The sequence below is a fragment of the Muscardinus avellanarius genome (assembly GCF_963383645.1).
Source record: "Muscardinus avellanarius genome assembly, chromosome: 1".
NCBI lineage: Eukaryota > Metazoa > Chordata > Mammalia > Rodentia > Gliridae > Muscardinus > Muscardinus avellanarius.
The window spans coordinates 208,820,281-208,964,459 of NC_137786.1; the positions used below are offsets into that span (position 1 = coordinate 208,820,281).

Here is a 144,179-nt window from a genome sequence, read left to right on the forward strand (position 1 = left end):
AGAGTAAAATAAAATAACAGCAGTGTTAAGTACGACGTTGTCAGTTCTGTTAGATTTTCAAGATTTTACTACAATATGAATCATTTATATAATACTATGTCTATTTGCATATATATGTGTACGTGTGTGTGCATGTATCATAAATATAAAATTATGGGTTACTGAGGCCTGTCTGTGGGGAAAAGATTATAGGCTATGGAAGGTGCTTAATTTAGAGCTCTAATTGGAGTTGCATCCTCCTTTGGGGGATAGAGGAGTAGTTCTAGGTGAACAGAGTCACAAAGATGGAGATCGCTGTATCACCAGACTTTCTTACATTCATCCACCATGATGTTGAGTTTCCTCTAGATATCAATCCAGTTTTTTTTGCACAGTGTGTGTGTGTGTGTGTGTGTGTGTGTGTGTGTGTTTAAGTCATCTCTTCTGTTAAGACCTTTGTACCTCTATTTTATTGAGTTCTACTGTTCATAGTCACAGGCATATGGAAGTCTCATTCTCTTCTGGAAATCTCCCTTAATTAAAGGTGAAAACTGGGAAAAGAGTACAAGGTACTATATTCATACAAGGTGCTCAATAAATATTTGTTTCTACTTGCCAGCTCAACCCTAAGTATTAAGTTCTCCCTTGTCCATTGTCCCTCTTTTTGTTAATCTAGATAGCCTTGGTATGATTGCACAACTAAGCAAACTCAACGCAAATCTATTGAAAACACAAAGGAGGGATGCATTATTAAGTATAAAGGTTGAGGTGCCTTTATATTTAATTCAAATATATGCTCAATTATTGAGTTATTAGTGTTTTTCTAGGTGTGACATCAGTTATTGTTGTTTTCATTAAGGGAGATTTAAAGATCTAAACCTGGGGTTGTCAAATTATGGTCCCTGAACCGACAGCATGAACCTCATCTAGAAATTTACAAGAAATTAAAATGTTCAGGCTTCCCTCCACATGTACAGAATCAGAAATCCTAGGGATGAGTTCCAAACATCTGCGTTTTGACAAGCCTTGTAAGTGTTCCAAAGTAGACTCAGGCTTGAGGACCCCTGTTCTAGGACAGTGGCTTTTAACTCTGGCTGCCCTTCAAAAATCATCAGGATAGTTCTTTAAAAATAGTAAAGAATGGGTTGTACCACCAACTAACTAAGCCAGAACCTCTGAGAATGAGGCCCAAGCATTGGGAGTTTGTTAACACTTACCAGTTTCTATTGTACAGCCAAGGTTGATGCCACCAACCTAAACACTCACGTTCAATCTAGCCATGAAGATAAGTGGTTCTAATATAAAGCAAACCGTGATAGCATTTTAGAACAGAGGCACCAAGATAGTGCTATGGATAAGAATGAATAATTTGTCAACAATGTTAACTGCTATAGCAAGCTTCTGAAACAATAGAAAATAAAAATTCTAAAAATTATTCTTGCTCCTGTGACAGCCCAGGGCAGTCCACAGATCTTTGCTTTATGCAGCAATGTGAGAGGCCCACCCAGACTTCCTCTATCTTGTGGCTCCTTTTTCTTCTATGTACTCGATGTCTACTCTATTCATCCGGTGGATGAAAAGACAGTAAAGATTTCAGATCATGTGCCCCCATCTAACTTCAGAGGAAGCTGAGAGTATAGTCCTCACATGAACCCCCTGCTCCCCCCCACAAAAGAAAAAACTGAAGGGACTTTATCAGGCAGCCCTGTTTTATCATCTGTGTACTAGTAGTAAAAAAAGAAATTCCAATTTTGATGGAAATATATGACATTTGTCTTTTCATTAATATTACTTGGACTTCCAATACTTTTCAAAAGGAATGTACATGAGGAAGTTATATCCAAGCTGGATGCACTAAAAGTGTGAATGATTTGGAGACATAGTAAAAACAGGATATTTTGAGAAAAAAGTCACTAGAAAGGAAAAAAGAGGAGACTGTTAGAACCTTTCAGAAGTCATGGAGGTGGTAATTTTACAAATCTAAAGTTGATTGAGATGTTTAAGATAAGAAAATGACCTGCTGAATATGTCCATGAATGTTTCCATTTGCACACTTAGGTTTCATCAGTCAAGTTCTCTGTATATAGTTTCTCAGCACATTTGACATGAGAACCTGCTGGGAGTTTGTGTGTGTTGACCTTCAGATTATGCAGTGGCAAGTTGAGGGCCACAGTGACGGGGTGTGAATGGTTCTATGGGAGGCTAGGAGAGTTATTTACAAAGGGTGTGCACGATAGCTTTAGGTATTTCTTTTATTTTCTTTCTTTTTCAGGGGCATTCTATCTCCTTTTTTGTGATACTGGGGGTTGAACAACTCAGGGGCATTCTACCTCTGAGCTATACTCACAGCCCTATTTTATTTCTTATTTTGAAATAGAGTCTCATTAAATTGGAGAGGGCCTCACTAATTCTCTGAAGCTGGCTACAAACCTGTGATCTTCTTGTCTCAGCCTCCTAAGTACTATTACAAGCATGCGCCACCACGCCTGGCTCACCCTCAATCCTTTTTATTTTGAAACAGGTCTTGCTAAATATGTGGGGGTCTCACTAAATTTTGAAGGCTGACCTTGTATCTGTGATTCTCCTGTCTCAGTCTCCCAGTTATTGAGATTATAGGTGTTCATCACCATATCTTACAGGTTAATATTTTAAAAGCTAATATTTTTTTTTGGTGGTACTGGGGTTCCTGGAAACCCTTCTACCTCCGGGCTACACTCCCAGACCCATTTTATATATTTTTTAAATTTGGAAACAGGGTCTTTTAAGCCAGCGAGGCTGGCTTCAAACCTGCACGATCTTCCTGTCTCCGCCTCCCAAGCGTGGGGATTACAAGCGTGAGCCACCACGCCCAGCAAAAGCTAACTTCTTAATGTACTAACATTCACTGGCACAAGAAAAGCATATTGGATAGCTAATATTTGCCAGAAACTAGTGTTCTGGGGGATATAGTAGCAATCAGCACAGAACATATAGTCACCCATGGGCTGCATTTGCAGTCAGGTGGAGAGATGGTGCTTTATGAGGCAAAATGGTTTTTTGTTAGTCCTTTCATGGGGACATAGAGGTTACCCAAGGAGCTGACCTATCTCTGGAAAAAAAACAGTGTATTGCTAATATTGTCTACAAATAACAAATTCCATCCCCTCCACCCCTATAAAATATAAACAATTACTTTAACAATTAGGAATGTCATATTTCAGGGAATAGGTAGTCCATAGTTATATGATAGTTTAAATATGCCTTGATCATTCATAGCATATGGCTCCTGTCTTTATGATTACAAAATGATTCCTAAAGTTTGAGGTCCTCAGTTCTACATTCTAGGTAGAACAAAAGGCAGAACAACCAGTAAAATGACAGGTGAACCTGTCAGAGGATTTCCAGAATCTTAGTACAAAGTTTTATCTTTTCATCCACGACTATGTCTCATGGATACTTTGGATGCAAGGGTGGTGAGAAATGTAGCTTTGGGTTCTAAACTTGGTCAAATAAGACTAAGGCAGACTTGTACTGATCAGGAAGGACAAAAAGTTTACTGGGGAGAATAACAACTCCCCAGGAGTCAGAATAAATAGAGGAAGAAAGATCCATACTCACCACCCAGTGGTTCCTCGAATAGCTCCAAATCAAGTCTCATTCTGGCATTGTGGATGATCACGAGGCTAGAGCAGATGAGAGGCATCCATAAAGCCTAAGCATCCTCTCCTCCTACTCTCACTGCTTCAGGCAGACCCTCCTCCAAACAGGTGCTGGATGTGTGCTGGGATTCGACATGCAAGTGAACTAGACCAAAGAGTCCCCAGCCCGGAGGATTCACATCTGGTGAATAGTCAGAGAGCACCACCGTTTCCACTTAGAACCTCTCAACGTCTTTCACATCATATTTATTCCTCCAAAGCAACCGTTAGAGGAAGCAAGTGTGTGGTCCCATAATTATACATATATGGAAATGGAAGCCCAGAAAGAGCTGAAACTTGTGGAATTCGCACTGCTGGTCAAAAAAGAAAATATGACCAAATTAGGACTCAAGGCTTCTGCTTCTGAGCCCTGTGCTATCCCTTCTTCAGAACCACATTCTACCCCCTCATGTATACTGTGACTCGGTATACATGTGGCCCCCTCATGTATACTGTGACTCATGTATACATGTGACTCCGGTGAGAAGGAGCATCAGAGAAAGAGGAAATGCAGTGGTCCCAGACATGGGCATGGCTGGAGTATTCTCAACCAGGAGGTCGAATTAGACCACTGCTCTGATCTCATCCATTTCTTGCAGGGAAATGGTGGTGGTTTTCTCCACAATAAGGGGCACAGGGAAAGAGTTCCATTCTTGGCTTGTATGACAGCACCTCCTTAAAATAGCTTTCTTTCTTTTTGCAGTCAGTCCTGGCCAGCTCCCTTCCTTCCTTCCACAGGGGGACTGGAAGGTGACCTTATTATGGTCCCTTCTTGCCCTTAATTTCTTCAGGGCTCCCCTGGATATGAAAGGCACACTGGCTTGGTTCAGGGTAGAATCCTTATGCAGTGTCTGTGTCATTTGGGGAAGGCAAGACCCTGATCTTACCCTCCAGCACCTTCAATTTTCCTTCTCAGCGGTTGCATTAACAGGATTTCCTTCTTCCTTCCCAGTCCTTGGAAGCTGTGGTCTTACTATTAGATGATAAAAGGAACTTTCCTTCTTCCCCCATCATTCCAAGGTACTAAGCTCAGGCACCAAGTTGGGTTTTCATGGTACACTGTGACTCTGCAAAGCTGTGCCTGCTGCCTGGGCAGCTCTTCCTGCTCTGGCCTGCCTGCGGAGGTCTACATGGGACTACAGCTATGCAAGCTTATCTCCACGGGTAGGTCTCCCTACTCCCAGAGCTGGAGGACCCCTCCCTGATCCCCAGGTCTCAGAGCACTTAGCTTCTGGTTCCATTGTACATATCTATGGATACGCCATTCACCTCCCTCCCCTTTTCTATGAAAGTCTTGTATTCTCATGGTACCTGGCACTTAAGAGATTCCTAAGTCTATTGGGTAAATCAAGGACACATTCCGGTATGGGACATTATAGAAGCACAAGGGGAAAGCTTTTGCACATTCTTGAGGTTCCTTAAGTTGAGACATTTGTTGAAAAGAAGATAAATAATAATAGTTTATACTTGTTGAACACTTAATATTTGCCAGGCACTATCATAAGTCCCTTTGCATGTCTGATCTCACTGAGTCCTCCCAACAACCCATGGAGTAGATGCTTTCTTCATTTTTCTCATGAGAAAACAGGGTATAGAAAGGGGACTTAACTTGCTCAGGGTCCCACAGCCAGGGCATGACAGAGAGCTTCAACCTCAGAGCTCAAGCCATAAATCAAATGCCACTCATGTTGTATTTTTAATGCCATCTCCCCTCCCTCCCAGCCGCACAGGAGCCCATAGCAAGGGCAAGACATCCTTGTGAGGATCAATTAGACAAAAAGGCAAGACAGAGCCTGCCTCAACCCAGAGCATCAATTACTGTCTGAATGTGAACTCAGGCGTGGGAGGCGGGGAAGAGGTGATGAGGACTGGACTGAAGTGAGAAGTTGGTTTTCTCAGGTATTTTGTGATAGCAGCAGAAAGCTGACTAAGGGAAGAGACAGTGCGCATGATCCATTTTAGAATTATTTTAAGAAGATAACAGTGGGGCCAAAGATGAACTTAACTATCATTTCAGAAGGAAGCTGGTGGCAATTCTCCATCTCATCAAGACAGGGCAGGGAACAGTGACTGGGAGGAGACCTGGAGCTAAAATAGGAAGGTTGTCACGAACTTCCTAACCACATGGAGAGAAAGGTACTTCTGTGTATCAATCAAGCAAGGCTTGACTGAAAATAGATGGTAAAATATGCTGCTTTGGTTTTGGAAATAGAGCAGCTTATTTTCTCTCCTATCCTAAGAGAGAAAAGAAGTAGAAACCATTCAGTTGGGGCTTGTGGTCACTCCACAAAAGTCTCCTCTTTGTTCAGATGCTACTATTTTGAAATGCCATTATTAGTGAGAAATTTGGAAGCTTCATCACCTTCTTTTCTTTCAAGACGAGTTTATCTAGCTATATAACTTGATAGGCACTAAGAAGTATTCAGATTCCTGGGAAACAGTATAGTTTTCATGCCTGACCCCCAACCCCCCATTAGGTATAGAACACATGATCTAGCAATCCTACTACAGATTAGGTGTCCAAAGGATATGAAGTCCATATGTTGTGGAGATATCTGCACTCTCATGCTCACTGGAGCATCATTCATCATGGCCAAGGCATGGATGGATTCAAGATAAGTGTCCATCAGAGGGTGAATGGATAGGGAAAGTGTTGTACACACACACACACACACACACACACACACGCACGCACGCACACACACTTACACATTACTCCACCTTGAGCTGGCTGTGATGGTGTTCACTTTTAATCCCAGTACTTGGGACGCTGAGACAGGAAGATTGCATGTTTGAGGCCAGCCTCAGCAACTTAATGAAAAACTCTGTACTTAATGGGACCCTGTTTCAAAATAAAAATAAAAATAAAAAACATAGGACTAGGTGTAGTTCAGAGGTAGAATGCCACAGGTTCAATATCCAATACTGTAAAAAACAAAAAAGTTAGAGTAAGGGAGTAAGGCTTATCATTTGCAACAACATGGATGAATCTGGAGGACTTAAATAATGTGAAATGTATCAATATATCAGGAACAGAAAGAAAAACAGGACATGATCTTCCTTACAAGTGGAATCTAGAAGAGTTGAACTCACTTAACGGAATGAATAATACCTACATTCCGCATCCTGGTTATGGGGCTCTGGATATTGCCAACAAATCTGGGATCATCTTAACTGAGTCCAGCTGGTTAATTCTAAACATACTTTTCCCCTACCATAATAACAACAAAAAGCTTGAACTCACAGAAACAGGAAGTAAAATTATGGTTATCAGAGTCTACAAGTTGCGAGGATTAGAGAGGTGTTGCTAAAAGAACACAGCTTTCAAGTTCCAAGGAATAGGTTTAAGAGATATTTTGCAACATAATAACTATAATTAATAATAATATCTTATATTATTGAAAATTGCTAAAAAGTAGATTTTGCATTCTCACCACACAAAAAAGTATGCAAGATAATATATTTGCTAAATGGCTTAATTTAGCCATTCCAAATATATCCATATGTCAAAAAATCATGTGACACCACAAATATATATGGTATTTTACTTTTCAGTGTTTTTTTTGTGTGTGGTACTGGGTGTTGAACCCAGGGTCACTTGTACCTTCAAGCTATACCTACAGCCCTATTTATTTTCTATTTTGAAACAGGGTTTGCTGAGGCTGGCTACAAAATTGAGATTCTCCTGTCTCAGCTTCTCAAATACTGGGATGACAGTTATGTGCCACTGAGCCTGGCTTACTTGTCAATTTTTAATATATTCAGAATCCTAGCTCAGTTGAATCTCCCAATAGGTCTATGAAGTATGCAGGGCTTTATAAGGAAGTTGTTTAAACCCAAGTAACAAGCCAGGTGCAGTTGAATCCCACCTCTGACTATGAAACTGGGCAACCCAATCAACCTCCCTGCACTTCAGTTTCTTCGTCCATGACTAAGTAGGTTACTGCCATAAGTGACTGGAATAATGCCTAACACAAAAATTCCTCTTCTTGGGCTGTTGTAAATGGCTTCCAACCATGTAAAACCATTAGCTATTATCATACCCAATTTTATAGGTGAGAGAAACTGAGGCCTGTAAAGGATTTTCCCCAAGTTACACAGCCCGTTGTTGGCAGAGTGAAGATCTAATCTCTGTACCTGGATTGTCCAACTTCAGGTCAGATGGTCACAGTGAGTTCCTTTCTCACACTCTCAAAGCAGTGACACTCTTTGTCAAGACCTTTTCTTTAAGACAAGACAGAAAGGTACCTGGTGGAGCCAGGCTTGATGGTGCACACCTGTAATCTCAGCTGCTCAAGAGGTTGAGGCAGAGGAATCGCAAGTGGGAGGCCAACCTAGGCAACTTAGCGATACCTTCTCCCCAAAATAAAAAGTGTGTGTGGGGGTATAGCTTAGAGGTAGAATGCCCCTGGGTTCACTCTCCAGTACTGCAAAAAACAAAAACAAAAGAACACCTGGTAGAGAAGACCTGAAAGGAAGATGATGAGGACCCCAGGAGAAGGCAAAGCTGGCTTATTAATATTCTACCATGTGCAGACCATTCAGATGAGGGGTTGGCAAACCTTCTGTGTATAGAACCAGACAGTCAATATCTTTTTTTTTTTTTTTTTGGTGGTACTGGTGGTGGAACCCAGAGGCTTTCTACCTCCGGACTATACTTCCAGACCTATTTTATATTTTATTTGGAAACAGGGTCTCACTAAGTTGCTGAGAGCCTCACTAAGTAGCTGAGGCTGGCTTCAAACCTGTGCGATCCTCCTGTTTCAGCCTCCCAAGCGCGAGGATTACAAGCGTGCACCACCATGCCCGGCTGACAGTCAATATCTTAGTCTTTGTGGGCATCTGGTCTCTGGAGCAACTGCTTAACTGCATTGTTCTCGCAGGAAAGCAGCCATAGGAGATTCATAAACAAATGGATGTGGCTGTGTGCCATGAAGCTTTCTTAAGGGCGCTGAAATTTGAACTCAGTGAAAGTATATTCTCTTCCATATATTGCAAAATATTTCCTTTTGGTTGTTTAAACATATTATATGAAATGTTGAAGCATTATTGTATAGAAAATTTGTATTATCTTTCATATACTGTGAAAAATTCCTCTTCTTCCATTTTATTTTTTAATGTGTGTGTGTGTGTGTGTGTGTGTGTGTGTGTGTGTGTGTGTCTGGGGATGGAACCCAGAAGCATTTGACCTCTGAGTTACACCTCCTGCCCTATTTTTTATTCTTTATTTTGAAACCGGGTCTCACTGAGTTGCAGAGGGCCTCACTAAGTAGCTGAGGCTGTCCGCGAACCACGATCCTCCGGTCTCCGGTCTCAGCCTCCCGAATGCTGGGATTACAAGCGTACACTACCATGCCCAGCTTCTTCTTCTGTTTTAAATGGCTTCCAACCAGGAAAAAAATGTAAAACCAGGGCTGAGGGTGTGGCTTGGTAATAGAGCACTTGCCTAGTATGCTTGAGTCCCTGGATTTGATCTCTAGCATTGCAAAATAAGTAAAAGGAAGAAAAGAAGGAAGGAAGGAAGGAAGGAAGGAAGGAAGGAAGGAAGGAAGGAAGAAAGGAAGGAAAGGAAAATCATGCTTAGTTTAAGAATTACACAAAACAAGCAGCAATCTAGATTCTTGAGGGTTTCAAGTCCTGCCAATACTCCTGAGACACATTTTACAGGGAAGGAAACTGAGGCTCAGGGGGCTCCCTCATTGACCCAAGAGCACAGTCTAGTGAGAAATAGAGCTAGGATTCCATTCCTCTGCCCATGTACTCTGTTGCTCGTGGATCTGGTTGATCAAGTTTCCTCTACATTTTTACCACCATGTGAAGAGGTTGCAAGACCCAACTTATGGGGCAGAAGAAGCTGCCCTTAATAAAGACGGTCCCTTCAATATGCAATGACAGCATTTCCCAAAACCAGGCATTCAAGGAAGCAGCTTCAATACATCAATGTTTAGGATATGTTGTTGCTGCCGGAAACAACAGATTCCAACTGGGACACAGGGCAGATCCACAGACACAACTTAGTATGTGGCATGGGGCAGTGATTCTGTCTGAGCTCCGTGGCACTGGGAACAAGACCCACTCTACCCAGTGTGTTTATTAGCTTTCCATGATGTATCAAGTACTTGAAATTATTATTATAAAGAGAAAAGATTTATCTTAGTTCAGAGTTTTGAAGGTTGCAGTCCATGGTCAGGTGACACTATTACTCTTCGGCCTGTGGCATGTAGGGCACACGGCACATCATGGTGGGGGACTATGGTGGAGCAAAACCATTCATGTCATGGCTGGCACGCAAAAAAGAAGATGAGGAACAGGCTGAGATACCACTATCCCTTTCAAGGCCATCCCATAATGGCCAAACGCCTCCCACTAGGCTACACCTCTTAAAATTTCTACCATCTCCCAAATAGCACCAAGCTGAAGACTAAGCCTTTAACACATGGACCTTTGGGGGCACTCTTAAGACCCAAATTCTAGCACCCAGCCCAGAGTGGCAAAAAGATTGGGAGGTTTCCACACAGCAGGTTGTCTTTATGGGATAAACCCAGAACCGTGGGCTGGTCTCCAGGCTCTTGGCATCAAATTGCACAAGTGGCAGCAAAATGTGAGCTAGCTGTGCGTGTCTGAAAGCTTGCACTGGGCTCTGAGGTTTCCTGGAGGGTGTGGCCCAGAGCTGGTAGATTTCTCAAGAGAAAGCTGGGCTTCATTTTCCTCTTCCTCTTCCTCCCATTCCATATCTCAGACTTAGGCTTGGTGTCTGCCTCCAACTGCCCAACACACTCTCAGCAGAGCTGGCAGTGAGGCTGGGGTTCAGGATCCAGCCCTCACACTTAGTGTATGCTGGAAATAGGCAGGAGCGCTCAGGGGCTGCTGCTTACAGGCTGCAGGAAACTGCAGCTGTGGCTGCCTGCCCTCAGGTCTGAGCTTGTCTTAGGCTTCACCGGAAAGAAAACCGCCTCCGCTTTTTGCAACTGGCACAGTCAATCCTGAGAGCTGCGGCCAGCCAAGTCTATCTGTGCGAGGGTGACAGTAGACCCTGGCACTCACCTATTTATTTGGCATACTTTTAAAACTGTTGTTGCAGCATTAAACAATCTCAAAGTAGAATATTTGAAAAAATAGAGAGGCAAAGGGAGGTAAAAGAAGAGGCAAATGAAAACCTTCCACAATCCTGCCCCTTAGAACTATTTTGCTTTTCCTTCTAATCTTTTTTTTTTCTTTCTATGAGTCTATGTGCTCTTTATCCACATTGAGTCACAAGTTCAATTTGGCTTGGAGAGAGTGTCTTTCCATGTCAGAGAATGCTTTTCTTTGCCATCATTTTGGCCCCTCATCTGCTCTGGCAAGTCCTCCGTCAAAGGTGGGTAGCACGTCAGGGGCTGCTGTGGACTGGGGTCACAGGCCCCAGGTGGATCATGGGATCCAGCCTTTTCTGGTAAGAGGGCTAGGCGGGCTCGGTGGTATTGGGCAATGGAAAGGCCCCAGGCTTGCTGTTTGCAGCAAGGCGTTCCTGCCCCAGCCCTGACTGACTCATGGTGCCATCTTAAACTAGTCACTTCATCCCCCTGGGCCTCAGTTTCTTTACCTATAAAACGGGATGCTTGGATGAAGAGTTTTGCCACCTCTGATATTCCATGACTAAGTACCTGTAGACTCATGGGCAGATTCCAGAAGCCTCTGGGAGCATTGGCTGCTTAGGGGAAGTTGCTTCTCCCCAAGGAGTAAGCAGCTTCTGAATCAAGGCAGGCGGAGGGACTGGGGTAGCCCATGCCTTTGCTAGCTATGGTTGCCAGGGCTTTGCAGGAGCCTGAGCTGTCTCTGACTTCCTGCCTCCTCCCCTGCAGAAAGGGAAGTAGCCGCCCAGTGCCAGACTGAGCTCACAGCTCCTCGGCCTCTCAGCCATGATATTAATAGCCAGAGCCAGTGGCCAACAGCTGCGGTTACAATCTGAGATGCAAACCCTGTGGCTGGGCAGCATGGCTCAGGCAGTGCCAGGCCAGTGCTGAGGAGCTGGGGCGTGGGGCTCTGGGAACCTGAGAAGGACCTGGGTCAAGTTTCCTTGGGGAGAGCAGGCTTCCTTTGTCACTCGCTTCTTCTTTTGGTTCCTCCTTGTTTCAGGGACAGCTGGCCTTTGTCAATAGCGTTTAAAGAGTCCCACTGTAGAATTTGGAGGCCAAGACAGCTGCTGCCTAGAGGCTCTGGAAGGTGGGAATGCCATGAAATAGGAATAGCACAGTCCCTCTGCCTGGGCTCAGGCTGCTTTCCTTGCATAGTCTCTTATAGAAACAACAACAACAATAATAACGATACAGTTATAACCATTTGCCGAATGTTGGGCAAGGATGCATTAGACAGCTATATCTTATCCACTAATATTACCCCAAGTTCACAGATGAGGACATTAAAGCTCAAAAAGATTTGCTCAAAGTGTCCCAGCTAAAGAGCTGGAGGCTTCAACACCAACTCAGGACTGTCTCAACTCAGCTCAGTCTCTTACGGACCCCCACACCCTTCCACCTTCTTGAGGTCTCATGCCTCAGTGGATTGTAGATCCAATCTACAATCCAATTATAGCTTTAGTTTTCCCCCTATATGCAGAGATTCCCAGAGACTTCGAAGTTCTACCTGTTCTAGGCATCTATGTGCCAGGTCCTATACTCACCAATGGTTGGTCCCCAAGTGCTAGAAGCTTAGCACTTCATTGATGAGACAAAGGATACACAGATCCCTGGTTTTAGTATGCATTTATCTTTTTCATGGCTTCTTGGGAAGAATGAATATTTTTGAGCCATGTTTGGTGATTGGAATCCACCTCTGCCATTCTCCAGCTGTGACTCTGGGCAAATGTCCTTTTTGTGCCATAAAATTTCTTGTATCTCAAACAGAGATAATGCTATCCATTTTATAGGGTTGACTCTTATTTTTATGGTGCTGGGGATTGAACCTGAGGGCGTTCTATCTCTAAGCTACACCCCCAGAGCCCCATTTTATTTTTGACACAGGGTCTCACTAGATTGAAGAGAGTCTTACCACTTGTTGAGGCTATCCTGGAACCTGAGATCCTCCTGTCTCAATCTCCCAAGTACTGGGATTATAGGTGTGTGCCACCACGCCCAGTTTACAGGATTGACTCTTAAGGATTAAAAGAAGGTATTTAAAGTACTGTCACATGGTAAATACTTAATAAATGTTAGCTATTATCTAAAGTCTAAAAGAATAGGGCCCTGAGTCAAACAGCCTGGGGTTTATTTTACCTTTTATTCTTAATCATTTGTATGAACTTAGATTGCTTACTTTTACCACTCTGTTTCCCAAATAAGAACAGGATAGTTTTAAGAAATAAATCATACCTTTTTATTCCCAGTATACATGCATTTGTGTGTGTGTGTGTGTGTGTGTGTGTGTGTGTGTGTGTACTATTTACTATGTGGCTGACACGTATTAATATATTTACTGTTTCATATATTCTAATGGGTATGAGTTGGTATTTCACTGTGATTTTGATTGGCATTTACCTAATAATTAGTGATATTTAGTTTCTTTTAATAAGTTTGTTGACTGAATAGGCTTCAATTTTTATTTGTACTTTTTAATATATCTGGAGTCCAAAGAGGAACTCTTATCCCAGTGATAAGGTGTTTCCAGCTTCCAGTTATACATGGACCACTCTAACTCCTCAGGCCTGGAAGGAGTTGTACCTCTGCAGGTAGGGAAAGCTGGGCATCATGCTCCTGGGATGGGAAGTTTACACAGACTGTAGTTTATACACATTATCTCACTTGCTCATCACAGCCTTGCAAGGTGCAGAAAGCAGATGAGGAAATTGAGGTTCAGAGACAAGAAAACAGAGATGAAAGGAGATTGGCTCTTTAACATCACAAGTGCTGAAGCAAAGGACTGGTGATGCAGGAGTGACGTGACTGCCTAGCAACCCAACATCCGCTCTCCCCTGTTCCTTTCATGAGAGCTTTGGTTTTGTTCGCGTATCCACCCTGTCTACTTAGAACTCCATGAATAGCTCTAAGGCAATAATGGTGGGTCCATTATGCTTGGAACTATTGCTGTGGCTTATATGGTACAAGGGGGACTTTAGGAAAGGTTTCTTTACTAAAAATTAAAAAAGTATAAAAAGATGGCAGGCCCTCCCTTTTTTTTTCTTCTGGGTGATGTGGTTCTAGATGGGATGCCTAGAATTATAGCATCTATCTTAGGATCACAGGCTAAACTAATCTTAGGATGATACCAGGAGGCAGATAATAGAACAGAAAGATAAAAAAGAACCTGGGTCCAATATCCTCTGTTGTTGATAAGAACACACTGTTTTTTTTCTTAGTTCTTATGGCAGGAAATAATAAATATAATTTGGATTTTGTTATTGTTGTTGTTGCAGTTGAAAGAATCCCATTTAGTGGTGGGTGGAATTATAAGTTGATGTGAAAACTCCATTCAGAACCCTACATATTAGACCCTTGTTTCTGCATCTTGGGGATGCTGGCTAGTTGGCCAACCTAGGACCAGACTCAGGAACTGGACAAGGAAAATCTGTGAGGAAGGCCAGGAGAGAAGGCAGGACACAGTGGGCTTAAAGATGGCCAGGAGAAACTCCCAAAGGTAGTACAAAAAGGAATCTACCATATCCTGGACTGATATATTTATGTTGATGAACTTTAGAAACATTCTCTGGTCCTATTTTACCCCCTTCTCCCCATGAGATGTCGACAATGAGTTTGGAGGAAAACAACATTCTTAAGGATCACCTCCACCTCCTTCTCCCTCTCAGCTGAGCCCAGGCATGTTCATGGTGGTATGGCTGTAGATCCTCTTCTTTCCTTTCAATTGTGTCCCCTCTAGTGAGGGTCCACCTGGCTACTCCCACCTGGGCTACAAGGGGATAAACCAGAAGTAGGGGTTTGGAGGGTGGGGGAGGGTTGCAAGTTCATTTCAGGGTACAAAATTAGGAAGTCCCCTGTGGCTACATATTTAAGCTATATTCTTTTCTTCAGCTTTTCCTAGGTGTAAAGTTGGTATTGATCTGCATCTCGGTAGCTCCTGAATGTATTTGGTTCTGGACACAAAGAAAGGAAGGTGAAAAGCATAGTTTAGTGGCCCCTAAACCCTAATACAAATGACAAAATCAAAGTTGATAAAGATCAATAAAGATGCTAAGGGCCAGCATGTGGTAACTTAGTAAGACTTTGTTCCCGAATAAAAAATAAAAAAGGGCTGGGAGTGCATCTCAGAGATAGAACCCCTGGATTCGGTCCCCAGTATAACAAAATACTAAAATATATTATGTCGAAATCTTGTATCATGGACATGTGGCTCACAATGTCACCCGACATCAATGGCTCACATCTATAATCCCAGGACTTGGGAGGCTGAGATAGGAATATTGCAGGTTTGAGGACAGCTTCATCAACTTAGTGAGACTTTCAGCAACCTAGTGAGAGTCTGTTTCAAAATAAAAATAATAAAATAGGGCTGGGAATGGCTCAGAAGTGAAATGCCCCCGGTTTCAATCTCCAGTACAGAAAGAAAGAAAGAAAGAAAGAAAGAGAGAGAAAGAAAGAAAGAAGAGAGAGAGAAATAAAGAAAGAAGAACCTTATATTCACTAGCTCTTACATAATTTTATTTCCTATAAAAATGTGTGTGGGGAGGGGGTGTCAGGGGGTTAATAGTTAATAGGTCTGGTGAATCTGCAGAGGAATTTCCAATTTCAAGAGAGCTAGGAGCCTACAAAGGCTTTTAAGGAGCCTTAAAAGAGTGGAGGTAGGGACTGAATTTTAACTATAGCCTCTTACCTGGTGAGGATGAGAGGTAGGAGTGGGAATAAAAAGATTTAAAATAATTTGATGCATTGAATGACTGCAAAACAGGCTGTATTCATTTGCTTCTAGGAAACATTTGGGGTGTCGGCCACATGGTGCTGAGTCAGCCTCTAAAGGAACAGAAAATTTGTGTCGGTGTTAGTAGAAATTACAGTAGCAGTAGTATTAATAAAAATATTAGAATTAACTAAAATATTTTGGATATTCATTATTCAATCTTCACTACAAACCCCCCCCCCCCCGTTTTTGGCACTAGGAAACCCAGCAGGGAACCCAGGAGTGTTTTGCCTCTGAGCCACATTCCAGCCCTATTTTACTTTTTATTTTGAAACAAGGTCTCACAAAATTGCTGAGGCCTTTGACAAACTGCCGAGGCTGGCCTAGAACCTGAAATTCTTCTGTCTCAGCCTTCCAAATCCCGGGATTATAGGCATGTGCCACCACCCCCGGCTTCAACTTTATTCATATTAGCCTTGTTTTACATATGAGGCAATGGACGCTTAGAGAGATTAAGTTTGGCCAAGGAGACATAGTGAAATGTCACAGGCCTGTAATCCCAACTACTTGGGAGGCTGAGGCAGGAATATCACAAATTTAAGGCCAGCCTCGGCAAGTTAGCAAGACCCTGCCTCCAAATAAAACATAAAAAGGACTGAGGATATATCTCAGTGGTAGAGCACCCCAGGTTCAATTCCCATGGCAAGAAAAAGAAAAGTTTTTTTTCAAGATCATAAGCTAGGAATCCAGACTAGAGTTTTAGCAGAGTTATGGAAATCTTCTCTTAATACTACTCCTTATTGCAATTAAACAATTCATAATCATTTCCACTTCTGATCAATTCTCTGAGAGAATAATTCAGTGAGGACAAAGATTACATGCATAAAAGTTTCCATTAGAGTATTTTATATCATTTTGACCCAAGAATGTTTTATCAGGAAGGAAAAGGGTGTGTTTTCCTCTTTCCCTTCTCATAGAGGCCCTTGGAGTAGGCTTTGGTGTGAGAAGGGGCTCCATTTCTAGCTTCTTTGCAAGCACTCACCTTTCTGAACCTCAGATTCTTCTAGTGACTATAGCCATTCTTCCAGTACAGGATTAAGTGAGATGTCCTGAGACAGCCCTTCTCCTTGTCCTATGACATCAGTGATGTGTTCCTTGCTTTCTGTTGCTCTTCCTATTAGATGGGGCTCTCTGAAACCACCCAGAGTGTAGATCTAGCAGCCAAGTATTAACCAGCCCTCCAGACCTGCCCCATGAAATACCTCCCTGTCATACCTCCTTCCTCTCCAGCGAAGAAATGTGAGTGGAAGCCTGTGGTCTGCACCCCAGAGCCACTTGTCTTCTCTGAGAAGGAGTTTCCAGATTGCGTGTCAGGAGAGTGGTAACACATAAAGGCCAGACCAAGGTCACCAGAGGCTGACACATTGTGGGTGGGGGAAGAGAAAGGGACAAACCCAAGCCCAGGCGGAGGCGACTGACAGGCCTCAGGAAGACCCAGGGTGTGAAAGGCATAGTGAATTTAAACAAGAGAAAGGAGAAGGAAAAGGGGGGCATATCCAATAGGTGTCTGGTGGAAGGGAAGCCACGTCTGGAGATAGAAGTGGGAAGAAAAATGAGGAGACTATTCAGCCAAAGAAGTGAGAAAGTCAGTGGGAAAGAGGGAGAAAAGGGAGGAGTGAAACAGGGATTAAAAAAGAAAGAAAAAAGGAAAAGTGAAAGAATGGGGGAGAGGTGAGAAAGATGAAGGCTATCTGGGAAGCTTTAGGATCCCTGCCATTCCTCAGGGAGACACCATCTGTCAATGCCTGCGCAAGTCCACTATGCATGGGACCTTCTGGGGCAGGTTCACTGGCCGGAAGACTGTTCCTCCTTAAGATGAGGCCACATCAATGCCATTGCTGGTTGATTTGTCGATGGAGACATATGACCCTCTGTCCTGGGTGTCCCTTTGCCCCATAATGCCAGGCCAGAATAAAGATAAGGCTTTGCAGCAGTGGAGACAGAGCTTACTGTGTCCTCCAGAGATCCAGAGAGGCACTCAACAGTACTGTAAGTGAAACCACAGTCCCCTCGAGAGAATGCCCAGTGCAGCACCCTCAAGGACCTGTGTAGCCATGATAACCTTTTTGGGTCTGAGACTTTGTGGTTAAGCCTGGAGAAGGTGGGGATAGAGTCTGCTGTTGGACATAGCAGAGGTTCAGACAGACTCAGGCTCTGCATCAGAGGAAAGCATTCAGGGAAACCTATGCTTACCACTAGACCCTACTAGTAGGATCTCTGGGATCACCACAGACAACCCAATTGTGGTGAATGGGGAGAAGTCAGACCAGACCAGCTCTAGCTGTGGAGAACAGAGACTCTTACATTGAGTTTGGTCTCAGAGGCATCTGCCACCTACTGAGGCTTGGAGAGACTGAGACTCTAGATTTGTAGAAAGTGTGGAGGGTGACCTGCACTTAACACTAAATTCAACCCCATTGATACCAGCCATCTGCATAGACTGAGAAAGACTCAGAGAACCAGGCTTGCAGCAGGAACAGTGCCAGTGGCACTAAGTGTCTGCACAGAGAGAGACTGCAAAGGCCCATTCTTCTGAATATTCATTTATTTGTATAGTTGCATTAATTTGTTGTTGGTGTTGTTTTGGTTTTTTGTTCTTTCTGTGTGTGTGTATGCCTTTTTTTTAACCCTCTTCCAAAACCCTCTCCCAAGCTTCTTCCCTTGTACATACCTACTCTCTTCTCTCTATCAATTTTCTTTTTCTTTTTCTTCTCTTCTTCTCTCTTCCTTGTCTTGTATTAAATCCACTTCATAGCCATGCGTGGCGGTGCATGCTTATAATCCCCGCGCTTGGGAGGCGAAGACAGGAAGATGGCACAGGTTTGAAGCCAGCCTTGCTGGCTTAAGAGACCCTGTTTCCAAATAAAAATATAAAAAGTAGGTGTCTGGGAGTGTAGCCTGGAGGTAGAAGGATTTCCAGGAACCCCAGTACCACCAAAAAAAAAAAAATCCACTTCATGTCACTATACCAGAACTCTACATTGGTTACTACTACTACTACTACTACTACTACTACTACTACTACTACTACATATTCACCATCTCTAATATATACTTACCTTACCATACTGATACTCACATTCTATTCAATCCTATCTGAGGATTTACCCTATTTTTGCATTTATCACTTTGCTGCCCTCCTCACTCAACTTTCACTATTGAATACAATACAACTTGTCCTTGGATATATCAGCAGACACCTAGAGATTGAGAGAAATCTATCAAAAACAATAGATACAAACTTCTGAAATCATGAGAAGGAGGACTAATAAGGAAGCAATGAGCTTCCACAACACCACAATAACAGAACCTAACAACACAGAATAGCAAAGGTCTCCAGAAGGTCAAATTAGTAATGTAACTGTAGAAATAATACAGGACTTCTGAAAAGAATTTAGAAAGAGTCTGAAAGAAATAAAGGATGAAATCATTGAAATAAAGGCATAAATTCAAACTATAAACAATCAATTAGACCACATGGAGAATAAAATCTTGCTACCAGAAGATGATCGCTCAAAAAACGAACACATAGTATATAACTTAGAAAAAATAATTCAACAGCCTGAATTGGAAATTGAAGAACTATGGACCCATTTAAAAAGAGTTAACCTAAGAATAACTGGCATAGAAGAGGAAAAAGAAGGTGAAACCAAAGGGATCATCAATATTTTCAAAGAAGTAATATCAGAAAGTTTCCAAACATAGAACAAGAGGTTAATACACAGGTACAGGATACTTATAGAACCCCTTTAGACAAGATCAGCTAAAAGGTTCCCCATGGCACATAATAGTCAAACTGAACAATGTAGAAGCCAAGAAGAAAATCTTAAAGGCAACAAAAACAAAAGACCAAGTGACTTTCAGAGGCAAACCTATTAGTATTACTCCAGACTTCCAAAACCAAGTAAAGAGAGCCAAGTAGAGTTGGGCGTGGTGGTGCACGCTTGTAATCCCCGCGCTTGGGAGGTGGAGTAAGGAGGATTGCGCTGGTTCGGAGCCAGCCTTGCTGGCTTAAGAGACCCTGTTTCCAAATAAAAAAAAATATATAAAATAGGTCTGGGAGTGTAGCCCGGAGATAAAAGGGCTTTCAGGAACCCCAGTAACACCAAAAAAAAAAAAAAAAGAAAAATGTTTGTCCCCCAAACCAAGTAATGAAAGCCAGAAGGGCCTGGAGTAGCATATTCCAAACTCTGAAACAAAACAACTTGCAACCAAAAATTTCCTACCCAGCAAAACTATCTCTCAAATTAGACAGGGAAATAAAAATCTTCCATGACAAACAGAGCTGAAGAAATTTCTGTCTTCCAAAACAGCACTAGAGAAAATATTCAAAAAGATTAACTGCAAAGAAGAAATAAGTACCACACACCAGAACCAGAGAAACAAGAATTTTCATCTAGCAAACAACTAAGCAAAGAAGAACAAACCCTGCCTCAAACACAAGTTAAATCTCAATATGTTAGTAATTAAAAATCATCTTTCAATAATCACACAGAACAGAAGGCTCAACTCCCCAGTAAAAAGACATAAAATGGCAAAATGGATTAAAAACCAGAATCCATCTATCTTCTGCCTGCAAGACACACCTTACAAATAAAGACAATAACAAACTTAAGTTAAAGGGCTGGAGCAAATAATTCATACCAATGGAAATCAAAGACAAGCAGGAGTAGCAACTATGATATCAGACAAGTTAGACTTCAAGCCCAAGCCTATTAGATGGACAAAGCAGGTCATTTTTTATTGGTAAAAGGAACAATTTAGCAAGAGGAAATAATGATAGTCAACATTTATGCCCCAAACATAAGTGCAGCTACTTTCATAAAACAAACTTTTTGTAACATTAGGTCACACATAAATCCCAATACAATAATACTGGGAGACTTCAACACCCCTCTCACACAATTAGACTGATCTTCTAGACAAAAGGTCAGTAAAGATGCCTCAGACCTACAGAACACCATCAGCCAAATGGACCTACTGGGCACATATAGAATATTTCACCCAACTACAACAGAGTTCACAGTTTTTTCAACTGCTTATGAAACCCTCTCCAAAATAGATCCCATCCTGGGCCACAAAGAGAGCACTATCAAGTTCAAAAAATGTGACATGCTTCCCTGTGTCTTTTCAGACCATAATGGAATGAAAACTATATACTATACAACTATAACAAGACCCAGAGAAACCACATAAACATGTGGAGACTGAACACCAAACTGTTAAATTAAGGATGGGTCATAGAAGAAATAAGGGATAAAATCAATAAATTTCTAGAAACAAACAAAAATAGAGATACAGCAGATCAAAACCGCTGGGACACTTTGAAGGCAGTATTAAGAGGAAAATTCATAGCACTGAGTACACATAAGAAAAACAGAAAATCACCAAATAAATAACCTAATGACACACCTCTAAGCCCATATAATTTATAATACAGATACAAAATTTCTAGTGGGAAAAATACTAAATTACTAATAATGTCAGAATAGTATAGTGGTTATGTTATTTGAAAGAGCCCTTATCTTTTGGAGATACATACTGAAATATTTACAGATAAAAAGATATGATATCGCTGGGCATGGTAATGTACGCTCGTAATCCTCACACTTGGGAGGAGGAGACAGGAGGATCACGCAGGCTCAAAGCCAGTCTCACTGGCTTAAGAGACCCTGTTTCCAAATAAAATATAAAATAGGTCTGGGAGTGTAGCCCAGAGGTAGAAGGGTTCCATCCCCAGTACCACCAAAAAAAGATATGATATCTGAAATTTGTTTCAAAGTAATTTGGCAGTGAGGAAGGATGTAGGAAGCGCAGATAGGTAAAATGGGTCATGAGGAGGTAATCATTGACACGTGGGATGACCACATGGGAATTCATTATAATTTTCTTTCTGCCTGTATATGTAGTTATGATTGAAAATTTCCATAACCTTAAGTATTTAAAAAAATATTTTCACCTTCATTTTGTGCCTTATGTCTCCTTTCGGTAACCTTTCACTTATTTGGGGGACCCCCCCCCCCAGCAATCCCATCCATCTTCTTTCAGACCTTTCTCTATACATAGATGTATGAAAATATATCAGCCGATGTTTAATCTCATGCTTCCCAAACACACGTGTCTATGAAGCCCTTTCATTAGGTTACATGTTATTATATTAATACCCCTTGAAATTAGCATTTTGGGAAATGAGTCTCAAAGTGCTTTGTAAATAGATAGTAGACTCACAGAGCCCTGGGGAGTTGGCAGAGACAGGGGCAGATTTATAGTTCAGGAATACAAGGATTGTTTTCTCACCTGTAAAATGTGTCTAAGGTTCCAGTTGGCTGAGCTGGGACTCACCCATGCTGGCACCCCACTCACCTTCTTTTTGCCCCAAATCATCTCCTGATGTATGAGTTTGTGCTCACCTATTGTTTGGGTGGAGGATGAAGAAGGACAGGACAGTGAACAGGAACTCGCAGAGGGCATAGACTGCACAGTGAGAGCTGGCCAGGTGCCTTCTCTTCATCATTATTTGTGACACAATAGGTGTAGTCAGCCCAGGGAATAGGTGAAGAAACAGATACAGACTAAGGCATTGCCTTGAGCAGTCCCGCATTAGGAGAAAGAATGGCAGGAAGGACTCAAGAGGAGCCAAGAAAATGGAAAAAGAAATGTAGCAATGACAATAGTTTAGGAAACTATGCATTTCTCCTCTTCCCCAGGACTAACAGCTGGACTACATTCCCCAGCTCTCCTTGCAGTTAGATGTGACTAGGTGGTTGGCTTCCAGCCAGTAGGCCACTAAATGGCAATGACTAAGTGGCCCTTAGAAACCTCACAAAGAGTTTCCTCCATGCTCTTTCCTTCCACCAATTAAGTGGAAATGACCCTGCCACACTTGAAAGTCAAGTGTTGAAAACTGCAAAGCCTGGATTCTCTGTCCCTTTGACCATCTCATCTAGGCAGAAACCATCATGAACATTAGGTGACCCCTCCCCAATTACTACAGGTTGAAGCCATTACACATTATTGAATTAATTTTCAATTCATTAATTTTGCAGAACTAGAGATGGAACCCGGGGGCATTCTACCTCCAAGCTACTCCCTGAGCCCTATTTTTTATTTTGAAACAGGGTCTCACTAGATAGCTGAGGCTGTCTGAGAACCTCTACCCTCCTGTCTCAGCCTCCCAAATGCTGGGATTACAAGCATGCACCACCACGCCCAGCTTTTTATTATATTTGATCAAACTTTAGAGTCAGTGAGCCAGTGCACAAAAGGGTGTTGTCTTTAAGAGTAGCCTGCAGCTGGGTGTGATGGCACACGCTTGTAATCCCAGCATTTGGGAGGCTGAGACAGGAGGATCCAAGTATGCGGTCAGCCTCAGATACTACTTAGGGAGGCCACTCAGTGAGATCCTGTTTCAAAATAAAGAATAAAAAGTAGGGCTGGGGGGTGTAGCTTAGAGCTAGAATGCCCCTGAGTTCCATCCCCAGTACTGCAAAAAAAAAAAAAAAAAAAAAAAAAAAGTGGTCTGGACCCACAGCTAACAGCATGCCAAGACATTATCTGGGTAGTTGTGCAAAACAACTGAAATTGTGTTGATGTTGTTACCACAGCATAACCCAGACTATGCTGACTTAATCTTCTATCACAAATTAATCTTCTATCAGGATTAGAGATATCAGATATTAATCATCATTTTTATTATTTCCTTTTTCTTTTTATCTTTTTTTTCCCCCACTGTACTGGAGATTGAGCCCAGGGCATTGCATATACTAAGCAAGCACTCTGCCACTGAAGTACAATCTCAGACCTACTTTTATTCCTTTTCATCTTAAAAATATGATGGACATTATTAATCCATCAATGGCTTTTACTCACTGACCTATAACATGATAAAATCTTTTTTCTCATAGCATCTCATTGCAATCAGCAAAAATTTAAACTTTTTATCCTGACCTACAAGTTTGCATAAGAGCTGGGTATTACCCCCTTTTCAGTCTCATTTTCTGCTGTTTTCTTTCCTGTTCACTCTGTTGCAGGCTCTTTAACCTTTTCTGTTCCTCAAAACCACCAAGATGTCTCATCTCAAGCCTTTACATTTGCTGTGTCTTTTCTCTTCTCTCAGTGTCTTTCAAGTTAAGCTCCAAATGTCTTCTCTCCAGATAGACCTTCCCTGGCCACCTTAGCAAGTTCCCCTGTATTCCCTACCCACTTCCTCAGTGATAATAAAATACTAGTCTGTCTTTCTGTTTTGTTTTATTCCTAATATTTAGAGCAGTGTCTAGAACATAGAGATGTTCACTAAATACTGCTTGAACTAGTGAAGGCAGTTGATCTAACAACACTAATCTAGACCATACTCTCTTTGAGTAGAGAAGACAGGTCCTGTTCATCTCTGCCTTTTCCACAATGCTGAGTCCAGGTAGTGTATAGAGAAGGAGTCCACTAAGCTCCTATTTGCGGACTGGATGACTTAATTTTCCTTCAAATCAGGGTGGATTCATGCCTGTGCCTTTTGTCTTTCACCCTCCTACACTCTATCAAAATGTCTCTTTCTCTCCCCTTCTGCTTTTTCTCCCACATCCTCTCCTAATTAAGTTCAGTTCAACAAGTCTCTCTCACCCACACAGTGCTGTCTAGAGTAGCAGTATTCTGTGGTTGGGGGAGAGCATCCAGCAATAAACTTGGTTTGGGCCTGGCCCCACTTCTGTGTTCTGCACATATTTCTTTTTTGCAAGTGTTGATGGTAAACCCAATCAAGACTTGGCTGGAGCCTTATACCTGTACACTGCAGCCCTGAAGTTTTACCCTTTGGGTGTTTTGAAGAGAAGAAGCTGTTATGATTTGCCAGCTGAAAGATTTTGACTTTCAAATAGGCATGTTCAGGCAGAAAGGGCTCTCTGCGAAGTCCCGGTATGACACCAGTCAGAAGGTCTGATCATCGTGCAACTGTGGGCAAATCTGGGATGTCTAGTTTCTATCACAGCAAAGGAGAGATAATTGAATTCTTTGGGCAGAAGGAGATGATGTTGGGGAGGGCTTGCAAGTCAGGCCAAGTGGTGAAAAGAACATACAACTTAGGATCAGATGACCTGAGATTTATTGTCAGATCCTGAATTCAAGACACAACAGTAGGTGCATCTACCATCCATTTGAGCCTCTGTTTACCTTTTTGTAGACAGAGTAATGAACTCTTAGATTTATCAAGTCTTTTTGGCTGCAAAGAATAGAAACCAACTTAAGCTAACCTAAAGAAAATGAGAGAGATTAATCATAAGGATGCAAATGTCCTCATAACGGGCAAGGAACCTGAAGAGCATCAGAACTCAAGAAGTATTTTCTGCTTTTCTCTGAGCTTCTGCCTTATTTGTACTTTTCCCACTTTGGATGGAGGTGTGCTACCCCATAGCTTTTGAGGTTTTTTTTTTTTCATCTATATTCAACCACATTCTAATTCCAAATTTTAAGACCAACTCTTATTGGCCAGGCTGTGTCTACCATTGGGTCCAATTGTCATAGGCAAGGAATTTGGGGCCACATATTAAACTTGGGTTTCCAAGAGCTACTCTTTTGGGTCAGAGAAGGAACTATACCTTGTGGGTATAATCACTGAGCAAACTCTCTCTGTGCTATAAACAGATGATGGTGTTCATTTCAGTCAGAACAGACAGCTAGCTCATGATGATTCACAAATGCTCAGTGCTCTGCAAATCTCAAATTTTCTGAGTACTCAATGCCTGAGTCTTGATTTAGGGTAATCTTATTCTAAGATTCTAATTCTTTAGGATGCTGTGAGAATCAACATACCCCATCCTCTACCTTAACAATTCCTGTTCCACCTCTGTAACTCCAAAAAAAGATTCCAAAGTATACTTTCATTTTATTTATTTATTTTTGATACTTTGGATTGAACCAAGGGTCATTCTACTTTCACACTACACCGTCAGCCCTTTTATTTTGAAATAGGGTCTCGCTAAGTTTGCGGAGGGTCTCCCTAATTTGCTGAATATGGCTTCAAACCGGCAATCCTCCAGTTTCAGCCTCCCAAGTACTGAGATTAGAGGTGTGTACCATCATACCTGATGAGATTTTTCTTCTTAAAAAGTAGATAACTAGCTGAATACTGCCAGTACTTGGGAAGGATGAGACAGGAGGATTACAGTTTTGAGGATTGCCTCAGCAAATTTTTAAGAACTCAGCAACTTAGTGAGACCCCATTTCAAAATAAAAAGGGCCAGGGATATAGCTTGGAGGTAGAATGCCTTTGGGTTCAATCTGCTGTACCTAAATAAATAAATAATAAAAGTAGCTGACTAGAATAAAATTCAGTGAAGACTCATTTGATTCCATTGATCAAGAATCAGAAAGGGATAAAAAAAATTCTATCCATATATCTTCTTTTTTGGAAGTACTGGGAATGGAACCCAGGGGCATTCTACCTCTGACCTACACTCCAAGCCCTATGTTTAAATTTAATTTATTATTATTATTATTATTATTATTAGTAGTAGTAGTAGTAGTAGTAGTAGTAGGTTTCCTGGGGTTCCTGGAAACCCTTCTACCTCCGGGATATACTCCCAGACACCTATTTTTTTATACTTTTATTTGGAAACAGGGTCTCTTAGCGAGGCTGGCTTCAAACCTGAGCCATCCTCCTGTCTTTGCCTCCCAAGTGCGGGGATTACAAGCGTGCGCCACCACGCCCGGTGCTATTTTTTATTTTGAAACAGAGTCTTACTGAGATTCAAGGAGCCTCACTAATTAGCTGAGGCTGTTCATGAACCCAGATCCTCCTGTCTCAGCCTCCCAATTGCTGGGGGATTACAAGCGTGCGTCGCCACTCCCGGCTTATCCATATATCTTTTAATGGCAGGAAAGATTGATTAAATAAAATGAAGCTGTGACTTTGAAATAGTCACCTAACCTGAAATCTCAGTTTTCTTACCTGTAGAGTAGAAATTTATGTTTTTATAGGACTCTTGTGACAAGTGACATTAGGTTGGACGTGTAGTACGTACTGGCTGTTATCCACAGTGTTGAAGATAATGGTGTTTGTGGTGATGGTAGTAATAATACTAGTGCTGATGGCAGATGACGGTGGTGGTGATGGCGGTGATGATGGTGATGACGGCAATGGTGGTGGTAGTGATGATTATGGTGGTGGTGCTAATGGCAGTAATGATAGTGTTAATAGTGGCAATGGTAGAGTGTTGATGATTGATTATGACAGAATAAAAAGTGTGTCAAAGTTTGCCCAATACGTAGTAGTCACATAATGAATAAATAAAGTGAATAAACAATATTCACACAACCTCAAGGTTATCCACCACCATCTACATACCAACTGTAAATTTGAACAATATAAATCATGCCAACAGATGCTTCCTTTTGGTTAGCTCACTACATAAAACCACGCACTATTAATTCAAATTTCACCATCAAATATTCCTATTTTTAAACTTGCTATCATCCAACTGTGAGATTTGGTTTTATTTTCGTGCTATTTTAGCATCCAGAGATCTGTGTAAGACTCTTGGCATTGCCAGGTTGTGGCAGTCCACCAGCTACTGTTTATGCCACAGTTAGAAAGCCTTGCTGATCCTTAAGGCTCAGTTCCGTAATCACACTTGGTTAGCTTTAAGCTAGTCATTCAAGGTCACCTACTTATTGTGAAGATTGCTTCTTGGTTACTGGTTTCTTGAGATTTCACTAATGCTTATTTCACGAGAGTTGTTTTAAACTACTGTTCATTTGCATGTGTACGATTCACCCTGTGAGTGTGCAGTAAGAATGGATTTAAGAGTTCCAATGTAACTGGAATGACACTTTTTTCTTTACTTTGATAGATTGCTCCTTTTCTGGGAATCAGCCCTGTGAACAAGTTGAATATTGTTCCTTTAAAAGAGTCTGTGACCTATTACATTTATAATCCTTGAATTCCATGATTCAGCCCCCTGTCTCCCAGCCTTGCTCTCTCTACACTCCTATTCACATTTGGTTTAGATTTGACTTTTTTTTTTTTCTTAAGAGAATCAAGATTTATTAGTGCTAGTCAGGAGCCATCAGGCCCCAGTATTTCAGAAAAAAAAAAAAAGAAAGGAAAACTTCATCTGCCAGAATGAGCAATGATCTGGCTCCATTGCTGTCTTACTAAGCCAGTTACCCCAGATATGGTACTGCTGCTTGCGTTTATTTAGAAATTGTCAAGTCGTCTAAGTGCTTCCACCTATTAGCTCATGGATTCCTGAAACACTCCTGTATGTTCTGATGGGAAAGAAAGGAATAACAGTCACTCATACATTTATGTAATTGCTTTTTTACAGAACAAGATAGATATGCCTGAGTCTGGGATTTACCAGACACTGAGGCTGAGCATGTACTGGTATCCAACACTGATATGTTCAGGTCCTTGTGTAGTTTAGAGAATGGGGTGGGGGTCATTGATCCACCATGGGAAGGCTCCTCAATTTTGGGTCCTGATATCTTTTCTCACTTACTGCTCATAAACTATGAGACAGGTCTTATACCTGAAACTCCCAGAAGTTAAGTCACTCAGTTGATAAGAGGAGGGTAATGCTCCAACTTGGGCTCTCTCAGCCCAAGCCTGCTGATTGCATTCTGAATTCCTTTCAAATAGTGTGATCTCATGTTGACCCAATTCAGTGTGAGCTCTCCTTTCCAGTTTCCCATCTCTCATGGATTGGCTAAACCAGGTGGCTGGTGCAACATACAGCTGATAAGGAACAACTAAAATGAATCACTTTAAGAATCTGAACCTTCATAGGGGCTCAAAAGAGAAGCAAGACTTTGTGGGGCCAATGGTCTAGGTGGGTTAGAGTGGAATGAGAATGGCAGGGGGCCTCAGAGAGGTGACCCAGGGATTCCCAGAAGCCAGTCCTGACTCAGTAAGTCTCCAGGTCAGTTATTTGAAATGAGTCATCTGTGGCATGGGGGCCAGCAGCCTCAGTCCCTCACTAAACTATCGGGAAGCAGGCAGGCAAAATACTCCCCTCTGAGAGAATAATCCTAATAATAATCATGAGAATTTGCATGCCCCACTACAGTTTGCAAAGCACATTCAGACTCACCTCCCCCCTCCGCCCCATTGGCAGTATTGTCTCCTAGACTAATTTTGCAAAAGAGAACAGCATTTGAAATTACCTAGTAATATAATTTTTAAGGTCAAATTTTTAAGGTCAAAATCATTTGATGGAATAAAATCTCTCATAGTACTATAGCACATAAAATGTTTTTTGGGGGAGGATTTACTGGGGATTTAACCCAGGGGCATTCTACCTCTGGGATACATCTCTAGCTGTATTTTTTTTTTTTTTTTAATTTGGAAACAGAGTCTTGCTAATTTGCTGAGGCTGACTTAGAACTCATGATCCTCCTGTCTCAGCCTCTTGAGAACTGGGGTTATAGGTGTGGGCTACAATGCCTGGCTAGCATACAGAACTGATACAGGTGGACTTGTGGGGTGGGGTGGGGATAGGGGAGGGACACAGCTGCTCTTAAGCCTTTGCTCTCACCTCTGTGTCTGTTTTTGAGGAGTCTTCAAGGAAACCTCAGGTTCCAAAGAAAACTGATATCCTCGGAGGTGTTCAAGGTTAGTCATCATCCATCAGGACTGCCTTCTCACTTGGTTACATTCTGAAGCTCTACTTGAGAGCAAGCTTGCTCTTGGTGGTTTCAGCAAAATGCCCTTTGGGTCATAGACAGCAGTGGAAGCAGCTCTTCCCTGCCACTGGCTATATCTTCTGTGTGCCCTTCGGGCAAGGGCTCAGAGGCCCCGTCTTCCTTGTAGCAAGCCAGCCTCCAAGAGACTAGGGAGTGGGTTCAGACAGTGATTCTTCAGCTCAAACACTCTCCCTGAAAAAAAGATGGAAGATTCTCCCCAGCTGAAAATCTTCCATTGGCCAAGACAGTGGTGAGGGTTGTACAATGTTGTGAATGTACTAATACTACAGAAATACGCACTTTTAAATGGACCTAATTGAGAGAGTTGGGAGGGAGAGGCGAGAAACTCCTTTAATACACACGATGTACATTCACAAACATACCAAAGTCAATCACTTAACCAAACATGAGACGGAGGGAGGGGGGAGGGATGGGGTGGGAACTGGGGGAGGGCTAAAATGAGTGATGTGTGGATGTATGCCTCTGCCATCTTGTACCTCATTAAGATGTATGATTACAATGCACCAATAAAAACAATAAAAAAAGAAATGGGAAGCCCAATATCTAATATTAATAAAATAAGTCAGATTTACATCTAAAAATAATAAAATGGATAAGACGGCAAATATTATGAGTGTATATTAACAAGAGCATTTTAAAAACTTACATTGTGTTTTTTGTTTTCCATAGGATCAAGTTCAAACTCCTTGGCATAGTTTAACATCTGGCTCCTGTGTACGTCTTTAGTGTCACATCTTGCTGTCTCCTAGCCAGTCTTTTCAAATGATCTAATACTCAATTCCTTCTACATCTATGGTGCTTATCTTCTGCATATAGATTTATCCAGTGCTTAATATTTGCAGGACCCTCAGTCATTTAATCTTCCCCGATTCTGTGGAGTAGATAACATCATTAAGTTCATTTTATGTCTGAGCAAACTGAGGCACAAAAAGGCTCATCACCATATTCGAGGTCATAGAACTAGTAAGCAGCCAAGACAGGGTTTGGGCCCAGGTGTAGTATTCTGCAATCCTTGCTGCCTCTCACTAGACTACTACCTGTGGGTGACCTGTCCCTACAGTTTCACTGGAAGAATTCCTCCTCCTCCTCCTAGATCTAGCTCAGATCTCCCCTCCCCAGGAAGTGTCCCTCGGGATCCCCAGGAAAAGTGTGACACCTCTCTCTAGGACTGTAGGGCTGACAGCACCCTGAACACACACAGTCATCCCCCAGATCCACAGGGGCTTAGTTCAAGGACACCGCCATCCCCGTGGGCATCAAACTCTTCAGATGCTGAGGTCCCTCCTAAGAAAAGGCATGGTACCTGTGTAGACCTTACACACGACTTCCCATAAGCTTTAATCATCTCTAGATAACTTACAACACCTAACACAGTGTAAATGCTATGTTTTGTTTAAGGAATGATGACAAGGAAAAAAGTTTGTATGTGTTCAGTATAGGCGCAATTCTTTTTTTGAATATTTTCAGTCTGCAGATATTGAGGGACGACTGTATTTTGTAGCATATTTTTCTCTGTTTTCTTTTGGTACTGAGGTTTGAACTGAGGGGTTTCTGAGCTACACTTCTAGCCCTATTTTATTTTTGAAACAGGGCCTTCCTATGTTGCTAAGGCTGGTCTTAAAACCTGTGATCCTCCTATCTCAGCCTTCCAAGTACTGGGATTACAGGTGACTAACAGTTTGCTTTTGACTCTGATTGCCTACCCATGTGTGAGGCCCCTGAATACAGGACAAATCTGATTTATGTTGACACCCTTGGGCACTTACTGTAGATTTTATGAATGAACCGATGGGTAGATGATTGGGTGCATTTCTCTTAATTTTTCAATAAATTACAAAGTCTTATTATCTTCCTTAAGGAATTGTGGCATGATTCTTTTAGGGTCACTGATGACTACTTTCATTTTTGTGTGTGTGTTTATGTCATCAGGAAAAAAATCTATTCAGATTTACTTTAAAAATAAATACTGCTTTTAGCCGGGTGTGGTGGTGCATACTTGTAATCCCAGCATTAAGGAGGCCAAGACTGGAGGATCACTATTTGTGGACAGCCTCAGCTACTTAGTGAGGCCCTTCACAACTCATTGAGACCCTGTTTCAAAAATAAAAAGACTAAAAAACAGTGCTGGGGGTGTAGCTTGGAGGTACAATGCCCCCGAGTTTCATCCCCAGTCCGGCAATAAAAAAAATGTTGGTTTCTTTTGATTTCTAAATATTAATTCATAGCATATTATAGATATAGAATTTTGACCCAAAATATGATTTTTCCTATTTTCACATTCCCAATGCCTGCTCTGGAAGATATAATATCTGTCCCTCTTTAAGATTCACTGGACAGGATAGGTGGGGACAAGTGAATTAAGGTTTGCTAGAAAGGAGTATAAACTGAGAACAGAAAAGAATAGATGAGGCTGGGTGTGGTGGTGGCACACACCTGTAATCCCAGTACTTGAAAGGTTGAGACAGGGAGATCTCGGGCTTGAGACCAGCCTTGGCAATTTAGCCAGACTCTCAGCAATCTAGAGAGACACTGCTTCAAGATGAAAAATAAAAAAGGGCTGGGGGGTAGCTCAGAGGCAGAAGATTCCTGGGTTCAATCTCCAGTACCACCACCACCAAAAAAAAAAAAAAAAAGAAAGAAAGAAAGAAAGAAAGAAAGAAAGAAAGAAAGAAAGAAAATGAATGAATGTGGGGGCGGATAAGAGAATGAATAAAATAATTGGTGAATGTGTTGACAGAAGATGAGCAGATGCATTAATAGGTGAGTGGATGGATGGAGAAAAGGCTGGTGGAGGGATGCAGGTTTATAAAGAAATGGAAAACTATGGGATGATGGGCGAGAGATGTATGGGTGGGTGAGTGGAAGTATTGGTGGCTGGCTGGGCAGCTGATAGGACACGAGGTTGGATTAGTGGATGGATGGGGAAATGGATGGATGTGAGTGGATCGTGGATGGACAGGAGGACGGATTGAAGTGTGAGCCCTGGAAGAACTTATGGGAGATTGGTAGAGAAATGGGCAGGTGGATGGAAGGATACTGGGAGCTTGAATGAGGGCGTGAGTGGGCGAAAGGATACAGGTGCCATCCTGGAGCCAATGGGAGGATGAACTCGTGAGTTCCTGCGGTTGCTTACCAGCCCCATGGCTGGCTGCCACTAGCTGTCCCGAGCAGACTTCAAGCACCTGCGTTTTGTGAACTTCGCTTCTTTCTGAGGGGAAGAAGGATGAACTCTGGCCACAAACCCTGCACCCCTCGCCCCTGGGAAAACCGGAGAATCATTCCCTGCTGAATTCAGCAAATTTTATTGGGAGAGGAGAGGCCAGAAGCTGAAGTCAGCCGGGCGAGATTTGAGGACTGGGTCATCCCTGGTCCCTAAGCGGGTCTCCTGCGGGCTGCAGCGGTGCGTCCCGGGACGCAGGCGCGGGTTTGCGCGCTGACTTGGGGGACCCGCCCCGCACCTCCGATTTACAGCTTGCAAGGGAGTTCCACGGAAAGCGGGGCGGGGGCGGGGCAGGGGGCAGCGCACAGGAAGGTTGGTACGTCTTTAAGTCTTTAAACCGCCGCTGGCTGCTTAGTCACAGCCCCTCGTTTGGGTGTGTCCTTCGCTCGCTCCCTCCCTCTTAGGTCACTTACAACCCCGAAATAAAAACGGCAGCCAACTTCCGAGGCGGCCTCATTGTCCAGCGGCCCCCAGCCTCTGACAGGTTCCTCCTCGGCGCGTTCTCCGCCGGCCCCCGCCCCGCGCCCCGGGACCCTCCAGCCCCGCTGCTCGCTCGCTCCTCTGCCCTCTCGGTTCGCCATGGACAACCTCTGGTGGCGCGCAGCCTGGGGACTCTGCCTCGTGCAGCTGAGCCTGGCGCAGCAGATCGGTGAGTGCCCGCCGCAGCCAGGGCGGTGGGACTGGGAGTCAAGAGTGGACTGGACTGCCCGCAGGAGCCCCTGGGGGACTGCAGTCCGGTGGGCTGCCGGCGACTGGGATTGGGTTCGGGAAGGCAAGGGCTGGGATTTGAGCTGAGCTGTGGGATGTGTTTGTGGGTGGGAAGCATCGTTTTGTTGAAAGGAAAAGAGAAAGAGAGAAGAAAGTTTGCTGGGCAGGCTGCCCGCGCGCAGTATTGGGCGAGGTCGATCGAGCTGGAGCACATGGCAGAAAGTAACTTTTATGGATGCTGAGCCGGTGTCTGGGCTAACAGGCTCCCGTGACAAGGACTTTCCAAGTCCTGATGGCTGTGGTTGGCAGGGCAGAGCTGGGCAGGGCCAGGGTCTGTGCTGGCAGCGAGGTGCCTCCGAGTTGCAAGTGTGAGAGCCTTGGCAGTGAGCTTCCCTGAAAGCTGGGCGGCAGCGAGGGTGGCTGAGCCTGCCTTACTCAGGCGTACAGTCTGCTCCAGCCTCTGACCCCCTCAACACCTGTGGGAACTTGAATGGGCTGTGTGGTGAAGTTCTGGGTGTCTCCGAGTTTCCAGCCTGGGCAGAGAGGATGAAGGAGACACAATAGCTGGGCCAGCTCTCAATCTATGCAGCCACCTGGTCTTGCCAAGCAGCTGGAGAAATCCAAATAGCAATGTGGCTCCCCATCCCTGCGTGGCAGCCTCAGAGCTGGAGGGGAGCCTGGACCCCAGGGTGACCTGAGGGGCCTTTGGAGCTGAGGCTCCAGTGTCCCACCCAAACAGGGCTGGTGCCTCTGATGGCTGTGGAGGGAGGGGCTGCATGCGAAGTATTCCCGGATGGATCAACTCCATGCCTTCTCTTTCTTTGTCTACATATGAACAGATAATTACATGGCCGATTTGCTTGTCGCTAGCAAAATTAATTTTTCTTTCAAGAAGTGCCAGCTGGGTCATTAAGACAGCTCAGCCTACAGTTAATTTTTTTCTCAGCAAATATTTATTAAATTCATTTCTGGGGGGTATCAAGAAAGCAAAAGAAATAGCCTAGGAAGCTTAAGCTGAGGACAGGTGAGGCTCTAGAATTTTGATTCCTAAAGCAGAAGTGATACAAATAAGGATGCTGATGATAGCTGTAACTGTGTAGCCACCATTTATTGTACATGTTTACTGTGTCAAGCTCTGTGTTAAATTCTTTACATATATAATCACATTTTAGCCTCACAATGGCCCAGCAGTGAGACGTGACCCTTTATTAGTCCTGTTTTATAGGCAGGAAAGGGAGGCGCAGAGTAGTTAAATGACTGGCTGGCATTCACATAACCAGGGTCGGTGCTGACTATGAGTTCAAGTTCGCTGAGTTCCAAAGCCTCAGAACACGACAGAAGGTACAGGTAGCCGAATTGGGAAGGGTTTGGTGGAAGGTTGAATTCTAGTGGACCAGTGGCCGTGGTGGAGGCTTCTGAAGTGAACTGGAGATTGACGTTTCCTTTGAAAGGCAGAAACCCTCGGGATGAGAGAGGAGAGGGCCAGGAGGGAAGGAAGAGCCCTGGGCTGGCCTGGGGACAGGGGCGGTGGAGCTTCCCTGTGGCCTTCAAAGAAGTTTGTTTTTGTTACCCACTGGGACACCTTCTGCGTTGTCTCTGAGGATTCAGATTTCTGACTCTTCCTGGCCTGTCTCCTTCTAAATGACCCCATCCTCAAATACTTGGTGCTGTTCTGACCTGCATTTCTCCCAGGCTCCCCTGGACTCTTTGGGCAGTGTCATTTGGAGGGTACAGGGAGCAAGGCCAGCAGCAATGGCTGCCTGGGTTCCCGCTTTCATGTGCTTGTAAAGTTGTCTGGAATGAACAGAGGCTTGGAAAGGAGTCCCGGCTTGCCTGAGGGACTTTGGGCTAGGTAGACAGAGGGAATAGAGCAAAAGAAGAGAAAAAGGAGCAACTCAGTGGCTGCTCCATTCTGGGGGTATGGTGGGCTCTGGAAGACTGCATAAAAGCTTTGGAAAGGGGAAAGGCTCAGAGTGGAGAAAGAAAAGGTCCTAACTCTGCATCAGAAATCAAAAGTAGAGAAAGGGCCAAAGGTTGTTAAGCAACATTAGACTAATAACTCAGACTTGGAAAACAGGTATCTCAAATGAGTGTCATGAGCAGGCAGAGGAAAGTGGCTCTAGCGGGCCAGGGCCTTGAGTGCTCAAAGCACATGTCTCCTTCCTTCTGTGGCGATGGGTCATCTCGAGGCAATTGCAGCTCTGGTTTTGATGAGGAGGGGTGCATCAGAGGAGCCCTGAGGCTTGGGGGTGGCATGTGCCTTTCTGCTTCTACTGAGCGTGACCCACACTTCTCCCTGGGGGAGTAAGAGCTTGGGCTGTATTTTCTCCATGTGAAGAAACAAGGAAGTAAAGCTCCATCCCCACGGAGGTTAGCCCGATTAATTCAGTTATCCCCCTGGCACACGCTGGACCTCTGCTTTCCATAGCAGCACAGAGCCAAATTCATGTGTTGGTGGCTGGCAGCCGGCAGAAAAAGGTTTCATTTTCTTCCAAATTACCCCACACGGAAGGGGATGCCAGACAACATGAAATTCCTAGTTTATGACTGATTCCTCTCCCATTCATTCAAGAAGCATTCCCTGATTCACTGGCATAGACTCAGAGATGGGGATTCTGGACATCGCTTAGTAAAACCCCTTCTTCTCAAGGAGGAAAGAGGCCATGATATAGAGAGACTAATAACTTCCCCTTTCTGAGACCTGTGAGGGAGTAGGCCAAGGCACCTTTCATACACTCAGTCTCCTGAACACCCGCTGTCTTCCAGGACTTCCCGGCCCCACCCGACCGACCCTGTAGTGATGAGGGTGCTGTGGTCTATGGGGGCAACAGCATTTATTTAACATCTTAAATACAAGCTCATTACAATTCATTACAAGTTCATAGTTGGCTTCACAGAATACTGAGTTTGAGTTTAACATATGAATGTGGGGACATACACACACACACACACACACACACACACACACACACACACACACACGTATATGTCTTAACCTCAAAGCAAAGTTGATGCTCAAGAATCAACTTGTCTTGTCCCGGGTCTTCTCGTGCCTCCTCGGATGGTTAGGAGGACCCATTTTAAAACCTGCTCCTCGGCTATTGCACCAGAGGTTCCTATGCAAAGCAGAGTCTTGAGTCCCTAGGAAATACCATTTACTGAGCACCAATTCCATGCTAGGCATTAATGGGGGATTTAGCATGGGTTCTCTTTCATATGCCTCTCAGTAGACATATAGAGTATTTTGATGAACTCTTTCTTTTTTCTTTTCTTTCTTTTTTTCTTCCTTTCTGCATTTCTTTCTGAACTAGGGATTGAACCCCGGAGCATTCTACCTCCAAGCTACATCTCATTTTTTTTTTTTTTTTGAAACAGGATCTCACTAAGTTTTTAAGGGTTTTGCTGAGTTGCTGAGGCTGGCCTCAAACATATGATCTTCCTGTTTTAGCCTCCCAAGTACTAGAATCACACAGGCATGTGCCACCACACCTGGCTTTAACTCTTTTTTTCTTTTTTTTCTTTTTTTTCAGTACTGGGGATGAAACCCAGGGGCATTCTACTTCTGAGCTACACTCCCATCCCTAGTTTTTTTCATTCTTTATTTTGAAACAGGCTCTCACTAAGTTATAGAGGGCCTCACTAAGTAGCTGAGGCTAGCCATGAACCTGGGATTCTCCTGTCTCCGCCTCCCAAGTGCTGGGATTACCAGTGTGTGCCACCACACCTGGATAACTCAATTTTCTTGATAAAGAAATTGAACATGGGGTAGGGGATTGAGCCCATGATCACAGTGATGGAGTCAGGACCCTCCCATTAGGCTCCTATGCCTATCCTCCTTTCATTCATTACTTTGCCTAAATTGTGTGTGGTTCTCTAACCATCCCTGTGCCATGTGACCAACATAGCCTGGCATGAGTGGCTTCTCTTTCTACCTTGCAGCAGCAGGCAGTGGACTTTCTGTTGCCCTGTCCTGCTCTGTCCCGACCTGTCTCTCTCTAGACTTAGCCACGGATAGCAGAGGTGCCAACCTAGCAATTGTTGCAAAAAGAAGTCAGTTCCCTTATCAGAGTCCAGCTGCCCTTCTAGACATGCTCTCATTCGCGGGCTTGGAAGGAAGGGAGAGGTTGCTCTCTGTCTAAGAGACAAGTCAGGGCAATGCCTTCTGCCTGAAATTAAGAAAGAGGCTCTGCCGAAGCTCTCAGGCTGACCCTGCAGGCGTTTCTCATACAGTGGCCCACACAGCCCCCAAGCTCATTAGCACGTGGTATGTGTCCCCAGTGGGGGACAGACTTGAGGTCCTGGTCAGGGGGGCTGACATGGTTCTTTGAAAAAGTCGAAAGATCTTGAACCAAACCCCAGTGTGGGGCTTTAGGTAACATGAAGCCACCCAAGTGTGATTTCAGATTAGCCTGTCCTGTCAGAGGCTTGGAGGCTGGGCCCCCTGATGGAGAGGAAGTGGCCTGAGGGGAGCTGGGGCCCAGGATAGATAGCAGTTACAGCTGGGTTTCCCTAGCACCTCCACTTTAGCTGACTCCACCCAGAGCCCCAAAAGGAAGTGATCCTTGTGAAAGAACCAGTTCAAGCAGGTGGCGGGCACTGGAGGACCCCACAGAGTTTCCAAAGGGGATCATTTCTACTTCCGAGAGAAATTCTGGGGTTTTGCACAGCAAGAAGAAGCCGATGACTCAATGATTCTATTTCCTTTCTGCCTCTACTCTAATTCTTTAGGGAGAGCTGCTGCTTTCGACCTTAAATTCAAACCGTACTTCTCACTCACTTGGCAGGTGGACTTTTTCTTTAAAAGTTTACTCCTCCCAAATTGGCCAACAAGGGTTTGGGAAGCCAGACTCGTTTGCCTGAGGAATAAGAAAGGTTGCTTCTCTCATCTGTCATCTCACACCCCGTGGGAGCCCCCTGATTCTATCTCATCTCATTCATTTTTGTGGTCCCAGATCTCTACTGGCCCATGGCTGTGACCACAACCTGTTTATCCAACTAAAACAAATGTCTAGAATATAGAAGTAACTCTCTCTACATGTATGAAAGCATGCTGACTGGCATTCTTTGGACACAAATACACTTATGTCCCTGTGACAATGGTGGCCGGGGCTACATTGCTCTGGAAAGACCAAGGAATGGGCCTGACTGGCCGGCTGCCCACCACGGGACTCATCTTGGTCTGTCCAGGCAGAGAGCTTGCTCATCTGTTTGTGACTTTGCTGGCTAATGATGTCTAAGGACAGTTACAGATAGTGGGTTCAAGCAGAGATAGAGAGGGAGCTAGGCAGGATGACCTCAACCCCAGATTGAAGCCTTCCCCAGTGGTGACCAGCTAGGAGGTCTAGTGATTCAGGAGCTGCGAATCTAAGCTTGGAACACTTGGGTGAGAGGCCCCCACACCTGTGTTTGGAAGGTGGTGATGGCAGAGAGAGAAGATGACAGCACAGAAGATTCTGTTGTGGGTCTCTTTGGGGAAGCATCAAGCTGCCATAAATTTCAGTGCTACTGCAGGTCCCAAAGGAACAAGTCTTCAGGGACTCCTGACACCTAGTGGGGGCCACACTGGTCTCTATTCCAGGGCTTGCCAAGGGGGAAGCTACCTACCAAGAGCGCAGGTCCTGCCTTCCCAGGAGTCAACTGCAGAAAAAGGGGCTAACACACAGAGCTAGATCTCTCTGAGTTGGTGTGCACGGGCAGTCCAAGTGGTAAGTGTCCCTCCTAAGTGGGAAGGTGGACAGAAGGCTCACAGGTGGGTGGGGAAGGGTGGAGCCACCAAGCAGGTGGTTTGTAAAACTTGTGTCTGAGAAACCAGCCTCAGGTCTTCAGCTTTTGAGAGTAGAGGTTAACTGTAACACTAAAGAGTGGGGGAGCTTGTTCCCATAACCAGTAATTTTGAGTCTTGACTATGGTGTCACTGTGAGTCTTCTTTGGAAGTGGCTAAAAGTTTACACAAGTTTTCTAGAGCTCTTGCACCTTTTGCATGTGCTTTTTTTGTGATTAGTTGTATATTTCTGAATTACCACTAGTAGTAATAATTACTAATATTATTAGTAATATCACTATTACTAATAATCACTACTATTAGTAATAATAGCAAACACAGGTTGCTGACTCTGGGCCAGCACCATGAGAGTTGTTTCCTATACACTGACTTGTTTAATCTACATACAACTCTCATGAAGGTGATGCTATTATTATCCCTCTTAGACACAAGAGAAAACAGAGGCACTGAGAATATAAATAATTTGGTCAACACCACTTGGAATTGATGGAAATGCGATTCAAACCCAGGACGTCTGGCTACAGAGCTTAGCATTTAGTCATACACTGTTTAGCTTTTCTTGGTAAATTAAGATGTGGGGGCACCTGCCAATCCTCAGTGATTACACCTGGCAGTGTTCTGGGTGTTTAAAAAGACTGTATGTGGGAATCTGGTTGTGGGTGGGATCGTAACTTTCTCAGAGCTGATTTTGCCCTCCATTTTAAAACACGATGTCAGAGGAGGGGACCAGAATTGCACAAATGAAGGGGACCAGAAAGAAGTTGTAATGGAAACTTCTTCCCATCATGCTCGGAGTGGCTCATTCTTTCAAGTTCCTGATAGAAGTTCTGCTCTCTTCCATGTGATGGGAGGATGGGGAGGTAGGACTGAAGCAGATGCCAAGTTCTATGTTCACTAACTCTACATTCTGTCCCACCTGGACGAGCGGTGAGGGTTCCTGATTGGTATTTCTCCATCATCTTGAACTGTGACTTGTGACTGGACAAACCTAGGAAATGAATCAGTCGAAAAGCAGTAAAATCTTTTCCATCTGTTTAAAGGTCCTTGGTTCCAGGGCTTTCTTAGAAAGGATAGGTAGGGAGGAGGTTGTCTTGAGTCCAGCCACACATATCCAGGGCACAAGGAACTTACCCAAACTAGATGTGTACAGTAGCCCTTCTTTCTAGTCTTAGCCCAAACCAGATCACCTGGCTTCTGTTTGACCCAGTGGGTGACTATTGCACCATGGGACAAGCAATTTTTCTCTGGGTATTCCTGGCTGAGAAACAAGCCACCCAGGAAGGGAGGAGGTAAAGCCTTTTGTGGACATCTGACTGAGTCTGCAAAAAGGATTCAGACTTTTAGCCCGGAGATAGGGACTCATCCAAGACTGCCTCTCTGTTTCAGTGTATCTCCTTGCACTGAAGCAGGTCTGCAGTGCCTTCTAAAGGGCCCACATATCGGTCATAGAATCAGGCAGTACCTTTTTTAAAATTTCCTCTCTCTAAGATAGAAGAGTGATGACAATAAAGCCACTCCACAGGTGTTCAACACTATGCAAACTAAGAGGCCAGAGAGAAATGAAAATTTCGTGCAGCCAATACCTGACTTGGCCTAGAAGGTTATTTCTGCTCATGATGCTGGTTCCAATCTTTGTAAGCCCTGAAACCATTAAATGAGTATCTATTACATGCTACTCACAAGTGTTGCCATTGGTGAATGTTGCCTGGTCCAAAAAGCAGAGTCCAGCAGAGCTGAGGACCGTCTTGAAGCCTACAGAAGACCATCTGGTACCAGCCCTGCAGCCACCAGTGAGTGGCAGGCTGCACACCTGCAAGACACAGGCAGGAGCTCAGGTAACCCACAGGAGCACACAGCATACCGCTGCAGATAAGAATTTGCAGAAAGAAATCTCTTGCCTAGAAGTTTGTCTTTGCATTGTGGTGGGATCAGGTGATTTCCTCATACTTGCCTTGGAGGTCAGATCCAGCACTAGGGATTGAACCCAAAGGCATTCTACTTCTGAGCTATACTCCCAGCTTTTTTATTTTTTATTTTGATACTGGGTTTTGCTAAGTTGCTAAGGCTGGCCTCGAACCTGTGATCCTTCTCTCTTAGGTGTGCACCACAGTGTGCCCAACTCCTAAGAAACTTTCACTTTCCTCCCTTGTCCACTAGTTGTTTCCACTAATAATTCATTTTAAAAAATCCACAATCATATTTCTAGTTAAAAAGAACACATTCAAGGGATGCCTCTTAGCTGTATAATGGATCTAAAGTTCCTTAGGGGAAAGCCTGTGCCTTGTGTACATTCTTGTATCCACTATAGCTCTCTGCTGTCAACATATCCCCCCTAATTAGAGTAAGTGCTAAATAAATACTTAGATGGTTGACTGAATGAATGAAATTTCTGGACTTGACTAGCAATCTCCATCATTTATTTAGCATGTGTGTTTTTTTTTTTTTTATAGGTTTGAGCTAATTCTTTTTCAGCCCCCCCCCCCTTTTTTTTGCCTAACAAATAACATTTAAAAATGTTGTCCCTCAAGCCTGGGAGTGGTGGCACAGGCCTGTAATCCCAGTACTTGGGAGGCTAAGATAGGAGGATCATGCAGGTTTGAGGACGGCCTCAGCAAGTAGTAAGAATCAAATCAACCTAGAGAGACCCCGTTTCCAAATAAGAAGTAAAATCGAGCTAGAGGGTGTAGCCCAAAGGTAGAATGCCTCTGGGTTCAATACCTAGTATCACCCCCGCCCCTAAAAAAAAAATGGTGTCCCTGATAGCAAATCTCAAACCTTGACATTTCTTTTTTCACACTCTCTCCAGTTTTCACAGCTCTTTCTTCAGGTTTGATGTATCAGGCAAGGTAGGGGAAGTTTAGAGCTCATTGGATGTTGTCTAGTCGATCAGCGATCTTAACTTCAGGTCTGAAAGCTTCTATGTCTCAGCCCTTACTTTCAAATCTGGTCTTACGTTAAGAGAACGCCAAGCCTTAAAATCATGTTCAAAGCCGGACATGGTGGTGAGTGCTTGTAATCCCAGCATTTGGGAGGCTGAGACAGGAGGATCTCAGTTCTAGGCCAGCCTCAGCTACTACCTAGTGAGGCCCTTCGCAACTTAGTGAGACCTTGTTTCAAAATAAAGAATAAAAAAATAGGGCTGAGGGTGTAGATCAGAGGTAGGAAGCCCCTGGGTTCCATCCCCAGTACTGAAAAAAAAAAAAAAATCAACAGTACTCAGAGAAAGTATGTTGGCTTTTTGGTCACTGTGTTAAAAGAAAACAAAACAAAATGAGTATTTTTTTTTCAGTCAATGGTTTAAAAGCCTTTCAGCCCAAAGATCGCCTCTACCACCAGATGTTTAGTGCTGTGTGGTAGGAACAGGGAGGTGCGGTCTTGGGGAGGGAAGAGGAGCAGGGAAGGTCTGTGAAACAAAACAGACCTCAGCTGATTCCCCCCTCCGCCACGAAAGAGCAGCACGGGCTCAGGCAGTCACACAGAATTTCTAAAGTTACATGTCTAACACATAGAAAGTATCCCAAGAATAGGGGTGATTATTACATTTTGGTTCCTCTCTATTACTGGTTCATTATGTGATGCTGAGCAAATCCCTTTACCTCGATTTGCCTCCACTCTTCCATGTATAAAAAGAGAGGACTGGATTTCAGTTGATCGCCAGGGTGCTTTGCAGGCCTCTTGCTCTATAAATTCCCCACTCTGTGGGCCCTCTAATACCTAAACTTCATGAAACTTAATGGAAATAACAACACTACTGTAATCTAGTACCAAAAAAAAAAGGTCTGGTTTGTATTAAATGTCAGAAGTGAATTATTAATCCAAGACCAAAACAAGCACAGAGACCAAATTACACTGTAAATATGGATGACCAAGACTCGTAGGGCACGGTGCTTTGCCCAGAGTACTCCCTCCTCTCACCACTGGGGGAGTGGGCAGGTGATGTCCAGGTCAGAGACGTTAACAACGTGTCCCGGTCACATAGCTAACGGGATAGTTCTGGGGATTATCTGTAGGACCTGAATACAGTATCCTTTACTTTAAACTGTCCCTCAAAAATCATTGCTTCAGGTGACCAGAAAAGTCAACCTGTGAAGACTGAGTCCTTCAATCTCAATGCTTCAGAAGCATCTTGAGTTTCTTAGCTTCTCTCCAGGGGCCTTGCAACATGTTGCTGCATAATTAACCACAATACCCAGTCAAAGCGGTACTTAGAGGGCAAGGTCTAATATCCTATGGAAAACATGATGAGAATATTGGAGAAAAAGAAATCAGGAAGGTAAAACAAAAGCATATTATATAAATATATATATATATATATATATATATATATATATATATATATATATATATATATATCCCAACCAAACTGGGCATGGTGGCACATACCCATAATCCTAGTACTTGGGAGGCTGACAGGAAGATTACAGATTCAAGGCCAACCTCAGAAAATTAGCAAGACCTTGTTTAAAAATAAAAAATAAAATAGGGCTGGGGATGTATCTTGGAGATAGAATGCCCCTGCCGAACAAAAGTAACAGCAATGAAACCTATCAAAGCTCTGAGCAAGGCACGGAAGCTTCTACAAAGCCTTCCACACGGCCCCTTGTTTTTTTTTTCTCACAAAGCCAGAGAAACTCTTGCTGAGGGGAGCGATGTCATAACGTTGCATTACTGAGTAGTTTGTCAAAGTGGGTCAGAGGCTAAATAAAGCTCCTGTCTAGTTCCAGCCTTCTATCCGTCACTGAAAGTTCTTAGTCAGATCGCAGCCCTTCCTGGCTGTTCCTACTTTATACCCATCTGGGATCTGTTGACCATTTAGTTGAAATCCAGTCCCAGGTGGGCTCAGACCTCTTGTCACATACAGTACTCTTAGATACTGTTGAATATGACTAAGTCATCTGTGTCTCCAGCTCATCACACTGATGCAGTGTTACTTTAATGGAAGCCAGAAGTGGCTTAGCATTTCTCTCTCTTAGTCATAAGATGACTGTGGGCAAGGTCCTTCTATTTCCTCAGTTACAAACTGGTGACAAACTGACCAGTTTAATTCATGAAAATATATTGTGTGATTGGCACTGAGGAAAAGAAGTGTGCAAGGAAGAAGATCTGGCTTTTTCAGAATCTCACAGTTTAGTAGAAGAAATTAAAAGAGGTGAAAAATTTATAGAGAGAGCATATACCTGAGTATTGGGAAATTGGGAAAAATAAACCAGATATACCTGTGAGCTGGGCTTCTGTGGGAAGGCTTCAAGGTATTTGAGAGCAAGTTGGGTGCGGAAAAGAGGATGGATACAGGGAAAGGAGAGGAGAGAATCCCCAGGGAAGGGTAAAGCATGAGTCAAATGTTTAAAGGAGGAAGTATGGATCAACTGCGGTCAACCTGCCTGGATAAGATAACTCATGTTGGAAAACAGTGAGGGATGAAGCTGGACAGATTCCAGGTGATTGAGCAGCAGTGGCCTTGTCTAGGAGATCCAGTTCTTCTGCCCCAGACACTCAGAAGTTCTCACAACTCTCCCAGTCAGACGGTGGTAACATTTCAGAAGCAGGCCAGCTCCAATATTGGTTGAGGCAGGACTTTGACAACTTACTTGGGTTGTAAAGTGGCAGTTTAAGTGAATCCCAAACAAGCAGCAAGAACAGACAGGTGGAGTGACATTTCCCATGGATGACCAGAGGCTTCCTGAGGTGCTGTACTAAGAAGCCAAACCTCGACTCAGCTACAGAGAATGCAGTGATCAAATTAGTGATCTCTTCCATGGGCAGAATATGGAACATTTGACCCCCAGGTATCACTATAGGGCAGCAGCCTTCACAGGTTACTGTCTCTGATCATTGTGCCTAGAAGGCTTTGGGAGTTGAGCCAATCTTGAATGCAGCAAACTAGCCATACTGGTGACTCCACCTCTTTCAGAACAGTATAAAAGTCTCTTACCCAGAGGAAGGGCTCAGTTGCTGTGGCTTCTCTTGTGATTCACTCCCATTCTGTTTTCTCATCACTTCAAGTACAGCTAGATGCTGGGAGCCAGGAATCTCCTCTGTTTGAACAAGGGCCAGGCTCCCTGGCAAAGGGCCCCTTCTCCACATCACCTTCTCCATCTTCAAACTGAGAAGACAAAAAAAAAAAAAAAAAAAGATGCCTCACCCATGGGGGTGATAGAGGAATAACTAGTTAATGTGAAAGCCTTTGAAGATGAAAGGGTTGTATGTGCATGTTAATTACAACTTTTATCAGCCCTGGAGCCTCTGCATTCTCAGCTGCCACCAAGAGCTCTTCCCTGCCTCCCAAATGCAAAAATAGCAGCATTCCACGAACTGGCCCCACTGGGTCTCATTGGCAGCATCCAAGTCAAGAAAGCCGGATTCACAACTCAGGTTGGCCAGCCAACTCTGAACCACTCAAGTTTCTGACTACTCATCCCCAAGGGAAAAAAGTAGTCTCACTACCTGGACAGGTAAGATAAGATAGAACCAAAGTATAAACAAAAGGCTCCATCAAGAGTCCACTAGAAATAGCCCCTGGGTAAGATTAGGACACTCTGCTCTAATTCCCACCCTGTGAAAGCCTAATTGTGTGACCTTGGGCTACTGGCTCTATCTGTCTAATGCTTTAGTATGCTATGTGAACCACCTAATCCCTCTGCCTCCCCTAGACCTCTCCACCTTTGCCTGCTGGTGTGAAAGTGTTTTGTGCTGGGAGGCAGAAGCACGTGATGTGAAACTACAAGGTGCTATTATTACCCGAGGTATATTTTGCCTTTATCTCTGTCTCCTGTTGCTGGTTGACCCCAATCATTGAAACTGTATTCTTCGGAATGTGCACCAGTCTTCTCAGAGCTGCCATCCTCTGCTTATCTAGGCGGGCCCAGTGTTTGCTCGGGCTTCTTGGTTGTGCCATTTCCTGAGGCACAAGTGCATTCAGGCGAGCAGGGGACTGGGTTGCTTTACCAACATGAGCCATAATGCTCTTGCTGGAGTAAATCAGTAAAAGTGCTGGGTGGGTTGGTTAGCAGATGCCTTTCTAGGGTTAACGTGTTAGCACGGAAGTTGTAGGCTAAAAGGGTTTTTCACAGCAGTCCTCAATAAGTAAAGAATGAGAAGAAGGATCCTAAGTGAGAAGTTACCATAGCCTGGTGACCCAAAGACACAAGAGTGGCATGTCAGAATGGAAAGAGTGATAGGGATCCTATAGCCTGCTTGTTCTAGTGGATGGATAATGGAAGGGAGCCTCAAGAACTTCAAGTGACTTACACAGAGTCAAACAATTAGCAAGACCCTGATCCTTGGGAATAATGAGAAATGATGGAGTGGATGCCCTCTGCTAGAGCCCTCACTACACTGGACCTGGTGTCTCTGTCTCTGCACTATTGTGCATATCCTTATTTGATGGTTGTTTCGATCCTTTTGATTTGGTGAACTTTTGAAACTTAAAGGCCCAGAGCAACCTGGCCCTGGCTTTGCCTAGCCTCTCTGAGCAACTCCATGATTCAAGTCAATGACTAATGGTTTTCACATGACTCAATTATTCACTGAACACAAGTTGATTCCATATAACATGTGTTCTGCGAGGCACTGGGGTACAACTTTACATAAGAGAGGCCATTTCTTCTCCCATGGAACTTATAGTTTATCTTGGAGACAGACAGCAAACTAATGAGACTTTATTTAATTATACTTCTGGTAAGTGTTATGAAGAAGAAGCACAAGATCTTGTGATAACATATAACAGGGGAATCTCATCTGATCTAGGCCTCTATAGACCCATCAGATAAATGGCATTAGCCTTGTTTGCAGGATCCTCAATAGTTCCATAAGGGCCCCACTTGTTGGACTTCTCAAAACCCCACCAGCTCTCAGGACAAGGAACTGCAGCTGGACCAACTCCTCTTATGGCTGCCTCATACTTGGGGTCCTCTGAGTAAGAGAGCAAGGAAAAAAAAGTTCCACTTCTCCAAATTCTGAAAACTACTGGTATATCATGCCTTCCCTGAAATAGATAGTGATGGGAAGAGAATCAGGGGGCCCAACTAATGTAAGCTTTTAGAAGCAAATGTTTAGAGCAAAGGAACCTAGATTTTGGGGAAACAAAAAGTGCCAAATGTGTTGAAATTATTCTAAGCCATTGTGGGAGGTGGGAGATTCAAATTTATTTAGGGCCTTGGTTTAGGGTTAAATATCATCCATTTTAAAGTTTCTTTGTCTTGTGACCTAATGACGCTGGATTAGCAAGTGTGTGCAGGGCAGTTCACAAGATGACTTCCAAAGCTCGTGCAGCTGTGACTCCTCTGCCCAGGCAGAAGAACAAGCAAGAACTCTGAGATATAGATGTCCATCCATTTGGCTAAAAGAGTCTCACTGTTTTATCTCCTTTTTTGCCAGTGACTTCCTAGAGATGATGAAAGGAGATTCTTTCAAAGCAGTGACACAGGTTTGGCAACATAATAAAAACAAAAGTGTTAGATTAAGAAACTTTGAAATGCAAAAACAGATGATAGGAATGTTTAACAATTGGTGGTAGAATATAGGGAACAACTTGTCCAAATGGTCACTTGTCAACTACTATATTTGGTAAATGAAAGCAAATTCATAGTTCCCCCAAACTGATGATAATAACATCCTTCTCACCCTCTTTTACCAAGATGCATTTTTTTGGGTAGGAGAGATAGAGACAGTGTCATAGGTTTCATGACTGAACATAAGCAGGAACCTATCTATGCATCAAATAATGTGAGTGTTATCTATCATGTATATGTTGGTATTTAGTGCATACAAGTTGTATAAGTAATATTATCTCTTGCAACAAGAAGTCAGAAGACAGAACAATTCTAGGACCTCAGTGATATTGTCAAGACCCAGGACAATTTTCCTCCAACTTTCCACTCTGCCTCTCTGATCCATTGCTTTCCTACACCTACCCTTCCTCACATTCTCACATCAACTCCCACAGTTCCAGGCATCCTAGGAAAAAATCAATACCCAGCAGACGAAGGAATGCTTATGCACAAACATCTCTTAAAATGGAGGAACTTTTTCCAGAAGTCTTTAATTGACTTTTTACCTTTTACTGGACAAGTGGGAGCTCACCCATCCCTGATGAGGAGAGCAGTGCTTGACTTAGACCAATTAGAATCCATGCACTAGAGCTGGGAGTCTGGGCTTTCCCTTCCCTGAAGCACAAATTCGGCGTTCCTGGACAAAATTTAGGCCCAGTTAGAACTTGGTTGTAGAGGGAAGAATGTCTGTTACAATCAGTAAGGCCCTGAAGGATGTAGATCTATGGTTTTCATCTTTATCTAGGATAAAGGAAAAAAGTAAAGCTAAGTTTTTGTTTTTCTGAACCACATCCTCTACCTTTTTCTGAGAACACACACTTACCCGGTAGAATTCACATGGAGACGCACTATAATTTGAGGCTTACATGGTCTGTGGCTTATTCTCAATCACAATAGCTGTAACATTATCCTTTCTTCTTTTCCATAAAAAGAAATAATATCAGGGAAGAACATTACATTTGTTATAATTTCAAGAACTAGTCCATCTTCTACATACTTGAACACTTCATTCTTAGACACTCATTACTTGCAACCCATTTGAGCCCTGTTGGAGTGCACCATGCACCAGGACCACCACTCCACAGTGATCCATTAACAAAGAATTACAATGACCTTGGATAAACATCCCTTCCTGTAAATTATGAGATGATAACCCCCCGAGGGAAATGCTGGCTTCCCTTTCCTATTATACTTTTCTACCAGAGTGTTTTAATGTGCATGAAGTGTTTTCAGCTCCATTATCTAATCTAATCTTCACATTAACTTTGTAGTTGGCATCATCTATCTTTTTGCATGGGAGGGAAGTTTAATGACTTTCCAAAGGTCACTAAAGGTCAAGTCCATAGCTAATAAGTGCAGATTTGAATTCTAGTGTTCCACCCTCAGAGCTGATTGGCTCCAAATGGGCCTAAGTTGGTTTTTAAGGATCCTGGAATTGGCTATTGAATTTAATATTAATAACTGTTCTTTCAAGGTAGGAGTTCTTCCTCATAGTTTGAGCTTAAAGTTCAAGGATTAAACATTTCAGCCTTTTAACAATCCCAAAATGAGAAAGAGAGTTTCTGTACCAGCCCCTCAGCTCCATGCAATTAGCTTACAAATCTAACATCCTAAGAAAGAGACTTCAGGAATTTTGTTGTAGTTTTCCATTATTTTTTTTAACCACCTAAATAAGGTTAAAAGACCTATGATGACTCCATTTAGGGATGTTTAAAGAAGGACCTTGCAGATGTGATTGTTTCTTATACAGGAAGAAGGCTGGTTCTTTTCCATACTTAAAGATGGAAGAGCTAGAGGAAATGGATTCTATTAAACCAAATGATTTATGCTTTATTTTGAAGGTTAATTTCCTGACTGGAAGCCTTGTTGAGCATTAGCCTGGCCAGCTCGTTCCTAATTCATCCTTCAGTTCTGAGCTAAACCAGCCTTTCCTAAGGGAGACTTCCCATGGGGACAGCAAGGACCTTGGAGAGGAAAGGCTTCTCATTCAAATAAGCTCCCACTTACCTCAGCCCCCACTGCACCTGGCATTTCTGTTATAACACTTACCATGCTGTGTTGTTGTTATTGATATCTGTTGTTTCTACTAGATCATAGCTTCTGTTGGGACAATGGCCTTGTCTGCCTCAGTCAATGTCTTGGTACTAGCACAGTGCTCAGCACGGGGAGACACTAGATAAAACTGTTGAATGAATAAGGTTGGGATTGGGATTCTTTTTTTCTGGAGGCCTATCTCCACTTCAGTGTTGAGGAGTTTTTGATGAGATTGTGGTTTACTATGGTGGATTTGTGCTATGAATTCCAAATTCAGTGTTTAAAAGAACTTTATCTATCTCTACCATTTATGTCTGTCATCTCTCATCTATACTATCTATGTATCTATCATCTACCTCTAGCTATCTTTTATTTCTACTGGAATAAGAGATGAATCCTTAAAAATCTCAAAAGGGTAAGCAAGCAGAACATCTCTCTCTCCTCTTCCCTCTTTGCACATCCCCAGTTTTCTTGGGGCTCCCCTTTTTTGACAGAACTGGGGATGAAACCCAGGGGCATTCTACCTCTGAACTGTACCTTCAGCCCTATTTTTTAAATTTTAAAACAGGGTCTTGCTGGGCGTGGTGGTGCATGCTTGTAATCCCCACGCTTGGGAGGCAGAGACAGGAGGATCATGCAGGTTCGAAGCCAGTCTTACTAGCTTAAGAGACCCTGTTTCCAAATAAAATATAAAAAATAGGTCTGAGAGTATAGCCCGGAGGTAGAAGAGTTCCATCCCCAGTACCACCCACCCACCCACCAACCAACCAACCAACCAACCAACCAACAAAAAACCCAAAAAACAAAAACAAAACAAAACAAAACAAAAAAAACCAGGGTCTCACTAAATTGCTTAGAACTTCACTAAGTTGCTGAGGCTGGCCACGAACCTGTGATCCCCCTGTCTCAGCCTCTAAAGTACTGGGATTACAAGCCTGCACCACCAGGCCCAGCTTCTTGTTCCCTTTTTGAATGGCATCTTCTAAGAATAACCTCTTCCATGGTTTCCTGCAAAGGCACCACAAGGGAAGCTGCACAGCTGTCTTATCACTCAACATGGATGTAGAGGACAGGAAGAAGCATTCTCATTTTAGAATTGGGACCACTGACACAAAGTTTGAGGAAGCAAGCCTTGGAAACTCCAAACTCCTTGCTGGGGGCAGAGGGATTGGCTCCCTGGGACATGTTTGGGGAAGTCCTCTCTCCTTTCAAACAGGTACCATCAGATAATCCTTGGGCTTCCTTAGGTGCAGTGCCTCATGGTATAGGAAATTTGCCTAGTATCTGTTTGGGCTTCCTGTTCTTCATACTGTTTGGAGGGCTAAAGTGAACAGCCACTTTCTATTCTGCCTTTATTGACATTGTTAAAAACCTTGGAAAACTTACCTGCTCTCTTCTGCAAAGGGCTTCCCAGGCCCTTAGGGAGATACTTAGAAACAGATCCATCTTCAAAGAGTCAGGCAGGGAACAGTATCTGTCAAAGCCAGGTTCCCCATCTTTCGAAGTCAGCTCTCGCTCTTTCTTCTAAAGGCTAGAATTGACCCTGGTCACTCAAGTCCACAGAGTCCAGTCACTGAGCTGTCAGAGATCTTCGGGAATCCTGCGTACTCAGAAGGCAGTGTGGGGCCTGGAGGTAGAACTTTGTTCAAGTTCTGTCCTAGCCAACGATATTGCTTTTAAGCAATTCATTTACCTTCTCTGTGCCCCAATTTTCTCATCTTTAAAATAGAAAATAACACTTACAGCTAAGGATCCTGCAAGGACTGATGTGATTGGTTATGCGAAGCCCTGGATAGAATTTCTGGCATGGATAAAGCATTCAACAGTAATAATTAAGATCAATGTTATGATCATAACAATCACAGGCCTGTCACTTCACCATTCAGCCCTAACCGTGCTCCCACTGCACATGAGAAATCCTTCCAGCTGCCTTTGGGAGACATTTATTCCATTTCTGGGCATAACAGAGCCAATAAAATCTCATTTAATTTGCTGGGAGGGCACCCCAGAATGCTGACACTCACATGTGCTTACGGGAACCACTGTTGCTGAGCAGATAAAGCAGGCTGGGATGTTCCGGGAACCTTTGCTGGAGTTGGTGAAAGCAGCCGAGGAGGCGCTTTCCAGGTCCTGTCTCTACTTGCAGGATTACAGTCAGTCTCCCAGGCTGCTTGTCTCAGCAGGATCAGCCTTCCCTGCCTTCTATTCTGGCAGGTGGTGGTAGAGCTGGAGGAGGAGAAGGCAGTTTCCTCCCTGTGGCATGGAGAGATGCTTCTTTACAGTGTTTTCCCTGGCCTTAGAGTACAGGGCAGCCCTCAGAGACAGGTTAACACAGCTCCTTCCTTCTTGTTCTGGGAATTCTAGAGTTTTCCAGAGCCTACGTGCTTCCCAGAAGCCCCAGCTTGGAATATCTTGGTTGCCAGCTTCTAAGTGTATAAAGGGCCCACCTGTCCATCATTGAGTTGTTCAATTCTCTTACCTCCAAAAACACTCTTAAGTTTCTTCAACTGCTTCGTTCTGCTCTCCTCTAAAGGAAGGAAGACCTGGCCACTCCCACCACATCTCAGAAGTAAGATGTTTGCACCTTTTAATGGCAGTGTTTCCATCCAGGTCAGCTTCTCATCTGGCTTTTAATCTCATGAGCCTGGTGTTAGATGACTGTTTAGCAAGAAACAGCAGATAATCAAAGCATGAATAATTTTTCATGGTATAAATATATCATAAAGTTATAGCCTCTGAGTCCCCATGGTGTCTGGAAGAGCTGAGGTCAGTTGCTCAGGGTTTCATCTTCCCATGAGAGAAGGAAAAAGATTGACATTTATTGAGTGTCTGCTGTGATCCTGGTACCTGTTATGATCCTGACCCTATGCTGGTGCTTGACATATTTATTATCTAACTCTCATCGACTACTCTTTGAGCAAATATATATTGGGTGAGTAAGTGACTGAATTTCATCAAAGCCATTTCACATGCTGAGAAACTGAGGTTTATAGAAGGTTCATCTCTCCTAAGATGGCTCTGATCTTATGTACTGGGCTGGAATTCAATCTGGAGCCCCCTCACTCTTTTAACTATGCCACAAGTCCCTGCTCAGTTTTATGGGGTCAATCCTGTTTTTTCATCCTCAGAACTTAGAAGCCTTAAAAATTTAAGAAAGCTCCTTTTTTAAGAATTTTAGATTTTTATCTGAGAATCTAGAGGCTGGGAACAATTCAATCTACTGGCAAGCATCTTCAGGAAAGGAGGCGATGGGAACGTCCCTCTCTGTTCTTCCCAGGACAGTAGGGTCTTCTGGACCACCAAAGATCAGGGAGCCAGTTGGGGAGGTAGACTCCCCATTGTTCAGGTGGGGTCTGCTCAGCGGTGTCTGAGGACTGTCTCAGGACTGAAGAATGCTTTGAATTGGCCCCAAATGCCAAAATACGCCAAGGGGAACACTGGGGATGTTTGTAGTAATTTAGGAAGATTCTCTCTAAGGAAATCAGTCACTGTGCTGCCTGTCTCTTAATTGAAACCATTCTTTCCTTCTAGTTTCCATGGGGCAAGCGCTAGACTCTTGTGTGCTGAAAGGCTTTATTTGGTGTAATCGGAGAGCAGGGTGTCGTTCACACTCTTTTTCTTGTTTTGTCTATTATTTCTCTGTATTGGCTGGTGCACCAGGCCTGACCATTCATTACACCATAGCTGCTTTGATAGCCTAGTGAAATGCTACTACCCTCCAGGCAAGAGGGAGCCACTGGGGTTCCTGAAACATTTGGAGAGCGAGTTAGGAAAAAACACAGGCTTCTTTTAGAGGCAGCAGGCTGGGTTAGGACCTAGAAACTATTGAATCCAGTGGCTTCTTTGTCCAATGAAGAAACTGAGGCCCAGAGAGAGGAGGTGACTTCTCCAAGTACCCACAGCTTATCCTTAAAGCAGCTTGGCACCAAACTCTATGTCATTGGCATTTCAAATTAATGCTTTTTCCACTAAACCAAAGAGATATTTATTGGGCACCATACTGTATATCAGACACTGGGGATATAAAGATAAATAAGGTATGGTCTCAATGGGACTCTGGTTCTGTGGGTTAGTACCACCTGAGGTAGGTTTCTTCCTACAGTGATGTTTTATAGGAAACTATTTATTAATATCTTTTTAGTTATATATATTCATATATATACATATACATATACATACACATATACATATACATATACATATAGTGTCTATCTACCTACCTATCTATCTGTTTTAACTTTCTCTCACACATGTAGAGTGAGAACTTGTGCATCTGGATAATTAAGCTCCTAGATCCTAATTAGCTGGGGGTCTAGAGGTCTCCAGGGGCTGTGACCAGGGCACAGTGAGCAGCTGACTGGTTAATCAAGAATGAAGTTAGTGCAAGAGGCACTTGTCATACAAGCTGCTTTGAGTACACGTTAATCTTCGAGATGGTTGGCTAATAGCTATTAAGTAGCAGGTACTTTGCTAAGAGTCAGGTGCTTTGCCAAGGGTTTTAGGCAAATTTCTTTATTTAATCCCTAAAAGCACCCCACGAGGAAAGTATTACCTTCACTTTTCTGATGAAGAAACTAAAGCTTTAAGGTTAAGAAAACATGGTATGCTTAATATCCCATAGCTGAAACCGAGGACCTGTCTTTCTGATGATGATCATAGCTATTATGATCTTACAGTAAATACCACATCACTGTAGTAATAATGGATGATGGAGATGTCAGGGGGCCAGAAGATTCTTGGAAGGCTTCAGAGGGCTTAGGAGTGGGAACGTCACATTGAACTTTGTTGGGAAGCTTGTGAACTCGTTGTCTGAATGGCCTTGAATTCCTGGCCGAGACTCAGAAGGGTTAGACATAGCCTTGCTTTTATCAACTCTTTGTCCAGCTTATGAGCCAAATGAAACTCTTATTCCTAGAGCCAGGCCATTTGATGTCATAAACATTGCCTTCCAATTCTCTCTCATCTACCTTCTGAATGCAAATTCTAGGGTCATCTTTTTATGATCCATACAAATGAAAGATGATTTCTAAATCTGATTTGTTTATGTATATATATGGGGGGTCCTTTTGCCAGATGTCTGATATCACCCAAAGCCCCATGATAAAACATAAAATATGCCCATAATTTCCTAGAAGAGTGAGCATCAGGACCACGCTGACCATCTGTCAATGCAGCCCCTGTCATTCTCCACCACAGTGTCCTCTTCTATTTTCTGTATGGCACTGTCAATATCTGAAATAACCTCATAAATAAACTGCTTACCTGTTTACTATTTATATCCTCACACTAGAAGGTAATCTCTTTGAAGGCAAGGATCTTATTTGTAATAACACTGGGTATTCCCAGTACCCAGAATCATATCTGATACATAACATACCTGCATCATGGCAGGTCCTATAATTTGAACCCTTGCACCATGTCCTGTGAGACTATTGGTGATTCAAAAGGCACAGGTTTCATGGGAAGTATTCTACTGGTTCTAACTCAGAAGTTTCTAGAGCTCCTTTCCAATGTCTGCAGTGCAAGATGGGCCTTTGACAGGTGTGGTCCCTTGTCATATTCAATGGCCATTGATTAGAAGGAAAATCAACACCTTGTTGTCTTCAGCAACTTCACAGAAGGGCTATTTGTCTCCTCCTCTTTGCCCAAGCCTTTGAATTTTTGCCTGAGCCTTGTTCCTTAAAGGCAGAAAGTTGTGTTTGGTCCACTCCAACTGGGCATGAACTAAATGGTCAAGACTTTGATCTAAACCCTGTAACCACCAGAGTTGAATTTAAATGCGTGTCAGAAATGAACTGGAGCTTGGCATTTGAGACTGGCATCTGCTGTTACAGATGGGTTTTCACAGATTGAAAGCTCAGGAAGAGGTATGAATTACAAGTTCTTGGTTCACAAGGCAATTGGAACTCTACTAATCCTGGAAATCTTTTGGCCCCGATTTTTAAACTATCCTGACAATTCAGCCTTTCCTTCGGCTTTTGCTTTGAAATGTTTGCACACTTCTCAGAAGAACCTAAAGAATGAACGACAGCAGAGTTATTGCCCTGGGGAAGAGGTCTTGACTCTTGTGTGCATACAGATGTGTACCCTGGTTCATTTTAGCATCTGATAGAAAAAAAGAAATTGAGAAGAGAGAGTATGGGTCATTAAAATGTGACCCGGCGGTTTCTGAGCCTTTATATTCACAATCAGTAGAAATCTAAAACTTTGGTTAGTCACTTGCAGGGCTTTGTTGTTGCAAACAAATATTTTTGCAATTAGAGTACTTCACTGTTGATATATTTGAAGATGATGGGGGAAACCTAAAGGTGTGGATCTTGTTTTGTCTGAATCTACCTGTAAACTATAGAGAAAGAACTACTAGCTACCTACTGTCAAGCTTATGAGTGACTTAGTTTTCTTATAGACTGCAGCAAACTCACGACAATTCCTAGGAAAGTGTGTACACTCACTTGCATGAGAATAAGCCTTTTCAAGTATCAAAAAGGCCTCTGGGGCTTGCAAAGCACTTAGTGCCCACTGAAGTATGACTGGAGGTGTCCCCCCTGTGAACTGAAGTGAGAGTGTGAGGGAGGGGGCTAAACAGCATCAATGTAAGGAGTATCTGGACTGGATCCTGTCTGTCTTGGGAACAGCAGAGGTTTTGATTTGTCTGCTCCCCTAGCCAGATGGAGAGAAATCCAGCCCATTCATCAATCTGTTCTTCTCGTTGTGGATCCCTAGAGGGTTGGATCTGTTTAAGCACAGACCTCTAAAGACCCAATGCAGTACTGATTTTTCTAGGAAACTGTTCCCATCTCTTCTAGCTACCCCCTGGGAGGAGAAAGCAGCAATCAGCTCCGATCCACCAGCTCTATTTGCATGGCATTAAAATAGTAATTCAGTGGTATCCAAGCCACCTGCAAAGAAGCATGATTCTGCTTTTCACCTGGAACTTTCTAAAGTCAAGGTGCAGAAATAAGAGAGGCATTCACATGCCAGTAGCTAAGAAAGAAAGGAGGAGTCTGTCTGACCCCCTAATGATGCAGCCTTGAACAGATTTCTTAACCTCTCTTAACCCCAGTTTTATTACCTGTGAAAACACTTAGTGATAGCATAATACTTAACTCAAATGACTATTATGGGGTATAAAGGAGATAGTCCTGTGAAGTCCCTACACCTGCCTGGCACATAGCAGGTGCCCCATTAATGTTAATGTTACTGGGAAGCCTGACCAGGGGCTCAGCAGCAGGAGCTGAGCCTGAGCATTCCAGTGACACCCTGTGCCCCACAGTTCTCTTGCATTTTAAGCCTGCGCTGTAAGAATCCACACATCCTAAGCAAAGAGCTATGGCTTTGATAAGCCAGGTCTTGGGCAACTCCTGCCAGAGACCAGGTGCTTCCTGGAGTCTGACTCCTGCCTGTTGCCACACTTGTACAAAGCTGTTGGGCACATTATACTGTGCAGCTCACTTATTTCATCTGTGAAATGGGGGGTGCTAGTTTGATACCCCAGGACTGCTGTGAGAATCACATGGTATAGTATCTGCTAAGATAGTTAGACTACTGTCCTAAAGACAGTAGCAGTTCTGTACATTCTAGCGCATTCTTTCTCACTTAAGATTCTACAAGAGACAGGCAAGATGAAATAAGTTCAACATTGGAGGCGCCCTGGACTGTATGTTAAAGGGGGCTCTGTGGGAACTGGTAGTGGCCTTTCCCTCTCACCATCTCAATGGCTCCCGTGTGTGTGTGTGTGTGTGTGTGTGTGTGTGTGTGTGTTACTGGAGATTTGACCCGGGGGCATTCTAACTCTTACCTACGCTCCCAGCCCTATTTTATTTTTTAATCTTGAAAGAGGGTTTCACTAAGTTGCTAACAGTCTCAATAAGTTGCTGAGGCTGGCCTCAAACCTGTGATTCTCCTCTGTGTCTCAGCCTCCCAAATTCTGGGACTACAGGCATATGCCACTATACCTTTCTTGGATGGTCTTATCTTTGGCAACAAGCCTTTCTTCAGTTTTGATTCTATAAATTGTCAAATCTACTGTTTACTCATATCCAGTCCATGTAGAGTAGATAAGAAATTCAGAGTTTGCTTTGTCCTCTCTGCAGAGTAAACTAGAAATAATCTTTATGGAGAATTTAAAATTGAAAAGCATTTTTATGCTTGATACTGGGAGGAAAATACAATAATAATAATAATAATAATAATAATAATAATCCTATAATGTCTGAAGTATTTTTGCATGATGCATTTTATGTGGGCTGAAGCCTTTGAGCTTCAGGACCCTGTGCTAATTACTTAGACTAGCTATTTTATAGCTATCATATGGGTAACTTACCCTCCAGGTACATTGTAAGGCTTGCTAAGTGATGCTTCTCATTGCTCTGATATGATTGGCCCCTACCGCAGTACTGTCTTGTAGGGGACTGTGGAGGTGCCAGTACTATTGTCGGGAGGATTGGGTGCTGGTGGACTATGTCTGGGTCCCCTAGAAGGGCCAAGCTCCCATTCACAATTCTCTCTGGCTTGTCTCAGAGAAGTTCCCTGATAGTTACTAAAGCTTTCTTCCCAAATGAGTGATCATTAGAGGTTCTTCATACTAGGTTCTTCATATCCTGATTTTTCCCCCCTTCACTTCTGGGACTGGAGACCATTTTCTTTTGTCTTTATTTCAATATTAGTAGTAATACCACTGGGGATTGGACCCAGGGAAATTCTGTCTCTGAGATACACTCCCAGCCCTTTTTATTTTATTTTTTGTTTAAAATGGTGTTTCACTGGGTTACTGAAAGTCTTGCTATTTGACGAGACTGGTCTTGAACCAGAGATCCTCCTGTCTCTCCCTCCCAAGTACTGGGATTACAAGCATGCAGCACCATGCCTGGCTCTGCTTTCTAAGATTTTAATGTTGTCCCAGGTGTGCACAGGCCCCCTCTTTCTTTTATTCCACAAGCTCCAAGGATTTTCGAACTCTGTTTCATCCTGAGAGGTAGGAAGACTGGAAGCTATTTTAATTTATTCAAGGTCACGTAGCTTGAAAGTGACAGGATTTAGATTAGAACCAGTGAATCCTCCTCCAGGATGGAGGCCCCTCACTCATCAGCATGCCAGCGACCCAGTAATCACCACCAACATTCAGGTACTGCCGCTGAGGAACCGTTCCTCAATTCTTCCTCAACTCTAGGGAGGTACTTCTCTCAGGAGGTATTTTTTCAAAGTTCTGGCTGCAGACCTGCAAAGAAACTGGATACAAATTAGGTGATGTGGCAGTAATTGTAGCTACCCAGAATATATATATATATATATATATATATATATATATATATATATATATATATATATATAAAAACAGGTGAAACTATCTTTTTTTTTCTACTTACAACAGGAAAAACCCTTTGTGAGGCCCTGAGATGCTTTCTCAGTTCATTTACCACATCCTGGGTTTGTGTTAGTCAACCTGCTAAATCAATAAGATCCAAAAAAAAGAAGAAAACAAAGGTTTGGAGGCCAGTGGGTTTTCTGGTCGCTATGGCAACACACAAGGGTACATACTGTGGTTTCTTTTCTTTCTCTGTCTTCCTGGAGGCTGGTTCTCCAAGGACCACTTGGCTGTTCACTGAAGCAAGCATTCAGGAGCACATACTTTCCTTTTCCAGAAAGATGGTTGGGCCCAGGCTCAAGAGTGGGGGCCTTTACAGGTTCTAGGTACCCAGGTTCTATGGTCCCACTTGGAGGCTGGAAGAGAGCATCTCTTAAACTCTGAGAATGACTCCAGATCTTTCTAGTTGGATATTTGGAGGCTTTGGTTGAAGGTCCCAAGGGAACAGCTAAGAGAACCCTTTGGAATGTTCTCTGATAGAGTGGATGTGATGAGCCCCTGTTGTTTCAGGGTTGGCTGCCATGCCAGGCTCCACGGTCCACAGACAAGAGGATGAGAGAGGTCAGAGGCATCTAGCCAGGCACCAAGGAGTTGGGGTGCCTCCTGCTAAGTGCCATGAGATGAATAGCTCAGTTGAGAACAACACATCCTGGAGGAAATCCCCCTGGGTATGATTGGATATGACTCTTTTCTCTGCTCACTAAACCCTTACCCGCCTCCGGGGCAATTCCGGGAGAGACTGAGTCACTCAAGACTCATGGTCTGCACTGGGCAGCCAAAGGCGACACGGCCTCTAAGTGTGATTTTGGCCTCACTTGGAAGAAGATGAGGAACAATATGCCCTTTCACCAGGCGCTCATCACATGGACATCAGGAGATGTGAGCGAGTGATGTGGGGGCAGTGGGAAGGCGGCCAGTCAACTGGGATGGCTGGCCTGGGTGGCAGCAGGGGCCATCATAGCTTGACAGTCTCCCAGATGGAAACTTCTGGACTTTGAAGACATCAAACAGATGAAGAACAGAATGACTTCTTGGTGTCCTGTTAAGACAGTGGGCTGTGGTTTTATTGGGAACGGTTTGCTCAGAACTCTTATAAAAGACAGTTTGGTTGCAAGAGCACTGGCCTAGGAGTCAGGAATCTGTAGTGATGGTCCCCCGAGATTCTGCTTTTCTCATAACTGCCCGGGGGGCCATGCTCAGTCATTATTGATTTTATTTCCTCTGGTCTCACGGAGAATTTGGTTAGAAGCTCTTTATTGTCCTTCCTGGCTTGAAACATGGATGTGCCAATTAGCAATAATGCTTTTAAAAACATTTGGCCCTTTCCCTCTCTACCTCTAATCAGAATCAGCCCAATTAGGTTTATGAGTTGCATAATTTTCTGGTTTAGATGTGAGCTCAGCAAACCAGAGGACAGAAATAAAATCCTGCCTTTTTAATGATAAATACTCTAAAAGAAAAAAAAAAAAAAGTAGTCAGGCTCACTGATGCTTTGAGTTATCCCTGCCCAAGGAGGTCTGTGGAGCTTTCTCTCATGAGCTCCACCAAGTTGGATATTGTCAACCCAGGGTGCCAGGCTCCAGCCCAGTCAGCTCAGAGTCTTAAGTTGGTCTGTCTAGACCTTTAGGTTGTCACAAGGACAGCTTGTGCTGTGGCAACTCTGCCCTGAGACAACCCCAGGGTCCTCCTCTCTTTAGTCTCACCTAACTGTGGCCAGAGCATTTGGCTGTGAAGAACAAGAGGCTTGCGGGCTGGACTTGGGACTAGCTTCTCTTAATTCTCAAGGGTATAATGAAAAGAGCTAAGGTAGGATCAGAGCAAGGTGGCCAGCTCACTGCTGGGGAAAGCCAGTAAACATTAAGACCATAGAATTTTCTCCCCTGGGACAGGGTGGAAATCCCATTAGGGAGGCTGCTTTCCACTGTAGCCTTACCAAGCCCTTGGGGGAAGACCCTGCCCTGTAAGTCTTATGGTACCCAATCAAGGGAACTCTGTTCTTAAAATAATATTCAGTGCACTCAAGTTCTTTTCTCTAGAGCTTTCTTTTAGCTATTACCTCTTCACATTTTGAAAACAACATGTAGAGAAGGTGGGGTTCCTGTAGTTTCAAAATCTGTCTCTTGAGTAAGCTACGGTTTTACACTGTGAAGGGTTCAGCTACATGGCCCAGTCTGAAACTGGACTCTATCAGTTACATTATTGTGACTTCTCAGTGGATCAGTTAACTTATATGTACAATGAGGATAATAAAAATGTTCAGTTTTTAAAAAATTTCAGGGATTTCATGAGAATAAGATGAATTATTAGATGTAAAATGCTGAAAACCTTGAATCCAGAATAAACGCTGTCTGTGTCTGCTGATGTTATCACGTGTGGCTCAAGATAAGTGAACTGTGGGAATTAGACAAGTCATTGAGTAGCAGGAACTGGCCCATACCCAAGATAAAGCAACTTCTCTCAGCCAACTCTGAGACAAAATCAATAGAAAAAGACCTAATTCTGCCTTGTCCCTCCAGGGAAGATGACAAATAAGGATCAGATACATCTGGGTGGCCTATTAGAAAACATATTAATTAGTTGGGGCCATCTGGAGAAGGGAAGTTTGGAGAAGCAACTGCCTCTCTTTGGGCAGCCTGGTTGTGGGTTTTCTTCTCCAGTCTTCATATAACCTATAGTATTTGCTATCTTCTCCCAGGAGGTCTGGCTTCATGAAGGTCTTTCAATGGTACGTGAGCATGCTATGTCCATTGCTGAGATGATGGCTTGAAAATTAAGATCTTCACAGGACTGAAGATGAGTCTTAGAAACACTGGCTTCCAGGAAAAACAGAAAATGTTTTTGGAAAGCAGAGTTTCAGGTCAAACACATTTTTCAGTGCTTTCCATGAACATTTGCTGGTTTTTTCTGATGAGTTGATTGCTGTGAGGAGAGGACCTGCCAGATGACCTTCTTGTGCCCCATAAGTTTACTTCTCCTGTTAGGGAGAAGAAAGAGAACAGTCATTCATTCATTCACTCATCTGCTCCTTCATTTGTTCAACATGTGCCTACCATGTGCAGCTATTCTGGGAATTTAATGGTGGGGAGAGGGGCAAGGTCCTTCTGTCATGAGGTCCACGAAGTCCTTGCATTTCTGATTACTGAAGAGACAAGACCTCAGACATAATTTTTTTTACAAGTTTTTACCTGGTTGAATTCCAGAGTTCTTTGGGAAACTACTGAAACCCAGTGACACTGACCCCCTGAAGCCCTGTGCATACACACACACACACACACACACACACACACACACACACACACACCACACACAGTTTCACAGGCTCACAGATGCCTCGAAAATCAGCTCTTGGTTTCCAGATAGAAAACCTCTTGTCACCCAGCTCTGTCACCAGCCAGCTGTGTGGACCTCCTCCACTCACTTCTCAGGCATATTTTGGGATGTAGATGTAGATCATGGCAACTTGAGTGAAAATTACACAGTGATCTCTTCCCACAAGATGCTGTTGTGATTTTCTACCACTTGGGAAATGATTAGAGAGGACCAAGAGGCTATTTCTCTCAGGCTTTACAGTGTTGGCAATGTTTGGAAATGTGCATGAGGCTGATTTTATTAGGGAGTTCTATTTTTTCTTGGTCTGAGGCTTAGGGCAAACTAGAGATAATATTAATAGTAGCTGGGCATGATGGCACATGCCTTTATCCCCAGTTCTTGGGAAGATGAGACAGAAGGATCACAGGTTCAAGGTCAGCCTCAGCAACTTAGTAAGGATCTCTTTAACTTAGTGAAACCCTGTTTCAAAATAAAAAATAAAACAGGGCTAGTGAGGTGTGGTGGTGCACGCTTATAATCCCAGTATTCAGGAGGCTGAGTCCAGAGGATTTCTATTTGTGAACAGCCTCAGCTAATTAGTTATGCCCTCTGCAACTTAGTGAGACCCGGTTTCAAAATAAAGAATAAAAAATAGGGCAGAGGGTGTAGCTTGGAGGTCAAATGTCCCTGGGTTCCATCCCCAGACCTGAAAAAAAAATATATTAGGGCTGTGGATATTGCTTTGAAGTTGAATGTCCCTGGGTTAAATCTCCAGCAACACACACACACACACACACACACACACACACACACACACACAGATTAATGGTGTTGCAGGTCCTGTGGCTTGTGCAAGTGACTCAGATTAACTGGGAACCAGCGCAGGGTCTGTATCCCTAACCCTCCCACTTGCATGACTTTGAATGATTTTCTTCATCACTTTATGCCTTAGTTTCCTTGTTTCCAAAATGGGTTTGTCTGTAGTGCCCACCTCATAGAATTTGTATGAGAATTAAGTTAGCTGAAGTATATCAAGGCAGCTGATGAGTATGCGTTAAGTTACCCACTGGCTCTAATGACCAACGCCAAACACCGTATCAAGTGTTTTACATATCTCATTTAGTAGTCCCACAAACCCTGACAGGTCTGTATTGTCATCCCATCAAAGAAGCAGTTAAGTGGTAGAGAGGTTAAGTTACTAACTAGCTGCATAGCCTGCTGTGAATGGCAGGGCTGGGTTTGAAGCAGCGTGGGCAGGTACAAGCTATACTGAATTACTGACCTTTTTGTGGGTTTGGTGTTGGAGTCCAGCTATTACAGGAACAGGAATTCTCCGGGAAAGCTCCTTCTCCTAGTGTTCCTGATAGGTTAACTTGAGGGCCTCTACCCATGTAGGTGGATGAGGCTCCTGGTTTTAGGCCCTGGTACCTTCTGTCCTGTCCACACCCTGTGTAATGAGTACTCTAAAGGCCTGGGTGACATTGCTCCCTTAGGAGGCTTCTCTCTGAACCCAAAAGTGGCATTAGAGAATCAAGTCTTCCACTGAGCATGCTCCATCTCTCAGAGGGAGTGACTTGGGACAGTTAATTCATTGCATGATACATCAGACTTATTGGGGTCTAGAGGGTTCAATGGAAATCCTTCTTAATTTATTTCCATCTGGAAAGACTTGAGAGATGCCATCGGTCATTTAATATTTGCTTCCAAGTGGACCCAAATCCCAGAGGCCTCTGTTTCTCAGGAGGCACCCACAGGCATCTCTCAGGTCCTTACAGCATGGCCAGCACCATTGCCATGGCCTTGGTTCTCTGTTCGGAGATGGCCTGTGGTCCGTGGCTACCCTCACCTCATCCTTACTTTAATGCTACTTAGACCTTGAGGATATTGTAAGTTATGCATTGATGAGGTTAGGGTGTCAGCAAAAGTGACCAAACTGAAGGTTAAGAGTGGCAGGCAGTGGTGTAGCCTATGGGTACTTGGAGCCCAGACTGGCTGGGTTGGCATCTCAGCTCTCTCATTGCTAACTCTGAATTTGAGCATGGTTTTTCATAGCTTCTCTTCCCTGTGCCTTAGTTTCTGTCTGAAAAGTGGTAATACAAATACTATCCATCTCAATGGGCTGTCTAAAATGAGGTAACTCTTGTAAAATGCTTGCAAGAGTGCCTGACATTTATGTAGTAAGTGCATAATAAGTATCAACTACTATCATTGGTGTTGGTATTATTAATACCCTCTAGGGTAATAATTTGGGTTTGTACAAGTGTTAAAGAACTCTGTTGGAATGTCATCACAAATTGTCCAGGCTTAAATGTAGATTTGTTCCTTTTTATTGCAACAGGGACCCAGAGGAGCAAAATTATGAACACTCATATGATAGTTGACCCAAAAAGACATTATTGTTATCATCTTTACCCTTCCTAAGTGTATAAATGACATCAGTTAGAAGTTGGACCATAGCCTAGTGTGGTGGCACATGCTTATAATCCCAGCATTTGGGAGGCTGAGACCAGAGGATCGTGGTTTGCCTACAGCCTTAGCTACTTAGTGAGGCCCTTTGCAACTTACTGAGACCCTGTTTCAAAATAAAGAATAAGAAATAGGGCTGGTGGTGTAATTTGGAGGTCGAATGCCCCTGGATTCCATTCACAGACCTGCCAAGAAAGAAAGAAAGAAAGAAAGAAAGAAAGAAAGAAAGAAAGAAAGAAAGAAAGAAAGAAGGAAAGAAAGGGAGAAAGAGAGAAAGAAAGAAAGAAGTTGGACCTTTTGTGAGTTAAGATAAATGCAAGCTGTAGAATTTTCACTTTGCCAAGAGTTTCTCTATTGAGCAGGGCTTTGTGGACATCTACAAAGCATCAGGCCCTGTTTAAGTCTCGATGTGCAGGAAGGCACAAGGTTGAGTTCTCTGCTTCGTCCTGTCTTGGATGGCCACCTGCACACACACTCGCTTGGTGCACACATGTTAATACACTCACCAACGCCTGCATGCACTGTCTATGAAGTTTCGCTGCTGCTGCACATGGAACTCAAGGGATTTTCCTCAAAAGTCTCAGCTTGAATTGGTTTCTTTCACATTTGCATATTCTGTCTGCCAGGTGGCAAGCTAGAATTGACTTTAATAAGAAAGAAGCCACCACTCCACTCCAACCACTGTCCATGCTCCTGGCTTTATTTTCCAGCCTAGGAATGGCAGCAGCCACCTGGGCTAGGAGCATCCAGGTAGTTTGCGTCCCCTGACCGGAAGTTCCCCTGGCAGCCTTATCTCCAAGAAGCTGATTGGACATTTTGTTTTTCTTTTGAATAGTGGACAAGGAGGGGCGCCGAAATCACTCGGAGTGACAGGTTCCTTTTGTGAGATTGGCTAACTGAGACCCAAGCCGGAAATGTCAGTAAAAACAAACAGAATTTCAAAAGGGCCTTGTGCATTTCCTTCCTCTGAGTTCTCATCACCTTACAAGACAAGTGTTGCAAGAGTGGTGGTTTGGCAGCATTAACTGCACAAAACTTTTTCTCTATTTCACTGTGTGTGTGTGTGTGTGTGTGTGTGTGTGTGTGTGTGTGTGTGTGTTACTGGGGATTGGATCCACCAGCATCTTACCTCCAAACTACACTCTAGCCCTTTACATTGAATCAAAGACTCACTAAGCTGTTGAGGCTGGCCTCAAACCTGAGACCCTCCTGCCTCAGCTTCTCAAGTCGTGGGATTACAGGTGCGTACGACCATATCTGTTTTGCTTTTTTTTTTTTAAGTACCCACTTGCTAATGACAAAAACCAAAGAAAAATAATTGACATCGACTTATGTCTTTCCAAGTGCCACTTCTTATTTCTTTGATTATTTTCAGAATCTAGGAAGACGGTGTAGAACTTTAATTGTCCCCTGGTTTTGCATTTGTCAGACATGGTTTTCTAGTGTTGAGCATCTGCTCCCTGCTCCAGAAGGAGAAAGCAGTTGTCACCTGTGACGTTCACTAATCATGCCCCTATCTCTGTCAAACTGCAGCAACTATGTAGGGGTGGCTCTGTCCTCTGTAACGGCTCTGGTGATATGAAAGGACCCCTGGCTTATGGCACAGAGCATGTGTTTTGCTGTTCACCACACCGGAGATGGATTTCTAGCTCTAACATTTAATAGCTGGGTGACTTTGGGAAGTTGTTTAATTTTTCTGAGCTTTACTTTCTTCACCTGTGGACAATATGCCCAAACATGCAACTCGCCTCTCAGTGTTCTTGGGAAGATGATGCGGCACAGAACCTCAGGGTACCTAGGAGACCCCGAGGTAAAAGATCTCTCTCATGGCCATCAATTCAGCAATGTAGAACAAAGCACATGGGAGTCAGGGGAAACCTATGGTTCTAGGTAGAAATACTCATTTCTCTATGAAAACTCTTTTCTCTGAACCTCAATTTTTTGTTGCTAAATAAGTAGATTTTCCCAACTTCCTCTAGATTTGCCCAGGGGAAGTTTAGAGTATGGGCTGAAGCCAATTTTGTCTAATTCCAGACCTGGCTCTTTACTAACATAGAATGGTGCCTGGCCTGCTACTGGGGCCACGGGCCAGAGACAACATCAGTGTGTCTCCTTAGGGAAGGACTATCACTGAATCCCCAGGAAGTGCTTGGGAGAAATCACGCTTTGCCAGGCCTCCTCCAATGACTTCCCTTCTCTGGGTGGAATTTACTCAAGTGTAAACTGGGAATAATAGTGTCCCAAAAGAATAATGAGTTTTCAATTAAGGTCTTCAAAGTCTTTGGAGATTGTTACACAGGATCAAGTAGAAACAGGACGATTTCCAGCTTCCGATTGGGATTTCAGATTAACGTCTATAAAACTCACCAAACTCTTTGTACTACATAATTATTTACCCAGTTGGTAGCGGTAGAACTTCATTTTCAATGCCATTAACTTTTGGGAGCAAATAACAGGCCTTGCGTCTATCGATACATGGCAGGTGTGCTTTTGAGCAAATTTTCATGAGTCACTCATTCCTTCAACAAATACTGGGTGAGCGTCTACTCTCTGTTGGGCACTGTTGCAGGTGTTAGAGATACAACTACAAACAAATAAAAGGCTCTTGTTTTCTCAGAGCTGTCCCTCCAGGCAGGAGAGATGGGCAGTAACCAAATGCACAAATAAATGCCCTTGAAATTGTGAAGACACAGAGCCAGGTGAGGAGAGGGAGAGCCTGGGAGCTGGAGAAGAGGGTTTAGGGAATGGCTCCCGGGTGAGAGGTTATGGAGTTGAAATTCTACATGATAAAAATGAACCACCTATTCTTGTGACTCACTGAGGATAGAAGCTTCCACGGAGGGGAAGGCAGGTGTATGTTCTAAGATGGGAAAGAGCCCAGAGTGCCTGAGGGAATTGAAAGAAAGCTTTGTGCTTGGAGAACAGCAAGCCACTTGGAGGATGGAGAGGGAGACTGGGGCCAGGTTGCCTTCTTGACCGTGATAAGGAAATTTCTTTTGGGAGCAGTCAGAAACTGTTGGAGTATAAGCCTGGGAACAATGCCACTTGATTTTGGGAAAATGTTTATAAGTTTAAGTGGAAAAAACTCCCAAATATAGAATTGCATATCTAGTACTACTCCAGCTCTGCAAGTATATGCATAGATATGTGCATATGCACATATTATTTGTGGGTGTGTATTCAGTAAACAAACTGGAGGAACATACAGCAAAATGTTGTCATTTTCTTAGTGGTGGTCGTGTTTTCTTTCATTGCTTCCCTGCATTTTGTAAATTTCTCATGAGTTTGTATACTTTAAATCAGATTCTTAAAAAATATGCAAGCTTGTTTATATGGATTTGTGTGTGTGGCAATGGATGAGGAGAATGTTAAGAGCGATTTGCTTTACCATGTATTATCTCAGATTTGAGCTTAATACAATGTTGCTTTGGCAAGTCCCAGTGAATCTTCAAGGCTGTGGGCAGTAGAAAAGATTATTTGACTTTTAATGAGTCTTCCCTAAAATGAAACTTCTTACTTTTCACCTGTTTTAATGCAAAGCATTTATGCAAAAGAAGCTAATATTTATTTCTTTTTCATCCCATAGATTTGAATATAACTTGCCGCTATGCGGGTGTATTCCACGTGGAAAAAAATGGTCGCTACAGCATCTCTCGAACGGAGGCAGCTGACCTCTGTGAGGCTTTCAACTGCAGCCTGCCCACCATGGCCCAGATGCAGCGGGCTCTAGACAATGGTTTTGAGACCTGCAGGTAAGAGTCCAGCATCTGCAACTGAGAAATGCCAGTGGCCTGGGTCCAGCGGGCAAGGCTTAGAACCTGAGAGCTCCTCCCACTCCGTGACAGCTGCATGGATTATTACCTGAGCCAGCCCCACCTATTAATTTGGCCAAGTCAATCTGGAACCAGTATGACAACTGGAATTTCCAGTCGGCTAAAGAAACCTTTATGAATCATAAGAGAAGGAGACTGGGGGAAGCCATTAGGGGTCAGATTGGTTGAAATCTTTTCGCTAATGTGCTTCCACAGTGTGCTCCTGGCTTTGAAGAAGCATACAATATTGTTGTCTGAACCACAAGAAAACATACACCAAATAACAGTGTTTAACATAAATATGCAGCTGTTGGAACCTTGGCCCTGTAGACTTGGTTGGAAGCACATTTCTCAAACAACTTCTATTTCTCTTCTATGATGGCACAGTTTGAGAAAGCAAAAACATGAAAGTTTTTAAGATATATTATATTGAATTATATTATATTTTAGTCAACATTTTGGCTGCTGTGATCAAAATACCTGACAAACATAATGTAGAGAAAGAAAGACTCATTTGCGGCTCATAATTTAGAGGTTTCAGTCCATGGTTGCCTGGCACTGAACAGCAGGGTGCATGAGGGAGGGATGCTGTCTTCAAGTCATGGCCACAGGAAGAAGACAGAGCAAGCGGAGGGGGCAAGGGTCCTATGTAGTCCACAAGGCCACATCCCCAGGACCTCACCTATAGTCATGTGCTGCCTCTGAACCTGGATGCATAGCATAACACATGGGCTTTGGAGGATATTTTAAATTCAAACTATAGCATAATATTATTAGGAGCCCTCTCAGGATTTCTATCATCTACTTTAGTGCTCAGTGCTCCATAGGGCCTTTCTTAAGCCGTTTTGCTCCAGGACAATCACAGCAAGCATAGGCCTTATGTTTTTGTATTTCTGTGGTGAGTGGTGCACAAGGAGCCAGCCACAGTGGTGACCACAGCAAGTGGTTTGACTTTGCTATGAGAAGTTAGGCTTGTCTTAGTAAAGACTCTGAAGTTTTCACCCTGGCCTACAACATAGCTAAAGTTAATCTCTATGTCTTTGGTATACACACACACACACACACACACACACACACACATACATATGCAGACTGCTTTTGGACAGTCAAGTAGCGGCACCATTTATGGAAATTCTTATATGTACATTCAATGCATTTGTGTCCACAGTTAGAGTTGGGCACCCGCCCCATGAGGGGTCACTGAGACTCTTTCCTGAAGAGCAAGAGGAAAAGCTTTAGCTTAAAATAATCCTGTCTAATATGGTAGTCATTAACCACATGTGGGGATTTACTCTTAATTTAATTAAAACTAAATAAAATTAGAACTTCATTTCCTCAATGACTCTAGCTACATTTCAAAGTGCCCAATTAGCCACAAATGGCCAGTGGCTATTGTATTGAATGACAAATTATATGTAGAACATTTCCATTGCTGAAGACATCTCTGTTGAGCAACATCACCCTAAGACAAAGAGCAGAGCTACTGAGATGTCTGTGTGTGTTCAGAGCTAGGCCTGAAAGCAGAGAGGGTAGAAGGGTCACAGAAAGGAAGAATGCCCTGGTAGCTACTGAACCTGAATTGCAGGCTACAGTGAAGGCAAGACCAATTAGCAAATCCATGTATTTTATTCCCAAGGTGTAATTGTTTAAATGTGGCCTTAGTGGATTTAGTAAGCTGCATTTTGGTTGTGAAATACAGACAGAGCAAACTTGTGAAATATAAAGCTGTTCTCATGTGCTGAGAAGTAGGGGTCATCATGGAGCTGAGATGCGGGGAGCCCTGCTGCCCACCTGGCTACATCTCTTTACTGAATCCTTAAGCTCTCTTGTGAGTTGACATTATTAGCCTACTTTGTGAATGAAGCAACCGAGGCTTATATCAACAGCTTTTTTTTTTTTTATCACAATTTGCATGCGTAGGAGTCGGCATTGATCCTGTTTAGTCTGAGACCAGGACAAGATTTCTGAGGGATTCAGGGTAAAAGGGAAGGGGAGTGTGCTGTTTTGCTTTGCTGAATATTTTGGTTCTTCCCTGTGAACAGTAATCTATGCAGGATAGATACATCTAAGTTTTACCATCCCCAGCTCCTATTGTGTAACACATAAAAACCATGCACAGCGTGTTGTGGAAATCCAGTAATAACTTACAAAGGGAATGTATGAGATTCTGAAACATTGGTGTTGCACCTACTTGTCAACATGATGTGATGGGCGTGGTGTGGGGAGTAGATTCACCGAGAAGTGTAATTTGGAAAAAAAAAAAGAAAAATCATGCCAAAGAAACGGATCATTTCACCCATAGCTGGTATTAAATGTTGCAAAACTCCTCTTCACAATTTCACTCAGCCTGAATCAGATATCTGCCACAGGACAGATAGCACAGTGTCACAGGTGAGTGAGGATAAAACCTCAGGAGCTACGTACTCCTTTTCTCTGGCCTCACCCTGATCAGCAGCACTCTCAGATACATGCAAGCTCATTAATATTTAGCCGTGTGCACTCCTCCTCTCCGGCTAAGGAGACTTTGGGGAAACCAGCCTGTCAGTTTAGATGAGGAATTAGTCATGCGAGCCATCATTGCAACATAGACATAACGAGTTCTGTGCACTTAGAAACGTCCCGCTCACGCCATTTTCGTGGGTCTTGTGGGCCGATGAACTCTGTGCTGTTGCCCCTGGAAGGAAAGATTAAAAGGATCCGTGCAGTGCCTTTCAGCTAGCATTGCATTTTCAAAACCTGTTGGGTTCGACTTCTCCCTCACTCCTCTCCCACTCCCACCTCCACCCTTTCCCTTGCAAAATCAGCCTATCACTTATTTTTTTGAGTTATTTTGTATTTGAAAAAGTCCTGTGTTGTAAGTCTGCAGCCACCAAGTTGCTGCTAAAAAGCTGGGCTCTGCACGTTGTATTTCAAAGGGCTTCCAGCCATGACACGCTCCCAGAAACACCTTGGTAGTGCAAAAAGGGTTAAGCACCTTCCTTCCATCTGTGCTAATTCTGGAGTGTTCCAGAGCTAAATGAGCCGTTGCCATCTCCCCACTTAATTGCTGTTACTCTCATTTTAATGACAGTCAATTTATTTCCACTGGCAATAGAATTATGCCTGGGATGCGCATGAGGCAAAACGTACTGTGTATTTGGCATGTTAACAAGGCTTGGTGTTTATAATAATGGAGCGTGGAGTGAGAGACTTGCAGGAAAAGATGAGGCCTAGGGTGACTATAAAACAGGTCCGACATCCGTGGTCTGAAAGGAAGAACCATCTCTTCCTACCTTACAGGCATGGGTCATTTTGTGACTGTTTTGGCAAATGTAAAGGTAATTGAAAAAGTCACAGAAATAAAGGTAATCAAGTGCCAGAGAGCATCTCACATAACTTTTTAACTCAGGTTTCCTTCTGTTTGTTTAAACTAACTTGACATTGCCAACTACAAATTTTATTGGAAACTTTGTTTTTCATAAATATTCTTTATTTAAAAAGAAAAGTAAGCTGGGTGTGATGGCGTGCACCTGTAATGCCAGAATTTGGGAGGCTGAGACAGGAGGTTAGCAGGTTCAAGGCCAGTCTCAGCAACTTAGCATAAGGCCCTCAGCAACCTAGAAAGACCCTGTTTCAAAACAAAAAATAAAAGGGCTGGGGGTATAGCTTAGAGGTAGAATGTCTCTGTATTAAGTCCAGAGAGAGAGAGAGAGAGAGAGAGAGAGAGAGAGAGAGAGAGAGAGAGAGAGAAGAGGGAGAGAAAGTTGTCTTTATCAGTCTTCTCTCCCTCTCCCTCTCCCTCTCCCCCTCCCTCCCACCTCACCCCCTCCCCCCTCTCCCCCCCCTCCCTCCTGTGCTGTTATTATGGGATTTCACATATCTCAGTTGTTGAAAGCTCTTACTTCCCTAGGGGTAAATTGAGTGAAGTGTTGCACTGTGTCAAATGTCACTTGATGGAATATTATGAAATTCCCGTCTCAGCCCTGCAGGTCGATAACCTCTTGTTTTCCCTTGGCAGATACGGGTTCATAGAAGGGCATGTGGTGATCCCCCGGATCCACCCCAACTCCATTTGTGCAGCCAACAACACCGGGGTGTACATCCTCACATCCAACGGCTCCCACTTTGACACATACTGCTTCAATGCTTCAGGTTGGTTCTAAGTGGGTCTGTGTTGACCGTGGCCCTGTGGCTGGAGGGCAGCAGCGCAGTCTCACTGTAGGTGGCTTCCATTCCCAAAACAAGTGCTCACTGCCCCTCTCTCCAGCCAGGCAAAAGTCCTGTCTCCAGGTGCTCACGGGCTGAGCTGACACACAGTAAGCAAATAAGTGTTAGGTTCTTCGAATGAATTCAGAGAGTGCCATAAACACTATAAAAAAGAAAGCAAAGTTAAAAAGTTCTAGGGACACTTTTTTTTTTTTTCTGAGAAGGTGGCATCACTGAAGAGGTGCCTTTAGGAGAGCCGTGGGAAGAGGAAAGCTGTGGACAGGAGGGACAGCCAGTTCAAAATGGCAGGCCGGAGCATCTTGTCTTGTTTGTAGAACTGCAGGGAGGCCAGGGGACCAGATTCTAGTGCTGGAGAGTGCAGGCCAAGAGGTAAGCAGGGCCAGATCAGGCAGGGTGACTTTTTCTCAGTGTCTGGGAAGTCACTGCAGATTTTGAGTAGGGAGTGATATGAGCCTAGTGATAGTTTTAGGGCAGAGCCAAATGGTCTACTTGAGAGTATTTATTACATATGGGGCTGCAGAAAAGGCTAGGATGATATATAATAAATCTTCTTGAATGTCCCTTTACTTAACCATTGATACAACTAGAGAATAAGAAAGCTGAGCCAGGTGTGGTGGCACATGCTTATAGTTCCAGTACTTGGGAGGCTGTGACTGGAGGATCACAGGTTCGAGGACAGCCTCAGTAAGTAGTGAGACTCTCATCAACTTAGAGAGACGCTGTTTCCAAATAAGAAATAAAATTGGGTTGAGGGGTGTAGCTTAAAGGTAGATTGTCTTTAGGTTAAATCTCTAGTACTACACACACTCACACACACACACACACACACAAACACACACACACACACCACAGGAGAGAATAAGAAAGCTGAATGAAGGTGTAGGTGCTGGGCTACTTTTCAGGCTCCCTCCCAGCATGTGAGATTTTCTTCCAATCACTGGCCTAGAAATTCATGATTAGGAGTCTAATTTGTGCCATAGCAAAATGAAGGAAGCCTATGTATCATGAATCTTCAGGGTCTTTTGAGAAGAATCAAACTCATAAATGTCAATTTTTAAAATACCATCAATAAAAAATCTCATGTCTCAAACTGAGTCTCTGTTCCCCCGAAGGTCTGAAGCTGTGTAAAAGGAAACCATGATGCATCAAGGTGAACCTGACACATCTTCCAGGGGTGTCGGTTTTCCTTAGACATGGGAGGTGGGTGCTAAATTAGATGGAAAGTAACTTGAGGCATTATCCACACGAAATCATCACTGCTACTATATATGGTGATAGAATGTAAAGTTTGCATGGATTTTTAAAAATTTTTTTATTTGTACATTGTATTTATACATCATAATGGGGGTAAGAAACTTGTATAGGAATAAATGCACACATCGCCCAGCCAGTCCCCACCCAGTCCCCACTTCACTCCCTCCCATGCTTGGTTTAGTGGTTGACTTTGATATGAATAAGTATATCATGTGCTTTAAAGTGTTTCCCTCTCCCTCCTCCCATCCCCACAGTTAGGTTGCCTTATTTGCTCCTCTGTAGGATCTCTTTTTTCACCTGGAGTTCCTTCTATGACCCCATTCACCCTAGCTTTCACATATTAGGGAAAGCATCCGATTCCTTGCTTTTTGTGACTGACTAATCTCGCTTAGCATAATGTCCTCAAGATCCATCCATTTCCCTGATAATACCGCAATTGTATTTTTTTTATGGCTGAGTAAAATTCCATTGTGTACATATCCCACAGTAATCCGTTTTTGTGATCCATTCATCTGTTGATGGACATCTTGGCTGGTTCCATAGTTTGGCTATGGTGAATTGTGCAGCTATGAACATAGATACACATGCATTAGTTTGCATGGATTTTTAAGCTCAGGAAGGGACATCAAAGACATTGTGATCCCTTTGCGATCACATTGGTGGCTTTAGGCTGCACCACCCACCCCCGGTGATGTGTGCAGTAAGGATCAGAGCAGGAAGTCAGATGGTCTAGAGTTTAGGAGAAAGGGAGAATATCACACTGGCAGGTCAAAATGAAGCAGCTGAAGTCAGTGACCTAGCGAGTCCAGCGAGACAAAGAATTTGGAATGCTTATTCCTCTCTGTTATAGGGGCAAAGAAAACAAGTGCAGTTTGATCAGAAGGAGAGTCCAACTGAGGCTAAACAGCATATGATCTGATATTATAATGCTCAAGACCACAAAACAGCAGACCCAGAGTAACATGAGGTCTATCTTGCTCCATCTGGCTGAGAAAGGGCAGAGACTGTGGGATCGGTTGAGTGGCAAAGGGCTGGTGTGAGGCTGCAGGCTCACCACACTTGGTACGGCGTGCCTCTTCTCCTGCTGAATCTTGTCCAGGGAATGTATGCAGTAAATCATGTAGCTGTGGTCCCACATCATCTCTCCTGTTTTACGAGTTAGTGTCACTTGGAGTTAAGGTTTTGAGAGCTTGAACTCAGAAAGGCAGAAGTTCACTCTGTTTTATGGCCTGGAATTGAGGCCATCCAGACAGGCAAGGATGAGGCTTTCTCCCTCCTTTCATTTTGCTTGTGAGATTGGGTCCATCCCTGGAGAAGGAGTCAACAGCATTGATTAACTTTCTCTTCTATAGGGAGGGGGCTGGTAGTTCAGTTGAAATGCTTGAGAAATACCAGGGGTATATTTCATACCCAAATGGCTGTGTTAAAGTAGTGAAGTTAGAAGAGATGGTTTTCTTTTCTGGCTCAGCTTTCTTTTTCTGAATGACTCAATGTTGATAGGCTTCTTTTACAAGTTTTCTTTTCATTTACTGAGAATATTTAAGCCAGGCATGGCAGCTCAGGCCTTTAATCCCAGTAGTTGGGAGGCTGAGACATGAGAGTCCCAGGCTCGAAGCCAGCCTCAGCAACTTACTGAGACTCTCAACAACTTAATGAGACCCTGTTTCCCCCTCAAAAAACTTGGGTTGGGTGTATCTTGGATGTAGAATGCCCCTGGGTTCAAATCTCAGCAACACACACACACACAGAGTGAGAGAGAAATTAATAAATAATAAATAAATAAATGAAAGAATATTTATTAATTAAATATATGTGCTCAGTACTATGCTTGGCAGAATGGGGATAAGAAAGAACCAGAGGCAGTAATTTCTAAAGGAATTAACACTGTAGTTGATGCAATGAGACAAATATACATACATACATATATACACACATATATATGTTATATAAAACATATAGCACATATATATAATGTTAACATATTTTATATGTTTTATATATTTTATATATAATATGTATAATTATATATTATAGATAATATTAACATATAAAGAATATAACATATATTATAAAGATATATGTTTACACACACACACACACACTAGACAAGGGGATAAATGTGGCTAAGGATAAGTAGATTCTAAACATCTTGTTGTAGAATCAGATGATGGCATATTAAGTAACCTAAAGATCCTGATACCTTCAGTTCCATGCAAAGGATTTCATTGGAAAGACTCTTGGGTGTACCTGCGCTGAGTATTGCAAACAGGCGGCCAAGTCCCCGTTTGGGATCAGTCATAAACTGGCTACAGGAACCAAAGCAGCTGGTCTTAGCAAATAGCTTCTGTAAGCTTAATATTTTAGTAGTATTTCTATGGCTTACAAATTTAAAAAAATACAGCCAATGCCAAGGCTCTGTGATGCCAAGGCTCTGTGATGCCAAGGCTCTGTGATGTTTTACTGCCTTATTTTTCAGTGGTAAAGGCCAAACATGAATCTGGAGATTTCTGTGTGAAGGACATAGAGAACTGACTCATTCAAGTATATTGTTTTAGGTCATTTTCAGTAAGATGCCTCATTCTCTTCTGAAGGTCAAACTATAGGGCAGATTATACATTCACTTATTTATCCAGCTGCTTATTTACTCAGCAACTGTTGGAGCATATTTATGGGGTACCTAAAATGTACCAATCCATCGGAAGGTGCCATTTTATGTGGTACTCAGAGGCAAGTGGCTAGACTGAACAATGAATGTTTACCTTGGCCATTTGGTGCCACGGAGCCAAGCTTTCTGAGAATACAGCCCTAACCCCACCCCAGGAAGTCCACCTTAGTTATCTCTATCAAATCCTTGGGCTCAGGGACACCCCAGCAGACTAGTTCTCTCCTCTATGCAGACCTCATTAAACCATAGGAAAGGCTGTCTAATGAGGCCTCATGCTCTGACACAGGAGCATGAAAATGTTAATTGCACATTTGGGTCACTATCTATCTTCGTATACTTGCTCGATTTGATGTCCTTTATAAAGGTTTGAGGGAAATGGAGCATGAAGGGGCCCATGTAAACACATAGCTATCATCAGTCACAAAATTGTCTTAGTGGTTTTATATTTTTTGCAGTACTGGGGGTGGAACCTAGGGGCATTGTACCTCTGAGGTACACCCCCAGCCCTATTTTTAGTCATTTTTATTTTTTTGAAACAGGGTCTCACTAAGTTGCAAGGGCCTTACTAAGTAGCTGAGGCTGTTCACAAACCGTGAACTGCGATCCTCTGGTCTCCACCTCCAAGTGCTGGCATTACTAGCGTGTGCCACCACGCCCGGCCTGTCTTAGGGTTCTTGACATGCCCCACACCATTACAACTTACCTCCTGGAATTCCCAGTGTGCTACTCTTACCTGTGGTTGTGCTTAAATTTGGGGAGAATGCTGCATCCCTGACATTAAGAAGACATACTTCAAGTCTTGTTTCTGGGTATGTGCAGGATACAAACATTAGAAGCTCTAATAGGTTGGGTCATTCTCTGGTGGCAGCCCCAAGACAAACAGGGTAGGTATGAATCCCCACATCCTCCAAGTTGTGCCATATGTCCTTATTTTCAAATACAATAATTTTGGAGAACTTTCTGAAGACTGTAAAAAGCTAAAGCAATATCAGTTGTTATTTTCCCTCATGATCTTGTAAATTCCTCAGTATCAGAAACAGAAAGGTGCTCATCTTCCTCCAGCCTCATCTTTTTTCCCTTATAGAAGTGCTGAGTTAATGCTTAAAAAAGTGAGCCAAGCATGATGGCAGTTACCTATAATCCTCATACCTGGGAGGCTGAGACAGGAGGATTGCAGATTTGAGGCCAGCCTTGCCACCTCAACAAAGCCCTCGGTAACTTAATGAGACCTTACTTCATAGTAAAAAATAAAATAGGGCTGGGGTGTAGCTCAGAGGCAGAATACTCCTGGGCTCAATCCCTCTGCAAGAGAATCAATGAGCATTTGTGTCTGTATCTTCCTTTATTTATTTCTTGCAGCACACCAGAATTACTTTACGTATTTCTTGACCTGTTTGTATTTTTAGACCATGGCATGGGGGTAAGCATCTTACGTGTGCTTACTAGGAGAATAGACCCTTAGGAAATTGAATTGGTATTTTTTAAATTCATTCAACAAATATTTGTCAAGTGCTTCTCTGTTCCCACCAGACATGAATGAAGTTGTTGGGGTGGGGGTAGTGAGTGTCCAGGCACTTACAAAGATAAACAAAAATAGAAAAAACATTCATCATAAAAGGCCAAGACGTTCCTAGAAGACTTAATCTACCAAGTTTCAGGAAAAGAAAATTATTTGGGATAAGTTATTATAAAACCCCATTCTAACTAATAGAAATGAGGCTAGATTTTGCTTGTATTCTTTCAGAATTTTCATGTTTTTTCTTCTACCTTCTAGCTCCAATAGATAAAGAAGATTGCACGTCAGTCACAGACCTGCCCAACTCCTTTGAAGGACAAGTTACCATATGTACGTATCTCTTTCCATCTTGATGAAGTTCTTCCATTCTTGGGAAAGGCATCAGGTGTACCCTATGGTTAATACTTGAAGAGAGTCTTAGTCATTTCCCTAAGGCTAGGGAAGGTTGGCTGTGATTCAGTGGCCTTTCCCTTTTTTCTCCGGTGGCTTGAATCTGGTCTCCGGTTTACCCGAATGCACCATTCCTTAAACTTTAGACATTGAAAACCACTTCCACAATCTGGTGGCCGGTCTGCATCCTATATAGCACTATCCCTTACTTGACCATTTCCTTTTCATTGTCCCATTTTCTTTTACTCGAGATACAATGATTGTTTAAAAGGAACTGCAAATGGAAAATCAGAATCGCTTGTCATAAGTAGAAGATAACCCTAAAAAGTAAATTTAAATGTAAGGACAGTGTTTAACTCTGGCTGCTGAAAGCTGAGAGCCAGATCCATACTCTCTTATGCAAGAAGGATTAAGAAGTACAGAGATCGGGATGTTCTCGCTCCAAATGCAAATTTTTCATTTGCTATAATTGCAGTATTGAGAGATAACTGAAGGCTGCATTCTTCCTGATGTGTGTTTCAACATTACGTATACCATGCCCACCTCCATCATCTTGATTACCTGCAGAAGTATGCATATGGTACCTTAGGAAACAAACAAAAAAATCCCAGCCAGAACTTTGGAATAGCTCCGTGTACCACCTGGTCATATTGGGCCTGAGACACATTTCTTTGGAGAAAAACACAGTGTTGAGAAAGTCTAGTCCCTGCTTGCTCAGAGCCGTGGTGTGTGTGCGCGGTGGTTGCAGGAGTAAGGGATGAGACTCTTCCCAGGTACTACAACTCTAGCTTCCCATTCTTATCTAAGAAATTGTCCTTGGCCTTTACTTTGCAGTAGGAAGGGGAGACTTCCCATGGTGATGGTACCCTGGGACATGAGCTCTGTCAATTGTGCCTGGTTTGAAATCTTATTTCCTCGCCCTCTATGCGATCTTGGAGGAATGCCTTCCTTTTTCCAAGCCTCAGTTTTCTCATATATATAATGGGCACAACCTAGAATAAATAACATGTTAACAAACATAAACATAATGTGTCTGATGCCTGCCTGGCCAAGAGGAGATGCTCAGTAAATGACTAATTTCCTTGGTTCCCATGGATCTTTTTAAAACTCCAGAATCATATGAATTTGGTCAGTGCTATGGTTTGACTATACCTCCCAAAAGTTAATGCGTGGGAAATTTATTTCTCAAATTCCTGTGTTAATGGTATTTGAAGGTGGGGCCTTTGGTGGGTAATTGTTTAGATGGGGTGAGCAGGGGGCCCCTACGATGGCATTTGTGGCTTTGTAAGAAGAGGAAGCTAGACTTGAGCCACCAGCATGCTCTGTCTCACACATGATGACACAAGAAGCCCCTTACCACATCCAGACACCATGCCCAGAGACTTTCTAGCCTGCCCCCAAACTGTGAACCAAATAAGCTTATTTTCTTTATTAATTACATCTCTCCAGTGTATTGTTATAACAAGAAAAAATGAGCTAAAACAGCCAATAATATTTTTCTATTAGATCTATATCTGCAGAGATACCAGGGTGATTGAGACTTTGGAAATTTTTGAAATTTTTATTTTATGTATAGTTCTACTCAAGCAAGTTAGATAGATGGAAAAAGGAATATTCATCCCTCCCAACAATGCAATTCATCAGAAATAATTTAAGCTAAATGCACATGTGTGTAGTGAATGGTCCAGACTTGGATACAGCAAATACTTTGAGGGAAAAACAATGAATAAATTCATCTATATTTCTTCTCTGTTAGTCCATTCTGGTTATTGGTTTGACTAAAGCAAAGATTTTAATCTTTATGTACATCCGGGCTTGTTAATTTCCATGCTGAATTTCACACAGGATGGTAGAGGCTCTGTCAATATTTAGATACACTGATTTCCCAGCCAGCAGTGGGGGGTTGCTTACACTGACCAAATTTACCCCTACAAAGAAAATCTACTTTTTGAGGAACCTGCAACTAGGTCTTCCTTGTGGAGGTGATTAGTCTGCTTTTTCAAATTCTTCCTGGAAATGGAATATTTAGCAACACAATTTATGCCTACTCCAGAAGAGGGTCAGGAAACAAGTGGGAAAAATATCATTGATAGAGCACATATTTATTTTAAATAATGTGCAGAACACTTCGTTAACAAAATGTCCATGAGACTGGTAACACCTGCACATCCAAAAGGGATATTACTTTGCGAATGAGTAAGCCGAAGGTCACTGGGTTACTCTGTAGAACTACACGAATCTCAGATTCAAACTGAGGACTCCCCAGGGTCTCCGGTTCCTTCTTGCCAGGGTGTTGGTGGGTAGAGGCAGGTGTGCTTTCTTTGCGCACCAGCCACTGTATCTCACCATGAGATAGGAGAGTGTTCTTAACACAACATAAGCTTCTCAATCACTGTTATGTGACAATGTACAGTCTCTTCTATACTCAAAAAAAAATATCAGCTACAAAGTTCTGAAAGTGCCTTCTCTCTCCCCAAGCTATTGTCAACCGAGACGGCACCCGCTATACCAAGAAAGGAGAATACCGAACGCATGAGGAAGACATCAACCCCCCCACCAACCCCATCGAAGAAGACATGAGCAGCGGCTCCTCCAGCGAGAGGAGCACTTCTGGAGGGTACAACATCTTCCACACCCACCTTCCAACCGTGCACCCCACCCCAGACCGAGACAGCACCTGGGGCTCGGAGAACACCGCGGCCACCAGTAAGGAGAACAAGTCATTGTTGCTTTCCAGTAGCAAGTCTTTGGCTAAAGACCTGTGGCCTTCCTGAGTGACGAGTGACACGCACTCGGGTGTTGATTTCCTCTAGTGTTAGACAACTCGATGTGGGTGACATCATTTGGGGAGGTGGGCTGTCGTGCTTGTCAGTGGTGGTCTTATGCCTTGACTACTAGAGATCCATTTTTTTTTCCATTTACAACTGTTTTTCTTACTTTGGATAAGAAGTGCCAACTGGAAGTTGTTTAGACATTCCCCCCCCCCGTCTTATTCTATCATCCCTGGGGATATAGTGAGGATTCAAGTCTGATAGAGAAACAATTTTCATTGTTGCTTGCTTCTTTCTTGTTCTTATCCAGTATGGATATCATGCTCTCATACGGTGGGGGCTGCAGAGTGTGCGTGTCATTCCACAGGCTCCTTCTCCTGCCTAACTTCACATTTTAACCTGATGCGTATTCAAATTATTGATGGTATCCTATTCAGTTAAATTCATCAACCGCGATTGTTTAAACAACTCCTTTGCTTTGGGTCCAAGGAAGAAAAATTCACAAATTCACAAAATTCTAGGGGAATATTTTGATCATCGCAGCTTCAGAATTTATACCCTGCTGGGGAAGCTTCATCATGCCGACCTGGCACGCGTGAGCCATTCACAGCTTGGGACCGCAGGAGAGGAAGGATGTAAACGCTGCGTTAGATGGCTGTGGGCTGGGGTCTCTGGGCTGGGGTCTCTGGGCTGCCGTTCCCTTGGGAAGTACGTAGGTCTCCTCTTAACCTCCTTCCCCGCGTCTCTCTCTGCCTTTCCTCTAGGGTTTGTTTTCACCAGGTTTCCAGATCGTCTGTGCTCCGTTTGTGGAGGATCTTTCAAACCTAAATACAGCAACTGGGACTTGGGTGGATTTCCTAATATGGTGCAGATTTTCTCTTTTTCCTGGCTTTGGCTCCTGGGGAATGGAAATCTGCCCCTGGATGGTGCAGCAGAAATATCATGGCTTGTGAATACTCACGGTGGAGCCCTTTCTACCCTTTGCCACCCAGAAGCCATGGAAACCTTGACAGCATACTGATTTCATTTAAGCTTACCTGTTCAACAGTGTTATAAATTTCTATTTGCAGCTTGTTGCGGGGGGTGGTATGAATAGGCCTGGGATTCCAGTCATTCCTAGAGGATTCTTTGAAGCATTTCAGAAATTGGACCTGTTCACCTGGCCGCGCTGGCCTGGGTCGTGGGCTCCCTGGGTATTACTCCATCTTTTCGTTTGCGGGCTCCTGGACAACATTTCTTGAGAGCCTCCTGCAAACCAAGTGGGCAGGGCTGCTGCTATCTGCTTGCTGCTTTTTGGTTTTCTTGCCTTGATTTATTTATTTCTTGGTACTGAGGATTGAGCCCAGGAGCTCTGTGCCACTGAGCTACATCTATCGTCCTTTTCATTTTTTAGTTTGAGATAGGGTCTCACTAAGTTGCCCAGGCTGGCCTCAGCCTCCTCCACACCCAGCTAGTTCCCTGACTATAACACAAACCTGTTGAAGGTGCTTATCATTAGGGCACGCAGTTTGGTCAGATGTGGGCAAACATACTAATTAGTGATCTCAGCAAGAAGCAGAACAGGGCTGGGCATGGTGGCACATGCCTATAATCCCAATACTTAAGAGTATGAGTCAGGAGTATCATAAGTTCAAGGCCAGCTTCAGCATCTTAGAGAGACTGTCAGCAATCTGATGGGACACTGTTCAAAGGGTCAGAGGTGAATCTCAGAGGCAGAATGTTCCTGAGTTCAATTCCCACTACCACAGAATAAGATGAGGAGCTACTATGTGCCAGGTGTACTCTTATGCTTGGGATCCATTGGTAAGTACCGTTAAGAAGAAACATTGAAAAGAAATAAAGATGAGCGATATTTTCATTAATTCAACCAACATTTGGAGTCTTCTCTGTGCCAGACCAATTTGCTGTCATTACTGGGGCTCAGAGTTGGACCTCGCTTTATGGATACAACATACTAGTTTCAAAACCAAAGAAAAGAGCCAAGCATGGTGACACATGTCTATAACCCCAGCATTTGGGAGGCTGAGACAGGAGGATATAGGCTCGAGGCAAGTTTCAGCAATGTAGCAAAGCCCTCAGCAACTTAATGAGACCCAGTTTCAAAATTAAAAAAAAAAAAAGGTCTAGGGAATGTAGCTCTGAGGTAGAATGCCCCTCGGTGCAATCCCCAGTACCACATAAAAACAAAACAAAACTAAATACCAAGGAAAGGGACTTAACAGACTTCACTGAAACAGGGGCCATAATTCAGGCTTTTACCCACAGAGTACTTAGCTATTTCTTTCCATAGTTAAGGAAGAGAGAGACTAATCTACCAGTGCAAACCCAGGGCTAAGTAGAGAATTACTGAAGTGCTATAGGATTCAACACGGTCAACTGAGCACCAAGTAGATTAATCCATGCAAAGAAGGGTATCAGAAAAGAAAAACAAATAAACAAAACAAAGAAAGCCTAGGTGGAAACCTGAAGTAGCATATGACATACTAGAAAAGGTTAGCACTGAATTCCAGAGTAGAATCCTATTTTCTAAGTAAGTCCATTAAGGAGATTCCCAAGGCCTTATCACTGTTGGACCAGGATTGGGACACAGCGAGGAGGAAGGGTTGCAAACCCTTCCCAAAGCAAGTGGGGCCAGAGGTCAAGAGGAGGCTGGCTGAGCGCACAAAAGCAGCCGGCTCTGGCTGGGCTGGTTCATTCCTTCCTTAAGGCTCCTTAGTGGGTGGCAACAGTGAAAGCTTTTAAGAACAACCATCTGCATCGGTCTGGACTTCCCGAAGGCTGTTTATGATAAGTGTTGTTCTTGGATGATCCCTGCTGGAGGGAGGCCATCAGCCCCTTCCTATTGGTGATCTAGAACTCCCTGGAATTAAAAAACTTAAACTAATTCAGGAAGCTGACTCCTGCTTTGGAATGCTCTAGTTCCTTGTCTTCTGGGTGTCAAATGAATATTTCTTTCTTCATTTTTGGTCTGGCAAGGCCTATCAGGGTGGGGCAAATTGGAAGCTGCAGGCTATGCTGTAGCTTTTTTTCACTTTCCTTTCTTATTGGACTCCTTTCAAGAAGACAGAAATAATGCTTATTTCTATCTTGCTGTTGTATGTTTATTTCCTGGTGTGCTATTTTTTTCCCTAGTGGACTGTAGGGGAAGAGTGGCAGGAACAAAGCATCTTTAATAAAGTTTCTGAAGTGGGAATGGGGTGTCTATGGACAGGGGTGCTCAGATTTACTGGGGGCATCATGGGTGAAATTGATTCCTGTCTGTTGTCCATTCTGAACTAATGCATTCTTCCTGTTATTGGCATTTGGTTTGTACAATGTCAAAGTTTTTATCTGGGGTCCATACACTTTTAGTAGATTCTGTAAGATGTCTGAGAATCAGCCAAAACAATGTGCAAAAATTTGAGAGTGTTTGTGTTTAGGGTCACTTTTATGAGTGGAGAGGTGATAACTGTCACCTAAGTTTCAAGTGAGTTTATGACCTAAAATGTAGTTTTAAACAAACTCAGCTGGTTTTGATATTGATCCTGCTGATTGATTTTTGTCCATTTTGTTTCCATTTTCATTCTGGACTCAAGTCCCACCTGAGAGTCAAATGAGAGGTTTTTAAATTACAAAATGTTACTATTATCCTTCCTCTAATATGAATCAAAATTTTCTTTCATTTCAGCAGTTTTGCTTCTTTTCTGGAAACACATACTGAATTAGAGTAAAAAGTGACAGAAAGTGATAGATGGATACTTGTGAAAGCACTTTCTGATTTCAACATATTGAGCGCACACCCTTTGTAAAGTGCTTGCTCAAGTATATAGTTTGACTTAAATTTGATGCATGTCCATGGAACTTGAAATACCAGTTCTTGTCACAAGCTAGACAGACCCCAAAGATATACCATTTCCAAAGTGTTCCCCCAAATACTCTGAATGAAAGCAATTATGTTCTGCTGTGTTAAAGACCGTCAGTTCATGACTGAATCACCCCATCAAGAAAAGAGCCAAGCTCTTTAGATCACAGTATTAAGATGCTACTTCATTTTTCTCTGATCATGACTTCATAGGCTTCAATCTGAAGACTGAGAAGCATTGAGTTCATACTCATACCCATTTGCATTTCTGATATTCTCCTAAGATTCTGGGGAATGTTGGGAGGCTGGAAGGATAAAACCAGACCTTTTCAATCTTTATTCTATAACAGATGCAGGTATTACACATAGGTGGAATGGAGACTAGGTTTTATAGAGAAAGCCTTACTAAATAATGTTTTCGTAATTGATCCAGTTACCTCAACTGAGCACTCAAACAGCCACGCAGCAGCTCAGCAGCAAAGTAGCTGGATATGGTCCTGGTTTGGTAATTCACAACCTAAGACTCAGGATCTCACAGCAACAGCAACAACAGGTAAACTGTTATGTCTTTTGCTTATCAGTTGTCCTGAATACCAGGTCTTCTAGGGATAAGGAAGAGGGTATCTATAATTATGCAAAGTTTCCCTTGATTCTCCCTCAGCATCCAGAAAAAGAGCAGGATCTAGTACCATTTCCTTTATCACAGAAGCCTTTGAGTCTGAGGATATGAATGAATACTCCTATATATACCCTGGTTTATTTTTTTTGGCAACAGGTACATTGATCAAAGTTATCTTTATTTCAGAGGCTTTCACTAGGATATTAATTGATAAAATATTCTCTAGAAAGAAATCTAGTAGATGATGCATGCTGACTGTGGTGACACAGACCTGTAATCCCAGTACTTGGGGGGACTGAGACAGGAGAATCTCAGTTTGAGACCAGTCCCAGCAACTTAGCGAAACTCTATTTCAGTATAAAAAATAAAATAAAATTAGGCTGGGGATATAGCTTAGAGGTGGAAAGCTCCCAGCTTCAATCCCTAGTACTGCAAGGAAGAGAAGGGAAGGGAAGGGAAGGGGAGGGGAGGGGAGGGGAGGGGAGGGGAGAGGAGGGGAAGGGAGGAAGGAAGGAAGGAAGGAAAGAAAGAAGAAAAAGAGAAGCACACTTCTGTTTTCAGTTGACCTAATTAATCACAGTTAGTAATAGAAGAGGGAAATGCTAATTTACGGATGGAAAGTGTAGTTCGTGGACACTTGTTCGGACACTCAAAGCTTTCCTGTAAGGTACAGGAAATGACCTGTTGCTCTACAGCAGAGTCTATATTACCTATAAACTCCTGGATATTTGGTTTTATCTCCAAATTCCTGCAAAGAATTTTGATTTGGAATCTTTGGGAAGAAAGATTCAATCTATAACTATAAAAGAATATAAACATATCTCCATCTATTTTGTTGATGAAGGATATAGCCCTTTTTTTCAAAAGAACTAGGCATTCTTTCTGCAGAAGGAAGGGACAAAAAATGGAAAATTGGTCCTTCACATTTGCTTATAAGGCATTGAATAATTTATATCTTTTACTTCTACAAATAATAATGAAAATAAAATTGTGTTAGCTGGGCATGGTGGTACATGCTTATAATCCCAGTACTTGGTATGCTGAGACTGGAAAATTGCAGGTTTGTAATTAGCCTCAGAAACTTAATGATATACTCTACAATTTACTGAGATCTTGTTTCAAAATTTAAAAAAAAAGATTGAGAAATATAACTTGGAGGTAGAATGTCCCTGGGTTCATTCCCCATTACCACGCACACACACACACACACACACACACACACACACAAATTGTGTTGATGTAATGTTATGGTTGCTATATCATAGTGATTAGGACATATTGGGTTGGGGAAGAGATTGTAGAATAAGTAAAATGCTGTTTTTAAGTGTTTGCAATGTATATTTTCATTTGAAAAGTATAATAAAGAAAAAAGTCTTCTTGGTTATGTTTCTTCTTTGATTGTTTCTGGACTTTCTTGATAACAGAAAGAAATTTCTCACCTTACCTTACCTTTGTAATTTGGGATTTAATGATTATTTCAGCCCTTGCTTAAACTGGTTCTTAGAATTGTATCTACTGTACCTAATATTCTTTGGTTGCACATCATGGTGGCAGAAATGGCAGTCTTTAGAAATTCTCAAATCAAGACTCTTGCTTCCAGTCTTATTAGTGGAATCACTAATAAGTGAGATCATGTTGTTTTTCCTTTCTGGCTTATTATACTACTTTAAAAAATGGGATTCAAATGGACTGTTCTGCTTTGCAAATATAGTGTTGATATATAAAATGACTGGGCAAGGTTGCTAGAGAAAAGTAAAAAGGCATCTTCTTCAGTCTCATACTTCATGTATAATTCTTCTCTGAATTTGGGGTTGATGTGATTATGTATCTGTGATTTGGAGAATAAATATCATACTCTAAATTTCTAGAGAATGATATTAGTTGGTCAAGATCAACTGTGTAGAAAATCAGGGGCTAGGAATCTAAGGAGCTGAGTTGTAGGCCCACAAATGCTCAGATTTGAAGAGGAACTTAAATGTTCTAGTTCAATCAACACATCTAATCACTTAATCACTTTTGCTCCTTTTCTGCCAAGTGGTCTTCCTGATGATGGGAAACATAATACTTCATGAAGGAGATTATTTTTGGATAGGTCAGAGTATTATTGTTGCTGTTTTTTTCCCATTTAGTATCTGAAAGAACATGCATCTCCTTGACATTCTCACCACCAGTCTTAATTTGGCCTCATAGGCAAAGAGACAAAAATTTCATCCCTCTTTTACATTATAGGCTTTCAAAATTCAAAGATAGCACTCATGCTCTCCTTAATATTATTCTGTTGTTAATCAGCCTTCTGACTCCAGACAAGTCCAAAGCTCTGACCAGCACAATTTCTTCATTTTTAAGATGAAGGTCATGATCCAGATGATATTTAAGGTCCTCCCATCTCTGATATTCTACAACTTCTCTTTGGGCCTTTGAATGAAATGGAACTACTTTGCCTTACCTTTTCTTTCCAGCATCTATACTGGGTATAGATGATTCCCTTGAGTAGTAAAAGAGTGAAAGCATGTACAATGCTATTTCTTAGGAACTGATAATTAACCTTTCAACAATCCATTCAGTCATGGTCACAACAGCTTGGATGAGCACTAAGGGTGCAACTCCTGAGACAGAAACCAAGAGGCAAGAAGCTCAGCACTGGCTTTCATGGTTGTTTCAACCATCAGAGTCCAAGAGTTACCTTCACACAACAACAAAAATGGCTGGTAATGACTTATGGTTATTTTATATGTTTTCTTGATGGTCTTTCCTAATTTTCATCAACCTGTTGCATGTTGTTAAAACCTCAAATCCATTCTAGTCTCACAAATGCTTGTGATAATTTGGGAAGGACGATGAGCTCAGAGATCTATGTTTGGTTTTATATTGTTGGTTTACAGTTTTCTTCTTTCTACTCTGTGGGATTCATATAGCCCAAGAGAAGTCTGATAGAGAAGCTATAAAAAGGGCAGGTCTATTTTGACTTGGTAACAAAAATTCTACTCTGAAAAAGTGCTTATGCATATTACACAATTATTGAAGTGACAAAAAGCTTTTGTCTTCTTATGATAAAATAAAATAGCATTGCTAGAGCTACAAAAATATAGGAAATCCCCACCAGTAGGATTATTCTTGGTATGGACACTAATAGTATGAAAAACAAATGGTCATTCCTTAAGATAGCCAGAACCTCATTCAGAATGTAGAAAACCCCCTTTTTAGTAAAGAGTCGTGCTGTGCAGCAACAAGGCTGAATGATTCAATCTCTTTTTCTGTGATTGAATAAAAAAAGAATGAGTTTTCTAAGTTTATACTGTAATCCACTTTTGTCAATACTTTTGGTTGACTAACAAGTGCCAGGAATTATTTCTTTCTTGTTTGACCTTCTATTGCTCTGTGTGAACGTCCTATTGGGAATCATAGTGTTGCTTCTGTTTGCAGTTAGAGCTACAGTGCTCCAATAATGATGTTTTTTTAAATGAGTTAGAAAATTATGAATGCAACTGCAGGGTCTTAAAGATGATTGACATGCGGGTTAGATTTCAAGGTTTTTCTAATGATATCTTGACAAAGCAAATAGGCCTGTGTGAAACCTTTCCATTCTATTCTTCATATCTTAGCTTTAATAGAATGTTTGCTGAATTAATATATCCGAAAGCATGGGAGAGTTTTCATTGGCTTTTTGTTGCTGTTGTTGTTCTGTTTTGTTTTTATTTCTTTAGTAGGGTTATGTCAATATTTATTCTTTTAGCTTCTTTGAAAATAAAGCTCAGTTACTAAGATCATAGTCAATTGCTTTGAGATATATGTATTCCCTTCAGAGATTACAAGTACATAGAATTTGGGGTATGCAAGTCAACCCTCTCACTTTCTTCTTCAAATCTTGGGAAATCCATTATACTTTCTGTGCCTGGCTTTCTTTCTTTGTCAAATGGGTTGCTTAGCATCCAGCTCAACTACTAATGCAAGTCACCAATAACAGGTACGGATTCAAATACCATCTCAGCAGGCTGGGAGCCAAATGACGAAAATGAAGATGAAAGAGACAAACACGTCAGTTTTTCTGGATCAGGCATTGATGATGATGAAGATTTTGTCTCCAGCACCAGTAAGAATGATCAATTACCCTAGAACCATTTATGCAAGGCTTACTCACGAACCTTAGTGCTGCCTAATATTCTCTGTCTTGGAATATAGTTAATGTGAAACATGATTGGACCGATGATTATACCTTAGTTGTATCTTGATGAGATTGGGGAAGAAAGAAATAACATTTTTTAAAGAGAGCCATAACATATTTGGGGAAGTGGAGAAAATATCTTACAAAATTTCAAATGCCTTTGGTTCTTTCTATTGTATTTATTGATGAGGTCTGCAGCTATATATTTGAATTATCAAGGTTTATCAGAGAAAAAAGATGCTAAAGTATCACAACAATATTTATTACATACCTGCTGTTTTCAGTGCTGGGAACACAAGATGAAAAGGCTAACATTATTGCCTCAGGCAGCTCAGGTATGGATGGAGCAACAGACTTGAAGAATGTGATTATGAGGGTATTAATTAAAAGTTGTGCATGATCCTAAATTGAAGGCTTTTAAAGGTCTAGAAAGGCTTAAAAGATGGGAGCTAGGTTGAGCATGGTGACAGATGCCTGTAATACCAGCACTTGGGATGCTGAGACAGGAGGATTGCAGGTTCACAACCAGCTTCAGCAACTTAGTGAGACCTTATCTCAAAATAAAAAAGGCTGGAGGTATATTTCAGAAGTAGAATGCCCTAGTTTCAATCCCAGTACTAAAAAAACAAAGGGGGAGGAAAGGAAGTTAGACTTCACTCATTGTCCTAATTAATCAAAACCTGGTTGAGGTCAAAGTAAAAAAACAAAAACAAAAACAGTTTTAACAAACATGCTGGACACCAGTATAATAGAAATACATTGAAATAAAAGGTAAATTTCAGCTCAGTTTTAACAAGACAGTGCCACTTATTAAAAGAAAATAGTGAAACTACAGAATTATATCCAAAATTGTAGCCATCATAAAACTTTTTGAGAACAAAGAGATGAAAAATGCCCTTTGAGTTGAAATATAACCTTTAAGAAACTAAAACAACTACAAAGTTTTGTCGAATATTCTGTCAGATGACTGAGTTTCCCACATATACCTATAATGACCTAAGATTTTGCTGTATAGAGATGAGAATTCTTAGTAACTCCATTTACTGTTCCCTGGGGGAAGGAGTTTGGGGGCGCTCATGAGCTCTCTTGGGTCAGGAGTTTAGACTGTCCCATTGAAACCTGAGAGTTTCAGGCCCAAATGAATAGCAGCTAGGGAGGGAGGGGCCTTAAAATTCCTTAAACCTTGAAAGCATCTGAATATATGGGATTGATACAGAAAAGACTCAAGATGAACTTTTATATTAAAAAATTTAAGTCATGTATCCATATCCTGGACACCTCTGTAGAACTTCATCTATACTCTTTTTAGTAACTTCAGAAAACCGTTAAAATCTCCTGGGTTCAGGATGTGGCCCAGCCTAGGGTGGGTCCCTCAGTAAAGATACGATTTTGGTACTTGAAAAAGGAACCTCCCTTGGGTAGCAACCCCAGAAGATCAACCTGCAAATCATATAGTCAGGCTGCAGGGAAACACGTCCCATGCTATTTCTTCATCTCTGTGGCATACTTTCTAATTTGAGTTCATTTTTTTAAGCTAGTATCTATGTCCATAATTGAATAAGGTACCTTTTTTCTTTTGGAGAGAAAACTACCATTTTTTCATGCTTGTTAAGAATGTAATTCATGATTATAAACTTGATTTTCTTAACATATAAAATAGTCATATTATTTGGGTATCAAAATAAAGTTTGAAAGCAGAATGTGGATGTGGTGGCACGTGCTTGTAATCCCAGTTCTTGGGAGGCTGAAACAGGAAGATCGCAGATTCACAGACAACCTCAGCAAATCGTGAGGCCCTCTGCAACCTAGTGAGACCTTGTTTCAAAAGAAAAAATAAAATAGGGCTGAGGATGTAGAATGCCTCTGAGTTCAATCCTCGGTACTACAAAATAAATAAAGTTTGAAAGAAGATGGATTTGCAAATAATCTTTTCACAAAGATGTTGATTCTGATTTTATCATGATCTTTCTGTTAGAAAACATCCTGTTTCAGCCCTAATATTTTGGTTGGCAGTTTCAAAACAATGATATTCACTTTTTTTGTGTGTGTGCTCTGTTATGATGGTGGTTGGTTACTTCTGGTCTTTTTCTACTGAATGTATACATCTTATTTTTCTTTCACTGGCTGCGAATGGCTTGCTCATGATATATCTTATATTTGATATGAATACCACAGGGGTTTGATAAATATTTGTAAATAAATAGCTGAACCATATAGCTACTTAAAGTACATATTCTTTCTCGGGAAAGCTCTGGTTGTTCAAGATGTTTCTTTCTCCAGTAAAATTGTTAGCAAAATAGTGATCGCCATGGTATAACTTTCCAGTTACGTGCCTCTTCAGCCTGAGGCGCTCCACACCGCACTTTTGCTAGTGATACGAAGTCCTTGGGCTTCCAAGCAGAGGCCGGCTCAGTCTGCATGGAAGGGCAAAACTCTGTTGTCTTTGGTGACCCTTGGTGAAGGGCTGGTGTTTTCAAAACTGTTCTTCCTGCTGTCACAGTTTCTTTGGCTGCTTTCTCCAGAAGATCTCATGTTCTGAACCCCAGTGCAAAGGACAATGAGATGCTTAGCAATATGGCGAATCAAGCTGAAGGTGCTGTCTGCTCCCCCTCCGTTTCCACACAACCATCTATACGACGTGCTATAGATGATCAATGCATAGACTACAGAAGGGATAAGTGTGTAAAACAAGTGGCGGAGGATCAAGAGATAACATTGTCCTAACTGCTTCAATCATCATTATCACAGTTTCCACCATTCCACGGGGTTCTGATCACACAAAACAGAACCAGGACTGGACCCACTGGAGCCCAAGCCATTCAAATCCAGAAGTACTACATTCGACAACCACAAGAATTACTGGTAATGGGTTACGCACATTTAGTTAAAGATTGTTTTCTTCACAGTCTATGATGCTGCAAAGATCAATCACTGAGATGTAGTGGGCAATTTAATGTCACCTCACAAATTCTTAGTGAACTTTGGTGAGAATATTCAGTTCCACTTAAGGGTCATTTATCAATTGCACCACCTGGGCACAAGATATTTTATGTTGCTTTGTTTATAAAAATGCATGTGTTTAAATAATTTATCGTGCTGACTTGGACAAAGTGGTTATGGTGGAATAACAAGTAATCAAGAAGAAATTTCATGCCCATTCATTATTTTTCTTGGAACAGATTAGTAAAATCATTCCAATTTATTGAGAATAGATGCTCAGAGGTAGCATATAGACATAGATCCTTTAGATAGCTTGTAATTTAGTGGAAGAAGAGAATCATTAAAGATTGGTTGATAAAAAATGACAACGTATTTCACCGTCATCACAACAGATGTAGACAGAAATGGCACAGGTGTAGACAGAAATGAAGAAAACCGGACCCAGGATCCACAGCCTCCTCTCATTCACCATGAGCCTCAGGATGAAGAGGAGACCTCACTTTTCACAAGTAAGGAGGGTGGCACTCAGCAGTTCCATTTTACACAAGTCAGTGGAAGCATTCAGGGACTAGGGACAACAGTGTTTAGTCAATGACCATGTTTTCTGCATAGCATGGCAATTTCTTTAATCTTCAGAGTCAGGAAAGGGGCCAAATCAGCACACATTTTTTATAAATTGGAAGAAAAATTCAAACTTGTCAGATTGCTCAAAATGCCAAAATGTTCAAAAGAGAAGATCCTGAGATACAGTGTTTGTATCAAAGATTCCTAGAGGTTCTGTTTGAGTGATTTGTATGTGCTTATGGAAATAGATGGTGAGGAATGCCTTCTTTGGGTGCTTAGTGGTAGGATCTGGAAAGAAAGTTTGATGAGTGGGAGGATTTTTGTAATGTTTATTTTCTATGAAGACTGCAAGAAGTCCTGTTTCTCTTTCATGTTCTCTTCTTCACTCTATTGTAGAACAGCATCCCTTGAACTCTTAGAGAAAAGTAAAAGACTTACATGGTCTGTATTTGAATTCTACAATTTCTCTTTTTCTGTTTTCAAACTGGAGGCAACTTGGGAAAGGCTTTGATTCTCTTACTGTTATTTTTCTTTACTATTATTTCTCATCTCAGGTTTTCTAAAATATTGTAAAGTCTCACTACTGGACTGTGAGGGTAGGATAAAGTAAGAACTAAGAAGCATATATTCTTCTTTCACATCTGTACTGCTGAGAAATGCCTATCTTATTTGGAATAAACTTTTATTTACGATAACAGCATTTTATAAACTTTGATTCAGCCACCACTCTCACAGACTTAAATACTAATAAAAGAAAAACAGATAAATAGTATGTAGAAGCCAAAGGAACTTGGGCTTGAAGAATGTACTCAACCAAAGAAAGGTCTAGGACATAGTTTAATAAGTCCCATGCATTGTACTGAGCAGCTCCAAACTGACACTACATCCTGTTACTTAGCCCAATAATTTTATATATGCATAAAAATTATGAACTGAGTTATCAAAAAAGTATTCTGATAGAAAAATGAATAAAAAGAAAACAGAAATCTCTTCAGAATAGGATTCAATACCATTCCTCTTTGAGTTCTAACAACGTATCTTAGAAATTATTCTAAATACTGTGTAGTTAAGCAAAAAGCTACTTAGGAGGCTTAGAATAACGAGGCTAATGTCGAAAGATGGCATTTCAGGGATATTCTTACTAAAGGATAGTTGAAAACCAAGATATAATGTCTTTCCCTTGGCAAAGGGAAGATAGCAGCAATACTTAAAAAACTTAAAATGATTCACACTAGCAACTTCTGGGATTTTCAAATTGGATATCAATGTAAAACAGCCTTCCTGATTTACAATGGAAATCCAATATTCTGCTAACCCATTCCTACTTCAAGTTTTTCACAATTACATTCAGAATGGTCTCACTTCATTATTTGTCATGGGGTAGGAACTTAAAAGTAAAACTTAACACTTTTGTTTGTTTTTGTTTTGTTTTTATCTCCTTTGGATAACCACTTAATCCTAAGAATGGGTTAGTCAGTGCAAGGGTAAAATAAGGATAGTAGATTTTATTTTTTAAATCTATATTCTGTTATCAAATCATATATATCATTTTCTAAGATAATGAGATACAACCAGTTTTACAAATCACAAAAATTATTTTGGCTTGGCCAGTTTATAGGCTCTCATTTTCTCGACGAACTAGAAATTTGCTGCATAGTTATAGATGAAACGTCAGTGGTTTTCTGATACTTCCTAAAATCCTCCGATGGGATTTTGTTACATTCATTTTGTCTTTTAAAAACAGTGGTTGAAAGCTGATGCCTTCTTACACTGCTGTTGTTTATAGAGTGCCTCAAACTAGCTAGGATAATTTTTCTTCCACTGAATTAATCTTCTTAAGAAGTGATTTTAGCAATTATAGTTGCTACATAAACATAATCACATAAGGTCAGCATAGTAACATCCCAAACAGCTTTCACAATAGGTAGATCCATTACTGGTACTTTCCAGGTGAGTGTGATTGTAGGGTACATGACCCAGGTGAGCAGTCCTCCTACTATACTAATCTTATAAGTTGTTACACAATATATCTCCTCCTCCCAAATCACTGGAGCAAGGAGATTATACATTGACCATTTTTCACGGTTGGAGCCATCAACTATAGTCAAATAACAATAATACCATGAATTCACAGGCTATGGTCTAGTCCTCACTTTGCACCAATCTGGTTACATGATTTTGAGCAAATCAAAACTTCTTGGGGCACTAGTTTTCCCATCTGAAAAATTAAAAGAGATCTTGTTATTCATTTCTAATATTCCTTTCAGAATATCAGTGGCTTCTCTCCTTACTGTCTTCTTTTTCTACCATCTCGTCTCCTGAATCTATGCCCAGAAGTAGAAAGAGGTATAAGAGCTATTGATGATGCAATGAGATGATGATGGCTTACAATTGACATTCTTCTCACAGTCTGGGCAACTCCTAGTAGTACAGCAGAGGAAGCAGCTACCCAGAAAGAACAGTGGTTTGGGCCTGGATGGCAAGGGGGATATCCCCAAACTCCAAAAGAAGACTCTCATTCTACAACAGGAATGACTGGTAATGGATGGTTTAACAACCAAACTTGGGTGGAAACTTTTTTTCTAGTTAAATATTGGGCATCACGGACACTGAATAAAAAAAAAAATGAAGGAGTTGTCATAGGATGTTAGGTTTCTTAAGAAGTTATGTTGCAATGAACACAAAGGAAATCACTTTGAATGCTCCTAACAGTTCGCCTGAATAAGACTGGATATAAACACATGAAAGAAATAGTACTATGCCCTGGAGTGTGTCACTTTCAGATCTAACTTGGGGCATCTCCTGGTGAGATTGTAACAGAGACCCAGATCTTATAAGATACTCCCTTTTGTAAAGGACTCTCCTGTCTAATATGAGTTTGCCTTGACAGTATGATTGTGCGAAACACTAGGCTTATGAGAATCTTGTTAGAATCCTAGTGTTTGAAGAAAAAGATGCAGACATTACGAGAAAAATGAAACCTGGCTGATGACATCTGGTCTTTTGTTCATAGCTGTTTGGCAACTTCTCCTTGAGTGTACTATAGTTTTCTCAGATATATATACATACATATACATACATATACATACATACATATACATATACGTATACGTATATGTGTGTGTGTGTGTGTATATATATATGCAAGTAACTCCTCTGTTCTTAAAATTGGGGGATCTTAGACACTGGACTTAAGTCTTGTCATCATCTCTAAGTGTTGCCAGAGAACTTGATTCTGCAAGCTCCTGTGCATGGCTCTTTGGTCTTTTTGACTTAAGTATTGAGATACATCCTGCTTTGTAAAGAATGTGAATTCCACATTCTTACTTGGTATCTGTATTGCAATATAGACTATAATGCATAATGTCTTTCCAATACTTGATAACTTCTGAATAGACTCTTGGTAGAGCACGTGATTTGGTGGCTGGCTACGTAGTGTGGTTGTTGCTGGGGGGATAGTACTGTGATCTTTTCTACCCATACTTCCATCGACACAGGACGAAGCAAAGGCCTGACCTACTTTCTTTTTCTGCCATGACTCCCATTGTTAGAAGGCAATGCTTCTAACGAATTTCATTCATACTTTTGTAATGAATGGCATTTACTTTCATGTTAATCACATAGGAAGCTGTTAGCTGATTCCTTCTGTACCTTGTTGTGCATTTCTCTGGGATTGGTCATCTCCAAATGACATCATGTGCTTGGGCGCTCATATTTCCTCCTATAGAGGACTACAACAGCGTGGATCAAGAACTACTACATCTTCCCTCGCTCCTATCTCTCTTCCTCTATCCCCTGCAGAAGTTGTTAATGCTCTATGTCCTTCAGTTCACTGCTGACTGCCAAGAAAACAAGCATGGATGAACCCAAACCTGCTCAAATCTTCCATGTATGAAACTTCTTCACCCTCAGACTTAGGAAGACAGTTTTAGTGTCTTGTCTAGAGAATCTTTTTAAAATATCAATGCATTTCTGACCAAATGTCAATTAATGCTTTGGCAATTGCTTTAACTGCACAGTCACAACAGGCTCAGCCCACAACGATCATCCAGGTCAAAGAATGACAACACAGAGTCAAGAGGACAGTTTCTGGACTGATTTCGACCCAATCTCACACCCAATGGGACAAGGTCATCAAACAGAAAAGATGGGTAATAGCCTCTGAGCCTTTTTATATATTATGTTTTTACAATCCACTACATGACTCTTTTTCCCTAAAAATGTGCCCTTAGTTTTAGACCAATCTACTTTCTTAAAGAACTTGAAGTTTCTTCAAAAATTCAAGACATTCATTTGAATATGAAGTGCTGGGCTGAGAATGAAGAATTTGGCAGGGAGGCTAAAGGATAATTATTTTTAGGCTGATTAGTGTGGAAGTCATTTCCCCTAAAAAGGGAGTAGTTTCAAGATTTCTTTTCCAAAGCACAAAGTCATGTATTTGTTAACTATTTCTATTGTAAACTCAGGGATATAACTTGTGTTTGGTAGAGGAATCTGAGAGGCCAAAGAACTGGTGAGTAGTTATCCCAATCAAGTAACTAAAAGGCTCAAAAGGCTTTATTATTTATTATTGCCACATTTAGAGAAAATATGGTACAAAATGATTTCAGACTTAGACTATTCTTGGCCCTCGATGAATGCTTGTGAATTTAATGAGTGAAAAACTTTGAAATGCAATAGAACTTTTCTTGAATACATTTCTTCCTTATTTACCCATGAGCAATTAAAAAACTGAAATGGAAAAAGACACTAGGTGTTATTCTGCAAGGATGGAAAGTTATGAATTTACTTGACTAATTTTTTATATCTAAAAGGAATTTTTAAGCCCAACATAGTGGCACATGCTTGAAATCCCAGCATTTGGGAAGATGAGACAGAATAGTGGTTTGTGGACAGCCTCAGCTACTTAGTGAGGCCCTTTGAAACTTAGTGAGACCCTGTTTCAAAATAAAGAATAAAAAAAACTTTTCCATTATTATAACAGGCTTACCTGAGAGAAAGTTTAAGAATTGGTAGAATATGGTGCCCTTCTTTTTTTTTTTTTTTGTCAGTATTAAACCAATTCAAGATTTCATGTTTCTTACTATGCTTGTGAATAGAGTAACTCAAGTTGATTGAGAGAGTTAACAAAATATCCCAATCAGAGAAATGTTACATTTCAAAGGGGAGATAAATAAAAATAAGCAATATGGGGCCATGAGTTTTCCTTCATGGAATTTAATAAATCATCTAGACACAAATTATCAGGTATTTGCATAACCCAAAACTTATTGTGATGTGTTCTAAGAACACAATGATATGTCTGTGTTGAATAGCTACAAACTTATTTCCAAAATAAATCTAACAATTTATTCGGTTTTGTTACTTTAGAACATTTTTCCTACCCAAATATTATTAATCCAGATAGCCCTGAAGCTACAATTTATATTAAATATCTGGCAAGGCATCATGGAGACACAAGTTTGTAAAATTCGTAGTTCATGCTCTTAAACAAAATTAGTTTAGAAAAAGAAAACATTTAGCATAAAAATTAATCTAACAATGTGAGGCAATAAGTAATGCTGTGGTATGAATGTTGCCAACAACAAGTGCTCAGAAAATTCAGAGGATCTCACACCCTCCAAGAGAACGTTAGAGAAAGATGGATTGGATTGGACTTTGGGAAAAAGGAAAATGCTTGGGTGGTCAGAGAAAGGAAGTGGGAAGGAGTTTTTCTTTAGGAAGTTTATGTGAGGAGGACCATAAAAGAAGAAAATCCAAGGAATAAATGCATCAATAAGTATGACATATGTCAAATAAATAAATATGAATTGATCCATTTATCATAAAGGAAGATTCATTTGCATGGCTAGCTTGGGGTTGTTATGTTGAGTTGCTGAAGTGCCAGTTACCCACCCAACACACATTTTAATGCTTATAGCTTCTGGGGGACATTGATGACATCTGTGGTGAAAGCCAACAGTAAAAGATCTTCAGAACCAAAACAAATGATCCCCATACTAAGGAAGATAAAGAGATTCCATTCCATGGGTGAACATGTCAAAGACAATACCATTGGTTTTAACTACAGAATGGTGTGTTACCTCTTGAAGGATTTCTTCTAATAAAAGGGAAACTGCGTAAGAGTGGTTGGAACCCGTGGATAGTCAGAATTTTTTATGGCAGACTATCTATTTGGAATTTTAGTTGGGGTTAGCTGGCCTTTTCTCTTCTCTGAAATCTTGGGTAGTAAAATAAGCCACACATTTTTTTGTCCTACAGTCTTTTAGCATTAAGGCTGCAGTGCAGACGTGGGCGCTCAATATTCCAGTGCCTCCCTCTAGAGATTCAAAACTGCTTTTATTTCCCTAGATGCAGTACTGTGGGTGGATTGACTCAATTGTGGAGCCAGCAGTATTGATGGTGTTTATGGATTCTGTGGCCTCTGTGTTACATGGGAGTTGTTATTTCAGCAGAGTAGATCTACAGTAACTATTTAAAACAGCATTTAGAAATACTTCAGTGAGCCAGGAATGGTGGCACATGCCTGTAATCCCAGTACTTATGAGGCTGAGACAGGAGGATTACAGTTTTGAAAGATCAGCCTCAGCAACTTAGTGAGACCTTGTTTCAGAATAAAATATGGATAGATGTGTAGCTTAGAGATAAAGTTCTCCTTAGTTCAATTTGAAGAGAGAGAGAGAGAGAGAGAGAGAATGAATCAGACTTCTGTGCCACTCAATAATGTACATGGTACATACACTACTTCTTGTTTCTTACCCCTGTATTCTTCCTGTGGCTTCTGCCTAAGTAGTATTGGTGATTTTATGTTTTTATTTACATGTTCACTTTGTGAAACAAACAAACAAAAAGGACTAGTAAGGGAGGCAGAATACTTTTGAAAGTTATTTTCCCTGCTAAGCAGAAGGCGCCAAGTGGTACCTGACCAGTGTACTTTTTCTTTTCCCCACATGTAAGATTGCATGCTCCATGGAGAGGGCTGCGTGTATGGGATGGGACAAGTCACACATGGGTTGTTTCTATCTTCCTGCAAGGCTTGGGAGTCTTTTTGTGTGCTCATGTAGCATTCTTCTAGACCCAGCAAAATCAAAGATCATAGCTTCCATGTAATCCAACCCGTCAATGAAAGCCAATTACTTCTTGTGAGGCTCTTTTGAAAAAATAATAATTGATCCCGATTCTGGAGATATGGATTGGTATGCACTTTCTTTCCTCTTGCCAGGTTTGAGTACTTACTTGGATGTAGGATATGAATGGCCTTCAATGATGGTTTAGGGAATCCAACAATAACACTGATTTAACTCCTTCAGATATGGACTCCAGTCATAGCACAATGCTTCAGCCTACTGCAGATTCAAAAACAGATTTGGTGGAAGACTTGGACAGGACAGGACCTCTTTCTATGACAACTCGTAAGGATAACAACACTCAGCCTGCCTGTCTTTCTGCTTAAGCTCTTGCTCACGCTTCCTGAGGTGTAGAGTCTGGTGGTGGAATGCTGCACTTTTGCTATGTGGCTCGGGTTAGCCCAGGGTGTGGCGTGTCTTTATTATCTATTTTTCTTGTGGGGCCCTTTGTCCTTGACCTTTTCTTTATTCTTGGTGGCTTTCATTTCAATAACTTTATGTTTTAAAAATTAAGAGATAAGAAGGGATGGGATTTTCCATCTCTGAGTAGTCCTGTCACTGACACCAAAGACCACAGGGATGACAATGGTTTCACTAAGTCTAAACTGAACATCTCCTATTGACTCCTACCTGTCCTCCTGTTGAGGCAAAAGAAGAATTGCTTTAATTGTTGTGAAAAGACATTTTGGGAGCCAGATAATCATAGAAAGTAAGAAAATCATATTAGCCCAAAGAGGAAGAGCAAATCATGTTGTTGAAAATTGACAGATAGTAGGGTCCCTGGATCCGAAAAGGGGAATATTTGCCAATCTCTCTCTCTCTCTTTTTTTTTCTTTTTCAATTTATTGGTACTGAGGGTGGAACCCAGAGGCTTTTCTAACTCCAGGCTATACTCCCAGACCTATTTTATACTTTATTTGGAAACAGGGTCTCACTAAGTTGCTGAGAGCCTCACTAAATAGCTGAGGCTGGTCTCGAATCTGTGCGATCCTCCTGCCTCAACCTCCCAAGTGCTGGGATTACAAGCATGCACCACCATACTTAGCAGCCAATATCTCTTTCTATAATTAAATATCTTGTAGGAAGCAATGATAAACCCTATGTAGGCTTAATTTCCATCATATGTGCAGGGGTATCTTATAGATCAGCCTCAAGTCATTCATAATTTCTTGGCAGAATATGAAAGAAATCCAGAATTAAGAGAGCCTCATTTCACTGCTTGCTACCTATAATGAGCAGAGTCCTTCATATGAGCCCTTTAGGCAGGAAAAAATGAGCAAGGATATGTTGACTGTCAGCAGTGTAAATAGCACAGTGTTCAGCATCAAAGACTTATGTAAATAAGCCTATGAACTGTCCCTGCCAATGACAAACTTGTATATCCATTTTATGTTACTGCTGATGCTGACTTTTGTTCTAATGTTGGCTTTGAGATTTGGCAAATATCTTTTTCCTTGTTATAATATTACTTGGTGGAGGATTTGGCTTATGGGTATGTTTTATGTTATGCCTACACCTGAAACTCAGGTCATTAGCTTTCTTAGAAGAATTAAAAACAAAAAAAATCTCAGAACAGTCAAAGTGATTTCACATGTGGGCAGTGCTTCAACCTCAAATTGATACCTGTCACTGAGGGCCCTGTGTTTGCCCAGGCAAGCATTTCCTTGGTACAATGATGAGAATCCCAGTCCATGAATGAGATAAAAAAAATCTAATAATAGAGTAAAATGGTAACTTTAAGAATAAATTAAGTATTTCCTTGTTTAAGTTTGATTTGCGTTCCCTGGGCAGGCCATCCTAGATGGACTTCTTTCTCTCTGGTTACAGATGTAGTACACACTATTTTTCCCTCCAGTCATACTCATTGGCCCCAGTTAGGTGCTCTTGACTGTGGATAGGAGCACTGAAATCCAAACATTCCTTTTCCATGCATCTGTGTTTACTGCTTTTCCTCAGTGCCCAGAAGTCATGCTGTAGTGGGATTAGGTTGATCCAGGGAGAGCCAAGTTTGGCATCAGGTTTTACCTTGGCACTCTTTGGGTTATACTGAAAGACAAAGGGTGGGGGAATAGAGACAAAAATCAAATTCTTCAGTGTATTTCTATCAATCCAGGGAAAAGAGTGTACACAAATTTCATTCTTCCTATGCATCTGTACATCTGGCATACTGTAGCTAGACCCACCTCATTATCAGATAGCACAGGACTTGTATCATGCTCCGGATTAATATTTGATTCATCCCTCATTGAAACAGAACAGAGCCATTCTCAGAGTCTCTCTACATCACATGGAGAATCGGAAGCAGATAAAGACCATCCAACAATTTCTACTCTGACAACTAGCAGTAAGAATCGTAAAGCCTCATTGGCTTTAGCTACTGATAAGCATCAGTAAATTATGGGTGCTTTTTCGATGCCTTTGGTGAAGGGATTTCAATCGGCTGTTGTTATACTACTACTTTTGATTAAGAGGTACCCTTGGTGGTGGTCTCTGGTCTTTCTGCTTCGTAGATATCTTAGAAGCTATTTATTGTACATTAAATGAAAATCGTGTTGCTTGATTTTAAATCTTAGATTATTTTAAACTCTAGAGTTAGTAGCCTAGTTTTAAAATTGCATATTGCTTATGTAAGATTTGTAATTGGTGTAAAAGTCTGATTATATTCCTCTTTGTATTATTTGCATTAATATTATTTTGCCATAGAAGCAATTTCCTCCTGGTAAAGGAAAGAATAATCAAGCTGGTAGCCTCAGTTCTCTGAAATCTTGCGTTTTGCTATTCCATTTGCAGGCAACATAATTTTACTTTTCAATCCAATCGCATGTTTCTTCTACTTCATCAAAGATAGACACAAATGAGAAATAGCTCAAGATTATCTGTACATGAGTTGACTTTGAGGCCATAGTTGTAGCATAAGCCTTACATTAATAACTCATGTAGATGTTATAAACAGATAGATGCCTCTTTTGGGCCTTAGGGTCACTCTTGTTGAGCCATGTCCAGCTGGTGTCTATTTCAAAATATTGATTTTGTTCAATAGTGTGACAGACTTCACTGTCTTTAGCTTTTGTTCTTGGATAACAAGTGGAAAGTTTTAGCAGCAACTGTGAATTCTGAAGATAAGCACATGGTAGGTAGTATTCTTACAGATGTGGGTGTATCATTGATTCCACCTCCACACAGCTAGGAATGATGGCAGAGATGGAAGAAGAGGTGGACATTATCCCGAAGACTCAACAGCTTCAATGGAAGGTTACACCCCTCATTACCCAGACAAAAAGGAAAACAGGACCCTCATCCCAGTGACCCCTGCTAAGACTGGGGACTTTGGAGTTACTGAAGTTACAGTTGTCGGAGACTATAATTCTAATGTTGATGGCATCTTTCCAGGTAATCTGGCCATTTGTCATCTGGGTTGTTTTCTCTACAGAGAAAAATGACGCACACATTCCTATCATAGGGATTATTTTCTGTGGAGGCTGGAATTAAGCTATTTTGTGACATGGCAATGGATTTCATTCTGGTCATCAAATCTTTAGAAACCTTGAAATTAGTTAAGTTAAAATAATGCGTCCATTTTTCAGTGCATTTTCCATTTTTGTGTGACTTGGTTGTTATGGTGGAATTTCTCTATTTAACTCCTCATCTTGTGATATATCAAGTTGAACCATATGAAATTTACAATTTGTGGATTAAAACAATTGAATATTGGCAATTTCATTTGATTTAACTCATATATGCTGCATATTTAGTTTTACTTGACTTGTAAATAATCTCCACATACTAGTACCATTGCCCTGAAGTGATCTTTTATTGGTGATGGATTGGCCAAGTTTACTTCTGGTGATGGGCTGATGAATTAACCTCCTCTGGCTACGATGCACTTAAAACTTCATGGTTTCGTCTACTGTTAATGAATAGGAACCACTTCTTTTATTGCAATGGTAAAGAGATGACTTATTCACTGAAGTTTCATATGGACCCAGATGTTCACTCTAGACAAGAAACTAAAACTGATTCTCTCTTCCTAGTATCACTCCAATGCTTCTTATCAGTCACTAATGCATATTAAAGATAACTTTAACTATAGATGTTTTTGGTAGAAGCCACTTCTTCAACCCCCTAAAAAGAAGTTTAAAAATATGAGAATATAATGTATAAAACAAGCAACAGTGGCAATGCTCTGAACAATGTGGAAAAATAAAATCCAGAATGTCACATGTTTGGCCTTTCTTTTTGGCTGCCCACCCCAGGGCTTCTAGAAAAGAGTTTTTTTAAATGCTGACTTCAGCAATACTGGCAGGATTCTTTTTGGAAATGTTTTCTTTTTTTTTTTTAAGCATGGTTCTTCTTTGAATTATTTAAAATTCTAAGCAACGACAGTTTTCTTCTGGAAAAGTGAATCTTAGCTCCCTAGTTTTTCTTGGCAAAATAAGGTGCAACCTCATGAATTAAATTTTAAACAGTAATCTTAAATTACAGGATCCTACAAGGCTTATAGAGCCTAATTTTTAGCAAATAAAATCCTTTCTACAAAATTGATATCCACGTGCACTGATTCCTTTTATGTCAGTATATAAAGATTGTGGTATGGGTAGATTTTCCATTTTTCGCCATAATTAAATAGTAAGTGCTCTGATTCTCATTCTGCTTGTTTTCCAAAAGTAAGGTATTTATGCTCATGCATTTTTCTCAATCTTTATGCTTAATGTTAACAACTAAAACATTTGGAGTCACGGTGGAAGTGGTGGTGACGGGCTTGGTGATGGTGGTGGTAATTTTGGTGGTGGGAGTAGCAACGTGGTGCTTTAGCAAAGTCTGTTTTCAGTTCTTCTAACCATCAACCAAGGAACAACACAATCTATTTCTTTAATATGACACTGCTTACCTTTCCTAGTTAGAAAATGGCAATGATCAGGTTACTGTATATTCTTTATGGAAACCTTCATAATGGATGACTCTAAGTGCTTTACAAAATCATCGTCTTATATTTTGTTTGTTTTCACTTTATAATTCCAGTATACTTTTGAAACACAGTTTTTGAGGGTGGTAAGTAGAGGGTAGAGAAGCTAAGAAGTCTCCATATGCTAAATCCAAGACTTGAACTGTAGATTTAGATTTTAGCAATTTATGAGTTTGTTTTAATCTAAAGCTTCCTGGTATTGGATATTTGAGAAGATGGGATTATATTAAATGTTGGTATTGATAATATAGACTTAATGTTTGAAAAAATTATTCTAATACCCAAGTACAAGTTGTTCATATGTTATCCTTGTACCATTTCTTTTTTACCCTTTTTTTTATCCTTTATCCTCTAAATGCTTGCCATTTCTCTTGGAATCTTGACATCATTTGATCACTAGATTATTTTATTGCAATGAATTCCTTGTTTCAGAGCTTAAATATCTCATGCCCTCAGCCAGAGTACTCACATTTCCAGGGACCAGATGTCCCATAATCCAATTCTGAAAGTCCTTATTTAAACTACACAGTATCTCTGGACATGGTGGAATACATGTAACCCCAGTACTTGGGAAGGCTGAGACAAGAGGAGCGCAGGATCAAAACCAGCCTCACCAATTTTCATAAGGTCCTCAGCAACTTAGCAAGACCCTGTTTCAAAATAAAAAATAAAAATGGTGGGTTATAGCTCAGAGGTAGATTGCCCCTGGGTTCAATTCCCAGTACCAATAAAAGAAAACACAATAAAGTAAAATAAAATACACAATGTCTAGTTCCAACATCAGACCTCATGATATTTTCTTTAGAACATTGTATATTATGATTCTGGGATTTCTACCCAAACCACACTTCCTACAGTCATTCCTGACAGCCTGTGCTGCCTCAGTGCCTTTAGTTTTGATTAAAGCCTTAGCCCCCTCATCACTAAACAGCGAGCAGAGCCTAACATCACCTTCCCTTTCAAGACTTGCTGTCATTTCTTTCTTTTTTTTTTTTTGGTGGTACTGGGGTTCCTGGAAGCCCTTCTACCTCCGGGCTACACTCCCAGACCTATTTTTACATTTTAATTTGGAAACAGAGTCTCCTAAGCCAGCGCGTGGCTGGCTTCGAACCTGCGCGATCCTCCCGTCTCTGCCTCCCAAGCGCGGGGATTACGAGAGTGCGCCACCACGCCCGGCCTTGCTGTCATTTCTTGCTTACCTATAAAAGACTACACATTAGCGAGAGGTTTTATGAAAATGCCATTTAAGGCAACACAGGTGGTCGAGGAGGTGGGTCCCCACAGTACTGACCCCTTTCATTGCTCATCACAGGAGACAGAGACTCAGCTGTGCATCCCAGTGAGAGGACCCATACCACTTATAGATCTGGAGAAGACGGTGAGTTCAAAACTGCTGTAGTCATTTACTGTTTCTAATGAAATATGGGTCAGCATATCTAGAGAACTGGTTCATACATCTTTTTTTAGCATGTGTTACAGTCACAGAGAGGGCTTCTTAAATCACATTGCTGGGCCCTTACCCTGAAAGTTTCTGATTCAGTAGGTCTGAGGTGGAGCCCAAGAATTTGTATTTGTAGTAAACTCCCAGGTAATGCTGATAATTCTGGGACAGGGACTACACTGTGAGATCTACTGTTCGGGAGAAAAGTCTCCCATCTGAAAGGCGCAGAAAGAATTCAACCAGGGCTCCAGTTTAACATGGCAATGTTCCAGAGTGACTAAGACTATATAGGTTTGAAATAAGAAGTCTGTGTTTCATCCCAGCTTCTCTACATAATAACTGAGCAAGATATATAAAAAGTCTGAGATTCAACTTACTAACTAATAAACTTGGAATAATAATTGTCACAGGGCATTGTTTTAAAGACTAAATAATAGAATACACATTGCATGCTTAGAACAATCCCATTACGCAATACAATTAGCCAGTATCTGAGAATTTATTGTGTGCCAGCAGCCTTGTTCAAAGCACTTCACACATGTTAGGTTGGACTATATGAAACTTTTATTTCTGTAGGGCAAGAACAGTCAAGCTCAGCAAACTCAGAGGCGATCTAACTTTAGTTTGTTTAATTATCCTACAAATGGTGTGATGTATGTAAGTGCCATTATTATTCCCACATTAGAGACAAGGAAAGGAATTCTCAGAGAGGGTAACTTGGCCAAGTCCATATGGCTTGTGAGTAGTGGGACCAGGTTGTAAGCCCAGGGGCTTTAGGGCTTCTCGTAAGCACAGTCTGGAGATAGCAATCCGTGATGACCATTAATTAACACCAGGCCTGCATTATTCAACAGATTCCTGTTTGCTCTGTTGAAAACATTATTTCTGGGAGCAAAAGTCTGACACGAGGCAGGTTCACTTTTGACCTCGAATGCTGGGGCTGCGGATGGGTCTGCAGTGCTGCCTAGCAGGTCTTCTTGAGCATCACGAGTCCAGGCGACCCCCATACAAACAGTGAATTCATGTAAATCAGCATCCTCCCTTCATGCCCACATTGGGGAAAAGGTGGCCTGCAGACTTTAAAGCAAATCTGAAAATGGGTGTTTACATCGTGGCTTGGATAGTAACCCTTTGTTTAGAAGCACAGGGATACAGGGCTCATTAGAAATGCTTCTGAGTTACAGACAGAAGTTGCAGGCTCACTGGGGCAGCGCATGGAACCTTTCCCAGATTCAGATTCCTTCTTAGTAAAGAGCAGATCAGATCACCCGCTTCAGTTCCCTCCTAGAGTTTTTGTGAGGAATGTGAAAGTATTTTAGAAACACTAGGGAGTTATTAAAAGCCAGGATCTTTGAATCCAGAAGAGCCCAGCCACTGTTAAGTGTAGTTCTTAGACCAGCAGCAGAGGCGTCGCTTAGAAACAGGCTGGAAATGTAGAATCTCTGTCCAGCCCAGGCTCAGTGAATCAGGGTTTGCATTTTCACCAAGGCCCTCCCCCAGGTGGCTTGTACGTGTGTTAAAGTTCAAGGAGCTCTCTTCCTTGCTGTCTTTTTCATAGTTGAAGCCAACTGAACGATCTCTGTGCACACGTCTCAGTTTGGGTCTCATTTCCCAACTAGAGTGCCCAGTGCCCCGCGTTGCAGAACTTGCTCTCCAGGCCAGTCCTATCCTAGCTGGATCTGTGGACCTCGAGGGCACTGGGAGGCCTGCTGTCTCTTGTCCATCCTCTTCGGCTTTTACTTAAAGTGAGAACCAGGTGGGCGGGAGCTGGTCTCTTTTGTTTGGCTCCTGTGCAGGTGTCTATTGTTCAGACAAGAGGTTTCATCTTGTGCACACACCCAGATCTTTCCTTGCTGGGAGCATTTTTTGAAAAATCAAAATAAAGAGATTATGATCTATTAATGGCTTCCCTTTCAAATATCAAAGGCTGCTGTGAGTCAGGAAAAAAAAGACCAGTGAGAGTGACTGTACCTCTGAGGTGGTTTCCAAGGCCATAGAGCTCCAGTTTAGATGGCCAATATCCCATGGCTGGCACAGATGTAAACTTGCCAGGGACCAAGGGTTTGGAGAGGCAGATAGGATGAGTGCTTTGGACTCCCCTGGACTCCCTTGAGATTAGTGAAGTAAAAGGCCCTGTCAAAATGGGTTGGGTCTGCTGAAACAGCCAGTCATCGGTAAGAACTTGTTTTCTTCATTTTGAGTTTTACCAAACATATTACATGACATATGACATAAACATGAACTGTCCTACCCCAAATAACTGTTGTAAATCAAGATTGCAGTGTCCAAGATTACTAAGTTTGGATCTCTAAGAAATGTTTTTTAAAAAGATGATTATTTTTTCTAAAATAGTGTTTTTTGCTAATATATTAGGAGGGACTCAAATAGAGTGATTTTTTTTTATAGACTGAAAGGGCCACTGCTACCCAACACTCTTAATTTTGGGTGTTTGTATTGACTTCTATGATTTTGGATATAATTTTTACATGCACTTTGAACTTTTGAGGCATCTGAAACCTCTAGGGATGTTGTTAAAGTGAAGATTCTGATTCAGTAGGTTTGGAGCCAGGCTTGAGATTCTACATTTTAGCAAGATCCCAAGTGATGCCTACACTGCTGGTCTAGGGGGTCCACACTTAGAGAAGCAAGGTCCTAAATTAAACATGGAAAATAATAACTACATACCACCACCATTATTCTTCTTTAAGCCTCTGTAAAATGAAGGTGAAGTGGTTTCTATTGTTATCCCCACTTGATAAGTGAGAAAATGGAGATGTGAAGAGGGTAACGTAACCCAACACACATGACCAACAAGAGACAGAGGTAGGGCTGGGATCCAAGGCTGTCAGCTCTAGAGCCCAAGGTTTAAACACTGCACAACACCGCTCCTAGGAATTCTCATGTTCCTTGATACGAAAGAGCATTTCGAAGGCTTAGCTTTAGTCATGCTGAACTGTTGGTGGGTGGGATCTTCTGCTCAACACTATAAACTTCTCATCTGTAGCTTGAATCTAAAAGTAGTCATGTGGACTTGGAAGCTTGGCCCCACGTGCCGTTCTGGAAGGAATGCCTGGCTATGCATTCCAAATTGTCCTGAACAATCTTGTTTTTGCCCCTTAGGATACTCAAGCGGGAGTCAAGAAGGTGGGGCAAGCACAACCTCTGATCCTATAAGGAAACCCCGAATTCCAGGTGAGTTTCAAATGGTGAAGGAAAAAGATGTTCAGGGCAAGTTTTTCAGAATGTCCCGGGAAGGAAGAAGTACCCAGTCAAATGCACATTCTCCTAAATGCTGGACCCTTGAACCTGATGGTCCCTTCTGGCAAGTTTAAAAATGAATGGGTGTACTTTAGCCTTTTGGTAGGAAAGGATAGAACATTCTTTTTCGTTATTCTCCTTGGTCCCCTAGGTGGGCTTAACTACCACTCAGAACTTCTCCTGACCTACCTTAGAAAAGTTTCATGTTACTTACTAAAGTTTCCTTTCCAAATGAGTGATCATTAGAGGACTCCTAGGTCCTTTCTTTTCCATTCCAGTTTCCCCTTTATTTCTGGGGTTGTAGGAGAAGCCTGTGAATTTGTATGTGCATGGGGGAGCAAGTACCCAGGAGTGTTTACCTCTGAACAAATCCAGTCCAATTTTTTTTTTTTTGGTGGTACTGGGGTTCCTGGAAAGCCTTCTACCTCTGGGCTACACTCCCAGACCTATTTTATACTTTTTTCTCTTTTTGGAAATAGGGTCTCTTAAGCCAGCGTGGCTGGCTTTGAACCTGCATTCGGTCAGTCCTATTTTTTTTTTTTTTTAAAAAAACAAGGCTTTACTAAATTGTTGAGACTGGCCTTGAATTTGTAATCTTGCTGTTTCAGCTTTCCAAGTACTGGAATTACAGGCATGTGCCACCATGCCTGGCTGTGATTTTTCTTTTCATATTGCAGACATGGGGGAGACATAAGGGCCTTCTGTGTTAAGTGGAGTAAAAATATTCTTTTGGTCCCCAAACTGCCTTTTTTATTGAGTCAGTGTATTGATCCACCCAGAAGAATCTTTTCAGAAGGTATTGCATGTGCAGTGAGAGGGCTGGGATACCTGGCTCTTCTGAGCTTTGAGAATAAATGTATCTGATGCAAAGTTTTTATTTGGCTTGGGGTCAAACCCAAGCAAGTGTAAAGGGGCAGTGCAAAAAGGAAGGGTCCTCCTGGTGTTGTCAATCACCCTTTTAGTTCTTCCCTCTTTGGAAGTCTCCAAGCTGAACCTCCCTTGGGGAAGAGAAGAATGTGATGTATGCCTTGCTCCTTCGCCTCTGCTAGCCTGAGCACACCCAAAGCATGGCACAGCACAGGAGAGGGCATGAGCTGCCAGGGAAGGGAGCAGAGGGGAGAGGGAATGCAGTGAGCTCTCATATGGCAGCCGGAATCCTCCCGCCCTAGTGAGAGAGCATGTGGGACTTGTCAGGGATGGAGACCTGGGCTGGGTGGTGCTGGTAAGCTCCTGTCAACCTCCCCACCCCCTTGAGGGGAGCCAAAGGTGACACTTCATAGGAAACAAGGGAAAACCAAGCCTTCCAAAGAGAAATAGACAATGAACATCTTTCTGTCCCTCTTCTTTCTCAAGTCCTGGTTTGTTGCATGCATATACAACTGAATTTATTGAACTTGCCAAGTCATATTTTATCCCATGAAAACCTGATTTGACAAATGAGTGCATAATATTTCATTAGTCTACAGATGATACATAATTACCAAATAGATTTTGAGAAAATACAACCAAACCGAGGAGAATATAAATGACTTATTTATCACACTATCCAGAAGTTTTGTGGTTACCATTTTTATATATGTTCTTCCTATCATTTTCAACATAACTTGTGTACAAAAATACAGTTTTATTATAATGCTGTTTGGTCAACATTTCCTGCTGGCCAACCATAGCTTTCCATGTCATTAAATATTTTCCTCCTCTAACATAGTACATAATACAGTAGATAAACCCTAGTGATTTAACCAATCCCTTACCACTAACTCTTAGGTTGTTCTCAGCTTTCATTATCACAAATGATATAGTCATGAAAATTTTTATGGTTTATTTTGAGGTAGTATAAATTTCCAGAAGTGTAACTGCTGGATCAAAAGCGAGAATATTTTGAAGACTATTGACAAGTAAGGTCAATGACTCTCAATGACTGTGCACTAATTCACCCACTCTCTACCCTCCACAACAGTGTCCTTTGTCCCACCCACTAGGATGTGACCTGCATTTTTGTTTCCGAAGAAAATGTAAAGCGGATGCTTTTATATAAAAAAGGAATGTCCCTTTCAAGAGAAGCACAAATTTCCTTTAATCTATTTAATAATATTTTACCAAAGGCATCTACAAGTTTCAACAAGTCATTCTACATGTTTTTGGAAACAAATTTCTTTTGGCAGCACTGGAAATTCTGACTGATGATAAAAGATTAGTACAAGAGACCTGTTGGATAAATACCCTCCACAAACTTGCTCTGATGTACCCGTTGGTGGTGCCTTTTGGTCAGACCTCTGTGCAGTGCTGGTTATGCTCCTTGTTTGGACCAGGTCAATTTTTAAATTGCATGTCTGGGTTTAGGAAGCTCACACATGTCTTTTGGTTCACTCAAACAGAATGGCTCATCATCTTGGCGTCCCTCTTGGCCCTGGCTTTGATTCTTGCGGTTTGCATTGCTGTGAACAGTCGGAGAAGGTAAGAGGATGTCCCTTTGGTATCTGCAACTAAGGCTTTGTCCTTGTTGTCCAGCATGTAGTCCCTGATGCTAGTGATCTTGGCACCTGGAACTTGTTAGAAATGCATAATTTCAGTCCCAGATCCAGAACTCCTGTTTCAGAGTCTGTGCTTTAACAAGACCCAAGTATTGACGTGAGTGATAGCTTAAGAAACCTGTCTCTGTCCCATTCTTCAGAGAAAGGAGACATTCATGGTTATTTGAGCCCCTATTTTTAAATAGTGGTTGAATCTCATGGTTCTTAAATATTTCAAGGCTAAACCCTTTGGATACGCTATTTCATAAAAGTTATGAAATATCTCACTGGGAAAGCATATACAAGTATATACTATTGTTAAGTGCCTTATACAACAGTATAGTGTTGTACAAAGATTCAGGGCTCAATCATCCCCTTTGCCCTATTGAAGTCTCATGGAACCTTCCCAAAGCCTTACCCAAAGCAGGCATTGCTTTTGTGTTTTGTTTCTTGTTTCTTTGTATAATGATGTTATATTCTAATTTCTGGAAGCTATGGTTTAAAGGATTCAGATTATAACCTAGGAAAAGCCACCTAACAACGAGGTCCATGGACAATGAAAGACTTCCCTTAGGACAGTGGATAAACACAGTCAGCTCCCTAGAACTGACAAATGAGCTGATGGCTTGTCCATGATGGGCCCTCTCCCTCCCTCCCTCCCTCAAGCGACACTACATGTTTTAAAAGTTATTTACTGACTGAGCCATCACCAGGCCCCAGAAACAATGCTACCTAGAATGAAATGAAGGAAAATAAGAATTCTAGAAACAGACAAAATGAACTTTAGCCAGGAATACTCCAAAAGTATGAGTCTAAATTTTCTGCCCAAGACACTTTAAAGACTCATTACTTTTTTCCCGAGCATATGCATAGCAACATTACACTGTTTGAAAATGCCCCATGAGATTGCTTCTTACAGGGTAGAGAATCTTATTTCCAAGCAGGGCTGCCTTTATTGTGCCTCCAAATCATCTCACAGGCCAGAAAATGTCCTTTGTTTGGGAGAAGACCTGGAAAGAGAATTAGTCTTTGTTGTTGGCTTTTAGAAAGCAAAAAACGACTGCCATAAACAGCCTTTCCAGTCTCTCTTATTATCTGAAGAAATCAAATAATGCCATTTTATGCTGGTACAAGTTAATAAAAGTGCTATATTAAAGTAGCTGTGTTGCTTTCTATACTTTCAGTATCTATTATTCATGATAGCTGGTCACATAAATAAAAAAAAAAACTGGGGTGGGGAGATATCTAAAAGACCTCCTATGGGCTCCTATGATTAAATGGAAAGAGATTCTTTTTTTAAATTTAAGTAGTGCAACTTGGACAGCCCCCACAAAGAGTCTTTATATTTCCCTTCTGTTTCCTTATTTCCCCTTGGATTACTTTTGCTCATTAAATATGAAAATTTCCTATTGTTTGAAGTCGGCCCTTTTAGTCCAAGCCCTCCAATGTACCACTTTTGCTCACACACACAGTCCATAAGCTTTGCGTGTCACCATGGAGATGCTGGCCCGGATGCTATCAACATGGGGAGCCCTCGGAGAAGCGTCTCAGCTGTCCCTGACGGCAGCTGGAGTCTGTACATTGAGGCTGCTTGTCAGCAGAGATGGGGCCTCCTGGCTCCCCTTCCCCTCCTCCCAAGACCAACAGTCACCCTGGCAACAGGCAAACAGGGACACACAGGATCCTGCGCAGCAAGTATCTCACCAGGAAAGTAGCTGCTTGGATGCCATAAATTACTGTGTCCTGATTTGATAATTGGAAACAGATTTGCCACGCAGCTAAAGGGTGGTTAACGGCTGCTCTGGGCCCCTCGATGCGTACTGCATTCCTAAGGTCAACAGCCCATTTCTAATCCTCTTATAGGCTTGGGCCTTTTCTACTTTGAGCATTAATTCAGAGAGATATAAAATGCTATTTTCATCAAAGAAAGTTAGGATGAAGATAGGCTCTCAGAGGGCATTCACGTATCAGTAAATATTTTCTGAGTGTCTCCTACAACTGTCAGCACTGGCCACAAGGAAGAGAAAAAATTTAAAAGAGAACTATATTTTGCCGCAGAGAACTGTGAGATTTAGTGGCAATAGAGGCCTGTTGAATCTGAGTCACCTACTATTACTGAAAATGTCCCAATGCCAGGAATTACGATTGAAAGAATAAAAGAGTTAGTCTCTTTTGTTGATGTGTAGCATTTCCAAGACAAAGCGCTGTGTGAGTCCCAGTGTCTTAAAGATGCTGATTTAGGGGACATCCCATGACTTATTCAGCTTCTCCTATCCCTGCATAGCCCACCACAGCTTTCCTTGATCCTCTTCCTGAAACTGGATTCCTTGGATTACAGCTTTTTAATGGAAACTGAACTTGATTCACTTGCCTTAAGAGCAAATTGCTTTAAGAGTTCATTGGGTTGGTAGATACTGGATGAGGCCCAAGAGAAGCAGCCATTAGGTGCCTTTTCCTTAAAGAATCGATCTGACATATCTCAAGAGGAGAAAGACACAAGGATTTGCCAGAGAAGGCCTCAGAAAGCAGAAGTGATTTAGGATGTTTCTGTGCCAAAATGCAGAAAAGGGTTTGGCCAGCCTTAGCTTTCATGGGAATTTACATATTTTCTGTAAACCCTGAGGGCGATCACCCACCCTCTGCTTGGTAAGTCCTCACTATAAATCTCCACAATTTAGACATGTCTTCCTTCTCTTATGCTCTGCCTACCTCTCTGTAACTTATGTCAATGTGACCTTATTCTGACTTTTAGAATAACGCTAATTGAAGTTTCTAAGTGATGAGAATGTTCTGTATCTCTCCTGTCCAAAACATAACCCCTCTGCTTGAGGCTCTTAAGCAATGAAAACGTGACTAGTCTCATTGAGGAAGTGAAATTTTAATTTTGCTCATTTTGAATTTAGTTTGAACTTAAATAACCACACACGGCTGGTGGTTCCTATCTGGGATAGCACAGCTCTAAAACAGTATAAAAGTAAATCCCCGAATAGCTTTAAGGACTTTTAGGTAGAAGAGACATAAAATTAGCAGTTAAGTTACTTGCCCATGTCTTTCAAGATGAATTCCACGATTCCCTAAAAGTTTGTCATCTGGATTCTAAGCTGTATCCAGCCTGCTCTCCCTCTTATGGTGAGGTCTGGTTCCTTCCACATTGTGGGTCACTGTGTGTTCAGCTGCTGCCTGACATTTATGAAAGAGGAGACAAAGGAAAGACGCAGTGCAGTGAGGATCCCGGATCTCCTGTCAGTACCATATTGGAAGTGTGGCTTTGGATGGTATCACTGACCTCTTGATTCACTCTCTGGTTTACATGATGAAGGGACTGGGCTGAATGATCTCTGAAGCCCAACTTTCGTCTCCCTATTCCTCCTTAAATCCTATAACTAAGAAGAATAAATAAATTAGAATTCACCTTTCTCTCTATTTCTCTCTCTCTTTCTCTCTTTCATTTTATTTTATTTTTGGGGGGAGGGTATTTTATTTTATTTTATTTTATCCCAGGAGCACTCTATCTACAAACAACATTCCTAGCCCTCTTTTATTTTTTATTTTGAAACAGGGTCTTGATAAATTGATGAGGCTAGCCTTGAAGTATTCACTAGATATCCAGAACACTCAGTATTGGACTGAGTTATTTCTAAGACTCATCTTACCCTTCTAAAAGAATGCGGAAAGATAACGAGGACACATAAATCCCCAGGGAAATGGGGCCAGCCAGAGGTTGAGCAAAGTACTGCTATGATCTACAGGCCCTAGGTTCTTACAAGATTTTGAAAGTGTTACCCACTTTAAAAATCAGCTTTAGCTGAGCGTGGTGGCACACGATTGTAATCCCTGTGCTTGGGAGGCTGAGACAGGAGGATCACGCAGGTTCTAGGCCAGCTTCAGCCACTTAGTGAGGTTCTCAGCAACTTAGTGAGATCTTGTTTCCAAACAAAATGTAAAATAGGTCTGGGAGTGTAGTCCAGAGGTAGAAGGCCCCTGGATTTCATCCCTAATACCACACACACACACAAAAAAAAATCAGCTTTAGCCGGGCATGGTGGCGCACGCTTGTAATCCCCGCGCTTGGGAGGCAGAGACAGGAGGATGGCGCAGGTTCGAAGCCAGCCGCATGCGCTGGCTTAGGAGACCCTGTTTCCAAATAAAAATGTAAAAATAGGTCTGGGAGTGTATCCCGGAGGTAGAAGGGCTTCCAGAAACCCCAGTACCACCAAAAAAAAAAAAAAAATCAGCTTTATTTTAATTAATAACAAAACTCCCACCCCATGTGCAGAGATATTTTTTATGCTTAAAATCACTTTCCCACAATATTTCATCTCACCTCTCAACCATCCATTAGGAATGCAACTAGAACTTACTTTGATTAGGCAACTTTCCTCCAAAGAACACAGGGTGCCACCTGAGAATTTGGGATAATAGGAGCAACCTTCTACCTTCACCCTTTTGCATCATCTAGCCAGATAGACAAAGGAGCCAGAAGAGCCTGGAAAAGTCCATCTCATGTGGTTCTCATGATATCAACAATTATGGCCAGTACTTCTTAAATGCTTACTGTATTCCAGGAATAGTTCTGAGTACTTATTCAAGGCCTTAATTTCTTCAACCCACATAGTTCATAAGAGCAACAAATAATAACAACAGTAGACTTGTGTATTGAGCTCCAGGGTCTGTTTCGAGGTCCTTTCACCGTTCTGTGAAATTGATACTCTTAGATGCCTGATTTTATAGAAATGGAAACTTAGGCTCAGAGAGGTTGAGTTGCCCCAGGTCACACAGCTTTAAGGGGCCAAAGCCAAACCAATGGCTGCTCTTTACCACGGGTCTTACTGTATATGTGGACTCCATTGGTGTTCCTGGCTTTCATAAATTTTCTCCTCAGTTTATGCTTCTTTCCCTTCCTCAAGCCTCTTGCCAGAGGACACAGGATCTACCTCCTATTGAGGAGGCAAAACTTCTATTTCCCCAAACAAGAGATTAAAGTTTATGGCCTTGGCAGTCCCACAGGGAATGGCCCATGATAATGAATAATAGATGCTTTGTTTCTACAACTCAAATATCCAGCGGCAAAGTGAACAATTCCGACTTCATATTGTTTCCAAGACTCCAGATGGTTGGCAGCATTGATAGGGCCAGGCAGAGCTGGGCTTTTGGTCATAAAAGGCCTAGATTTGAATACTGACTCTGTCACTCTTACCTCCTATATGACTTCAAGCCAGTGATTAAACTTCTCTGGGCCTCAGTTTCCCTTGCTGTGTAACAGGAGTGATGGCTACTTTGCAGGATTATTATTGTAGGGACTACAGGAAATGACTGGCTAAGTATCTGGAACTCAGGAAGTACTTATTAAAGGCAAGTCCATTTTCTCTCTGCCCCACCTTGCTTGTTATCGTAAGGCCGTGCCGTTATGCTTCCATTAAGTGCAATCTAACTTCTATATGTGTAGCAGGGAACACATTACAGGAAAGAGGAAACATTGCATTAAGCTGGGAGGAGTGAGGTAAAGCTACCACAGTACTCCAGGACAGGATGGAGCTCGCACTGTTCCATGGAAAACTTTCTTCTGCATTTGAGCCTTAAGTAATATTACTAAGAAATCTTAAAGTAGCAGTAATTTGTTTCATGCAGTTAAATCTACTATTATCTAGGGTTATATGAAAGTTAATCAATGCTAGGGGAAGTTAATCAATGATAGTTAATCAATATGGATTACATTTCTAGAACAATGTTGCTTTATTCTTCTGTGTACAAGGAGTAATAATATTGACAAGGCCAGCAAAATGTTGACTGGGAGAGGAAGTAGTGGGACTTTCTCAAATACACATATCTGAATGATTTATAATCATCCTGCGATGGTTTACCTAAGTCTGCAGGAACTGTCGAGGTGCTCACAGGAGCAAATGTTTCCACTGCGCAATATAGAGGAAGGAGAATTAGAACACGGAGGGCCAGACAGAAATAAGGTTGGAATTCTGACTTTTTAACTGCTTGTTGAGTAACGTGGGAAAAATACTGAATTTTCTCCCCAAGGTCCTCCCTGGAATAGGGGAAAATAATAAAAGCATTGGGTTCTCAGAGTTATGGTCATTGGTTCTCAAACTAGGCGGTGTATCCGAAGCCCCTGAGGGCTTGTTAACGCTCAGACCCTGGTCTACACCCATAGTTTTCTGATTCAGTAGGTCTAGGGTGAGGCATTCTGTTCCTCACAAGTTCCCAATTGATACTTTTGCCACTGGTCCAGGGACCTACTTTGAGAAATACTGGTTGTTAAGAGACAGGAATATCAAGTACAGAAGGTACTGAGCTCAATGCTTGGCACATATTTAGACCATCATAAACCGCAGCAGTGATCATGGTGATGATCAGCAGTGATAACGGTCATGATAATGGTGATGATTCAGAATTTAGTCATGACACCCTTTCTCATCTCTTGTTTTGCACATGATTAGGTGTGGGCAGAAGAAGAAGCTGGTGATCAACAATGGCAACGGAGCAGTGGAGGACAGAAAGCCTAGCGGACTCAACGGAGATGCCAGCAAATCTCAGGAAATGGTGCATTTGGTGAACAAGGAGTCATCAGAGACCCCAGACCAGTTTATGACAGCCGATGAGACACGGAACCTGCAGAATGTGGACATGAAGATCGGGGTGTAACGTCTACACCATCATCTTGGAAAACAACCACAGTGGGGAACAGAACCGTCACAGGGAGCTGGGACACTTCACAGATGCAATGTGCTACTGATTGTTTTATCGGGGATATTTTTTTAGCATAAAATTTTCTACTCTTTTTTTGTTGTTTTTTTGTGTTTTGTTTTTTGAAAGTCAGGTCCAATTTGCAAAAACAGCATTGCTTTCTGATATGAGGGCCCAACTAATAATCCACAAGAATTTGATGGTTCCAGTTCCCTCCAAGAGGCCTTTTACCCCTTGGGGTGTGCTATGAATGGCTTCTAACAAATGCAACAATTACTTTACCTAATCCCACACCTTTCTCTTCCCCTACCTCCCAGGTAACAGCCACCAGCTAATGCCATCCCCCAGGGCTAAGAGGGATTGGTTTTGGGGAAGAAGTTTTAATTGGTCCATATTGCCTCTCCAGCAGCCCAATCCCTGGACACTGATTTCCAGTGGGGGCAGGGGTGGGGTGTACTGGTTACACATCCCTTTTTACAGATAACCTCCCCCCCTGGAAATTTTTCAGTTGCTTCTGGGAGACACCCAAAGGGTGATGCTATTTATCTGTAGTAAGCTATTTATCTGTGTTTTTGAAATTTTAAACCCTGGAGGTCCTTTGCTCAGTATGATTTTTTTTTAGGTTACTTTGTCAGAGGCATAAAAGGGTTTGAGCTGATTCATAATAAATACTTGTACTTCTTCAATCTTAACCCTTTGTGCTGTGATCCTTCAGTTTCTAGGTCTGGGTCTCTGTAGCTCATCAGGAGGACCTGAGCATCACCCTCCTTAAACTATTCTCTGAGTGCCTCAGTCTCTAGTCAGGCTCACTCTGACAGATGTCACAGAAGAACAAGGGAAGCAGCACTGTTGTGTGTCTGAGGCCATTGAGAGGCTTCCTCTCCTACTCTGAAATCAGAATAGAGAGTAGAAGAGCTTCAGTCACTTTTACGATTTCATGGCCAGTGTTCTCTCCCCTAAAGGGCTTTGAAAAGTCATATTCAAGTGGTATGACCTTCCATTTGTGGGGTCCTGTTTAATAGATGCTGACCATATTAGCGATTTCCAAAAACAAGATGGGAGCGCCCTTTGACATCTGATGAAAAAAGGTGAAACAATGGAAATTAAGAAATATCTGTAGTTAGTGGCCTACTCCTTGGCATAGGTCTGTTGGAGAAGGGGGGTATGCAGTATAAATCTCTTCTGCTATTTCTGTGGTTGTCTTCATTTATACTTTAATAAGCCAATGGTCTGTTTTCTATGCAGCTGCTGCCTAGGATGGGTTAAACTCCTAGGGAATCCTTCAAAAGGATACAGGGATTTCCACCTCTGGAATTGTTATAAGCAAGTTTATAGCTAAACCAGAAGATAATGGCTTTATTCTCTGATATCCACTTGTCATGTGCTTTGAGGTCTTTATTCATCAGACAGGATGTCCTATTTGTCCTGAAACTTTTAGAAGCTACTTGTAACAGAAGAGACTGAATCTATAAAGTGAGGATTTCTATAAAATGGGATCTTCTTTCTTCAGATCTCAGCAAAAGATATGTGTTGCCTAAAATGTCATGCTTACCTGTAACAGTTTCTCACATCAAAAAACAAAAGGAAGGGAAAATTTCTCCACTTAAATCGGGGCTAGATTTATACAAAGAGTTGGTTTGCAGGATATATTTAAAGGAGAGGTGCAAACTTTCCACTCATTCCCAACTGCTACACTTCCTACCCACTCTCTGTTCTCGGGGTTTTTTTTGTTTTGTTTTGTTTTGGTTTTTTTTGCCACTGACCTCTCTATTCCTGCTTCAATCCTTGAAAACTTCCCTTTCTCTTTTTCCATGAATGTTATTGGCCACGTGCATGTCAAACGCCTTGTTTTGTTTTTATTTTTCTTTTCAAGCCAAAAGAAAATGGACATCAGACCAATCTCTACTGTTACTGCCACTAGTGTTAAAATGCCCTGTGCTTTCCAAGAGGGTTCTTGGCTCTGCCACATACCCAGACAAGAGAGCCGACTGTTACAGCCTCTACCTAGTCCCAGGATTCTCTTCGGGTCACATGGGCAATCATGCACATCTCACAGCTAGGGATGAAATCCTACCCAGTCTAGACTTTCCCAACAAATAAGCTGGAGTAGAAAGAGAATTAACATAATGGCCACTACACTGAAAGCATAATTAACTATATGTCATTCCTACCAATGAGGTTACCAGGTGACCTCAGCTAAGTCCTTAAACAAGGCCTTATGTATAAAAGTAAGGGGCTCACATTGAATTGTTTTGCAAAGCTGAAGCTGTAATTTTTCCTGCAGTTGTAGATTTTTTTTACGTCTCCTGAGGGCTTTCTTAAATTAGCTCTAAGTGAAATGTCAAATGAGGCGAAAGACACCTTCAAGTGCAGATTTTGCAGGTTCTAACCTGATAAAATGTATTTTTCCAACAGAAACTCTCAAAAGGGTTAATGTTGGAAGCCATAATGTCAAGAATCAGTTTTCTAGTCAATACTCATTCAATACTGTAGCAGCAGAGCAGAAGAAGAGAGGAAACATCCACTCTCTGGAAGAATAGAATGTCCCTAAAAACAAGAATAACACAGTCCATTCACTTTCATGCCATAGGTATGTCTTTCTGCAAGTCCTCCGTGTTGTGTTTTCAAAAAATGGCAAATTGTTCATGTATGTATAATGACTATTGCTATTGTTAACTGATTTTTTCAGAGTACATTCTGCCTCTGTTTTTTGTATATTTATTGATGTACCACTAACAAGGAGGAAAGCATGATATGTATTTTGCCCAGTTGAAAGCACTTATTGGAAAATATTAAAAGGTTAACATTAAAAGACTAAAGGAAAGGACTCAGGAGCCTCTAATTTAAAGGGGGGGGAGGCTAAGCGGGGCAGAACTGGGGTTATCTGGCTGTCTGGAGAATACAGAAGCACAAAGTCAAAGGTTTCCAAGGAGGCTGAAGGCTTGCACGTGTCTTGTATTTTTTTTCTAAATGGAAAAACTACATGGGTTTCCCTTCATGGAGAGGATTATTTTGGACAAAGTTTGAGTTTTCCATAGGAGAGTGTGTGTGGTCTGTTTTTTTTTTTTTTTAAACTAAGTGAGGTGCTACACAGCATTAGTTCTTTAAAAAGCTAAGAACTCCTCCTGGACTCTGAGATAACTAGAAGGTAGTGAATGAACGTAGGCTTTGCACAACAGAGTACTGTCCTTTAGTCTCTGTTACCTCATGCAGGCCTCAAAAAACATGATGAAGAGACATTGTCAAAAGGAATAAGCCAATCAAATAGAAAATATGGGGAGAAAAGAACATTCTAACAAAAATTTGAAGCTTGAAAATGGCAGTTAATAACTGAATGAGCAAATCTGAAAAAAATGAACCCTAAGCCAGTAGTGGAGAAAGTTGAGAAACAATCCAATTTATGGGTCAGAATTTCCCCCAAAAGCTCAGGCACTGAAAGCATTAGCTACTCTGCAAGTGATAAGGAAATGGGGCTGAGATTAGAAGAGAAAATCCAACATACAAATAATAGGAGATGCAGGGGAAAAAATGGAGACAAATCATTTAAAAAATAAAACAAGAAAATTTCCCAGATTTTTTTTCTTTGTATTAGAGATTAAACTCAGGGGTATTATACCTCTAAGATCCACCTCCAGCCCTTTTAATTTAATTTTTTTTTATTTTGAAGCAAGGTTTTACTAAGAGGCCGAGGGTCTCACTAAATTGCTGAGATTGACCACAAACCTGCCATCCTCTTGTATCAGCCTCCCAGGTATTGGAATTACAGGTAAGCACACTATGCCTAGCTTCCCAGAGTGTAAGAACACGAGTACCTTGACTAAAGAGCAAGTGATTGTTTAATGCAATGGATGGAAACAGAACAATTTTAAGGCACATTATCTTAAAATTTGTAACACTTGAGGCAAAGAGATTATTTTATAAGTTTCTAGAAGAAAAAAATAAACATCACATGGGGGATCAAGAATCAGAATAGAATCAGATTTCTCAACAGACACACTGGGAGATAGAAGCTATGAAATAGTGCCTTCAGAATTCTGAGAGAATTGTTTCCATGCTAGAACTCTTAGCTGAACACTAATTAAGAGTAAGGCTAGAGTGAGGATACTCCAGACATACATAGTTTCCAAGCCCATTCACCCATTCTCAGGCAACTCCCAAAGGATGTACTCCACCAGAACAAGGGAGTTACCAAGAAAGTACACAGGAGTTTCAGAAAACAAACTGAAGAAATTTCCTAGAACAGTAAAAGATCTCAAGAAAGATTTGGTACTGGAGATTAAACCCATACTAAAGGAGGTCTTAGAAGCAATCAGTCCAAATTGGAATACTGACTAAAAAGGGAAAGAATACAGTATTGTCTTTACTGATTTCCAATTAAAAGAAAATTAGTTTCTGTTCATATCAGTTAACTATTGATTCATTCACCACTTCAAAATTAGTAGCTTACTCTAAAAGTATGGTGGGTCACCTATGTATTCTCAGTCCTTGAGGGGCTGAGACAGGAGGATCACAGGTTTGTGGTCAGCCCTAAGCAACTCAGTAAGACTCTCGGCAACCTAGAAAGACCCTGTTTTCAAATAAGAAATAGGGCGGGGGGGGCAGATTGGAGGTAGAATGCCCCTGGGTTCAATTCCTAGTCCCACACAAAAATATTAAAACGACAAACTTGAGTCCACCAGTTGATCAAGTGCTTCTGTTGTTCTGGGCAGAGCTGGGCTGACTCAAGCATGCACCTCTGGTTAACTACTTGGTCAACTAGAAGCTGTCTGATCTAGGATGGCTTTATCCTGGATGCCTGGAGCCCCTTTCATGTGTCCCCTCAGACATTTCCAGCTGAGCAGTATAGACCTGACAGGTTTCCCAGAGAGCACTGATGCTTCTAGGCTCTGGAGACTAGGCCCAGAACTAATATTATCATTCCATCATATTCTTGCCGTGTGTGTGTGTGTGTGTGTGTGTGTGTGTGTGTGTGTGTCTAGCGGGGTTACCAGGGATTAAACGAAGGGGTATTCTACCTCTGAGCTACACTCCCAGCCCTATTTTTTAAAACAGGGTCTCTATGTTGCTGAAGGCCTCGCCAAGTTCCTGAGGCTAGTCTACAATCTGGGATTCTCCTGCCTCAGGGTCTCAAGCACTGAGATTACAGGCATTCACCACCACATCTGGCTATTTTACCATGTTTTATTCAGCAAATCATGAAAGCAGTCCAGATTTAAAGGAAAGGAAATAGATTCAATACATTCTGCTTCCCAGAGGGAGGAGCTAGAGTCTCATTGCAAGGAATCAAGCTACAAGGCCAATGATCCGGGGCCACTGTGGCAATCATTGTGTGACAGGTATGTTGAAAGATGCTTGCGGCTAGCCGGGCGTGGTGGCGCATGCTTGTAATCCCCACGCTTGGGAGGCAGAGACAGGAGGATCGCGCAGGTTCGAAGCCAGCCCCGCGCGCTGGCTTAGGAGACCCTGTTTCCAAATAAAAATATAAAATAGGTCTGGGAGTGTAGCCCGGAGGTAGAAGGGCTTCCAGGAACCCCAGTACCACAAAAATAAATAAATAAATAAATAAATAAATAAATAAATAAATAAATATAAAAAAATAAAGATGCTTGCAGCTTAAGGGCACTTCTCTTGTTTATGTTTAAGATATGCCACAGTTTGAGTCATGTTGGAAACAGCACTAACTTAGAAAACCATAAATAACTTCATAAATACCATGTTTACTGGAAAAAAGGAGCAATCATATATGAATGCATGTTTGGAATACTAAGTACAAGGACCATGAGCTCTGGAATCATCATTAAGACTTGGGTTTTAATATTGATTCTACCACTTACTTAACTGTATAGTCCTGCCCACACATCCTAAGTAAGTTGAGTTTTAATTTCTTCATTTGTAAAAGAGGGACAGTTAAACTATCATGGAGTTGATATGAAAATTATATGGGGTGATCAGCACATGGCAGGACCTGGCTCATATTATGTCATCAAAAATACTAACTGCTACCTGCCAATTCCCATAGACACACAGTAGAGACCTGACTTCTCCCTTCACAGCCCTTTCCAATTTCTTGGACTCTAACCAGATTCTAATAGTGTGTTGCTATTAACTTAGGGTGGCTGGAACCAGATTATTTCTGAATCCACAGCACCTTCTGATTTCAACAGAAAGGCCTTTTCTTTCAGAGTAAGACTTAAATGCAAAGAGTTCAGGAAGCAGAAGCCTGGCCTCTCTTGCTGAGGTCTTGGCCCTTGGATCTGTGGCTGCACGGCTTTGATCGTCACCTCTAGGAAGTTGTTTCACCCTCTTTCTATCCAGGCTGAGCTCCTTTCCCCCTCCTTAGTAGCACCTCTTTACCTTGGCCACATATCACTGATGTAGTTCTTACTCTGCTGTTTCATTAACTTGCCCACAGACCTGTATCATCCACTATGTGGCGGGCCTCTTGCACTCAAGATCTGGTCTGGTACCTCCAGTGCACAATAGAAGTCCAAGCTCAATCATGCCTCACAAGTCACCATCTGCTCCTGGTCACTTATGGAAAAGTATGTTTACACATCTTTGAAGTTCCCCCTACCACCAGTAAGGAAGAACTTTCTATCCCATTTTTAATTGTTGAGTCAGCTAGGGGTACAGACAAATTAATTGTGGCCCCCAAACCAGTTACATGAGTAGAAAGTGGCAGGACCTGGATAGAGCCCAGCTCTGCCCCAAGTCTCCAGCTTTATGTCTTAGTGCCTATTGTCAGAAGTTTGATAAGTTGAATATGTGGATGTTAAGGGATCATTTCCTAATGTTGCAAATCAGGGCAGCACTCCAGAGCTCTCTGTGCCTGGTGGGGTCAAAGGAGTTTTCCAGAAGCCACTGGAAAGGCTTGGTGGTGAGTAAGTGAAGATACATGCACCTCAGGTCATATTGGCAGAGGCGTTAATTTAGAAATCCATAAACAACCCCATGGATGCTGTATTTATTGGGAAGGGAAGGGCCAGGTCACGTGGAAGTGTGATTTTTGCCAGGATTCCGCAGGTGAAGGGTCAAGGGAGAAGGAAGTCCGGCTGAGCACCCAAGCCTCAAGCCCGCTTCCTGCTGTGTTGACATCTGGTCTTCATCGCCAGTTGTTTGCCTGTGAGGGCTCCCCATAACTCGCCTCCTCAATCCCGCCCCCTCAGGCTTCCAGACTACTGACCTCACCATGTGGTGAACAGTGAATATTTTCCAGAAGCCTCGTCCAAACCACTTCCTCCTTCCTTACTCCTTAAAAAGGAATGGCAAGAACCCTAGCCGAGGAGCTGAAGTTTAGTTCTTAAATAATGGCCTTTTAAATCAGACTCTCAGTTCAACACCAGCCTCTGTCGTTCACTTCTGTGCGTCCTTACAAATGACTATTCAACAGCCCTGTTCCTTGGTTTACTCATCTGTTAAATGGGGACAATCATTTCTACCTGGTAAACAGAAACAGGTTATTTCCTGCCCTCACTCCTACCATCTTCAGCACTTCCTTTGTGTCAATGTATAGTAAAACCTAGATAGAATATATAAACCATGATCCAAAAGAAGTCAAATGACTTCCGGGAAAATGGCGACCGAGAAAAGCGGGGCTTAAGAGCCCTGCTAACAACCAATCTCCATTACCACAAAACCAGCGCCTTTCATAGCCAGAAAACACCATCACCAGAAAAACAAAAAAAAACCACCAGGCTCCAGAGAGAATGCGGACTGAGAACAGAGCTCAGGGCCACAGAGGAGACACACGCGCCCGAGGACGCGGTAGCAGCGCCATACTGCCGGCGGCAGCGGCGAACTCATCGGACGGCTACAGCAAGCTGAGGTGAGCCGCTGCGGAACAGCCAGGCGGGACCTTTCGGCGCAGAGAGGATTTAAAGCTCCCAGTGGCTGAGCTCAGCACACGCTGCAGGGATTCAGAGTGGAAATCAAAACCAGAGAAGAAAAAATACGCCAGCCTCATGGCCGAGGGCGTGGCCGCGGCGCCATATTGCCACCGGCGGCAGCAGCAGCAGTGAATTCGCTGAATCCAGTACAGCTACATCTGCGTACTCAAGAACAGTGAGTCAAATTGCGGGCCACAGAGGAGAAATCCCAGTACTGTACCTCACTGAGGTACCCAGTGAGGGAGTGGTGGTGGCAGAGATATCACACCATAGGAGAACGTGCAACCTGGCACCCCCCATAGTTTAAAGCAGCCTCTATTGACTCTCTGGGTCGGAGACTCTGTGATAAAACCCAGTAAAGGAGTAGTGGGGTCTGAGATACTACTGACTCGAGATCCAGAACACCTTAAGTGAAGTCATAGTGACCCAAGGGAAGAACCCAGAGAAGGCACAAACATCCGAAATCATGGGAAAGAGGAATAATACTGGAGCAATGAATGCCGCCCACAACCCCACAACATCAGAACCTGATAAAACAGAAAATCAGAGATTTCTAGAAGATCAAATCAGGAAAATAACTGTAGAAATAATAGAGGTGCTTCGAAAAGAACTCAGAGAGAGCCAAAAAGAGATAAAGGATGCAATTAATGAAGTAAAGGCCTCAATTCAAAGCACAAACAACCGATTAGACCACATGGAGAACAGAATCTCGCTCTTAGAAGATGAGCAATCCAAAAATGAACGCATAGTTTCTAATCTAGAAAAAAATATCCGACAGCAGGAATCTGACATTGAAGAAATATGGGCCCATCTTAAGAGAGCTAACCTAAGAATAATTGGAATAGAGGAGGGAAAAGAAAGTGAAACCAAAGGGATCAACAATCTCTTCAAGGAAGTAATAGCAGAAAATTTTCCAAACATAGAGCAAGAGGTTGATACACAGGTCCAGGAAACTTATAGAACTCCCTTTAGACAGGATCGGAGAAGAGGATCCCCACGCCACATAATTGTCAAAATGACCAATGTGGAAGCCAAGCAGAGAATCTTAAAGGCAACAAAAACAAAGGGCCAAGTGACATTCAGAGGCAAACCAATTAGAATCACTCCAGACTTCCCAAACCAAGTCATGAGAGCCAGAAGGGCTTGGAGTAACATATTCCAAACTCTGAAAGAAAACAACTTCCATCCAAAAATTTCCTATCCAGCAAAACTTTCTATCAAATTAGATGGAGAAATAAGAAGCTTCCATGACAAACAGAAACTGAAGGAATTTATGTCTTCAAAACCAGCGCTAGAGAAAATACTCAAAGAGATTAACTACAAAGAAGAAATAGGTAACACTCACCAGAACCAGAAAAACAAGATTTTCCATCCAACAGACAACTAAGATTGGTTATCTGTGGAGATTCATAATTTATGTTAGTCTTTTACCTATCTCTAAATTGTATTGTTTGCCTTTATTGTTGTTAATTTTTAGGATTTCTAGTTGGGATATTAATATACCTTCAGATATAGCATTTGGAAATATTTTATCCAATTCTATTAGTAACTTTTAACTCTGTTTACATTGTCTTTGGATATACAATATTTTTTTATTTTTTAGGGAGTTTGTATATTCTTCTGTTGCCTGTGCCATTGAAATCATATCCAAGAAATCACTGCCAATTTCAATGTTGTGAGGTTTTATGACCCAGATTTTCTTCTAAAAGTTTATAGTCTTAAGATTTATATTTAGGTCTTTTATCTATTTTGAGTTAATACTTGTATGTGGGATTAGGTAAGGGTCCAATTTTATTCTTTTCCATGTAATTATTATGTTTCAACAATATTTAGTTAAAAGAATATTATTTCCACCACCAAATGTTCGTGGAAACCTTATCAAAAATAACTTGACAATATAGGGAAGAATTTAGCTCTAGGCTTGTATTTAACTCTAATGGTTTATATATCTGCCTTTAGAACAGTATTACACTGTTTCAATTATTGTAGCTTTATATGGTTTGAAATCAGAAAATATATATCTTCTAGCTTTGTTCTTCTTCAAGATCATTTTGGGTATCTAGAATTCATATTCCATATTAGGATAGATTTTTTTCTGAAAAATAAATATATAAATATATGATAGTTTCACCAAAAAAACAGAAAAAAATATGCTCTGGTAAGAAAGAAAGCAAAAAGAAATATTGAAATGTTATCTTTAAATCATCAAAAGCTTGGCATCAGACAAATGAAACTGTTATGTGAGATTATCATTTTTAATTTTGGATAAATTACTATAATACTAGATGTCAACCACTAAGCCAAGCATGGGAGGGAGGGATGGGGAGAGAATGGGGTGGGGATTGGGTGGGGGCTGACTGGGCGATGTGTGCATGTATGTCTACAAAAGTTTGTATCCCACTATGATGTATGAATACAGTGCACCAATAAAATAAAATAAAATAAAATAAAATAAAATAAAATAAAAAATAAAGAATAAAAAAATAGGGCTGGGAAAAAAAAAAAAAAAAAAAAAAAAAAAAAACAAAAGAAGTCAAATGTGTTTCAAGAATTTTTGAACATCTCCTCAACCCTCCTAATAATGGACACCCTGAATCATGCCTTCTCACTGTGAGGACTATGACATTCCACCTGAGATTTCATAAAGGAGCCATCATAAAGGAAAGGAGAATCACCCTCCTGTTTTCCGGAGCATGGTAGAATTTGCAGGTTTGTTACTGTCAACATCTTATTATACACAATCTTTGCCAAAGACAGGTTTCAAGGTGGTTGCTATATGGGTAGAGACAGGAAATTTCAGCGGCCTAGCTGAGATCCTAGGCTGACAACTTGAGAACTTATCGATGCAAAAGTGGAGAGATGGGTTTTCTGTTACAAAGGCTTACAGGCAATATGAATTTCAGATTGGGTTACTGCAGTTCAAAGGAGCTTTACTTTTTATTTTCTCCTACTCCCAGGATTCTTTAAATCTCATTAAGGCCTTAAAGAGAAGAATGTCAGGAAAAGCTGTCAGAAGCTTAAAATTAATTAAAGGGATGCAAAGAAGAGCAAGACTTCAACAGCTGTTGAGAAAGAATTAAAGTTAGTAACTATTAAGACTTGTCTATGCATATAGCAGATCGATAAATCGTAATAGGTATAAAATGATTCCTAAAGAGTCTCAAGACAAACACTATTTCTTCTTGTTCTCGGTATGTTTTGTCAGCTCCGTTTCCAGGACAGGATGGAGTGGCCACACTTGGCCTCTCTTCCTCCCTCTGAAGATCCTTTTTTGGGTTTTGAAGCACTGTGGCTTCAAATACAAAGTCTGTCCAGAGTTGCAAAGTCATTGGCAATGCCAGGCTCTGACCTAGCGCAGCACCATGCTGAGATCTCCCTTCATGAGCCTGGAATCCCTGACTGTTTTGTATCACTTTTCCCCTGGAAAAAGTATAGAGCTTTGTGTAAAATCTAACTGAGAAAAGTTCTGTGTATTCTTCAAGCCAAAGATGAGATCAATGAGAATTTTCCCATCCAGTTTTATATCCTTTACAGAATTTGATGCTTACTATTTTCAACCATCTTGTTGGCTTTCTCTGACCCATGATAATGTGCCTCTAGTAGATGTCACTCAGCCTTCACCTTGGTCTACAAGGAAGTTGAGTCTTTCTGCTTGACTTCAGTCCTTGAGTCCTCAAGATAAAGCCCTCAGAGAGAAGCAGGTGAGAGTGGGGATCCTAACACTAAAGGTTTAGTATGGAGTGGGAGTAGAACTGGGTTGCCTGGGTAGGAAAAATGGTCAGGGTACCACTGATGACCCATATTTTCCCTGTAATCAGCACAGCATCTTGTGTTTTGTAAATGATTCATAGATCACAAAGAAAAAGCAACAGTAATCAGTTGCAACTTAATGATCATTTATTGAACATCTACTATATTCTGGTCACTGTGCTATAAGCTGTAATACACATCCTTGTCTGAAGGAGACAAAGAATTTCAGCCATATACCAACTATGATAGAGAGATGTGTGTAGGAAGCTCTTGACCTATGACAGCTGACACTGGCATATACCATTGTTATACTTAGATATAGAATGGCCCCTTGAAGAGCTCATAAACTAAGTCATGAGAGTTGTCATTCTCAGCAGCGGATAAATCTATTGGAATGGATTTATTGGGTGGTGGCTTGAGCTGCTAGGGTGTGGTTGGAGAAGGTGGATTCCCTGGGACTGTGACTTTGGGGAATATATATATATATATATATATATATATATATATATATATATATATATATATTATATATATATATCCTGCTTTTCCTGCTCTCTCCTCTCTCCTCTCTCCTCTCTCCTCTCTCCTCTCTCCTCTCTCCTCTCTTCTCTCTCTCTCTTTCTCTCTCTCTCTCTCTCTCTCTCTCGCTTCTGGCCTCTACAATGGGAGGAGCACAGCCCAAGTGCTCTTCCTCTCTCCACTTCTGGCCATCATGCCCTGAGATTTATGGTCCCTGGCCTCGCATGGATCAAACCTTGAAACCATAAGCTAATAAATCTTCCTTCCTCTAGTTAAGTGGTCAAGTCTTTTAGATCACAGTTGTTAAAATACTTACTAATACAACCATCTGCCAGACACTGTCTTAAACATTATGTATGTATTACTAAATTAACTTATTAAACTCCTCTGTTGTTAAATAGATATAGATAATAGAATGTAGTTTATCAGAACTAAAGATGTCAGTATCTTAAAAGTCTCAGGACAGTACCTGGCACAGAGCACTATATATGTGCATGCTAAAATGAGAAAACTGAAACTTGACCAGCACAGCTTAATGAGATAAAAATCCCACAGTGTCTTCATTTTACAGATTGGGAAACCAAGGCATAAGAACCTTAGTTACTTACTCTACTAGCAAGTGGGGAGCCAGATGCCTCACCAACAGTCCAAGGTCAGAACACAGACTTAACTTCAATGCCACACTGCTTTTACCTGAACAGAACAGTCCTTTTAACAGGAATGCTTCTCATTTCAATTTCTAAAGGGCTGGCATCAGGACTGATTGAGCTATGAAGTGAATTTCCAAATGATCAAAACAGATGAAAATTACTCTAAAACAGGTTTTGTGTATTAGTAGAATCTAAATTTAGCACAGGTTACTTGTCTATTTAGTGTTTGAAGTAAAGGTCAATTCTATGCTAATATTTTTTATTTTCTTTTTATTGTACTGCAGATTATGCCCAAGGACAGTCTATCTCTGAGCTACACCTCCACCCCTAATTTATTTTATTTTTTTAAATTTTAAATCAAGATCTCACTAAGTTACAGAAGGCCTCGCTAAGTTGTTGATTCTGGCCGAAAACCTGAGATTCTCCTGTCTCAGCCTCCTAATTAATTACCAGGATTACAGGCGTGTGCCATCATTCCTGGTTTTGTGCTTATCTTTGGCTCTTGAATTTCATTTGAAATTATTCTTTTGGCTAAATGGATTTGCTAAAAAAGAAAATAACCAGGACTACCCCAAAAAGACATTGGCTTACAGTCTGTTGTTTACTGTTCCTTAAAAATAATTTAGCATTAAAAGCACAAAAGTAATGGTCTACTACATTCCCCCCCAAAATAAACATCTATTCTCTAAAAAATAAAAACCCTTTCTTTCCAAAAATTTTATGCTGGATGTGTTTTCTTTTCTAAAAAGTGTCTTCTGAGCTCATCAACAAATTACGCAAATGGTTATACTTTAAAATAGGATCAGCACAACTGAATCAACTGAGATTTCTCCTCTAGACCCAGGGTTTAGGGAAATGTGATTCAGATAAGATACTCTTTGTTGTCAAAAAACAATAAAGTGTCAAAAAAAAAAAAAAAAACAACCACAACAAAGTGTCTGAAAAATTACCTTCAAGGTAAAGTAGGAGTATATTCCTTTAGTATATTAAATCCAACATACTAATTCTGCTAAGAAAACTTTCTCGATGAGTGGGAGAAAATAGTAGTTGTTGTCTAGGTCTGAACAGTTGGTTTCTGGCAGAAATTAATCCTGAAGGTGGTGAGCTACGTCTGTTTTCAGGCGATCCAGGAAAAACCTAGCAACAATCAAGGTTGGTGATATCTGCCCATATTTTTTTTCTCTATCCTTCCAGTTCCCAGAGATAGGTGCTTACTGGTGGGGAACACATTAACTCGGAGCCAGAGCCCATCTCCCCACCTGTGGAGTGAGCATCCTTGAGGAACAGAAAATCAACAGACATGGAGCGCAGGAGACTGCAGAGCCAAAGGAAGCAGAGACCTGCAATGGGCGCAGATGTGGGTATTTCTATGGAAAGAGATCGTGGGTGCTAGGAGAAAGGGAGGCTTGTGGGGACATGAGAGGAAGATAGTTGAGGGGGCAGCAACAACAAGGAGATGTACCACATCTCTTGGAAGATGCCCTTCACGTTGGTCACCCCATGAGGGAGCTCCCCACATGCCGACAACAGAAGCATGCGCACACTCACTGAAATGTGTGCACACACACCAGCTTGTGCGCTTGAGGGGAGGAAACCTGGTTCCACTCCCCCACTCCACCCTTATGACTATGATGCGAGGCTTTCAATCAAGCAGTAGCCTAGTATATTGCCTTCATAATAAGCACTATCCTCTCAGTGGTGTCCTCTGGATCCAGGAGAGTGCTTGGCACATAAATGCTCAATCATGCATGCTGAATAAATGCAGAAATGGATGATAGGAAGAGACAACCTACATGGAGAGAGAGAGAGAGAGAGAGAGAGAGAGAGAGAGAGAGAGAGAGAGAGATATTTAATACACTCGTGTTTTAGGGGTTCTTCCAGGGTATTTGAGTGAGGATACAGTGTTTGCTTTCTACCTAAGTCATAACCTAGGCCTAACCAGGCCATCTGTTACTCAACTGGCACAACGTCACAAGCTGTCAAAGTGGACCTAGCTAGCAGAACAGAGCAAGTATGGGTTTTTTTCTAGGGAGAGGGAGGTAATGGAGGTGGCTAAGTATGGTCTGCTGCTGCTGGTTGGGAACATGTTGTGTTGCTTTCTTTTGAGAATGGGTGGTCCATCTCAGGCTTTCTACTGAAATTCACAGATTAAACACTTTAGGTTGTGTGTGTTCCTTCTGAAGATATACTCAAATCATGGCCATGTGTCAAAAGAAGGTAGACACACAAATATAAAAAGATGAAAAGCAGGGACTGTAGCTGAAAGATTCCCACTGATTTTGGAGGGCAGGAAGTGCATGGCAGAGGAGTGCCTGCGTTAGCTGGTGTGGGAAGCCATGATTCCCCCGGTGAACAGAGCAAGTGCCCTAGATGAGAGCCACTTGTCCACAACAGCCTGGAGACATTGGCGGACTGGAGGCCCCAAGAGGGCAGAGACGGGGGACAGGGAACACAGAGGATCCTCCTGCTCAGGAGGTTGAACCTTGAGTGAGTGACACACAGACAAGAGAGAAGTGAAGGGCATCAGTCACAGCAGCAGGGACATGGTGGCTGTATCCAGTGGCAGAGCTGGCATGTGGAAGCTACGGTGGCTGCATGAAGGCAAAATTGGTCAGCTCTCCAGACTCCAGATCCCTGATCATGTCTGAGGGCATTTCACTTACTGTATTTGAGCCTCAATTTCTTTGCCTGTCAAATGGAGTTAATGAAGGTACTTAGGACATTGAGTTGCTGCAAGGATTCAATTAATGGATATAAACATACACACAGACCAGTGCCTGGCACCTAATACATGCTCAATAAACGTTGAACAGGAAAGAACATCCTCTATCTGCTCTCCTAGTCATTTCACTACAGCAATAATCCAGCTAGAGAAAAAAGGCTTCCATCTGTCTAAGATAGCAAGAGTTCTATTTGCTATTGGCATATAAGAATTGTTTATTTATTTATTTATTTATTTATTCATTTATTTCCAAATGAGGCTACACTAGAGAGGAAATGTCGAAGTTGAAAACACCAGCACAGGAGATAAATTCGCCTGATATATCAGGCAACTGTTTGCACTACACACAGCTGCAAACTCTCCATGGCCTAGAATAGCAAAGGGTTTTTGCTAACAAAGGTTTATTTCTTATTCATGCTATATGCTCATCACAGGTCCTAGACTGGTGCTCTCTTAGTCACTCAGAGACCCTGGCTAATGGCACAGTTGCCTTCTCAAATGTTTCTAGATAGATAAACACTTGCACAATCAGGAAATGCTACTGCTTTTCAACCCCAAACAACATGATATAAAAATGTGAGATGCTTTATGCAATAAAAGCCAATTCAGCCTCAGAGGCAAAATCAATTGAAATGGATGATCATCATATCTTTTGTTGAATCCTCTGTGTGGAAATGTACCTTCCAGTATATTCTCTCATTTAAGAAATGACTCAGGGGAAAAAGTGTCTCAGGAAAAAATCAAATGTAAGAATACAGCTCTCTGACGTAGGCTTGGTCCAAAGTATCCACAAGAAAAAGAAAGGAGCCAGGTGTGGTGGTGCACGCCTCTGACCCTAGTACTTGGGAGGCTGAGACAGGATGACTGCAGATCTGAGGCCAGTCTCAGCAACTTGTGAGACCCTATTTAAAAACAAAAAATTAAATAGGGCTGAGAGTATAGCTCGGAGGTAGAACTGAGTTCAATCTCCATTACCATGAAAGAGAGAGGACATTTGGCATTCAACACATTAACAGCAGAGACTTTAAGAGATGCAACACCAAGGGAGCCATGATCTTAACTAGAAAACTCCAACTCTTCAAGACTTGTCTTTTCACTCCCACCCCAATGCTGGTACTCAAACCTGGGTCCTCATATCTGCTAGGGCAAGTGCTCTACCATTGAGCTACAGCCCCAATCCTGCTTAAGACTTACAGTAAACCCAAACTTCCTGTGAGCAAAAGTGGAGGAAGTTGCTTTCTTCAAATGCAGCAGCAAAGTATGATAGAAAATGGTAGAATTAAGAGCTAAGAGCTTTGGGGAAAATGGACTGGGGAGGCCCTCTTGGGGTCAGATCAGGATCTAATCAAGAAATTGTTATTCATAGAGGATAGAGGACTGCTAATGATCTGCCCATCAGGATTTCTGAAATGCTATGGGTAAAACCCAGGAGGTCAAGGCCAGCCTGGGTAAAGAGATCACCCCCCAATCTCAAAAAAAAAAAAAAAAAAAAAAAAGGATTCTGGCTCAGTAACTGTAAGTCTCCCTCTGGTCCATTTCTAGACAGGAGTGTCTGGTGCCTGAACCGACCTTGTTCTACGTTGCAGTGTGTGCTTGGTCTGAAGTAGATAGAAAGAGCTGCAGGAAACTTGTATGATTCTAGGGTCACATGTAGAAACTTTCTCACATCACATTGAGATCCTGGACTTTGAACTTGACACCGTGACTGAATGAGACTTTTATGCATCTCCTTGGAAGGGAGGTAAATGCATTTGACACATGGAGAACAGAGCATATCAAATATTAGGTGACCAGAGAAATGGAACATGGTCATTGTTTTTTTGGGTTTTTTTTTTTTTTTTTTTTTGCGCTAGGGATTGAACCCAGAGGCATTCTAACTCTGAGATATGCCCTAGCCCTTTTTATTTTAATTTTGAAAACAAATCTTGCTAAATTGCTGGGGGTCTCGCTAAGTTGCCAAGACTGGCCTTAATGCTGCTATCCTGTCTCAGCCTCTGGGATTACAAGCATGTGCTGCTATGCTGGGCTGAACATGGTCATTTATCTGTGCTATTTACCAAATGTTTCTGGATCTCTCCTTCCCACTCCCATTCTGAGAACATGGCAGCAGGATCACATTTCATGCCTCTTGGAGCTAGATGGGTTTATGTAGCTAGTTTGGGCCAGTAGGTTGTGAGCTGACATGACATTTAACCTCTCACATGAGGCTCTGCCTATAGCTCTTATTCCCTCTGGCATGGCAATAAAAGCCTGTTAAAGATGGTGGCTGGTTTTTCAAAGAGGGTCCCTGAAGTGAACACTGCTGACCTGCAGTGGGACTCTGATTGTTCTGAGCGAACAGGACCATCTGCAGACCTGCAGTGAAACTCTGGTAAGAGCCAATAATAAATCCACTTTGTGCAATTTTGGTGCTATTCATCACTGCAGCACAACTCAGGCCATCCTGACTGATTTCCATGAAGAATGGCAGATATAAGACAAACATTAGTCTCTCCTTTTTTCTTTGTGATCATTGGTAATCGGTTTAATTATCTCCTAGAAATCCCAAATAGGGCCTGAAAATCTTCCTTTCTCTCAGTTGGTCAGAGTTAGCACTCTAGATGACACTCATTGGCCTGTTGACTTAGACGATTAAGAAAAAAGAATAATTTGTACTAATTTGCAAAGCCAGCTATCATAGGTGCATCTATCTAGGGGGCAACTTCTGAGTCTAACTCAAAGTTACACTTCCCCTGAACTTATCTTTTTGCTTAACTGTTCTCTCTGTGTCCTGCTTCCCGTATGGCCTTAGAGAAGATTTCTTGAACAGCACTCCCTCAAAAAATCCTTTTAACTAGAATCCTGCCTCAGACTCTGCTTCTTGGAATCTTAACAACTATGCTACTATTATTAATATGATTATTAATTAACATTGTACTACTTAAAACAAGTAGCAGAAACTTAAGACTGTGATGGAGCTCAGAAATTACTGAAACTACAGACAGGCACCATTTTGAGATGATTTTTGCATAGCAAGAGATGGACTCCTTGAGGACTACCCAAAAAAAAAAAAACCTCCCAAAAGTTTCATGTAAGTTCGGCTTTTGGAACTATTAGGAGAGAAAACAAATGTCATTTGTGAATGAAGACAGGGTGAACAAGAAAAGGATTGTGGGAAAGAAAGCTGCTGGGAATAGACCCAGTCAAGGGAGTTCTGGATGGTCCTACTGGGTCAGGAACATTCCACAGAAATGGCCTTTCTCATGACATCTGTCTTGACTTATACATGCAGCTCTGTGAGCTGGAGACTCCCTGAAGGGTTTTTCCAGTGAAGAAAAGAATTGCTTCATTTCTGCCTGTCCTATTTCCTGTTGGAAGGGCCAACGCAAGCTCCCATCTCAGTGAGAAGCCACTCTATCTAGGCAGAGATGTATCTCTTTTCCCTGAGGAATCCAATAACTTATTTCATTGCAAAGCATCAAAAACCTTGGCAAGCAACAGAAGATACTCAACACATCAAATAACATAACTTTATAATATCCAAGGAGCTTCTTTAGAGTAGATGATAGATTATCCCTTGCCAGGTGAGAAGAGGCGAGGTCTATCAATAAAGCTCAGATTTTAGAAGAAGGAAGCTGAACTATAAGTCCATGTGACATGGCTAGGGTAGAGGCCAAAATGGGGGAAAGGAGGCATGGCTTCATCCAACTTAGTCATTAAGAAGTTGCAATTGAGCCGGGCGTGGTGGCGCACGCTTGTAATTCCCGTGCTTAGGAGGCAGAGACAGGAGGATCGCGCAGGTTCGAAGCCAGCCGCGCGCGCTGGCTTAGGAGACCCTGTTTCCAAAATGAAAATGTAAAAATAGGTCTGGGAGTGTAGCCCGTAGGTAGAAGGGCTTCCACGAACCCCAATACCAGCAAAAAAAAAAAAAAAAAAAGAAGTTGCAATTGATAATCCAAACAATGATGGTGATGATGATGGTGATAATGGTGGTCGTGGTGGTGGTGATGATGTTGGCGATGGTCATGGTGAAAGCTATCATTGATTGAACCCTTACTATGTGCCCAGGACTGTGCTAACTACTTCATAGGTGTTCTGTGATCAGGCACCCTATATTAAAGGCATAATTAGCTTCATTGCACAGATGAAGAAAGTGAGGCTCAGTAAGCAATCCCATGATCCACAGATAGGAACCGGACCAGGATTTAACCTTGGTTTGGCACAGAGTTACCTCTAGTTCATTTAAATTAGACTCTCAGTTTCCTCCTCTGTAAAAAAGCATGGGCTAAACTTGAACTAGTCATCCTCTGAGGTCCTCTACAGCCTCATGATCTGGAAGGATCTCTGTCTTCCTCACCAGCACAAGAGTCTGGAATAAAGTGAAGGAAGGTTGTTCCAGCTGCACTTTTCACTCAGAAGAAGGCAACTGGGCCATTCCATGGCCCCTCCCTCTGTGAGCAGGATGCTAGCCAGACCTGGAAACTGACTGAGGTAACAGAAGCTGTTGGAGAATTCCAACAGAGTCAGGTCATGCAACAAAAAGAGGGTAGCGCAGACGACAGCAGTTCTATATTTGCCTTTTTTTCCTTAACTGGAAGCTGCTAGATTTTTCCAGACAATATTTGGAAGGTTAAAATCCAATTATCCTAAATAATGGACAAAAATTTTGAGGTCTCACTTATTCCTTCTGACTCAGTAAGGAAGGATGGAGATGGGGAGGGGAACAATGAAATCATGTTTTATTCATTCATTTTTATGGAATTCATCCGAATTTAAAATCACTGCTTTAAAATGTTTGAGAGTAAAAACAACATTTATATTGGATGGATTTATTCTTTTTCTACTTCTTTTGAACAAGTTTCATGGACCTAGTTGGCACTCCTGAACTTGATGGAAACTAAATATGGCTCCTCACTAATTCATTGGGAGTGTGAGTTCACTAACAAAACTACCAGGAAAAAAAAATTGTGTTTTTGCCAGGGACTCCACAATCTTCTATTCTTGTGTGACCCACGTCAAATATGTGGGCAACATCTCCACCCACACCTTCCTGTCTGGCTGAGACAGGGAAGAGAACCTCATGAACGCGTCATGAATACTTGCTTGGAAGTGGCTGAACCCTCCCTCACCTGTGGCTCTTTGATGTGCAGAGTCCTGGCTTCCTGTTATGTCACTGTGCCTGGAAGGAGGTAGCCACAAGGTTCAGCAGCTCCTTAGGTGGCAGACACAGAGCAGGTCTTCTTCAGAGATATTGTCCATTTTGGTCCCACAATCCTCCATCATGGGTCAACAAGATTGTAATAATGGAATGTCTGTGCCCCCCCCCCAAATTTACATGTTAAAATCCTAACCCTGCTGGGCGTGGTGGCACATGCTTGTAATCCCAGCATTTGGGAGGCTGAGACAGGAGGACCACTGTTTGTGAACAGCTTTCTTAGTGAGAGCCCTTGCAGCTTAGTGAGACCATGTTTCAAAATAAAGAATAAAAAATAGAGCTTGGGGTGTAGCTCAGAGGTAGAATTCCCCTGGGTTTAATCCCTAATATCGAATTAAAAAATCCTAACCCTTAAACTGATGGTATGAGGATGTGGGGCCTTGGGGAGATGATTAAGCTATAAGGATGGAGTCCTGGAGAATAATTTATTTTTCTTATAAAAAGAACCCCAGAGCCGGGTGTGGTGGCGCACGCTTGTAATCCCCACGCTTGGGAGCCCGAGACAGGAGGATCGCGCAGGTTCAAAGCCAGTCTCGCTTGGCTTAAGAGACCCTGTTTCCAAACATAAATATAAAAATAGGTCTGGGAGTGTAGGCCGGAGGTAGAAGGGCTTCCAGGAACCTCAGTACCAACAAAGAACAAAACAAAACAAAAACAACCCCAGAGATCTCTCTTGCCCTCTTTCTGTCTTGTAGAGATGCAAAAAGACAGCAGTCTGCAAACCAGAAGAGGGACTTTCCAGAACCATACCATGCTTCCCCTGAGCCCAGACTTTCAGCATCTAGATCTGTGAGAAGCAAATTTCTGTAGTTTATAGAGTACATGGTCTATGGTGCTTTGTTATTACAGCTGGAACTGATTAAGACAGGAGTATACCAGGGGGCTACTGGCAGATCTCGGGTAGGTAGAGGTGTGTGTGTGTGTATATATATATATATATATATATATATATATATATATATATATATATATATATATTACTTCCTGTAACTTTCTCTGTCAAATGACATTTCACACTAGAGCAAGAAGCTTTCTGACACTGAGTCGGACCTGTTGGGCCTCACAAGTCATTTCTCAAAGAAGACACCAAAAAGTAAGTGGGTCCTGCCTAGCTACCCTAACATATGTAGTCAAAGGCTTTACTATGTGAGCCTGAGCAAAGAAAGCCTCAGTTTTTAGCCTTAAACTTTCCTCATAGAACTGTTTTTCCTTGCTTCAGTGTTCCCATTGGAGAGATGAAATCCATAAAACAGCAGTGTAGAGATTACTAGAGGTGTTCTGGGCAACCCACGTGTAGGCCCACTGAGAACCCCAAATGGGTGGGTAGTCTGAAAAGGAACTTTTAAATCACATACACACATAATTTTATTATTATTACATGTAGGCACACAGGCACCAATGCCTTCTAGGTTGGACACACAGGAAACAGAGTCAGGGATGTTCATAGAAGCTTTGTTTGACATAGAAACAGCTAGAAATGAGTCAAAGTTCATTGGCAGGAAAATGAATAAAGTGTGGTGTGTTTTACATATCGCAGCGAAAATGAATAAGACTCACCAATTGGGAGCAATATGGAGAGATTGAGAAACATGACATTCAATAGGAAAAGGAGCATGCTCAAAAGGACTACATGCTAGATGGGCGTGGTGGCGCACGCTTGTGATCCCAGCATTCAGGAGGCTGAAACAGGAGGACTGTGGTTCGCAGACAGCCTCAGCTACTTAGCAAAGCTCTTTGCAACTCAGTGAAATCCTGTTTCAAAATAAAGAATAAAAATAAAATAGGGCTGGGGCTGTAGCTCAGAGGGAGAATGGCCCTGGGTTCCATCCCCAGTACCACACACACACACACAAAAAAGACTATATGCTGCCTGGCCTCCTTTTTATAAAGGCTGAAAACAAACAAGGCTTGTTTAGAAATGCATATGTGTGGATAAACTATTTTTTAAAAGTAAGAAAAATGATAAACACACAGTTAAGCAAAAACTGTGTATAGGAGGAGCCCAGGGGTGTTCTGTGCTGTGTGCTGGGTAATTGATCTGTGGGCTTGTATTACTTGTGGCAATATGTCTTAGATCTAGGTTGCACATATTCTTTGTGGGTATAAGATATTATGTTAAGGTAATAATATTAAGAAATAAAATGTAACTGTAGTCGCGATGACTTACCTAGGTGAGAGAACTTAAATTTCAGTGTTCAGAAGCTTAGAAATTATCTTTTCCCAAGACCTAGTTTTATACATGCCAAAATGACTTCCAAAGGGACTTAGTCCCTGCTATAGTTTGGATCCAGAATGTCTCCCTCCTGTGTTGAGGGCTTGATCTGCAGCATGAAGCATGGTGCTACTGGGAGTTGTAGACTTTAGGAGGCCTAGTGAGAGGTTTTAGGTCACTCCTCTCTTCCTTTGTCTCCCTCAAGTCCCAACCATAAAGTGAGCAGCTTTTTGCTCTGTTAGACACTTCCCACTGTGATAAGTTTTCTCATCCACAGCCCCAAAAAGCAATAAGGCCAACAGACCATGGACCGAAACCTCTAAAACTGTGAGCTAAAATAAACCTGCTTTCTTTATAAGTGGATTCATCTCATGCATTGTTTTATAAGAATGAAACACAGACAAATTTTCAGGACTCTTTAGTGACTGAGCAGAGAGCAGAACTCCTGTGTGATAACTCAGACCACCTTGAAATTCTCTCTCCTTCCTCTTTGTTCTCTCTTCCTCTTCCCTTCATCTTCTTCCTATCTTTTCTCACAGTGGTGACAAAACAACACTTACCTGGCCCTGGCTATGGATGGAATTAACACCTGTGACCCAAGAGAGTCAGGGGTCTCACTGGCTGACACAAGGGACTCTCTGACTGGTTTTGAGCAAAATTTATCCACACTAAGATACATCTTAGAGTTAAGCTTACCATAACTCTAATTTGTGGCTCTTTGCTTTCTTAAAAATAAAATAGCAGCCTGGTAATGTACTGATGGACATAGTTTCTGTAAGATTTTAGTAATAGTTTGAATGTAGATGTGATGTAGACTTGGCTCCAAGGGAAAAAAGAAGTGTCTGTTCAAATGAAGTGTTCATTTTCACTGACAATTTAAGTCATTGTCATTGGTGAAAATATTTATGACATATTACATATATGTATTTTGCTTACTTAAAATCAAACATTTGGTCATACACCCCTGCCCTTCCCCTAATTAAAACAATTCAACTAATCGAGACCATCTGCAGGAGGTGCCCTGAAATATGGAAAGAGAACCTGCGGTTTGAATGTGTCCACCTCCCCCAAAAAAGTGATAAGTAAAAAGTTCATGTGCTGGAAGCTTGGTCCCGAATGTGGCAATGTTGAGAGTTGATAGAACCTTTAAGAGGGGAGCCTACTGGGAGGTAATAAGGCCTTTGAGAAGTAACCCTCAGAAGGGATTAATGCATCTCTGGAGAACAGATTAGGTCTTTCATAACTTGATTAGTTACCATGAGAATGGTAGCAAGGCTATCCTATGTGATTGGTCACTCACATGCATTTCTTTTGTGGAATGCCTTCTACCACATTATGATGCAAATTGAAGTCTTTGCTGAATGTAGACACCCAAACTTGGATATTTTAGCCTCCAGAACCATAAGCCAAAATAAACCATTCTTCCTTATAAGACATCCAGTCTTGAATATTTTGTTATAGCAATATAAAATGAACTAAGATACTCCTTAAATGAGGACAGGATGGAGCAGAGTCTTCCAGCTGTCTGATGATGAATATGTCACATGAATAATAAATAAATAATTTTAAGGCCCCGAGACCAGGGGCTTGCCCATGCTGGCTGGTTCACTAGTTATAAGCCATTTTTTCCAATTCACTAATTTTAGGTCATTAGATGTACCTTCACTACATATCTGTGTTTCCTAGAAAAGTAGTCATTTGGATGTTGCAAACTCTAATCCATAAATTTCTCCACAAAGACCTCCATTCTTACTATGTAACCAAGAATAGACTAAAGTGGGAATGAAAGAAGAGACAACAACCCAGAGAAATTGGAATCCACATTTTATTGATGAGAGATATATA

At 41.9% G+C, this 144,179-nt stretch overlaps 1 protein-coding gene across 2 annotated transcripts; it reads left to right on the forward strand.

Moving 5' to 3' along the window:
• Positions 1-33,030: 33,030 nt before the first annotated feature.
• CD44 (CD44 molecule (IN blood group)) lies at positions 33,031-119,359 on the forward strand (the record flags this gene model as incomplete). Of its 2 annotated transcripts, XM_080689440.1 has the most annotated exons (17): positions 33,031-33,100; positions 68,250-68,415; positions 72,473-72,606; positions 78,375-78,446; positions 80,985-81,212; positions 89,702-89,827; positions 92,648-92,761; positions 93,232-93,348; positions 95,813-95,941; positions 97,432-97,554; positions 100,714-100,815; positions 102,785-102,874; positions 103,714-103,920; positions 106,806-106,871; positions 110,055-110,126; positions 112,571-112,649; positions 119,155-119,359. In XM_080689440.1, the coding sequence occupies 17 exons, from the start codon at positions 33,031-33,033 to the stop codon at positions 119,357-119,359; spliced, it is 2,100 nt and encodes a 699-aa protein (XP_080545566.1). The 2 variants fall into 2 exon arrangements, with proteins under 2 accessions (XP_080545566.1, XP_080545567.1); XM_080689441.1 differs by lacking the exons at positions 89,702-89,827; positions 92,648-92,761; positions 93,232-93,348; ... (4 more) ...; positions 103,714-103,920; positions 106,806-106,871.
• Between the last annotated feature and the right edge of the window lie 24,820 nt (positions 119,360-144,179).